A 144,179-nucleotide genomic window follows, 5' to 3' on the forward strand; every position below is an offset into this window, starting at 1 on the left:
TTTCTGCACGTCCAGACCTTTTTACGTTTCGTCTAGTTGGTGATGGTCAGAGTTTGACATTCAGTCATGATTCTGGTGAAGTATGGAAAGCACGTCGCAGACTGGCACACAATGCCCTCAAGACCTTTTCCATCTCTCCCTCATTGGCATCTTCAGACACAACTCTAGTGGAAGACCATATATCAAAAGAAGCTGAGTATTTAGTGAGGAAATTTCAGCAGCTGATTGAAGAAAACGGTTATTTTGACCATTATAGGTATGTGGTTGTTTCTGTGGCTAATGTCATCTGTGCAATGTGCTTTGGAAAACGATACAGTCATGATGACCAAGAGTTTGTCGAAATAGTCAATTTGACTGATGAGTTTGGAGCAGCTGCTGCATCCGGAAATCCAGCTGATTTCATCCCTATTCTTCAATATCTACCAAGTCGCACAATGAAGAACTTTGTGGATATCAATAAGAAGTTTGCATCCTTCACACAGAAAATTGTTCATGAACACTACAGAACAATAGACACTGTAAGTACTTGTCGGTACCTTTAATATAGAAAAAATAAAAAAAATTTTATTTAGTATTTACTTACTTGTGTCTGCACAAATTACCTCAATTACCTATTGAATTGCTTTTGTTAAATAGATACATGTATTTTGTGCAAAATAAAAAAAAAAAGCCTTCTTAAAGAAATACGTGGTTCTTTATTTTAGAACGCCATTCGGGATATTACTGACTCCCTTATCCAGCATTCTCAAGACAAGAAATTAAATGAAAACTCCAATGTGCCATTATCAGAAAAGAAAATTGTCAACATTGTAAATGACCTTTTTGGAGCAGGTGAGTGTAAAGTCAAAATGTCATAAACTTTTCCCGGAAATGATTAATACATAAGTAGTAGGATTCCACTGATACTGGGATTTATACATCACCTATTTTATGCTCATCAATGATTAAAAAACTTGTGTTTTGCAAATTATTAACATATTAATAGATACCATAGTCTAAGCAGTGGTCTTATTTTCCTGGAATTCTTACACTTTGATATTGATAATGATGGCGTGATTATAGTACGTATTGGTAAATATAGTGAATTAATGAACAGTCCACTCAGCAATCTGTCCCTATATATCTTAATCATTCTAATTGCTAATTTACTCACACAAGATCACTTTTTATGTTTTATAGGGTTTGATACCATTACAACTGCTTTGTCATGGAGTCTTATGTATCTGGTGGCCAACCCTGAAATACAAGAAAAGATCCAGAAAGAACTTGGTGAGTTATTCTCCCCAGAATAACTTGTGTAAATCACAAAATCTAAAGTGATAGTTCCTGGTGACATTTCATGGATCCGATTAGATTAGGCCAGCATAAAGGAGGAGTGGAAGGATCGCTTTTCAACAATTTCAATCACGATTCTATGTTTGAATCTATTTATAAATACTTGTCGGATATTGTTTGCTAGGCGTGAGTTACAATTGCATCGGTCATCGTTTAAACAATTATCTGCTTGTGTAAACTAACCCTTAGTAGAATAAGGAATCTGTATGCAATTTCTTCTAATTAAGATATTCTTTATTCTTATTGTGTATCAGATAGGGTCATTGGTAGAGACAGAAGGCCAAAGTTATCAGACAGAGCTCATCTGCCTTACACAGACGCCTTCATCTTAGAGATGTTCCGCCATTCATCTTTCCTTCCCTTCACAATCCCACGCTGGTAAGTAGTGATATCAAACTAGCTTTAAAAAATAAAACAAAAAACAACTATTATGTTCAGATATGCTGCATTACAATGATATTTAGCACATATCTGCTCAATGTAAATTCACAAAACATATTTTTTTATGAGAGATATGTAAAAGTGTGGGCATTCCTGGTCAAAATTACTGTTATTGTGAACAGTTAAGCAAATTGAAGATGAAATTATTTCTAAAAGGTATGAAGTTAAAGATGACACATTTCCTTTGTATTTTAGGAAAAAAAATATATATATATTTTCACCTTTTATATTTCAAAAATTACAAAAAGGAAAATGGGCAGATGTAAAAATTTGGACACCCTTGGAAATTTGTGTGTTCAGATAACTTTGGCCAAGGTTTCAGACCATACTTAGCCTGTTAGATTTATGGCTTGTTCACTATCATTGTTAGGAAAGGCCAGGGGATGCCAATTTCACAACTTTATAGAATCCAAGCTCTAACATTGTACCACAAAAACAGCAGCTATGGGTTTTTCTAAGCAGCTGCCTAGCACTCTGAAAATGGTGGGGGCCCATGAAGCAGTAGAAGGCTATAAGAAGATAGCAAAGCATCTTCAAGTTGCCCTTTCCTCAGTTCAAAATTAATGTAATTAAGAATTGGGAGTTAACAGGAACAGTGGAGGTCAAAATAAGATCTGGAAGACCAAGCAGAATTTCTGTGAGAGCTGCCTGTAGGATTGCTAGACAGGCAAATCAGAACCCCCCGCTTAACTGCAAAAGACCTTCAGGAAGATTTAGCAGACTCTGGAGTTGTGGTACATTGTGTTATTCTTCAGAGACACCTGCACAAATATTGCCTTCATAGAAGAGTCATCAGAAGAAAACCTCTTAATTCCTCACCATAAAATTTACCATCAGAAGTATGCAAAACAACATCTAAACAAGCCTGAGGACTTTGGAAACATGTTCTGTGCACCAATGAGGTTAAAACAGAACTCATTGACGATGGGTGCCCAAACTTTTACACATCACTATATAGAAATATTAGTATACTTGAACTGTTTTCTAGAAAAAAAATGTTTAATTTTACATGTAGTTTTAAAAATTATGTACAAAATGAATTGGCTTGCCTGATGTACACTAGGTTCCACAGTACTGAAGGAAAATATTTGTCTTTATGTTACAGCACAACTTCTGATACTGTACTCAATGGTTACTTCATCCCTAAGGGCATATGTGTACTGATCAACCAATGGCAAGTGAATCATGACCCGTAAGTATCAAGATAGCGGAAAAATATTATATATACTGATTATGAACATGACCTTTTTTGAGCATGTTTAGTTCAAAATTGCTAACTTAAGACTGATCTATAGATAACAGAAGTGCAGCTGACAACAAGTCAGTGGAAATAAATGATTAGCCCCACAAGATCAATGTTACAAATAAAAGAAAGTAAGCGCACATATGACACTGGAAACTGGTGATCACAATGTCATATTATTTGTGTTAAAGGACTTTTGGCCTTTTTGCATAAGGAGCTATGTTTGGAGTAGAAACTCTATAATCTCAAAACTTTGAGTTTGTACTTGGTTTCTAGTCCAAAACCTCAGCATAGAGACTCCACATGGACATACCCTTAGGATTTTAGGTCAGAGGTGTTCATTGATAAATGTTTGAATGGTGCTAATACGTTTTGGGAGTAGACTTCTAAAGCTTTAAGACTACATCATGTGACTTACTTTTGTTATGTAATTGTCTCTATCATGTTGCTGGAATTATTTAACGTGTTATCATCGTTTTAATTGTTCTTTATTAAATCAATAGTACGCGTGAACATAAGCAACTTTGTGATATAATAATAATATTTATTCACTTATATAGCGCTATTAATTCCACAGTGCTTTACATACATTGGCAACACTGTCCCCATTGGGGCTCACAATCTAAATTCCCTATCAGTATGTTTTTTGGAGTGTGGGAGGAAACCGGAGTACCTGGAGGAAACCCACACAAACACAGGGAGAACATACAAACTCCTTGCAGATGTTGTCCTGAGTGGGACTAGAACCCAGGACCCCAGCGCTGCAAGGCTGCAGTGATAACCACTGAGCCACCGTGCCGCCCGTAATATATCTTATCAGTCAAATTCGCTTCTTTCTCTGCCAGAATTGATCAGTGATTATCAAAATTCTCAATTGTAAAGTAAAAACTGTATTCAATGAAGATTTTCCCATTACTGAGATAGGAGATGGCAGTTGGTGCTGGTGAGATTCTATGTAGATGGAAGAGGATGCAGCTCTGCCTCTAGCTTCTCCCTCTGCCTCTAGCTCCTCCCTCCTCCCGTCATCATAGAATCTCATCAGTAACATCTGCCATCTCCGATCTCAGTAATGGATCAAGACTTCACCAAATACAGATTTTATCTCAGAATTGAGAATTTTGGTAATGACTGATCAATTCTGGCAGAGAAAGAAGTAAATTTGTCTGATAAGATCTATTACAAAATTGCTTATCTTTGATTTATGAAATAAAAATTAAAATGACGGTTACACATAGATACACTAGGTATTTAGCATGCACATAGAAATATATCACATGACAGTATTATTATTTATTATTATAGCGCCATTTATTCCATGGCGCTTTACAAGTGAAAGAGGGTATACGTACAACAATCATTAACAGTACAAGACAGACTGGTATAGGAGGAGAGAGGACCCTGCCCGCGAGGGCTCACAGTCTACAGGGAATGGGTGATGGTACAATAGGTGAGGACAGAGCTGGTTGTGCAGTGGTCTACTAGACTGAGGGCTATTGTGGGTTTTAGGCTTGTTGGAAGAGGTGGGTCTTGAGGTTCCTCTTGAAGTATAAGATGTTTCTGTTTTAGAACAAAGAAGGTTAATCTGTTCTGGTTCTGATTGCATTTTTTCGTATGTGTTATAGAGTTCAATTGTTAATAGAATCTGTAATTTTATCCTTCTAGGAAAATATGGAAAGACCCATTCAATTTCTCTCCAGAACGTTTCCTGAATGTGGATGGCTCATCAATAAATAAAACAGAGGCAGAAAAAGTCATGGTTTTTGGTCTGGGTAAGAGAAGATGTCTTGGTGAGGCCATTGGAAGAATGGAGGTGTTCTTATTCCTGACGACCATGCTTCAGCAGATGCAGTTCTCCAAACAAGAAGGAGAGAAACTGGACATGTCGCCACAGTATGGACTGACCATGAAACATAAGCGGTGTCATCTTACCGCCAAACTGCGTTTCCCTTTACTGGCCACTGATTAGTAATTCCATTACTGTCTACCTGGACAGGTTCAGAACTGTATTCACATCAATATCCTGAAATATGAACATTTTTCACTTACTGCATGAGCAAAACCTGTAAGCTATAGTCTCTGGACAACGCGTGAAGATACAATGTTGTGGTGATGCACAGTACATTGTGTGTGACCTTACAGAACTGAACAGAATCTTCCTTATAGTACAGATAGGGAAAATCTTCTTCAAAGCTTATGCTAATCATCATATATGAAGGAACGTACATTTGAACAAGCTATTTTTTTCTAAGCTATATTATGTGCAAGGTATTCTTGCAAAGATGTGTATCATATTAACCAAATATTGCACAGTAATCTTTAGTATTGTAAAACATTCCTAAGGAACCAAGAAGATTAATAATTAATCAGTTATATAATTGGTATCTTTATATATCTACCTAACACTAGCCTTCCTTTTACTGCTGGCCCTATAGAAGGCACAGGGACAGCTCACCATTATTTACTGGACTATCTGGTGTGCGTTTAATTCTTTATGAGACAAACTATATACATGGAGATGCATTAACTTAAGTCATTCGTTTTAGAGCTTCTTACTGCTGAGGATCCTTCAAAAAGTAGAACAACTTGCTTGTAAAGGGAGAATGCTTATTAACCATTGTATATGAAAGTAATGCCAAATCTTGCCATACATGCTTGAGACATAAATTAATCTGTGTCTGGACTTGTATATTCACAATTCCAATTTAGCTAATGTTATATGTGTCTTAGTAGAAAAGGCTAATACAGGTAGAACATAATTGCCACTTTTAGTTGGTTGTTTGTTTTGTCCGTTCATAAAATATTAAGATATAAGCTACATGTGAATGATATATTATTGTAATGATACCTTGAAATACTTTGTGAATGTCTGTATACTTTTATGATCTCTGTGAGATAATTAAACAGGGTTATTACAGGGTCTCCCAGGGTTTCAGGTATCTTGCTTGGCGACAGGTGCGGAACCTGTATAGGGACTGGCTAGAAGTGCAGGGTGCAGCTGCAGGTGAGTGCAGGAGGTGTCCCATCATCCCTCTCCCTTGCACCAGGGCCCACCCTTGTTTAAGTGTCCCAGTGTACCCCTTGTTTGTTGTGGTGAAATTCCAGTTTGTTGTGTGTATTGTATTGAACCCTAAAAATGCAATTTCCTGAACAGAAAAAAGTACATTTCTCAACTTTAGCAAACAAAGAATTCTCCCTCGATCTTTGTAACACTACCAGTATGTGCTCCTGGTGAGAATCCAAATGAGGTGAAAAACTTAGAGTGTTGTCAAGGTAACCCACAATAAATTGCCAAATACAATTAAAAAAGATATCTTTCATAAAGTTTTGAAGAACTGCTGGTGCATTGGTTAGCCAAAATGGCATGACCGAATTTTCGAATAAACCTTCAGACGTAGGAAATGTGTTCCACTCATCACCCTTCTTGATGAGTATCGAATTTTATACCCCTCTAAGGTCTAGCTTAGAAAACCAATTAGCCACCGTAAGCCTATTATAAAGGTCGGGGATGAGTGGAAGTGGGTATGTATAACTTAACAGTGATTTTGTTCAGTTCTCAAGAAATCAAGGCAAAGACAGAGGCCACCATCTTTTTTTTTCATAAAGAAAATTCCAGCAGCTATAGGAGGAGGAAGGACAAATATGACCATTTTGTAAACTTTCGTTCACATAATTTTTCATGGCGCTGTGTTCCGGTCCAGACAAATTATAAAGACAATCTTTAGGTAATCTGGCATTAGGGATAAGATTAATTGCATGATCATAGGGACGATGGGGACGTAGTATCTTCGCCTTTGTTTCCGAGAATATGTATCCAAAGTCTTTCAGGTACCCCAGATGACCTTCAAGGCCAGCGGAGAATATTTGTAAAGAACTTAAATACTTTTTACGACAAATTGGGACTCCACTTAACAATCTCCTTCTGACACCAATGAATAGCAGGATTCTGAATATGCAGCCATGGTAGTTGCAATACCACCCCAGCAGATAATCCATATATATAATAGGAAACGGATTCAGAATGAAGGGCTCCTACATAGAGCGTGAACTCCACTGTTATCCGTTTGACAAAGTTCTGAGGTAACGGTATTTGGTCAACAGCAAAAATTTGAATGGGTTTTGCTTATTTACTGAAATGGGCACATCAAGTATAGTGCCAGCTTTCCATCCCCTGCTCTTTCCTCTCCCCCTAGCTAAGGAGGAATACACAGTTACCTCCTTGGCCGCCCGCTTGTTCCTGTGGACTGCACGTGACGCGTGGTTTTATTGCACTCCTGCATATCCATCCTCGTGCTGCTTGGTCCTCTGCTCACCCCCATGGCCACCCACATGTCGCATGGTCCTCTGCTTTGCCGCATGGCAATCCACGTGCGTATTGGTTCCCTGTCTTCCCTTATGGCCATTCTCATGCCGCGTGGTCCTCAGTTTACTCGCATGGCCACCCAAGTGCTGTGTGGTCTTTTGCGCCCCTGCACTGCCACCCACGTTTAGAGCAGTCCCTGGCTTGCTCCCCCTCCCCCCCACGGATGTCTAAGTGTGTATCTGCCTAGGTGCTGCGCATGCTGTGAGGGGTTTCCTGGCCTCCAGCCTAGGGCATGCACATGCACTTCCGGTCCCTTTTAAGGAATATACTGCTCTTTCAGAGGGGCAGGTGGTTACAGCCAATGCAAGATGAGCCAGTCCTATAGTAAGTAATTCCACAAAAATTACTCCTTCTGAGTACCAAAATTACACCTACAAGAGCAAATCTTCTATTTTGTGAACTTTAGTACCATTATTGGAAGCTATTGTTAAAGCTATTGTAGCAGTAAAGGGGGGCTTTACATGCAACGATATCTCTAACGATATGTCGTCGGGGGTCACGGAATTCATGACGCACATCCGGCGTCGTTAGCGACGTCGTTGCGTGTGACACCTATGAGTGAGTGTTAAAGATCAAAAATACTCACCTAATCGTTGACACGTCGTTCATTTTCAAAAAATCGTTGCTGGTGCTGGACGAAGGTTGTTCGTCGTTCCTGAGGCAGCACACATCGCTATGTGTGACACTCCGGGAATGACGAACAGCAGCGTTCCTGCGTCCTCCGACAATGAGGTGGGCGTGTCTTTAATGTGACTGGTCTCCGCCCCTCCGCTTTTATTGGTGGGCCGCTGTGTGACGTCGAAGTGACGGCGCACGAACCTCCCCCTTAAAAAAGAGGTTGTTCACCGCCCACAGCGACGTCGCTGGGAAGGTAAGTACGTGTTACGCGTCCTAGCGATATTGTGGGCCACGGGCAGCGATTTGCCCGTGACGCACAAACGACGGGGCGGGTGCTTTTACGAGCAACATTGCTAGCAATGTCGCTGCGTGTAAAGCAGCCTTAAGAGATATGGGGTCATTGCTAGTTGTCAGGTCCCTTAGCGCTGCTGCTGCTGATAATGTGTTGTCTACTGCCGCTGAAACTTGTTTATATTTCAGTGCTGTGCTACCTTGCTGTTCTACTGCTGCCGCTACAATCCACGCGGGCTGGCTTACATGATACCCACCTCTGCAAGTATCCATGCCAATCACAGCTGCTGTACCACCCATTCATCCATCCCTGATGGAATCTCGATACCTGCTGCTGCTGTAACTTACTGCTAGAGACTGTTGCTCCCGTACCCCTGGGGCCAGACGTCGCAGCACCAGTCTTCCCGTGTGACACCCAGACTCATACCTGCAGTGTAACACCCTAACTATTAGGAGCTCTGGAGAAGACCAGGCGCAGGTTCGTAGTCAAGCCCTTCTGGGTTTTTTTTGTGCTGTGGCCCAGTGGGTTCACTAACATCTCTGCTCACCCAGCGAGCATAACAGGTAAGGATAGCCACTCAGAGATGCAGAGCAGACGATAGGATTGCAAGTGAGCCAAGACTCACTTTGGCACAGCTGAACTTGATAGGTACTCCTGTAAAATTCTAAAAGTTCATGCCCATTGCTTGACAAATGTATACATCAAGAAGGCATTACTAGCTAGTCCTACAGCACAAGGAGGAACACAGACTTCCCAGACTAGTTTGAGAAGCAAGAGGGCAAATTACAGAGATGGACAACGAAGCAGTTCAAAGTAAGGCACCAGGATATATTACTCCATTGCTCCCAGCATAAACTGACAGCTAGATCAACATTGCATTAGTACAGTACTGTCAGTCAGTTCTGGGACGTGGTTACAGCCACTGCTCACTACACACTCAGTGGTAACTTATTCTGCACCAACTGCTCCCCTATGACTGAAAGCCTAAGGCTGCCGGGAGGAACACTGTTTATTTCCTCTTGGCAGCAGGGCTCACAGTGTGGTGGCTGCATAGCTTCAGAATGCTATTGACTTGCACATTAACCCCATATCTGCAGGTTAATAGTGATTTTTATGTAGTTCCCCTGAATCCATCAGGGAGCTACAAGGTACTGCATCCCCACCAGGATGCAGGGCCTACCATCAGCTACCCAGAAGACCAGTGCCGGTAATAACAAAAACATTCCCGTTAATCCCTGTTTTTCCCCAAATTCCCCATAGACTGGTACCAGGCTAGGGTTGGACCAATGGATGGCCACTTAGAGGTGGAGCCGATCCAGTCCACTAGACGACCAGGTGTGAAGGGCAGACAGTGGACAGTCAGTCAGTCTGCAGGAGTCGGTGAGAGAGAGAGAGGAAGTGAGCGGACACACTGACAGGAGTGTGACAGTGCAGTGACCTGAGGGCCCAGGCGGTTTGGTTGCTGGTTGAGTACGGTGGAGTACTCCCGGATCCACAGCACCGACGGAGTACAGAATCTTAAGGGTGCTTTTTTACACACTGCGACATCGCTAGCGATAGCTAGCGATGTCATACGCTATAGCACCCGCCCACGTCGCTGTTTCGTTATGGGGGTGATCGCTGCCGTAGAGAACAATGTCATGGGTCCATTCCCAATTATCGTTGCAGCTCCAGGTACGATGTTGTTCGTTGTTCCTGCGGCAGCATACATCGCTATGTGTGACACCGCAGGAACGAGGAACCTCACCTTACCTGCGTCCGCCGGCAATGAGGAAGGAAGGAGGTTCCCGCTCATCTCCGCCCCTCCGCTTCTATGGGCCGGTCGCTTAGTGACGTTACTGTGACGTCGCGATGACGCCGAACACACCTCCCCCTTGAGGGAGGGATTGTTCGGCAGTCACAGCGACGTCGCTGAACAGGTATGTGCGTGTGACGCTGCCGTAGCAATAATGTTCGCTACGGCAGCGATCACCACATATCGGCCGTACGACGGGGGCGGGTGCTATCGCGCTCGACATCGCCAGCAAATTCTAGCGATGTCGCAGCGTGTAAATCGGTCCTAAGGGGACCTACGGTCAGCACCAGCCTTCCTCGGGTGACCAGTTTCCACCTTGCCGTGAGTAAAGGAACCAGTTACAGTGCAACCCCTTGTGTGGCCTACCTTATTTCAGCACCTATCTGCATAACCTATCCTCTGGGGCCTGGCCCTGCTTGCGGAGGGCCTAACATCCAGGCTGCCACTAACACCAGCCCCAGTAGTGAGAACTGTGCAGCGGTGGCTCCATCCACATAGCCGCAACCCGCATGTGGCGTCACGTGATAAACTTTCATTTAATTCCCCTGTAAATAAACCCCTTTTAAAAAGCACCCAGGGCACGGAACCGGGCAACAGCCACCAAGTGACATTCCCCAGTTATACACCGCCCGGCACCGAGTACCCCATAACCCTGGGCGACACATTTACATGACAAGTTCCCTTTAATAGCTGACAGATGGTGCGGAAATGGTGCTGGAAGGGTTAAAGTATAAATCTGAAAAGATCATGGCATTGTCCAATGGATGGGCATTGCATAGCTATTCTCTGCCAAAGCAAAAAATAATCTAGCCTGTAATTGGCATTGGTTATGATTTTAGGCTTAAACGTGGCTTAAAGGGGTTTTCCCATTTTCCCATGAACAAAGTTCATTTTAAAGTTTATTGTAATCAATAAATCTTAGAATAATAATAATTTCCACAATTGGACGTACAGTATATAAAAAATGTTCCTGTGCAGAGATAATCTTATATATGTGCCCTGTTATGTACTGTGTAATGGCCGTGTCTAACCTTACAGGGTGCTGTTCCCCATCGCCATCAGCAGCCCAGTGGCACGACCACAGGGTGCCAATGTGTTGGCATGGCGGCGCAGGGTCAGCTGATGACCCCTGTTGCTGTTGTGACGCCCTGGCAAAACCAGGTAGTCACAGATAGGCCCCCGCACACCTTCTCTCACACAGGTAACACACAGCCAACCTGAAACCCTAGTCACCCCCCCTTAGGGAAAGATGTACACACCAGTGGGCGGGACCAGGCGGTTGGACACACCCACCCCGGGGTCTAGACAGCTCGGGGCGAGAAAACAAACAGATTAGCTCTGAGTTCAAGTTGAGAGGAGTGTGGGCTGGAGCTAGGGGTAGCTCCAGCAGAGGAGGTTCAAATTGAAGGGTGTCAGGGTTGGATCTCTGGTGCCTTGGCTAGGAGGCAGACGGTGGTCTCCGTCAGCAGGAGACGGGAAGACGGCTCGGCAGAAATGAGGTGGACCGGGACAGGTTTGTATCCCGCTGGTACCGACACGGGGAACCGACCCGGAAACCGTAGCACAGAGGGGGTACTCGGACCCTGAAGACAGGACCAAAACAAGCGGACTAGCTAATTAACCGATTGAGGGCAGGAATATAGGTTCTGTCCCACCTAAAGTCCCTCATAGAAGACAACAGCCCACCAATAGGGATAGAAGGCCACCACCAGGGCCCATAGATCCCACGGGCCAGCGTCTGCAGGCACGGCTCCTCAGGCCACATCCAGCCAGGAGCGGACTCCTGAGTTCCAGACCAGGCAGTCCACCATACACAAACAAGTGCAGAGGAAAAGGACAGTGACCACTAGCCTGGGTGGGGGACCCGAATGCAACTGGCCGCGGCGGCCGGCCACCAGCACCTTGGTTTACCAAAAGACTCATGTGCTTAATTTACTGTGAGTAACCAAATATCCCCCCCGCACGTCCGGGCGCACCGGCCCTTGCCATCGCTACACCCTGAACAAAGACACTGGGTCCCGGGGAAACCATCCCTATCCACGGAGGGGTTAACATCGAGCTGCCACTACATCTCCCCCGGGTGCCCCATAACAGCAGCGGTGGTGTCCCACCTCACCACATACCGTGGGTGGCGTCACGAACCTAATACAGCCTAGCCCATACATCTACGTCCCCCCCTTTTATTCGGTGTGTCCGCGAGACCCCCGGGTCCGGAGACCCTCCAGCCACCCACCGGAAGGACCGGGCCCCAACAGCGGCGGCTGCTGGCACAGGGGCAAAACACCCCGAAACTTGGCGTCACGAACAGGATACTTACCCATCCACTTACCTTGTGGAAGTGCGCTTGAATTGAACAGTCAGCGATGATCCTTTGAAAAATGTTCAGAAGTCGCCATTTTTGCCGCCATTTTTAGGCGCGAAAACTACAGCCCAGTGTTTTCTTCCCTGAGGAAAGGGCGCAAAGCTGAAGTCCCACCCCCTGGGAACACGGCCGAAAGGTAAATCCTGAGGTCGTAAAACAAAGCTAACTAGCCAAAAAAGAAAGTGCTGTAAAAACACCAAGGGGGAGAAGCGGGAAGATGTCAGCGCCTAACCCAGATGGCGGAGTGGCGCCGGCCGTTGGAGCGGCGGCGCCCGCAGATGTGGCAGATGATGGAGATGTGGCGGCTCCCGCTCTGGTCGCAGGAGCGGTGGATCCCGGGACTCCGGTAGTGACTCCCCGTGTAGCAGCTGGCGGTGACCCGCCTGCCACAAGAGGGATGTCAGCTCCGGCAGTCCGCCCGGCCAAAACAGGAATGGCGCCCAGCCCAGAAGATCTCCTAGCCACAAGCTCAGAATCGGAGGAGACGGATGAGAGCAGCCCCGGTGTTGACGCCTCAGTGGATGCGTATATCCTGCAACGAGGTGGGAATGGATACCGGATGGCTCTATTGCCCCATACATACCGTGCGCTGGAGGCGTACGAGGCTGAGGCGGAGTCGACCTCTGTGTGCCCTGGGAATGCCCGGCCTTGAAGGGGTCAGAGCCTGCCACAAGTTTTAAAGTTTAAAGTTGCAAGTTGCTGTTAAAGTGCCTGTTACCCCTGTTGAACGTCCTCATGTTTCCCGGAGGAGGCCATCTGCACAGCAGGTGGGGGGTGGCAGGGTAGTTGAAAAGTTAAAAGATACAGCGCTCCATTCTTGTTGAACGTCTTCACCCCTGCAAGTTAAAAGTGAAGAGGCCATCGGGGGTCGTAGCCCCAGGTGAAGGACGGAGCCATGAACGGAGGAGTAGTTGTACCCACACCGCCGGCAGCTGAAGACGGAGTCTTTTGGACAGTGCAGCCCGTGAGTGAAGGTGGCATTGGGGACTCGTGCTGTCCGGTGGTGGTCTGTGGGAAAGCTGCATGAGGAGGCTGTCCCGGCAGCGGTGTTTTAACGTTTGTAAATAGTCCCTGACCAACCTTCTCACCCTGCAGCAGTCTCTGGAGAGGCTGGATGTTCAGAAATGCCTGATATATAAAAATGTAAAATCAATTAATCTGATTGGTACACGGCGTGGCGAGAAAAAATCAAAACACTAAAATTATATTTTCTTTGTTGTTGCAACATTGTAATAAAATGCAATGAAAGGCGAGATAAAAACATCCTATCTACCCAAAATGGTATCATTAAAAACATCATCTCAAGACGCAAAAAATAAGTCATCACTGAGCCCCAGATCCTTAAAAATGAGAATGGTATGGGTTGCGGATAATGGCGACAAAAGCGCAATTCTTTTTTTGACAAATTTCTGAATTTTTTTCACCACGCAGATAAACGTAAAGCTATAAATATTTGGTGTCTTCAAACTCGCATCGACCTTGGGAATCATAATGTCAGGTCAGTTTTACCATATAGTGAACACGGTGAATAACCCCCCCCCCCACACACAAAAAAAAACCATGGAATAGCAATTTTTTTGCAATTTCACTGCACTTGCAATTTTTTTTTCCCGTTTTCCGGTACACTATGGGGCAGGATACAAGTATAACTTAACTTGTCCCACAAAAAACAAGCCCTCTTATGGCTATATTGACGGAAAAATAAAAGAAGTTATTGCTCTTGGAAGAAGGGGAGGAAAAAAACGTAAGCGAAAAATTGCTGGGCGGTGAAGGGGTTAAAGCACCAATTCAGTGCTGATATAAAAACCTGCTGGAGAGGTGCTTTGAGTTAAAGGGAACCTGTCACCACTTTCTTGGCGTGTAAGCTGCCACCACCAGGCTACTATATACAGAATTCTAACAAGCTGTATACAAGAGCCCAGGCTGCTGTGAGAACATAAAAAACACTTTATAAGGCCTCTTTCACACGTCCGTGAAAAAGCACGCACGTTTTTCACGGACGTGTCAAAGGTGCGTAATGTCCTCAGTAAGTCGTGTTTATGGCACACATGTGTTCTCCGTGTGTTATCCGTGATAACACACGGAGAACGGGAACTTTCTACTCACCTGTCTCTGGCGTCGCTGTCCGTGGTGCTGATCTTCGGTCTCCGGTCCTGCCGACTCCCCGCTGCTGCTGCTTCCAGCTGCAGTGAAGTGACTATGCAATGAGCATAATGAGCGGCGGTCGGAAGCAAGTGACAGCAGCGGCAGAGACAGCAGGGCTGGAGAAGGTGAGTAATGTTTTTTTTTTCCTTGCTGACACGTGTTTTCTCCGGTGCGTGTCACATGGAACACATCTGTGTGGTCCGTTTGTGTTACGTGTGACCCGTTTGCGTTCCGTGTGACACCCGTGATGCCGGAGAAAAAACCGACATGTTTATGTGTGGAGCACACGGGCACACATATGCTACACACGTACACACGGTCCATGGCAGAATACGCACGTGAACGTAGACCCATTGATTTTAATGGGTCTACGTGTGTCCGTATCTCCGGTACGTGAGGAAATGGACCAAACACGTACCGGAGACACGGATGTGTGAAAGAGACCTTATACTTACCTAACGGTCGCACGGTGGGCCTAATGGGCATCTCCGTTGTCCGGCGCCGGCGCTGCCTCTTTCAGCCATCTTTCTGCTCCTTCTTCTCTAGCCGCGGTGCATGACGGGTCCGACGTCATCCACACTCGCCGGAATTCAGGTCCTGAGCAGGGCAGATCAAAGTATTGTAGTGCGCCTGCGCAGGATCGGCGAGTGTGTATGACGTACGTAGGACGCGTCATGCACACAGGAGTAAGAAGGAGGACTAAGACGCCCATTTGGCCCCCTGCACAACCTAACGTTAAGTATTATAAAGTGTTTTTTATGTTCTCACAGCGGCCTGTGCTCTTATATACAGCATGTTAGAATGCTGTATATAAGAGCTTGGTGGTGGTGGCCGCAGCTTATAGGGCAAAAAAGTGGTGACAGGTTCCCTTTAAGGCTGTGTCCACACACTGCATCTTTTCTTAACCACAAAGATGCAGCATTTTTGGCCCCAAAAAAATACACCCGTGGCAAAAACGCAACAAAAATGCATGCGTTTTTGACACATTTTTAACGCATTTTGCCCAAAGCGATAAGTCAAATCTATTGACTGAAAGGGCTCAAAAACGCTGGAAAAAAAGAGTTGACATGCTCCATCTTCAAAAATGTAGCCAAGATGCAGCCAAAAAAAGATGCACAGTGTGGACAGCAACATAGAAATCTCCTAGGCTTTGCTGGGAGAAGGAAATGCATGCATCTAGGTGCATGTGTGTGACCTCAAAAACACAGAGATGCAGTGTGTGAACATAGCCTCCTAAATTCTCCCTCATGAGGTTTTATCATTCGGCTACAGCCACTGGAAGCCATTAACTCCATGAGGAGACACAGCACACAATCAGGAAAATCCCTGTGCTCTGCCTCATACAGCGCATGACAGCAGGGGACTACGGGCTGAGACGCTTTACCCCTTCGTTTCCATAGCAACAATCCACATGCTTTACTAAACCGGCAGTGACGTCACGAAATGCGGGTAACCGGAAACGGAAGCTTATGTTGGAGACTTCTGTGTAGCGGAAGGTGAGTTTGTGTTCAAAATTGTGTTGTCGTGTTTGATATAATTCTGGCCCCGCACTGTCCGCCGGCACCGGCCGCTCTCCCCGCTGTGTGTGCTCGCACAGGGCCGTGGTTCCTCCTGCCTGCCGCTCTCTGTGGTGCTGAGGAGCTGTGCAGTGACCCGTCTGCTGCCCGCGTCTGTGGCATTGTTCCTGGAGACCGTTGGTTTACGTTCCTGCCGCCCACCAGTTCTCCCCCGGAAGAGCGCGCCACTTCTCTACGGCCCTGAGTGGTGAGTCTTTGTAACCTGCAGTTCCATTCTTGAGCCTTGGAAAGTGGTGACAACCTCTGCTGTGGGAATCATCACCCTGCACGGATACAGCTACTCATCTAAGGCTGGGATTGCGTTAGAGGCTCTGTCACGTTCCTCTGCGTGCTGCAGTATTCTGTCAGGTAAAATGCACAAATCCGACAGCCCCATTATGCACATGGAGCACCAAAGGTTTTATTCATACAACCAATCCATGGTTGCTGTAAGTTGTGTTCTGCTCATGTAATGGACCAACAATGTGAATAGGGGCGCGGAAGGGCGCGCGCGGCCGCCTCCTAGGGGCACGGAAGGGGGGCGCGGAAGGGTGCGCGCGGCCGCCTCCTAGGGGCACGGAAGGGGGGCGCGGAAGGGGGCGCGCGGCCGCCTCCTAGGGGCGCGGAAGGGGGCGCGCGGCCGCCTCCTAGGGGCGCGGAAGGGGGCGCGCGGGGCTCCAGAAATGTGATTATTTTGAATGTACATTTCTTTAAGTAATCTTCTTATGTTTACATTCTGGTGCAGTGATGGGTCAACTTAAGTGACTACAAATCGTATGAGCGTGGGCCGGAGTCAATGTCTACCATAATCATGTGATGTCATATTGCACAGTTTTGTATGTCTTTTTAGCCCACCTACTGTATTTCTAGATTTTTCATTAGCTAATTAACATTGTGATTCCTCCTGAATTAAATCTGTGCAATGTGGTAAAAATGACTGCTTGTGAATAATTTTTAGTGGTCCTGCCCAGTTCTCAGAGATGTATTGATTTTCTTTACCTCCGGCGTACTCCAGCAAACACTGGATCTGCTGGCAGGTCACTAATCAACGGAGTAGCGGTAATGGCGGGCGAAGCCGCTGGAAGGTAAGTATCGGCCAATGGTCTTGCATTTAAAGCACCACTTCAGCGATATAATAAAAAAAAACAAAAACCCCTGCTGGGGTGACGCTTTAGTGGCCTACTTAGACAGGCCGACAAATGTTTTATGGGCACAGTGATTATTGACACAATCGGTCTGTGCACATAGAACACCATGTTTGCTGCCAATAAAGAGTTTTAAGCTTGCATAAAAATGATCGCACTGAATGAACGAGCGTTTTGCTCATTTGTTGAGTGATTGCCGGACTATAGATGAACTGATTGGACACGAGTGTTCCTGCATAATTTTGATCAGTGTTCTGAATCTATTTTTTTTTCTTTTTCTAACGTGGTGAAGAAACAAAAAAGAAACGTTTCTTCACCTTGTCCTTTCTGATAGACTGTGGTCTGATTTTCACACACTATGTTGTTTCATAGACCCACAGACTTGGCATTGCTGATTTTGATCCAACTCTTAAATCAAAATTTGAATTGTCTCTGCAATTTTCCACAGACCTTTCGGTCTGTGCAACATAGAAAGCCATCAGCTAGCACCACAGACTACATGTGTACGAGAATATCGGATGTCTGAATGAGCCCTGATGGAAAGGGGCCAATTGAGAAGATCCACGTGCACCCGTCGGCACCACTCCAATAATTCTTAGCTTTGATGCTGTAGCACATTAGCTGGCAGCCAAGGGACTTCTGATTTTAGTGATGTGTTTAAATAAAGTAAATCACAGGAAGCAATTATCTGCTGACTGTTTCTTTGTAATTGTCTTTATGCTATATTTTATATTTACACACTAGCTCTCTGCCTGAGGAAAGTGCACATGAAAATGTATATTTTTTTTTTTTTGTTAAAAAAAATAAATTGTGTAACGAAGTAACTCTGAGGCAATAATGTTCTCCTAAAAGAATATATCATAAATACTGCAGAGAAATAGTGACTGATACACTTTAAGGGTCTATGCGCACTGGGTAGATGAGTTTCTTAAGCAAAATCCGCACCCTCTGGCAGAATTCCGCACCTGCGGCAAGAAAACGCACCCAAAATCCGCATGCGGTTTTGGTGCTGATTTTCCGCGATTTTGTCCCCTCGGTCTTTAACCATTTCTCAATGGCAAAACCGCAGGTACCTGCGGAAAAAAGTGACATGCTGCTTCTTTTTGCTGCAGAAATTCTGCAGCAAAAACTGTAGGGAAAAAAACGCAGTGTGCGCACAGCATTTTGGATTTCTCATAGATTTTTCTGGGGAAGGACTGCATGAACATTATGAACAAAAACCACACCTTTTCTGCAGCAAAAACCGCTGCAAAAAACGCAGTGTGTGCACAGGGCATAATAGCTTTTATTGGCACCTAAACTTGAAGAATAGGCTTGGTTCAGTAATACTACTAATGCCATAAAAACCTGTGTGGCTGAATTCATTTGTTATATGTAATAATTAAGAGAAGAACTCTTGTTCACATCTTTGGTGTGGTAAAACGTTGACTGTGGTCCGTTATCATGCCTTTACATGTGATAATGTGCCCTTTCACCTCTTTTCTATGTGACACTTACAAACTTTTATTTTCTTTTCCAGGAATAGCATTTTGGATAATCTGAGCCTGAACTATGGCAGGAGATTGGCTGGGGAGCATTGTATCCATAAATTGTGGAGACATCCTTGGAGTGTACCAAGGCCGTGTATCTGCTGTTGATCAGCTCAATCAGACAATATCACTCACGCAGCCCTTCCACAATGGAGTTAAGTGCCTCGTTCCAGAGGTTACATTCAGGTTAGTTGTCACCTCTTTTGTCCTAGGCTTCTGCATTTGGTTACAATATTTTTCAGTGTATGTGACCAGTAAAAAAAAAACTATATGGGAGGGTAAATTCACTCATTGTGGTAAATGGTGTGGAAAGGAGGTAGGTAATTTGTACATGCAGAGGTTATTTTCCATTAACAAGATGGCCTATTAATCCACACTAAATCATTCACACAATTATATTAATCTTTCTGCATTTAAGAGAAAGCTTATGCCACAGCACTTCACAGGGCACATGTACAAACAAAATTAGACTTTACTGAAAATGAGTCCGGGCTGAAAATCTACAGCATACTACAGTGCCAGCATTGTGGTGGAGATTGTGCGAGTTGTCATCCACCCACTGCAGAGAAAATCCTAAGAAGACATTCATAGAGTATTAACTGCAGATTTTCTGTTCTTATTTACAGGTGAAAATAAGTGTAGTAAAGTATGAGATTTTAACAATAAATATTTCTATGCAGATATTGTGAGCGATGCTGATGCTTGTCCATCATGTGCCCTCACAGCAGGTACTTGGGGACATGACCTCATCTGCACTGGTCATCTTCAGTTGCAAAATTGAGAGGCACTGAACAGCCAATGTAAAGCCAGCCTGTCATCTTTCTCAACACCAACTCTATGCATTATTATATAGACCTGTCAGACTTGATGAGGCTAGTGTACTTACTTTGAAAACCCATGTCAAGATAGCTGTAAAAACCTGATATTAAAATGAGCATTTTATGATTCCATCTATAGCATGAGAGCTCATCAGCCCAGGTGTATTCATCATCCACACCGAGTTTGACTGACAGCTGCATCTTGTATTGAGAAATGTGGGATTTCCTATCATGGTGGCCGTTGGTACATGTAAACTGACTTTTCAACCTCTTTTCCTGCGGTGGCGTTTTGTTTTGCAGTACGCATAATTGTAGTCTACCATACTATTGTGTCCGTTTAGAAAGATGGATAATGTCGGAAAGGAGGTTAAACGAGTTAAGCTTCATATCTGAAGGCCTATTAGACGAATATTGGCCTCCTACACAGATATCAGGGCTCAGTCTAATGTACATGGTTGCCTGCCAACTCTCTCCTGACAGATGATGTTAGGGGAGAGAAGGATCCAGCATTTCAAATCCTGCATTTCTTTTAGTTATTTGCATTTAGTTTTTTTTCTTAGTTATAAGTCATTGCCAGAGGACTGTCAGCGGCACTGTTATAGATAACATAGGAATGCTCGGCTGTGTATAGAGGATTTGGGCTCTGTTCTAGGTAACATAAGAATGCTCGGCTGTGGATGATTTGGGCTCTATTATAGAGAACATAGGAATGCTCGGCTGTGTATGGAGGAGTTGGGCTCTATAATAGGGAACAAAGGAACTCTGGGCTGTGTATGGAGGAGTTGGGCTCTATAATAGAGAACATAGGAATGCTCGGCTGTGTGTGGAGGAGTTGGGCTCTATAATAGGGAACAAAGGAACTCTGGGCTGTGTATGGAGGAGTTGGGCTCTATAATAGAGAACATAGGAATGCTCGGCTGTGTGTGGAGGAGTTGGGCTCTATAATAGGGAACAAAGGAACTCTGGGCTGTGTATGAAGGAGTTGGGCTCTGTTCTAGGTAACATAGGAATGCTGGGCTGTGTATAGAGAAGTTGAGTGATAACTGTTGGCTATACCATCGTGTGTCCAGCAGCTGTCAAGACAGTAGTGTGTATTGTGGGGCTTTGGCCTCTGTTTGCCTCATTCAGCTTAGTTGGAGTAACGTCTGAATACATTTTTGTGACTGTTCAGAGACACCCGACTGTATGATCATTTGTGATGGTAACGCAGCCTAAAATACACTTGTGTGTACACTGTGATTGTAGCAAGATTTGAAAAAGTTAAGGCTCAGTTTTAAAATAGCTATTTAAACCCTCAAACTTTATCACATCTAATAAATTGTAAGATGTGTAATACATAAAAAATAGCAATGCACCTGGAATAATTTGATGGCTGTAAAAAGGTATCCGTGTACAACAGTGCAATGATGTACGTATCCTAAGCCATTTATGTATACATGTTTAATCAGATTTTTTTTTTTTTTATTTTATTTTTTATCTAGGGCAGGGGACATTGTAGAGCTGAAGATTTTGGAGATACCTGTAGATAGCAGACGACAGACAATTAACCAGCTACCGGAGAACACAACGGGTATGAACACAGACTACATAAATGGTACAGCAAAGCCACGGCCAATAGAGACAAGTAATGTCCAGAACATCCCTCGCAGGTCAGATGCAAGGAGCAATGATTCTGTAGGCACATCCCCACAGCCCTGCTCAAAAAGTTACGTGGACAGACAAAATGAAGGCCTTAACCAGCCTAAGAATTTTCGCCGTAGGCACAACTCATGTGAGTACTGACATGAATAGGAGTAATGTCATTTAATCATGAGTGGATAGATTTTAAGAAAAACATTAATTGTAGATGAATATCTGTTCACCAGAACTCCCCTTTCATATTCTTTCTACTTGTATTTGTCTAATCTATTTCAATGTCATATTTCCTCAATGGTTTTTGTTGCCCTCACCATTTCACGTTATATTCAGTCTTCTGTCCACATTTATCTTCAACCTTTTGACATGCGAGTACAGTATTGTATTGTTCTAATTACTGAAGGGAGCTTTTTTTTTTACCAATGATTATGTACTCTAGGATCCCCTTACTCTAAATCAAGTTCTACACTAGATCATTCATAACATTTTCTAAAGTTCCATGGTGGAAGTTCTCTTTTTTTAAAAGTACCAAATTATCATATTCATGGTAAAAATATATTGGAAAGTCTAAAAACTAAAATTCCAATATTGTTTGTATCACTTCCTCACATTCGTTTAGTCACAGCCTTCTTTTAATTTCATGCCATAAATATAGACATATTCTGATGTGATTGGCTTTCTACATTATGCAGTTCTGACATACATAGTATGTACCGTGATGACTGCTATTAAATGACTGTAAGCAGAGATCTTTTACACTGCAAGGAATTAATATTGCATTACTTTACAGTATGCTGCAAATAGCCATTATTTGCAGACTAACATATCCCTTTAAGCAAGTATTAAAGTTAAATGTCCACATTTTTCACTGAGCCAACCCAGGCTGCATGTTTTCAATTAAATTTACATGGATCAGCCATACCATTAAGGAAGGCTGCCCGCACAATCTACATTTCAAACTGAACACATAGCATTATAAGGGATGGTGCAACAATGAAAACAACTGTTTTTACTTTTTAAATGCATTCCTGATTCGTCGCCTCAAAAGCCGTATTTCAATATGCAAACTAACTTGCTTTTTGCACCCTTGGTGTGGCTCAATGCCTGTGTGCGCTGTTCCACCCACTTATTTAGCATCCAGCCGCCTCATATGTTGATTAGCATTGTTGGCTTACCTGGAGCCTGCTGAACATAAACCTGTGCATGCATACTTTATTTTTCTTGTTGCCCCTTTCCTGATGAGGCTGGTCAGTTTGTAATGTACATCTGAAGCAATAGGAGAGAAGCTCTGCGTCACCGATATATAGGTGCTCAGGGGAAAAAACAGACAATTGTGGAAAGAGAACCCCGGCACACTAATACTCCCAAAAGAAAATCATGCGACTGTTCATATGCAAATTTCTTTTCTTTGTCGCTCCATTGGGAGACCCAGACAATTGGGTGTATAGCTATTGCCTCTGGAGGCCACACAAAGTATTACACTTAAAAGTGTAAGGCCCCTCCCCTTCTGGCTATACACCCCCAGTGGGATCACTGGCTCACCAGTTTTGTGCTTTGTGCGAAGGAGGCAACACATCCACGCATAGCTCCACTTTTTAGTCAGCAGCAGCTGCTGACTATGTCGGATGGAAGAAAAGAGGACACATATAGTGTCCCCAGCATGCTCCCTTCTCACCCCACTGTATGTCGGAGGTGTTTGTAAGGTTGAGGTACCCATTGCGGGTACGGCGGCAGGAGCCCACATGCTGATTCCTTCCCCATCCCTTTTTACAGGGCTCTGGGTGAAGTGGGATTTACCGGTCTCCAGGCACTGAGACCGTGCTCCATCTACAGCCCCTGGAGAAGATGCTGGATGGAGCGGAGTACATCAGGGACATGGCCCTGCTTCCTCAAGGTACTCTGTGTCCCCGTGCATTTGGCGCTCACACCGCAGCATGCTGGGTGTTGTAGTGCGCCGGGGGACATCAGCGCTGCGGCGCCTGTGCCATAGCCTCATTCAGCTTAGCTGAAGCAGGCACACTTATGGGACTCGGCCGCGCCGGCCGCTGGGACTGCGGCACGGCTGGCACTTGTAGTGCGCCGGGGACTTCAGCGCGGCCTGCGCTTTTACGGCGGCCGCGCTGATAACTACAGTCCCCGGCTTTTGCGGCCTGCTTCCGTTCGTTCCCGCCCCCAGACCTGCCAGTCAGGAGAGGGGCGGGACGCTGCCCACGTCTAGGACTCGGGCGCGCCGGCCGCTGGAACAGCGGCGCGGCTGGCACTTGTAGTGCGCCGGGGACTTCAGCGCGGCCCGCGCTTTTACGGCGGCCGCGCTGATAACTCGAGTCCCCGGCTTTTGCGGCCTGCTTTAGTTCGTTCCCGCCCCCAGACCTGCCAGTCAGGAGAGGGGCGGGACGCTGGCCACTTCTAGGGCGGTCGCGTCGGCCGCTGGGACTGCGGCGCGGCTGGCACTTGTGGTGCGCCGGGGACTTCAGCGCGGCCCGCGCTTTTACGGCGGCCGCGCTGTTAACTCGAGTCCCCGGCTTCTGGGCCTAGTCTCCCTTCGTTACCGCCCACAGCCCTGACAGTCAGGGTAGGGGCGTGACGCTGCATAGAGCAGAGCTGAGAGCTGGAGTATGTTTTGCATACTCCACCCCTCTCACTGTGTGCACTGTGAATCCGGATTCCCGCACTTTCTCAGGCACGCCCACGGCTTCCTTCTCTACAAGGACACCGGCAGCCATTAGTGTCAGTTTCTGTACGATACAGAGACAAGTGTGGAAGACCCTGGCATTCTGATAGTCACACAATCGCTGTAACAGGCGTTAAGCAGCACCTGTGGTGCTAACCCCACTAGTGCAGAAGTGCACTTATAGATATGCTTGTACTATATACATTGCACTGTTTGGTCGCACGTTGTATATACCCTCCTGGATTATGCGGAGGAGTTATCAGCATATTCTCTGTGTAAAACAAAGGTGCAGAACCACATGTTTTTCTATACAGCTGGTACAGCATGTACGGCTATACGGCCGGCAGGTACATAGACTCCCATTGTATGCACTAATGGCCAGGGGATGAGGACGGTGTCTGCAGTATTTACTGACAGTTTTTCTGAGACTATGGCTATGATACTAGAAGCCTAGCAGTCCGGACATGTCTCTCACAATATGGGCACTGTTGAATCATTGATCCATGGCCCCCCTCAGTGTGAATAACTAACAGCTCCGGGAATGTCACACGCATCCCAGAGTCACGGCTCTGCACGGACGTCAGTCCCAGACAGCCTAAGTGGGCTCGCTATGAGCGGCCTCGGTTTCATCAGGGTCCTAACAGAAGGACTCGCTGTGTAATGAGGCGGAAGTAGCGGCTCAGGATTCTGATCCTGAGACCGCTCTCAATCTGGATACACCTGATTGTGACGCCATAGTAAATAATCTTATAGCGTCCATCTATAGAATGTGGGTTATTTCTCACAACTCCTCCAGTGGAGGAGTCAGCTTCACGTATTTTTCTGGACCACTCTGCCTTCAGAGAGGCAGTCCAGGAACACCACGCTTATCCAGATATGCGCTTCTCCAAACGGCTTAGGATACACGCTATCCCTGTCCCCTGACTTGGTCAAGGACTGGACCCAATGTCCCGAGCGGCATCCTCCAATCTCCAGGCTTGTAGCTAGATCCATAGTTGCAGTGGGAGATGGAACTGCAAACTCAAAGATGCCACTGACAGACAGATGGATCTCTGGTCGAAAGCCATCTATGAGGCTGTCGGCGCACCGTTGGCTCCGGCATTCTCTCCCTTGGGGCACTCCAAGCTATTTCAGCTTGTCTTACACAGATTGACACGGTTACACGTACATCTGTGCCGCAGGTGGCATCCTTAACCTCTCAAATGTCTGCATTTGTTTCTTACGCGATTCAGGTTGTCCTGGACTCTGCGAACCGTGCGGCGGTAGCCTCCGCTACTCCGTGTTTTTAAGCAGAGCCTGGTCTGCTCGTTAAGTGAATGGAAGGCAGATTCTGCTTCCAAAAAAGGTTGCCTAACCAGTTGCCTTTTTCTGCTGACCGACTGTTTGGTGAGCGTTGGATGTAACCATCAAACAGTCCAGGGGTAAGGATTCATCCTTTCCTCAGCCCGGACACAACAAACCCCAACAGAGCAAGAGGCAGTCGGGGTTTTCGGCCTTTTCGAGGCTCGGGCAGGTCCCATTTTTCCTCGTCCAAGGTGGACTCAAAAGGATCAGAGGAGCTAAGATTCTTAGCGGGCTCAGTCTCGCCCAAAAAAGCGACAGTCGGAAAACCCGCTTCCAAGGCGGCTTCCTCATGACTTGCGGCCTCGGTCGGTAGCAGGCTCTCCCGCCTTGGCGATATTTAGCTGCCATAGGTCAATGACCATTGAGTGTGAGACATTCTGTCTCACGGGTACAGGATAGAGCTCACTTCTCGTCCTCCAACTCGATTCTTCAGAATTTCTCCACCTCCCGGCCGGGCCGCTGCTCTTCTGCAAACAGGGTGCACTCTATAGGCAGAAAGAGTGATGACCCCCGTTCCTCTTCAGGAACAAGGTCACGGTTTTTACCCCAAATTCTTTGCGGTACCTATAACAACGGGCCGTTCCGTCCCGTTCTGGATCTAAAAATGCTCAGCAAGCTCGTGGACACCAGGCGGTTCCGGATGGAATCCCTCCGCCATGTCATCGCCTCAAGGTCCCAAGGATATTTCCTAGCATCATTAGGCATCAAGGATGCTTATCCACACGTGCCGATTGATCCAGAGCACTAGCGTTTCTACGCTTCGTTATAGGAGACGAACACCCTCTGTTCGTAGCTCTACCTTCCGGCTAGCGACAGTCCAACTGGTCTTCGCCAAGGTCAGGGCAGCAGTAGTCACAGTCCTGCACTCTCAGGGTCACTCTGTGGTCCCGTATTTAGACGATCTACTTGTCAAGGCACTCTCTTAGGAAACATGCCAACACTGCCCGAACGTTGCGCTGGAGACTCTCTAGAGTTTTGGGTGGATCATCAACTTTTTAAAGTCAGATCCGACCCCGACCCTATCGATAACATATCTAGGCATAGAGTTTCTTACTCTCTCAGCGATAGTGAAGCTGCCGCTAGACAAACAGCATTCACTACGGGCTGCAAGCTCTTCTTTAAGAACCAGTCGCACACATTGACACGCCTCATGCACTTCCTACGTAAGATGGTAGCAATGGAGGCAGTTCCTTTCGTGCAGTTTTACTGCGTCCACTACAATGGGACATTCTCCGCCAATGGGACGAGGAGTCGACGTCCCTCAACAGAGTCGTCGTTCTTCTCAGGCGGCCAAGGAATCTCTACGGTGGTGGCTTCTTCTCACCTCTTGGTCAAAAAGAAGGTCCTTCCTATCCCCGTCCTGGGCGATAGTTACGACAGACGCGAGTCTATCAGGGTGGGGAGCAGTTTTTCTCCACTACAGCGCTCAGGGTACGTGGACTCAGCAAGAGTCCACTCTTCAGATCAATGTTCTTGAACACAGAGCAGTGTATCTTGCCCTACAATCCTTCCAACAGCGGCTGGAAAGCAAGCATATCCGACTTCAGTCGGACAGCTCCACAGCGGTGGCATACATCAACCACCAAGGAAGAACGCGCAACCGGCAAGCCTTCCAGGAAGTCCGGCAGGTTCTGATGTGGGTGGAAGACACGGCATCCACCATATCCACAATTCACATCCCAAGTGTGGAAACTAGGAAGCTGACTTCCTAAGTCGCTGAGGTGTGGCCGAAAGAGTATGGTCTCCTCACCCGGACGGGTTTCAGGAGATCTGGCGCCGCTGACAGAGGCCGGACGTCGATCTAATGGCGTCACGGCACAACAACAATGTGCCAGCTTCATGGCACGGTTTCACAATCATCGAGCTCTGACGGCAAACGCCTTAGTTCAGCATTGGTCGCAGTTCCAGCTACCTTAGGTGCCACCTCTGGCATTGTTGCCCAGAGTACTGCGCTAGATCAAGACCGACTGCGGCCGCGCCATCCTCGTCGCTACAAATTGGCCGAGGATGTTGTGGTACTCGGTTCTGTGGTGCCTCACGGTAGGCTAACCGGGGGCACTACCAGACCAATCAGACTGGCTGTCTCAAGGGCCATTCTTCCATTTGGATTCTACGGCCCTCAACCGGATGGTGTGGCATTGAGTCCTGGAACCTAGTGTCGTCAGGATTACCTCAGGACGTGGTTGCCACCATGAGACAGGCTAGCATACCAACGTCCGCCAAGATTGACCACAGGACGTGGAAGATGTTCTTATCTCGGTGCTCGGCGCAGGGTGTTTCTCCCTGGCCGGTTGCATCGTCTATGTTTCCTTCCTTCCTGCAATCTAGGTAGGAAAATGGGTTGTCGCTCAGTTCCCTTTAGGGACAAGTCTCAGCGCTATCTGTATTTTTTCAGAAACGACGACTTCCTCAGGTACGCACGTTCCTACGGGGAGTTTGTCTTCTCAGCACTCCGTACAAGCGGCCGTTAGAGCCCTGAGATCTGAACAAGGTTCTAATTGCTCTCCAGATGCCGCCTTTCGAGCCTTTGAAGGATGTCTCCCTTCCCGTTTTTCACGGGAAGTGGCCTTCTAGTAACGGTCTCGTCTCTTAGGAGAGTTTCCGAGCTAGCAACGCTCTCATACAAACTCCCTTCCTGGTCCTTCACCAGGACAGGGTAGTTCTGCGTCCGGTTCCGGAATTTCTCCCTAAGGTGGTATCCCATTTTCATATCAATCAGGATATCACCTCACCTTCTTTGTGTCCTCGTCCAGTCCATCAATTTCAGAAAGATTTGCATCTGTTGGTTCTGGTGAGAGCACTCAGGTTCTACTTCCCGCATGGCGCTCCTGCGCCACCCGGATGCACTCTTTGTCCTTGTCGCTGGTCGGCGTAAACAGTCGCAAGCTTCCAGATCCACCCTTGCTCGGGGGCTCGAGGAACCAATTCTTGAAACCTACAGTTCTACTGGGCTTCTGGTTCTCTCAAGGCCGAAGGCCCATTCTACCAGAGCCGTGGGTGCATCCTGGGCATTACGGCACCAGGCTACGGCTCAGCAGGTGTGTCAGGCACCCACCTGGTCGAGTCTACTTACTTTTACCAAGCATTATCAGATGCATACCTACGCTTCGGCAGACGCCAGCCTAGGTAGATAAGTCATTCAGGCGGCGGTTGGCCACCTGTAGGAGAGGGCCGTTTGACGGCCCTATCATGAGGTATTCTTTTACCCACCCAGGGATTGCTTTTGGACATCCCAATTGTCTGGGTCTCCCAATGGAGCGACAAAGAAGAAGGGAATTTTGTTTACTTACCGTAAATTCCTTTTCTTCTAGCTCCAATTGGGAGACCCAGCACCCGCCCTGTTTTCTCGGGGTTTTTCTGTTTTTTTCGGGTACACATGTTGTTCATGTGGTATGGTTCAGTTCTCCGATGTTTCCTCGGATTGAATTGGTCTTTAAACCAGTTATTGGCTTTCCTCCTTCTTGCTTTGGCACTAAAACTGGTGAGCCAGTGATCCCACTGGGGGTGTATAGCCAGAAGGGGAGGGGCCTTACACTTTTAAGTGTAATACTTTGTGTGGCCTCCAGAGGCAATAGCTATACACCCAATTGTCTGGGTCTCCCAATTGGAGCTAGAAGAAAAGGAATTTACGGTAAGTAAACAAAATTCCCTTCTTTATTGATCAAATTGTGCTATAAATTATGAAAAATGATTCGTCCAAACAAGTCGACGTTTCGGCTGTAGGCCTTCGTCAGACTGGACTTTACATATTGTCATACTAACAGTGATAATCACATCAAGGCGTGTGCCAAGGACTAAACGGCGGAGGAAAATGCATCAATATGATATATACTGTTTATGAAGTATATATGACCATGCTGATAGTGAATTATAAAACCAAGGACTCTTATGCAGATGCAGGAAATGTCTGTGTCACTTGCTGTGCCACTGGGGATATTACCCCTAAGGGTTAATAGCAGGTTCCTGGACCTAACGTGAATTGCATATAAGAGGAGAATCGCTTTCCCTTTCCTAACAATTCACAGTCGGACTGTTGTGTAATCCTTATTCTGCAGATCAGTGGGAGGGGTTATGACTGGAAACTGCTGGGGTGCAGACCAACGAATGGTAGAATTATAGATGAGCTCTATGTTCAGGTCAATACTATGCTAAATCACCGGTTAGACCGGAGAAGTCAGAGGCTGTCACCCTGATCATTTATCTGTAATGGCAAATTGGTGATATTACCCAGTAAAAGATATCTGGCCGTTTATGTGCACTATCACCGGTAGAACCGGAATCATCAGAGGCCGTTTCCACACTGGTGCAGGATCCTCAACACACAGACCGCACGTCCTGCACCAGTGTGGAAACGGCCTCTGATTCCGGTTCTACCGGTGATAGTGCACATAAATGGCCAGATATCTTTTACTGGGTAGTATCACCAATTTGCCATTACAGATAAATGATCAGGGTGACAGCCTCTGACTTCTCCGGTCTAACCGGTGATTTAGCATAGTATTGACCTGAACATAGAGCTCATCTATAATTCTACCATTCGTTGGTCTGCACCCCAGCAGTTTCCAGTCATAACCCCTCCCATTGATCTGCAGAATAAGGATTACACAACAGTCCGACTGTGAATTGTTAGGAAAGGGAAAGCGATTCTCCTCTTATATGCAATTCAGGTTAGGTCCAGGAACCTGCTATTAACCCTTAGGGGTAATATCCCCAGTGGCACAGCAAGTGACACAGACATTTCCTGCATCTGCATAAGAGTCCTTGGTTTTATAATTTACTATCAGCATGGTCATATATACTTCATAAACAGTATATATCATATTGATGCATTTTCCTCCGCCGTTTAGTCCTTGGCACACGCCTTGATGTGATTACATATTGTCATACTAACAGTGATAAAGTCCAGTCTGACGAAGGCCTACAGCCGAAACGTCGACTTGTTTGGACGAATCATTTTTCATAATTTATAGCACAATTTGATCAATAAAAAGAAATTTTGCATATGAACAGTCGCATGATTTTCTTTTGGGAGTATTAGTGTGCCGGGGTTCTCTTTCCACAATTGTAATGTACATCTGGACTGGCAGTTTCCCTTTAAACCTACCTGCCCTATTTTGTGTTCGTCTCCCTTTTTGTTCCCAAAACAGCACTGAGTTCTCATGGCATTGCCTCAGAGTCCTGAAGGTGTCATGTGGTATCGTGGCAGAAAGACTTTAGCAGTCCTGTATGTTTGCAATCATAGCCAGTACTAGCTTTGAGTTATTTTTTTTTTTTTTTTTTTTTTTTTTATCACAGCTGTCCTGTAAGATAGCCAAAAGACCGAGAAGCAAAGATAAAGTGTAGTATCGTTCAAAAAGGTAGTTTTGAGGCCCTGCTGTCTGGGTAGATCAATGCACTGTTCAGTGTGAATTGTGCTTGTTGGAACGCCGGGTGGCTCATATAGTCTTCCGGTGGAAACCATTCCCCCCCCCCAGATCGACACAATTAGACTGGGTAAGTTTGCAAGCCTGAGGTGCAAAGTGCCACAGGAGGGATGACCCTGGGGTGCTTAAAGGCCCTGTCACACTAAGCAACATCGCTAGCAACATCGCTGCTAACGAACAACTTTTGTGACGTTGCTAGCGATGTTGCTGTGTGTGACATCCAGCAACAACCCGGCCCCTGCTGTGAGGTCGTTGGTTGTTGCTGAATGTCCTGGGCCATTTTTTTTAGTTGTTGCTGTCCCGCTGTGAAGCACAGATCGCTGTGTGTGACAGCAAGACAGCAACAACTAAATGTGCAGGCAGCAGGAGCCGGCTTCTGTGGAGGCTGGTAACCAATGTAAACATCTGGTAACCAAGAAGCCCTGTCCTTGGTTACCCGATATTTACCTTTGATACCAGCCTCCGCCGCTCTCACTGTCTGTGCCGGCTCCTGCTGTGTGCACATGTAGCTGCAGGACACATCGGGTTAATTAACCCGATGTGTGCTGTAGCTAGGAGAGCAAGGAGCCAGTGCTTAGCATTGTGCGCTGCTCCCTGCTCTGTGCACATTTAGCTGCAGCACACATCGGTAATTAACCCCATGTGTGCTGTAGCTAGGAGAGCAGGGAGCCAGTGCTAAGCGGTGTGCGCTGCTCCCTGCTCTGTGCACATGTAGCTGCAGTACACATCGGGTAATTAACCCGATGTGTGCTGTAACTAGGAGAGCAAGGAGCCAGCGCTTAGTGTGCGCTGCTCCCTGCTCTCTGCACGTGTAGCTGTGAGCTGGTAACCAAGGTAAATATCGGGTTGGTTACCCGATATTTACCTTAGTTACCAAGCGCAGCATCTTCCACGCGGCGCTGGGGGCTGGTCACTGGTTGCTGGTGAGCTCACCAGCAACTCGTGTAGCGACGCTCCAGCGATCCCTACCAGGTCAGGTTGCTGGTGGGATCGCTGGAGCGTCGCAGTGTGACATCTCACCAGCAACCTCCTAGCAACTTACCAGCGATCCCTATCGTTGTTGGGATCGCTGGTAAGTTGTTTAGTGTGACTGGACCTTTAATCCATTGGGTGTTGGAACTCTATCTGAATTCCGGCACATTTGTACTAAGCACTGCTAATTTTCATACTTATTTAAGCACACACCCATACTCCGAGCCTTATGACAATGATAGCAGAAGTTTTAAATTCCCGGTTGAAGGTCCAGCTGGCAGTATTTCTTTATCATTTTTCACTGTTTTATGTGTACACTTTACATGTATGAGTGTGTTGTCACTAGGATTTTGTCAGGATGTGGTCCCCCTCACTGGTTCCTCTTGAGATAAGTCTGGGGGGGGAGAAATACGGCCCCCAGAATCTACTTTCTCTTGGGAGGAGAGTCGATAGTCAGAGGCTCCCAGTTCTCCCCTGGGTTTAGCCAGGGCAGATGCTGGGAGCACGATTAGTAGCCTTCCGTAGCCGAAGCCAGGGAAAGGCCCAGTCGCGGCCCTCAGTGTGGCGGTCTGGCTTTGAGGAAGGGGAATGGTTTTGGGAACCCCTCTCCTGTTGGAGAGGGTATAGAGTAGACCAGTATCCTAATGCACTGTTTTGTGACACGCTAAGGCTATGTGCACACAGTGCATCTTTTTGACGCTGCGTTTTTGTGCGTTTTTGGCCGCTAAAAACGCACAAAAATGCACTTGCGGCGAAAAAACGTGGCAAAAAACGCACGCGATTTGGTGCGTTTTTTTGCTGCGTTTTGCTGCGTTTTTGCTCACTGCGTCTTTATGCGTTTTTTATCAGTGAACAAAAAAAAAAGGTCTGATGTCATTTCCTTCTTCAATGTGTTCTTCATTCTCCACTAGTGTATGCAGAAGAGCAGACAGCAGCTGTCGAACTACAAGGCTCAGCATCCTCCTTCCAGGACTGTATGCAGGATTTCTTTGCCCCCCCCAAACAAAAAAAATGACGTGGGCTTCGCCATATTTTTGTATGCTAGCTGGGTACAGCAGGCAGGTACAGGCTGCCCCCAACCCCCAGCTGCCTATTTGTACCTGGCTGGGAACCAAAAATATAGGGAAGCCCTTTTTTTTTTTTTTTTTTTAATTATTTCATGAAATAATTTAAAAAAAAAAATGACGTGAGCTTCGCACAATTTTTGAGTCCAGCCGGGTACAACTAGGCAGCTGGGGATTGGAATCCACAGTGCAGGGTGCCCAAGCTTTCTGGGCACCCCCACTGCGAATTGCAGTCCGCAGCCACCCCAGAAAATGGCGCTTTCATAGAAGTGCCATCTTCTGGCGCTGTATCCAACTCTTTCAGCTGCCCTGATGCCGGGTGGCTAGCTAGGTAATAATGGAGTTAGGGCTAGCTGTATATTATCAGCTAGCCCTAAGCCCGAAATTCATGGTGTCACGCCAATATTAGACATGGCCACCATGAATTTCTAGTAAAGATAAAAAAAAAAAACACAACACACAGAAAAATATTTTTATTAGAAATAAAACAACACAATTAGTGACTCCATCTTTATTGAAATAAAGAACCCCCCCCCTCCTCCGCAGTAATCCTGGGTCAGGGTCCCGCGCCGTCCAATCCGGATCCAATATCATCTGATCGGTTTGCTGGAAGGCAAAGCGATCAGATGATGTGTCAGGATCAAGTGCCTGAATCCCATCACACATCAGCTGATTGTATAAAAGCCGTTTATACAATCAGCAGATGCATCGGTGCAAAAAAAAAAAAAAATACTCACTTATGTGCTGATTACCGGCAGCTCCTGCAGCGATGGGGCGGGAGTCTGATCCTGTCCGATCGCTGCAGCAGCTGCCGGTAATCAGGGATGAAGTCTCCTGACGCATCCGCTGATACCGGCCGGGCGCCCGCGTCACCGCGATACTTACGATCACCTGATGCGTCAGGTGACTGCATCAGGTGATCCATCGCCAGGTCCTGCATCCATCGGAGCTTTCCCGGCCGTCTGCACACAGCCGGAGCGGGGGTGGCGATACCGTGAGAGGAGATGGGAGCGGGCATGGCACCGGGAGTCTGCAGACAGGTGAGTATAACTTTTTTTTTTTTTTCTTTTCTACTGTTAACTTTTGTTTTCGCAGCCGCTTCCACCTCCCGCCCAGACATGGCGCCGCACGGCAGCATACATGCACAGGACGGGAGATGGAAGCGACGGTGACGGTACTAGAAGGATTCACGCTTCTGTATATACTGACAGAAGGAATCCTCTTCCTGTACACGTCACTTTACTACCCACCTCCTGCGTTTATAGCTGCGTTTTTGGTCTTAGAAACGCACCAAAACGCAGCTATTTGCGTTTCTCATTGCGTCTTTCAACATCCCATTGAACTCAATGGATGAAAAGCGCAGTGAAAAACGCGGGAATAATTGACATGCTGCGCTTTTGTGGCACCACAAAAACGCAGCTATAAAAAAACAGATGTGTGGGGACAGGAAAAATGAAAACTCATAGACTTTGCTGGGGAAGCAAAGTCATGCAGTTTTGAGGCCAAAAACGCACCCGAAAAACGCGCAAAAACGCCGAGAAAAACGCACTGTGTGCACATAGCCTTAATCACTTTTTTTTGTGTGCACTCGGATGGAGAGCACAATCTTGGGCTTTTTTTTTTCTTTTTTTCTTAAACTGTCCTGTAAGCTCAGATCATACAGATTAGCCTTTGCTCCCTATGCGGATCAAGGAGTCTTGGCCGGCCATCACCTGCTCATTGGTTTCCTGGTTCCTTGTATAACATTTGAGGATACAAACCAGTGCCTACAAGAAACACCCCACAAGACCTGTCTTTTGCAAAATAGCTGGATCAGAGTGTCTCCATCATGACTTGGCCCTTTTTTAACATCGCTCAGATCCTTCTGTTAGCCCACTTTTCTTACTTCCAACATAAACTTCTAGAACAGACAGTTTTTTTGCTGCCTAAGATATCCCATCCTTTGCCAATTGCCATTGTGACAAGAGAATCCATCTCATGCAGTTACCTACCAATGTTATGGCTGATCAGTGTACACGCTAAGGTTTCCCATTTACAGAGTAGTGATGACACAATGGTGATGGTACTGTGAGCACTTTACATCCCCTCCCCCCATATAAAAAAATATGCCATAACTGTCCAGTTTGTTTAGAAAGACCTGGTATTTATTTAATTTCTTCTCCCTATTCCTTGCTGGCAGCGCCTCCCAAAAGCCATGGACAATCTGTGGGGAGGAATCAGGAAGCGGATACAGCAGGTATTTTAGCTGCTTAGGTGAATTCAGACTTCTGTAGTGTTTGGAATAGATAAATGTTTGTTCCTAGAGTTTTATGTCCCTTTTGTGTAGCAAAAGCAGAGTGATTTCATATGTATTAGTATGTCCCCTTAAACAAGATAAAGCCTGGTGCTAGAGCCGATCCTAGCGCCATAGTTCACCTTTGTTCCCACAGTGTTATCAGACTCTCAATATGGAACTTTCTTTGACGTTTTCTTTTTTTGCTTCCTGACAACTTTCCAATATTTATCTCCTTGACCTTTTCTGTAAGTTGTGCAGTTAACAGTATATTGTCTTGGGTATATGAGAGATATGTGCTTTAACTCAAGAAGACCAGTAGTATAAAAGTTTATTAATGATGCAGAACTGCTCCACCAAGGTAGATCACTGGGTCACAGCACAGGGAGGTCATGACTGCCAAGATTATCTTCCTAAGGGCTTGTTCATATTCTACCAATATGAAGTGGGATTTTATTTTATTTTTTGTCAAATGTTTGAAGTGGTTTTATATCTATTCTAGACAATGGTGTAATTCTAATTGTTTGTCTCTGACATTGACCCGGAGTTAGCCAAGTGCGGATGATCACTTCAGCTCTTTCATCCACTGTTCACCCTTAGCCTTTCCTATAGGATATTATTACATCAAGGAAATAGCGTGTACAAGAAAAAAACACAAGGAAAGCCAGCTACTATCCAAATCTGTGGTCAGCATCTTTACATTGTGACCATAGATATAATAATGATTCATGGTCATATTGAGTGACAACCTAGACTAACAAGGATCGGTGTGTGGTGGGCTAAGTTCACATGTCCACTAAATCCCATTCCAAAACCATGAACAGTAATATAGATTGAGGCCTAATTTGAAGGACACTCGTGAGTGTCCATTAAAATTTCAGCTAGAAGAGCAATTAGTGTGGTCAGACACGGCTGGTGGATGACAAGGTCACCCTCACTAGCCTCTTTCTAATTTATCCCAAAGGTATACAATAAAAATTGATGGCATACAAAATACCTCAATGTGCTGTGGCGCCCCTGACCTGGTCAGGCACCACTGAGTACTGCACCCATGCTGGGGACAGTACAACACAGGTAATCCAGAAGGCTGACCGAGGTGTGACTACACAGGCGCATAGTGATCAGGTCTCACACATGTACCTTTGAGAGGACCCCTGGGGATCCCAGGAGGGGGCAAAGCCTTCACCTCCACTGGAATAGTGGAGGGGGTTAAAAAGCCTCCATCTCCACTCAAGGGGTGTGGTGGAGAGCCTGGTTGCTAGGTGGCGTAGGCAAGAACAGGAGAGGAGGAGCAGTGAGCCGGTTCAGTGTGCAGTTCAGGGGGAGCAGACGTCAGGAGCAGACCCCTGGGGCTGTTGCAGTCTGACAGCGTCCGCGCAGTGGCTACCGACGGGGGAGAACGGTCACCTAGTAGTGCTACCCGAAATCCATCTTCAGCTAAAGAGAGAGCAACGGAGTGGGAAGTAAGGAGACTGCTAGGGAGTTACCAGGCCCAAACGGGTAGTAGGTCCCAGTGCAGGGATAGATCCACCTTTCCTTGCCAAACCTGCTTGAGGGGGCACTTCACACCCCCAAGAACACACTAAAAGTCCGCAGCCACGTCGCCACAGTTATGGCCCATAGTTCACAGGAGGCAAGCAGCCGGAGTGTCCTGGTCCAGGCTACAAGCAAACGGACAAAACGAAGGGGAGAGAGGCTTCAGCAACTTCCCTGGGTGACCCCCATAGGGACTAAAAGTCGGGGTTACCCCAAAACGCAAAGGGCTAAGGAAGGCGAGTCGGTAGTCACCCTCATCAGTCAGCCTGAAGGACACCTGGTTCCAGCCTGGTTCATCCCACCTACGCCCGGGTTACTCACTCTGCCACCTTCCGTGAGTAAAACCCCTGAAAGACATTCTGTTTGTGTGGAGTTATTCTGCGCCTTGTGGTTCTACACACCTACATAGGGCCCTGGGGCTTGCCTCACTCTCAGGAGGCTATTACAACCGACTGCACCCACCATCAGCCCCAGGCATCCCTCAATCTGCAGTGGCGGTCCCCACTGACCGCAATTCTGAGAGTGGCGTCACGACAAATAGAAGATTTCCTACCTGTGACAAGATCCAGCCGAGTGGAGTCCCTGAAGGTAATGCACCGACACAGCACTTGCGGGGCTTCACAGTGCCATGGCTTTTACTAATTCGTTTTCACATGAATCTGGCACAATGATGTGAATAAGATCTAAATAAAATGCGGCTTCTAAAAGCCGAACACACAGCCACTGTAATATGCAGTCTGAACTTATTGATGGAAACTTTGCAGTTGGCTAGTAAACGGCAAATTCCAATGGGTGACCTGGCATACTGCATAGGGTCGTGGTCAGGTAACTGCATTCATTATAGTTATCATACATGCCGAGTAACTGCACAGATGATTGCAGCCTAGGTATAGCAGGATCAGACAAATTATGTAAATCAGAGACTGACTAGAAACCAGCAGGGCTCTAGTCCTAGCCTACAACTATGGACACTTGACTCCTGTATGTATTGCTTTTAGTGAGTTGAATAGTGGTTGATGGGATTTTCTTGCCTAAAATTAAGTGGATTTGCTTCAAAATTGATATAAATCGAACTTCAATTAAAATCTCCCAATTTATGCATAAAAAGCTAGTTAGTCCCTCAAGAAACAAGCTTTTTAGAGCTCTGTAGACTAAATGGTTAAGTTAAAGGTGTTTTCTGATGGGGAAAAAGTCCTTTTCTCTAGCTGCAGTTTGAGATATATATAATATATAATATAATGTGTATGTATGTATTTGTGTGTGTGTGTGTGTGTGTATATATGTATATGTGTGTGTGTATGTATATATATATATATATATATATATATATATGTATGTTGTTGTTGTGCGTAGTTGCCAGTGTTTGTGTGGGGGGGTGAGAGCGGTGTTGTGTGTGTTGCGTTGTTTGTGGAGCGCTGTGTGTCTACAGCGTTCTGTGTGTGTGTTGTGCGGTTTGTGTGGGTGTGGAGTGCGTGTGTGTGTTTTGGGGGAGGTATGTTTTGTGCAGTGTGTGTGTTGCGCGGTATGTGCGTATATTTGTGTATGCCGCGGTGTTTGTGTGTTGGGTGTTTGTGTTAAGGTGAACTCTTAACCAGAGATCACTAGTTGCCTACTGCCTGGCCAAATTGGTATATACCAAGTGCATGCATAAAAGAATCCACACCAGACAGTCGGATGTGTAATCTCTTCTTGGTCACAGTAGAAAAATGGCACCAAACAGACTGAGGAGACTCATGCGTCCTCTTGATATAGGCTAGGGGCGTACACAAGTTCAGATATGCACATTTAGTGGGACAGTTCATGAGCTAGCCAATGGGGAGATCCGTGTTGCTGTTGATGGGCAGGTCTGACTCCAGTGGATGAAACCATGACGATGGGAGGGACGTCATCTGGTGCATCCATGCTGATGGTTTGGTCTGTGATGTCTTGTAGCTTGACCAAGGGTCTTCCCTTATATGGTGGTCTTCTTTCATCTGGACATTCCTTGCATTCCAAGCAAGGTGTGGATAACAGGAAATGGTGGCCATCTTTTATATCTGTGTCATGTATATGATCTGAAACCTGAATTACGTAAGGCAAATCGATATATTTCCCACAATGCTCTATGTCCAGAGGTTAATTAAGTATTTCATTTTATGGCTCTCCTCAACATTTGTATGCGGCGTTGTCTGTGTAGGGCGGTGTTTGTGGTTCTCAGTGCGTGGTGTGTTGTGCTGCGCACCCCCATCGTGATCCATCCCCCATGCTGCGCACCCCCCATCGTGCTCCATCCCCCATGCTGCGCACCCCCCATCGTGCTCCATCCCCCATGCTGCGTACTCCCCATCGTGCTCCACAGTCACACATCAGACAGTATACACGCACACATCTGATCGCATACACTCACACCCCTTCTCCCTGTGCCCTCCGGTGGGCGGTCCCAGCAGCTGTGCTGCACGCCGTGCTCCTCTGCCGACACTCACAGATCCGATCGCATACACTCACACATCAGAACACACGCACACACCCGATCGCATACACGCACACACACACTGACGATATCGCACATACGCGCTCACACACTCACAACATCCGGAGATACCACATGCTTCCGGCCATGTGATCCTCCGGCAGGTCCTGGAAGGTCACTGCACGCACAGTATCGCCGCCGAGAAGTAAGCGATATCACTGGATGTTGTGTGTGGATGCGATCTGATGTGTGTGTGTGTGTTCCGCCGCTGCAGGACCTTGATGCGCTCACCTGCTCCCGGTCGGCGTCTGGTGAGTATGACTGCGGGTCTTCTGTTTTCTGTCTTCTCTCTTCTGGGGGTGCCCGCTGCCTATAATGAAGTGTCTTGCAGTATCTTTAACTCTTTCACTGCTGCATGACACTTCATTATTGAACGCAGCGTATGCCGGCTCCCTGCACATGTGTACCGGGAGCTGGTGTGCGCTGGAGCCGGGCTGAGCGGGCGAGGCGTCAGCGTATGCCGGCTCCCTGCACATGTGTACCGGGAGCCGGTGTACGCTGGAGCGGGCGATGCGTGCGGAGGTCCGGGGCGAGCGGCTAATTCATGTGGAGGGCGGGGCCAGGCCGAGGCGAGCGGCCAATCTGTGGGGGGGGCAGGGCCAGGCCGAGCCCAGCGACCAATCTGTTGTCACTTTTATGACACCTACGGTGACACTGTCACGTGACACAATTTTGGAGCAAGACAGAATAAGGTGTGTGTGTGTGTGTATGTATATATATATATATATATATATATATATATATATATATATATATATATATATATATATATATATATATATATATATATATTATATACACATACACATATACACACACACACACACACACCTTATTCTGTCTTGCTCCAAAATTGTGTCACGTGACATTATCAGCTGATGCGATTATCGCACTGCACTTCGGTGTAATGCGAGTGCAGTGCAATGTTTCTCTCACACCCATAGACTTGCATGGGTGCAAGTGAAAACGAATCGGATTCCACCCGCAGCATGCTACGATTAATTTCTGAATTTTGCAGGATCACATCACAGTATGACACTGCTTACACTCGCAGCTCAGTGGGAGTCAGGGGTCATCAGCATAATGCATCTGATGCTCTTGCATCGGATGCTAAATGCCCGTGCGTCACTAGCCTAATTGCTAGATCTGCAGCAGAGCAAACATTATCAAAATGACAGCAAACAGCTAAGTAAGGGACACCTCACTGGAATCAGGGTCTCTGTCTCTACATTATGCTGCACTCGGTTGAGGTAGCAAAAACCTGGTGACAGATTCGGTTTGTTGCAGAAATTTTTACCAGTTCTCTTTCTTGGCAAGAAAGATGCTTAATAGGCATGTTTTTGCCACTTTTTTTTTTTTCTCCTTGCTGCATGTTTTATGTGCATGTATGAGTGAAATCTGCAGCAAACATGGTGAAAGAATTGACATGCTGCAGGTTAATATCTGCACCAGATCTGCAAAGGGCAAATAAGCAACATGTGCATGAGACTAAGGCTATGTGCCCACGGGGAAAGTATCCTGCGGTTATATCTGCAGGACATTCCGCAGGAGCTCCCAGAAAACCACAGCACAACTTTGTCTGTTTACATCCTGCAGATATGCTGTGGTGTCCTGTATTGAGGATACAGTACCATGGGTTCAGCACTGCATCCTCCATGCAGAACAAGTGCTGGAGTGAGGGGGCAGTTCATACTTGCCTCCATCACGCAGCACTTCACTTTCCGGCTGTCTGTCTGCTTTTCCTGTAAGTTTTGCGACAAATCTGCACAGAAAAATTAATAAATCTGCATAGTGTACACAGGTCCTTAAAGTGAGGAGGTAAAAATACATTTCGATTATATTATCCTAAAGGCCACTCTGTATTTCTGTATTATTTATCCCTTAACCCATTGTTTGCCCACTGGATATATTAAAATACTTTTCAATCACCATCCTGTCAAGTGACCGCAGTTCTGAGCAGCCAGCTCGCGTAGCTTGCATTCCTGACAGACACCCAGACGAGAGAGAACTCATAATCTTACTCCCCACCTTCATACAATTAGGCCTTGTGTGCACTAGACTGAATTGCCCGCCGATTTGCTGCATGTTTCGTTACAGAAAATGTTCATAACATCTCTGCAGTGATTCACCAGCAAATCCTATGGGATATGGGAAAAAAAATTCTGTGCGCACTAGGCGGATTTTGACAGCTGCATGATTTTGCTGCCAGATTCCCGCAGCAAAAACAAATTGCATGTCACTTCTTTTCCGCACTTAGCTGCGGGACTGGCTACCGGAGGAATTGCCAGTAATGCCAGGCCTGGATTCAGTTACCTGCACTGAACTCCGGAGCCGTCACCTGAGCTCCGGAGTGCAGCGTAGACTAAACTGCGAGCGCCGAGTGATTGATTCCGCAGCGATTGCAGTTTAGTTCAGGCTGGGATGATCTCCGGAGCTCAGGTGACAGCTCCGGAGTGCAGCCCGGCCTTTTTACAGCTGTCACCTGAGCTCCGGAGATCAGCCCGCCCTGAAGTAAACAGCAATTGCCGCGGAATCAATCACTCGGTGCTCGCAGTTTAGTCTACGCTGCACTCCGGAGCTCAGGTGACGGCTCCGGAGTTCAGTGCAGGTAACTTAATCCAGGCCTGGCATTCCTGGGGATTCCTCCAGTAGCCAGTCCGACGCTGGCTGCGGCATTTCCGCACAAAATCCGCAACAAACCGCATGTGGACTTGGATGCGGATTTCGGTGCGGTATTTTCCCGCAGGTGCGGAAATTTTACTGAGCCTCCCGGAATTTTTCTTAAGAAAATTCCTTTTTCTAGTGCGCACGGTCCTTACTGTTAAAATTTGCATCTTGCTTTGTCTGATCGTGATGCTTGTATTACCTACTGTACATCCTGTGCAGTAAATTAATGGGTTTCTCTCTCTCTTTAGGCAGATCCCATTCATTTGACTCCATCTGGTCATTGAATATTAAGTCATGTTTAACATAACAATATAATAGCATGCAACTCTAACACATGCACATTATTGATGAACTAGAAGTGACCTGAGCCTTGGGGTTTTACACTTCCTGAGCTGGTAACCTTATTTTACCTCCTTCAGACCTCTGTGTCCCATAAGTTGTTCCCTCTCCAAAATGATTTTGTCTGTTCCTAAGACCTTATTTTGCGTTACACACAAGTTTCCTAATCTCTTGAGTGTCTTCAGAGCGTGGTGACTCGGTTCACCTCCTTTAATAACACCACATATCCGTTACGTTTTATTTCTGCGTTGAGTGAGTCTTGAAGTTTTGTTTTACAGCTCTATCAAACTCCTAGATAAGTGATTTCCAGGGCATTTCAGGCTTTGAGATGGTTTCCCACAACTGAAAATGAGCAAAACCTTGCACGCACCCTTCATGCGGGAGGGACAGCACTGTTTGTTTTCTCTCTTTCTTCAGGGATTCATTGAAGACCTATTTCTGCCAAAAAGAGAATGCTGCTTAATAAGCTCTACACATACACAATTAGATTAAACATTGCCTGGGCTAGGGTAGGCAGAGTTCACGTCTCCATGCGTGCGCTGCCTCCCAGCTCACTTATACTGTCACGGAGATACAGTACTGCAGTTCATCCCCCAGGAGGAGGGAATTCCTTCCTCAGCACGAGATGTGAACAGGTTGTAAGCCACAGGCACGTACACTGTCACTCAAAAGTAGGACACTGCTGTACTTTTTTCTTTATATATGAAATTCTTTACCTTGGAGTGCAGAGGGGGAAAAAAAATAGCTGCCTGCTATATAACATACATAAACCTGTGCAGCACGAAAGGCACTAAAGAATGCTTTCTTTAACAACAATCACTAAATTCTAAATTGTTTATACAGCTCTGGCAAAAATTAAGAGACCACTGAAATTGTCAGGTTTTTCTGTTTTTTTTTCTCTTCAATGGTATATTTTTGATTTAAAATATAAATTATTTTATTCTATAAACTGACATGTCTCCGAATTTCCAAGCAATACATTTTGTACCTATTTTCTGAAAATGAGAAATGATCAAAATAACAAAACAATGCATTGCTTTCAGACCTCAAATAATGCAAAGAAATAAAGTTCATAATCATTTAGGAACAACAATACTTATGATTTAACTCAGGAAGAGTTCAGAAATCAATATTTTGTGGAATAACCATGATTGTTAATCACAGCTTTCATGCGTCTTGGCACGCTTTCCACCAGTCTTTCACACTGCTTTTGGGTGACCTTATGCCACTCCTGGTGCAAACATTTAAGCAGTTTTTATTTGTTTGATGGCTTGTGACTTTCTATCTTCCTTTTGATTACATTCCAGAAGTTTTCAATGGGGTTCGGGTCTGGAGATTGGGCTGGCCATGACAGTTTTGATGTGGTGGTCTTTCAGCCACATATTGATTGACCTAGCTGTGTGGCTTGGCGCATTGTTCTGCTGGAAAAAACAGTCCTTAGAGTTGGGGAACATTCTCCTAGCAGAAGGAAACAACTGTTTTTACAGGATAACCTTGCATGCATCTTGATTCATACGTTCTTCGCAAAGTTTAACCTGCCCAATTCCAGTCTTGCTGAAGCATCCCCAGATCATCACCGATCCTCTGCCAAATTTTACAGTGGGTGCAAGACACGGTGGCTTGTACGCTTCTCCAGGTCTCCGTCTAACCATTAGACGAGCAGGTATTGGGCAAAGCTGAAAATTAGACCCATCAGAGAAGATTACTTTACTCTAGAAATCGGACAGATTAAACTTTGCAAAGAACGTATGAGTCAAGCCGCATACAAGGTTATCCTGGAAAAACAGTTGCTTCCTTCTGCTTGGGCAATGTTCCCCAACTCTGAGGACTGGTTTTTGCAGCAGGACAATGCGCCATGCCATACAGCTGGGTCAATCAATGTGTGGCTGAAAGACCACCACATCAAAACTGTCATGGCCAGGCCAATCTCCAGACCTGAAAACCTCTGGAATGTAATCAAGAGGAAGAAGGATAGTCACAAGCCATCAAACAAAGAAGAACTGCTTACATTTTTGCACCAGGAGTGGCATAAGGTCACCCAAAAGCAGTTAGGAAAGACTGGTGGAAAGCATGCCAAGACACATGAAAGCTGTGATTAACAATCATGGTTATTCCACAAAATATTGATTTCTGAACTCTTCCTGAGTTAAAACATTATTAGTATTGTTTGTAAATGATTATGAACTTGTTTTCTTTGCACGATTTGAGGTCTGAAAGCAATGCATTGTTTTGTTATTTTGACCATTTCTCCTTTTCAGAAAATAAATCCAAAATCTATTGTTTGGAAATTCGGAGACATGTTGTCAGTAGTTTATAGAATAAAAACAATTTTCCTTTTTACTCAGAAATATACCTATAAAGAGAAAAATCAGAAAAGAGACCACTGCAAAATTGTTAGTTTAATCTTTTTGCCAGCGCTGTTTTTTATTTTTTTAAATATACCTTTTATAAAATGTGTTCTCTTTTCAAATACCAATTTTCTACAATCTGTGTCTAATTCCAGTGGTTGGAAATAGAATCTGCTTTGTTCCCAACTCTATCCAAACTTAAAGGGTTTCTCCAGAAATAAAACAAAATAGCTAAATGACCAAATCGTCATAAATAAATTCCTAGGTACCTTTTTAAAGAGGACCAACCACCGGGATTTTGCAATATGAACCAAGTCCGTGCCATACTGGCATGAAGATGCTGAATCCAGGCATACATGTTGTAGAAAGAGATCCAATGCTTGGTTACAAAAAGATCTATAATCAAAGTTTCTGAAATGCACTGAACTTTGATGAGTCCAACGGGGCGAGCCTTTGTGAGTAGGGTCCTCGCTGTAAAGTCCTCCTCCAGCATCCTCTATGAAGTGTACCCTTTTTCTTTATTTGAATATCACACTGCCATTGCTGTTGGCGGCGGCTCGCATGCGCATTGAGACAGTAATCCTGTCTTCATTAAAATGGCGTTGGAGTCTGCGTGCGCGAACTGTGATCTTTGGCACCATTTTATTGAAGACACCAGTGAATACTATGAGACCCATCGGCTTGTGTACAGATGTAAGAAAAAACAAAAAGTGCACGTGCCGATGCCTCTCGTAGTATTCACTGCAGTGTCTTCAATAAAATGGTGCCAGAGATCGCTGTTCACGCATGCGCGGACTCCGGTGCCATTTTAATGAAGACAGAATTAGTGTATCAATGCACGACTAGCAACAGCAATGGCGCAATATTCAAATAAAGAAAAGGAGGCATGTCATGCAGGACACTGGAGGACTTTATAACGAGGACCCAATTCACAAAGGCCCCCCCATTGTACCCGTCAATCAAAGTGCAGTGCATTTCTGCAACCAAGCACTTTCTACAACAGTTATGCCTGGATTCAGCATCCTAGTGCCAGTATGGCATTGCCTTTACCTCATATAGCAAAATCCTGGTAGTTGGTCCTCTTTAAATTAGCAAATCACACTTTTATATTAGATAGGGAGGTGGTAAATATAGTACATTAAAATGGCTGTTGTCTTGTTACAACAGAAACCTGCCGGGAAATGGTAACCGGACAGGTGACTCTAAGCAAGTGCAGAAGAAAGCTCTGGAAGCTGTGACCTGAGACTAGTTTTACAATAAGTGGGATAGGCTATCTCCCAATTACAGTAGCAATTCAGAAAGACAGGGTGAGCGGCCTCTTCTTACTTCATCACCTCTATCTCCAGTAATAGATCTGAAAGACAGGGTAAACGGCAGTTTGACTATACAAATATATTGTATAATATATCTTATAAAGTGTCTTAGTGTGCTTCTTTCTCCTCTTTATAAGACACATCTTCCTCCCCAGCTTCTGAATTTATCATTCACTTTGTAAACCACCAAAATCACTCTTGGGCTACATGCGCACGCTGCTTCTTTTTCGTGTTCACAAAATGCAGCCAAAACTGCACCGTGTCAGAGAGAGCCTGGAAATGTCACAAAAAATGTAGGTGCTTTTTTGGTGCATTTTTGCTGCTTTTTTGGTGCGTTTTTGGCTGCAGTTTTGTCAACAATTGTTTCATGTATTTTTCAGTTCAAACAAGCCCATAAAGCTTGTTGAATTGGAAAAAAAAAATTAGAAATAAATAAATAATTTTAAAAAAACGGCGTGCGGTCCCCCCCAATTTTAATGCCAGCCAGATAAAGCCATACGGCTGAAGGCTGGTATTCTCAGGATGGGGAGCCCCACGTTATGGGGAGCCCCCCAGCCTAACAATATCAGTCAGCAGCCGCCCAGAATTGCCGCATACATTAGATGCGACAGATCTGGGACTGTACCCGGCTCTTCCCGATTTGCCCTGGTGCGTTGGCAAATCGGGGTAATAAGGAGTTATTGGCAGCCCATAGCTGCCACTAAATCCTAGATTAATCATGTCAGGCGTCTGAGACACCCTCCATGATTAATCTGTAAATTACAGTAAATAAACACACACACACCAGAAAAATCCTTTATTAGAAATAAAAAACACAAACACATTCCCTCATTACCAATTTATTAACCCCGACAAAGCCCTCCATGTCCGGCGTAATCCAGCATGCTCCAGCGTCGCATCCAGCAGTGCTGCATGGAGGTGACCGGAGCAGCAGACACCGCCGCTCCGGTCACCTCCATGCAGCTAATGAAGACAGCCGCGCGATCAGCTGAGCTGTCACCGAGGTTACCCGCGGCCACCGCCGAATCCAGCGGTGGCCGCGAGTAACCTCTGACAGCTCAGCTGATCGCGCTACAGCGTGGAGCCGGCGGCAGGAGCGTGGAGCCTGCAGCAGCAGCGTGGAGCCGCCGGCAGGAGCCTGGAGCCGGCGGCAGGAGCGTGGAGCCGGCCGGCGGCAGGAGCGTGGAGCCGGCCGGCGGCAGGAGCGTGGAGGCGGCAGGAGCGTGGAGCCCGGGACTTTCAGCGGCGGTGGCGGTGAGAGGGGTCCATCATCTCCCCTGTGCGGGGACCGCGGTACTTCGGGGAACACGGGGAGGACGGGACTATCAGCGGCGGCAGCAGCAAGAGGGAAAAATCAATGTTTTCAGCTGCCAATGTCCATCCCCCTCTCGCTGCCGCTGCTGATAGTCCCGTCCTCCACATCTTCTCCCCTGGGGACAGCGGTACTTCGGGGAACACGTGGAGGACGGGACGGGACTACTTGCCTGACCTCACTTCCTGACAAATCACCTGCGTTTTTGCTAGCAAAAACGCAGGTAAAAGGCAGGTAAAATGCACCACTTTTGATTAGCATGCATTTTTTCTTCGTTTTTGATGCCCTCATTGATTTCAATGGGTGACAAATGTTGACAAAAACGCAGGAAGAATGAACATGGTGCATTTTTTTTGTCACAAACTTTTGACAAAAAAAACGCTGACAAATAAACTGCAGTGTGCGCATGACAAATCTGACTTCTCATAGACTTTGCTGGGAAGTCAGATGTCAGAAAGTTCTGCTGACAAAACTGCAGCCAAAAAAAGCAGCAAAAAAGCAGCGTGCGCATGTAGCCTTATAAGGCTATGTGCCCACGGGGAAGTGTCCTGCGGCTATATCTGTATTTCTATATCTATATTTCGCAGGAGCTGCCAGAAATCCGCAGCACCACTTTGTCTGAGTTGTGCTGCGTTTTTGGTGTGGAGGTCCTGCGGATATGCTGCGGGCATTTTGCATTGAGGATACAATACCATGGTTTGGGCACTGCATCCTCGATGCAGAACAAGTGCTGGTGGGGCAAGTTCCCTAAGGTGTCAGATTACAACTGCCTGTTGAAGTCTATGAAGAGCTAATGGGAGAGGAAGATGGAGTAGAGTCAGTGCTGCTACTTTCTAAATATTAGTAAATATTTATATCACCCCCAGTACTGGATTCACAGTTAGGCCTAAGCCGCACGGCGAGAAAATTGGTGCGAGTGGAGTGCGATAAACATCACATTCCACTCGGACCAATATTAGCCTGTGTGCCAGCGCATATGAGCGATTTATTTTCTCAGCCCTAATCAGACCGAGAAAACAATCGCAGCATACTGCGACTGTAATGCGAGACTCTTTTTCTCTAGCACCCATTCAAGTGAATGGGGCGAGAGAAAAATCACACTGCACTCGCGGTACTCCGGTGTACCGTGCGTGCAGAGCGAGAATCGCAATAGCAGTCTATGGAGGAGAGGGGGAGATAAATCCCTCCCTTTCCCCCTCCACAGCGCTGGCCTGCCCCTCCTCAACGCTGGCCCGCTCGCACAGTCGGACCGCCGTCACAGGGATACTAGCAAAACACTTGGCTCCTGCTGTGATGCCAGCGCGAGCCGAGTGTCATGCGAGCATCGCAGTAGTGCCCCGTGTGGCCCCAGCATTATACTGCTTAGTGCAGTGTCCTCCATGCATTTGTTACATAGTCAGGACAACAGGAATCTCCTACATCGCTGGCTGTGTGTGGTGGATACCATAGCTGCTAATCTTTTCTCAATAGCTGAGACAACTGGAAATTAAAGAGTATGCAGAGGTGAAAGTTTGTCAAAATGTCTTCCACAAGTCCTGTAATGGACAGGAATGGAGTTATCCCTCATGTTCACACACCGCTGCTTATTCTGATTTCCTCCTTTCCTATATAATCCAATAGATCCTGAGTGTTCTCACTTTAGACTGCTCCACTACAGCATGTCCAAGGAAATCCGAACCTGAGAAACATTACGTTTAATATGGCTTTCAGGTGCTTATATAGACAACATGAACGAACATGTACAACACCAAGTTATATGTAAAGTTTGTGTAATTTTGGATTTGTACAACTCTATTGTGCATGGTGTGACTCAGCAAATGACCTTAGTTACTATAGGTCCCCTGAGGACACCGGTTTATGTCAGTTTGCTAATGGGCTCTGGTTGAAAGATGGATCTATGTGTAGGGGATGTGTTTGAAAAGAACAGCGTGATGAGCACAATATGTAAAATGAATCCTTGCAAGTAATGTGAATCTGCCCCATGTACATAATGTAGTAATGGCAGGAGACATATTGAATGTGCAGTACAATATGGATATAGAAATTATACATATCAAATGCAAAAGTGTTTACCTATAATTTACATTCTCTCTCATATTGTTGCTTTTTACACCTAGGGTCATCAAGCAGTCGTTACCCTAACCAAGTCACCCCTAAAAAGAGTGGCCCCAAGAATGGGCAACTGAAGGCTCGAGATGATGAGTGCTTTGGAGATGACCTAGAAGAAATTCCAGATACAGATTTTGATTTTGAAGGAAATCTGGCGCTCTTTGACAAAGCAGCAGTCTTTGAAGAGATAGAAACTCGTGAGAGAAAGGTTGGAGGCACTGGTGTTGGGTCTAAGACTCGTGGAACCCCAAATGAAAGACCCCCAACTTATAGACATGATGAAAATATACTTGAATCTGAGCCAATTGTATACAGAAGGATTATAGTACCACAACCAGGTGGTAAGGAATACTGCACAGGTAAGAAGCGCCTGATTCTCTGATTACAGATGTGTCATCTCTGATCCTGCCCTCGTTTTGGGCTATCTCCAATCCTAGTGGCTGCAGGTGATGCACTGCTGTCCCTCAGGATATCCCATACACGTCTAATAGATGCAGGTGGAATTCACATTTACTTCCAGAACAACATTACCACTATTCTCCATTCCGACAGGCAGCTGTCTCAATGACAGTAGAGGTACCTGTGAAACTTTACATTTGCAACTTTAGGAGTTCTGACTTCAGTAAAAACGTGTGAATAGTCATATAGTTTGCAAAATAGCTTTTAGACAAGATTTTATGGTGGTTAAAGAGAATACATTGTGATTGTATCCATCTATAAATAACTTGTAAGGCCACGTCTAGAATATGGGCTCCACATCTAAAAACAGTTCACAAAGCCAATGATGTAATCTTGTGGGTAACACTTCCTAACTTGCATCTTGTTTGGTAACCTAGCAATGGATATGCTAAAACCTACCTAAAGTATTCCTAAAATATCTGTTCAGATGGAGTATAAATAATTGTAGATTTACATAAGTACTATATCTGAGAGAAACAGTATTCTAAAATATTCAAGTAACTGCAAGAATCCACAATCACACTATATAAACTATATAAACAGTTTACAGTAAATGGACAATGAAGAAGTAAAGAAAATCCTCTTCAGTTTTGTTTCCTGCTGTCAGAGGTACATCAGAGGGAACCTGCACCTCCTGCATGAGACCTAACATTCTGTTTATCAGACAGATGAAGAATTTGGCTACTGCACAAACCATGGAGCCTTCTATCAATGTGCGCTATTGTATTTATGGCCATAGGTCATCTTTTTGCATTTTTTTTTTTATGCAGTATAATAAATATGTAGCCGTTGGGAAACGTTTCAGCTTATGGATATATTCACATGTAACATAGCTGGACACATTGGTGCTCGGTGCCGTGCACAATGACAGATGCACAGACTGCACTTTAGACAGCCTTCAAGCGGCAGGGTACAGTCACATAGTACTATTATGGCAGAATAGCTCTGTGATTATAGATGGTGGTAGAAAACTGGGATCTGGCACTGCTCACTATTCACACCCAGGCAATGTTATTATGCGACTTCATACGCTTGATAGCAGTAAGTTGGCTCTGGTTCTCACCATGGAAAAAGTCCACTTGGTATATAGAGAGCTAGTAAATGGGGCACTTGCCACTTAGGGGCACTGCCCTCATAGCCTATTTATACTGTTACTACCTCTTTATATGCTCTATTTTATAGGATGCATTGGAGCATTTGCCATTTTTGTTTTCTTAGCGGTTAGGAAGATAACACCTGTGAATCTACAGGAGGGTGGACAACACGGGCACTAATCTAGTGGTATTCATAAGGCCATTTGGTTTATTCACATGACCTTATAGTGGCCGTATTTTACAGTCCACGTTACAACAGCAACTCCCGGACTAACCGCTGGTCCTCTGATCCGATGTAACAGTGATACATGTGCCTGCGAGGATGTTAGTTCAGGTCAGGAGACCCGCAGTTGTTCTGGGAATTGTGAAAGTAAAAAAGTGTGAATAAGCCCGAATTCTGATTTCACATAAATGTTGTAAATCCATGTGATTGTTGCAGACAGAAGTAGGTTACTGGGCATTGTATGTATTACAAGTGACCCTTGCCCCTTCCCACAGTGTGAATGATTGCGTTGCATGTGTTGCGTGTTAAGAGTGCTACTCAATCAGTATCTGCCGAGCTTCACTACCAGCTGTAAAGTCTCATAGTAAAACTTTTCAAACAGCCCCCCATCCCTCCTCCTTTCAGGGCCTCTTTAATTACTTGGCTTCCTGAGCAGCCAAGCCTCCCCCCAGCTTCCTATCCACAGCATGCCCCATTGTGCCTGAGGTCCAGCTTGTTTAGAAGAACATATAGCGCTTTGCCAAGCTCCCCCCTAGATTTTATGTTTAACTTCACCTTCCAGCTTTCTCATCTCCCCGAGGAGCGCCTGCTCCTCTTTTTACCCCACTGTAAAGTTTATATTACATCCCTTATTACTTCTGCTGTGGTTTGACTAGAATTGCCTTGCGTGTGTGTGAGGCAGGAGGTGTTCCTTCTTCACTCGCACATATGTCATCCAGTAATTAAAAGTCTAAACATTAGCTTTAGATTCTCCCTGATTGCGTGACAGGACTTTCTCCCTCTCTGTCCTCGATTAGGTTGTGTGCGATGGTTCACCTTGGCATAAGTTAAGGAGTTAAATACATTGCCTGCCAGTTCCTGAAAGTTGCCTTCCTGTATAGTGTGAGCAATGCCAGCAGGATAGTGTTGTATGGCACGCAAAGTGTCAGGAATGCAGGCATCTGTTATTAGGTGTAATTACATCATGTTTATCTTGTTTGCAATAATTAATCATGATTACCCTTTCCAATACTGAACAACAATGCATGTCTCTGTATCCTCCATCTCTGGGATCTAATAGTTATGCAAAGTAAAAATCAGTTTCCATTAGTACTGATAAGTGTGGACACATGTAGCCACCGAAAACCACTGACTCACTTTCCAGCCAATTTTGCATGGTTTTGTAAATTGATACTATCCATGCAAGGACATATCGATCAGTTTGGAGAATACTAGAACTGCTTTTTTGTTTTGATTTTCAGCTGCGCAACGTTCACACATGGGATTAAATGATATATCTGTAAAGTTCCACTCACCACTCTTTTTTTTCTTTTGTAACATGCATGACTATATATTAGAAATGCCAGTCTATGTGCAGCCCAAAGTGTATCGATAGAGTGAAGCAAGTTCAGTTAAGTGTGACTTGAGACTGTCACATGGACAAATAAACACAGACTTATTGGATACATCCTTTTGTACGGCACCAAATTCAGGCTTATACCTAAAAACAGGCCATTAATTTGGTCATGGAAGCAAAGGACACTAATGTAGCTAGCTAGTTAGCTTATTGGGTTGTGGAAGCACAATACTTGGTAAGGCTGGTTTCAGACATCCGTGTTTCAGGTACGTGTGACATCCGTTTTTGACATGGATGGATGCCTCACGTACCCATCTTTTTCTATACTGTTACTCACACGGCCGTGTTTTCACACAGACCGTGTGACAAACCCCCCCCCCCTCCATGACCCCGCATTGTGCATAATGGTCCCTGGGTCATCCTCGTGACCAACCATAATCTCGCGCATGCGCAAACACAGCACCGGCTCGTGCTGACTGCACAGATGCGAGATTTGGCCAAGCAGTGTGCATGACTGCGGCCTCGTCACATCAGTCATGAAAGGAGGATGGCGAAGAAGGCCTGAAGGAGGGACAGGAGACGAAAATGAGCACGCCCATCTGAGCCCCACAGGTCATTAACATACCTAATTGTCAGATTTTATAAAGTTGAGTCAGGGCACAAGGTACACCGTCATAGAATGCAGCCCAGGACCTGCAGAAGGTGACACTTTTGGTTTCATAGTGAAAGAACTGGTGACAGGTTCCCTTTAAGTAGATTTTCTATATTCACCTGTATCCAGCGCTGCTGTCTTCGGCTCTGCTGCCTCCCACTTCTGACCCCCGCTAATTATATTCATTGATTATTAACTGCACTGAGGACTTGGAAGCCAGATCAGCGCTATGGACTTCAGTGCTGGGGATAGCATCGCCGGGGACAGTTGAGTACTAAGCACTGTGTGTGTTGAGGACCTCTAAGCCTGAGCATCGCAGGGACAGCATTCCGGAGGACAGCATCGCTGATGACAGGTGAGTATTCAGCAAGCAAGCATTGTGTGTGCAGTAACGTCCAGGAGGTCATCAGAGTTCACAATAAACTCTGATGAACCCGTGAAGTCACCGTCCTGACACCCGAGGGTGTCATCAGGATGTCATCAGTTCATTGAGAACTCCAATGACCACCTGGACGTCACTGCACACACACTGCTTGCTGAATACTCACCTGTCCCTGATGCTGTCCTTGGCGGGGCTGTCCCTGGCTTCCAGCTCCTCAGTGCAGTGAATAATCAATGAATATAATGAGCGGCGGTCAGAAGCAGGAGGCAGCAGAGCCGAAGAAAACAGCGCTGGATACAGTTGAATATGGAAAATCTTTTTATTTCAAAGACCCGTGTTTTCTCCGGTGCGTGTCATACGTTTGCAAACACAGATGTCAGACGTATGACATACGCGTGATGCATGTATGACCATAACCATGCGTGTGGCTTGTACTGGATTAAACACGGACATCTGAAACCGGCCTAAAACTAAAACTCACTTAAAGGTGTTTTTTTACATGGGCTGATCATTGGACTGTCGGCTAATTGTACCCTTTATTCTGGCTTAAATGTTGTCAACAGTACATCTCCCCATGTAAATGGGAAATCTTGATATTGTGAAGAACGGATGTGCGATCCTCTTAAAGGGACTCTGTCAGCACAGGATGACCTTTCAAACCAAGTACAGGCACTTAGTGCATCATGGCGGTTCTAATCATTTAAGTGCACCCTCCCACCCGCTTGTTTTCCATCTGTCTCCACCCTCCCTCTTCTTTTAGATTGACGACTCTGGCTTCATAGAGCCAGAGAAGGGAGGAGATAGATGGAAAACAAGCAGATGGGTAGATGGATATAAAAGAATAGCCGCCATGATGCACAAGCGCCTGTAGTCTGTATGAATAGTCTTCCTGTACTGACAGTCCCTTTTAAAAGGGGCAACATGGATCTGAGCCCAGCTACACGATTGCAGCCAAGTATATAGTTCTCTGAATCCACATAGGGAGAAAAGAAATGGTCCCCCTTGTGTCAGGACCTGACGAAGCGCCTAGATGTGCAAAACGGTCGCCGTCGTCTTGGCGTGCCCTGCATCTTAGATGTATCCCGCATCCCCCTCCTGTATGTGTTTTTTAATTTTTGGATGAAATAAGATTTCTACTAATGGTGAGTGCCACTTTTTTTTTTTCTCCCTCGGTGGATTTGGGCTTTTGTGCTGATTGCCAGGTGGAGCACCTCCCTGTATTTTAAATGCTGATATCACTGCAGCTCTCTGTGTCTGTCTGGAGACTATTAAGTGGAGCCAGGTCTGTGTTTGGAATTGGTGCCGGCCCTGCTTCTCCCTTTCGGATATATTTCTTTGAAACAATCTGACCGATGGCTACAGCGAAAGACTAGAGCGGTCTAGGTCTGCCCCTGGCAGTGTTATCCCAGCACTACTCCACATGATTCACAGGTCTCTTCCTATAGTGATTTATACTAGGCAATCACCTAGAGTCATGCAGCGAATGGCCATCTGGTGCATCCCTGAACTAGTCTAGTCGTTGGCTATGGTCCCCGTACGTTTCCTCTAACTTCTGTTCTCTGAAACGCTGGAACGTTTGATGACAACACTTGGCTGCCTGTGGTTTGGACCGCATGAACCAACTGACAGGTTCACTTTAATGATTTCTCATCCCCATGAGTTCTTTTTAATATGGCCTTTAAATGAGCTATTTGCTATATCCTTGATTGCTGGTCATTCTGTCAGGAAATGTGCCTTAATAGGGTTCGTTGTACTCTGGGACACTGTTTTCAGACCTATTCTAATGAGATTGACCATGATACACAACTGCAGCTGCACAAGGCATAAATGGGTTAAATCTAAAGGTATATCTGTGCTAGGGAACACACTAGATGAATGAGGCCTCCTATGAATGGGAGGGTATGTTGCGTGTGACTATTGAACAGCTGGGGAAAGCAGGTGCAGCTGGAGCAACCTGTCTGACAGCTCATTATCTTTTTTTTTTTTTTCTTCCAATTTACCTTGTCAAGGAAGTCAATATTTGGTCAGATTTTAGATGTCGTGCACATAAAGTGATATTGGGATTCAATATTCAAAGGTTCCAAACTATAGAGAAGGAATAAGTTAGCATATAGTTTAAGCAGTGTTGAAGGGGTCGGCCACTGTCTCTTCTTAGTGCATATTGCTACTCTCTGCCTAATCGTCCCTGTATTTAGTAGCATAAAGAGATCTCTAGAAAAAGTATTTCTAACGATCCTTTATGATATGCTAATGAGTGCAGAGACTAGTCGCAAGGGTGTTAGTTTCCCCCGACTAATCCGCCCTCTTAGGATTGTCCGCTGTCAACGCTTCAGACGCCGGTTTTGGGGTCAGTGCACATGATCAGAAGTCCCGATGACTTCCGGTCATGTGCACGAGACCTCTCTGAAGCCGGTAAGCGTACACCGGGCTTCATTGTGCGCATGACCGGATGTGGCAGGACTTCTGATCATGCGCATTGAGCCTAAAGCTGGCATCTGAAGCGGTGACAATGGACACAGGTACGCACATCACCACTGATGGACATTGAATAGCATGTTAGCACGCCTCTGTGGGCGTGCTAACATGCTAAGAGGGTGGACTAGTTAGGGGAAACTAACTTCCTTGCAACTAGTCACTGTGCTCATTAGCATATGAGAAAAGATCTTTAGAAATAATTTTTTTAAAGATCTCTTTATCTCTGCTAGTGTATAGAGGGACAGTTGGGCAGGGATTAGCAATATGCACCCAGGACTGCTCGTGGTTCTGGGTGCATATTGCACCTGACAGGTTCTCTTTAATCATCTGCTTTTGCTGGTATTTTCAGTCCAGTGAGCGGTTCTTTCAGTGACTGACGGCTCTCTGTATGCACACTACTACAAAGAAAGTTATTCAGTGATAGTACTGCCCATTGGAGCGAAAATCCCAAAAGCAGCACAGGGTTAAATTATAAAATCACAGGTTATACTGAATCTTTTCTCACAAAACGACATATCAATCTGCTCAGCTTCCCCTGCTCTGTAACATGCTGCCTGCAGATTGCACTGCATCTTCACCGTGACAGGTTCCCTTTAATTCCTAAGGTGTATTTAATGTCTCACACTATGTCTGCATTTTGGCGTTTTTAGTAGTAGTAGTAATAATAATAATTACATATATATTATAATTTTTGATTTATTTATTTTTAAATAACACTAATCGGTCATGTGATTTTTTTTTTATTTTTATTTTTATTTTTTAACCCTTCTAAAGGCCAGAATTTATTATTTCTCTGTAAAACTATAGACTTCAAAGATGTATGTATTTTTTCCCATATTATATAATCTGTATATAATTGCATGCTTTATTAATTTTAAGTCACAATGGATCTAGGGTTAGGTTCTCACTATGTGTGGGTTCAATAGCTTCACAAAATGTAGACTTTTTGTAGTGGCAGTGGTTGCTTTTTGGTGTGGGTTTTTTTTTTTTTTTCTGTTTTGTGCTACCTTTACAATCTTTTCCATTGGGGTAATTGCTAAAGAGTGCTGGTTCATAAGGGCACAGGACAGAAGGACAAGGTTTGGATCATGGCAGTTCCATGACCCTAACGTGAGAAGCAAATCTACTTGTGCCAGAAGTCGCCAGCTGCCTCTATCTGAGGTGAGAGGCTTGGCTGCTTGCCTTCGCCTTTGTGCCAATTCCTAATCACAGCTGCCAGCCTTTCGTGCAGTAGAACAACAGACTCTGCTCCCCATGTGACACGGGTGGCACCCATAGTCAAGTTAGTCTACAGTGTATTGCACGCAACTGTGAATTGTGTGAATAAACACAATGCCATATCTTTCCTTATCAGAATGCTGGAGAACTAGGCCCTTTGCCCCTTTAGTTTATATATACAGTACATCATTTAATTATTACAATCAGAAAAAGAGATAAGTAAGAGTTAATTTCCACAATCCAAAGTTATTTTTAAAACTGTTCATAAATGCATATTTAACATCTTAATTGAAATCGGTGGGAGTGATGTAGTAAAATATGGCAAGATCTTCTTAGAATTTCTTCTTAAACAACCTCTTGATAGGTGAAGACCTTATACATATTTTTAACTGGACTAAGGCTATGTGCCCACGTTGCGTTGTGTCCCTGCAGAAACTTCTGCAGCGATTTGAACAGCACATGTGTGCTTCAAATCGCTGCAGAAACACTGCGTACTGAAAAGCCGATTTTCATGCGCTCTGGTTATAGCCTCTCCCATAGACAGAGAGGGGGCTGCATCCAAAGCGCACGGAATAAGTGACATGTTGCTTTTTACAACGCAGCGATTTGGCAGCATGGATTATGCACAATCTTCATAGGTTGTGCAGGGGATGCAGGACGCATGCATTACGCTACAATGCAATATGCAGCGTAACTGCACGCAAATGCGCAACGTGGGCACATAGCCTAAGAACGTAAGCCAGTATTGTACAACCCCAATTCCAATAAGTTGGGATGCTGTGTAAAGAAAACTAGAATGCAATGAATTGGATATCTTCTCATTATATTTTATTCACTGCACAACACAGAACACAGATCAGAAGGTGAAAGTTAAGACATTTTTCGATTTGATTAAAAAAAAAAAATCAGAAATTGATGGCAGCACTGCATCTCAAAACAGTTGGTTATGGGGTAACAAAAGACTAGAAAAGTATGGTTGTAATAAAAACAGAGAATCAATTTTCAACTTGGACACACGACTGTATATAATAAGAGCATGTTAGAGAGGCAGAGTCTCTCTGACACAAAGATGGTCAGAAGTTCACCAATCTGTGAATTGCATCCAAGATTAGTGGATCAATTTTAGAAATTGTTCCTCAACATAAAATTGCAAAGACTTTGAATATTCCATCTACAGTACATAATATCAAAATATTTAAAGTTTCTGGCGATATCCAGTTTGCAAGGGATGTCTGACAGTCAATGTTCGTGATATACCGGCTCTTAGGCGACACTAAATGAAAATCGGTTGTGATTCGGCTGTGCAAATCACTGCATGGGCTCAAAAATACTTCCAGAAATCATTGTCTGCAAACAGTTTGCCTTTCAATCCAAAAATAGAAGTTAACGCTTTATCACTTTATCATGCAGAGAAGTAGTCAAATGTCAACACAATCCAGAATCCCTGCAGTTTTCTCTGGGTCAAAGATTATTTAAAATGGACTGAGGGAAATGGAAAACTCTTGTGGTCAAATGAATCGAAATTTTAAATTCTTTGTGGAAACCACCGATGCCATGTCCTGCGACTTGTGGAGAGGAACCATCCAGCTTATCACTGCACAGTTCAAAGGCCTGCATCTCTAATGGTATGGGGTTGTATTAGTGCCTACAGCATAGGCAGGTTACACATCATGCTCAGCATTGAATAGCACCTTTCTTTATAGACATTTTAGATCAGCATGTGCTGCAATCCAAACATTGCTTATTTCAGAGGAGTCCCTTCATGTTTTAGCAAGACCATTTTAAAGCAGCGCATAATGCATCCATCACAACAGCAGTGCTTTGATGAACTATCCATCTATAGTCCGGACCTTTCACTAATAGCAAAAAAATAAGCCCCGGACTGTTGTGCACCAAGGATCCTTCAACAGAGAAAAATGGGACAACCTTCCTCTCCAAAAACACAAACTGTTGGTCTCCTCATTTCCAGATGATTAGACTGTTGTAAAAAGAAGAGGGGATGCTGCACAATAGACATAACCCCGGTCCCAAGTTTTTTTTATATTTTTATTATACATGTACTACTGCCATCAATTTCTAAGTTAGTATAAATGATTTTTCCATTTCCCTTTTGAAAAAAAATATAACTTTCAACTTCTTGTGTTCTTTGTTTTGTTGTGAATAAAGTATGGCTGTAAGATTTCTAAATCATGGTTTTCTTGTTTAAATTTTACACATCGTGCAATCTTTTTTTTTTTTTTTTTTTCCCCTCTGTTGGGGGTTGTACATTTCTCTTGTATACTCTTTTGTCTAGGAGAAAAAACCCATGGGATTTGTTGGGGATTGCAGCTTATCAATTTGAGCTACAAAGAATAGGAAAATCTACCCTGAAATATTTCCTCCATACATGGATGCATCTGAATGGGCTTGTGTTGGTGAGAAGCCTATGGATTTCTGCAAGCCCTATTCACATGAGTTCATTGCACTTCATAAACTTTCCCCTACGTTTTTGCTTTCCTTTTATCTCAAACTCTTCTTTATTCTCCAGATTCAGGTTTGGTAGTACCCAGCATTTCATATGGATTGCACAAGAAGCTCTTAAGCGTGGCCGAGAAGCATGGCTTATCTGTTGAGAAACGTTTGGAAATGTCAGGAGTTTGTGCCAGTCAGATGGCACTAACACTTCTTGGTGGGCCAAACAGGTGAGTCAAAAAGAAAATTACTTTGCTTACGAATATGAGTTCTATAACAAGGCTAACTTTTCTGTTAACAGATCTGGCAAATGTGATTAGGGATATGGAAACTTAAAAAGTACAAAATAGTGCCATGTTTTTGTTTGTTTTTTTTTTTTAAAAAAAAAGTTAGCATAGCCAAAATGCTGGTAATTGGGTAAAAGAATAAAAAAAAAAGGTAATTAAGTCTAGACCGGAATATAGTTGTGGGATTTTTTTCCAAGGAGGTTCATAGTTAACGGGGCTGCCATGAGGCAGAGAGAGGCAAGAATCGCAAGTTGCAATGCTTGCCTCTCTGCCTGATGCCCACAAGTTGTGGGCCTCAGTAGATCAAGCCATCCCTCCATTGTCTCTTTTTTTTTTTTGTTTTTTTTTATAGGTGGTCTCTAGATCCAAGAGGTTTTTTTATTTCTTTGGGTTAAAATAGTAAGGGTCATTTCACACATGCAGCTTTTCGCCGGATTGGCGGATCCGGCACACTCCAGTACAGTGTGATACAGTACAATGGCAGCGCGGCAACTTCCGGGTCACATGCTCCGGTCACCTGACAGCATGTGACCAGAGCTTGTCGCGCTGCCATTGTACTGGTGCGCCAGATCCGGCGAAAAGCCAGATGTGTGAAAGGGCCCTAAAAAGTCATACTTTTCTGATTTCCCATTGATACAGCCTACTCCACCTACCTCTCATCCCTCTCCCTCCCCCCCCCAACCTCTCCAACACTTTCTGTCCCCTCTGGTCTCCGTTCGTTCCTCCTGCAGCAGTAATGATAACCTGACATGGATAGACAATCCCCAATGTTGGATTTTCTTGCATCAAGTACTTTACTCCTCGTATCATCGTATCATAAGGTTTTTATTTTACCCAACTTACAATTATGTTCTAAAGTCAGCATAAGGTAGAACTCTTGTCCAAACTTCAAAGGGGGGGGGGGGGGTTCAATATAGATGAACTAACTTATCTATATGCAGCATATACTGATTGGTCACAGGCATGAGGTGAAAGCAAGTTGCATAAAACCTTGAGTTTCTAATTGTATCATTATTAGAGCTGCCAAGCCAATGTCTAGTCTTAAAACTGGGAACCCGGCCACCAGGCGTGCAAGATAAGAGGAGGAATGAAGCCAGTTATACAACCAGGCCTCTATTTCCCACTGTTAAAGTGATACAAGTCTGTTAGGAATGTTCTTCTCACACGCGATGCAGATCTTCTGCCCTCCTCTCTTCCTGCTCTCACACCACACCAGTAATACCAGTTTCACGCAGGGTACTACAGTGCAAGCCAATTTAGCAAGGTCGTGCTAAGCAAGCCTTGCGTGTGTATAAACAAGCACAAATAAATTACTAGGTGTGGGTTGGTCTTCAAAGTGTGAATAAACCGGATATCATTACTTCTGCATGAAACACGCCGACATCTCCTGGGACTTAACATTCAGTGCCTGTTTATTGCCTTGTAACATAATCTGTAAATCATTTTACTAATAAAAAATATCATGTGCCGTGTAGATTGTGTAGTAATTTGTATAACTATATAGTAGTGTTATTGAGGCCGATAACATAAATTTGTTATCTCTTCTATTGTGCAAGCATATTTCTTCTGCATAGGGAAATTAGATTGTAAGCCTCACTGGAGAAGGGACTAATGCTGCCTTCTTGCCTTATTCATATGATTTGATGAATTACTGCTAAGTATTTGCTACCAATCTTCATAAAAATGAGCGCAGTGTTTAGATATGATTTTTAAATATTGTCATGGAACTATAATTGTAGTCACATTGGACACAAAGTGACAGCAAATGAAATTCAAAGACTTTTTTTTTTTTTTTTTATGTCATCAGGATATTATCAGATACTTTAGATTGAACCTATATCTGCACCTAAATAGATTTTATAAGCCTTTTTATGTAGTGTTACTTCTTATGGTCTTTACAAAGGGGCGCTGCTCGCAGGCCAAAAATGCACAGAAGCTAGACTTTCCCCCAGAGAATCTTGTAAGCAACACACCACATGGGAAAGCACATAAAAAGAAGTACTAAATAAAAAAAAAGCCCATATCTCTAAAACTATATGGCGGATTTAAAAAAAATGACAAACACAAAAGAACGATTTCTCAAAGGAGTAGTGGGAATAAACTAAGAACAAAAACTGGTAACTTTTAACCTAGTGACAAATCTTCTTAAATAAGAGTGGACAGCCCTAGATAGAGGATTTTGCTAAATTATAAGGTAGAAGTTAAATTTAAAGCTTGCTGTAAATTTGTAACTCAGTTTATGAGCAAGCTTTGCTGTATGCGCAAATACTGACTGCATACACTCCCGGTTCCGTACTTCCACCACGCTCTAACTCGCTCTTGCAGTCCGCACAAACGCGCGCACACACACATTATGCTCACCTCACCTTACCTTCCGTTCCATCGCCGGCCTCCTGGTTCTTGCAGTTCGCCACTGCAGGATGTGTATTGCAACGATTGAGGAACTTCCGCTGTCGTCTGCTAGTCAAAGGCAGTGCGCTGACCGATCAGAGGCAAGCGGCTCCTGCCTTTGACATGAGCGCGCTGGCAGCGGAAGTTCCTCCATCATCGCGATGGTTACCCGATACATATCCTGTACCGGCGAACTGCAAGAACTAGGAGGCCGACGATGGAACGGAAGGTAAAGTGAGAATAATGTGTGTGTTTGCATGTGAATGGAATGGCACAATAGGGGACCAGGATGGGACATTGAACAAGTTGTGGAACGAATTGTCTGAATTCCAATGATTTCCTATGGGAAATCTTGCTTTGCTAGACAAGTAACTTGGTTTACAAGCACACTCCCAGAACGGATTGTTCTCGTTAACAAAGGTTCCACTGTATTGTCAAAGTAGTCATAAGTGACCATAGTGCCTATTATGGCTGGCCCGCATCCTTCCTTGCACACGTTGTCTGTTAACTAGTTAAATCCCACTGTCAAACTCTGACAGCGAGATTTAATACGCACAGATGGGAAGCACGACTTCCCCTCTCCCAACGACTGCCCCGTGACATGACAACTAGGGGTCAAATGATGACCCCCTGTGTCTATCTTGACTATCTTCCTGTGAATGCCATCTGCGAGCCAGCATTCATAGGAAGTTATTATCTCTGCTGTTACGACGACGAACTGCAATAGTGGAGACTCTTGCAGGTCAGCTTCCCTGAGACTGTTCCTGACCGTTTTGTGCAGAAATTCTTTGGCTAAGCAAACCGATTGTTGCAGCAGCTGTCCGGCTGGCTAGCCTGGATCTTGGAGGGGTAGATGCTGGATGTTTAGGTCCTAAGCTGGTGTGGTTAATAAACTCACCAAATAATCAACATGTGTACAACGCCTTAGAAGGACGTTTCATTAAACTGATAGTGAGGAATTGAATTGCAAGTAATTGGTGTCAGTATGAGTGTATTACCATTTTTATTCCGTAATTGTTGTTTTTTTTTTTTTTGTATTTTTTTCTCTCTAGGCTTAATCCGAAAAATGTTCACCAACGACCTATTGTTGCCCTTCTGTGTGGACCGCACATCAAAGGGGCTCAGGGAATAAGCTGTGGTCGGCACTTGGCCAATCATGATGTAGATATCATACTATTTCTACCGAATTTTGTGAAGATGTTGGAACCGGTTACCAATGAGCTAAATCTGTTTTGTCGAACAGAGGGCAAGCAGGTTTCAAACGTTAAAGGTCAGTATTTGAAATGTATCATGAGATAGTCATACATATGCTTTTATAGACTGCAGATTTTTAATAGCTGATCACTGAACCCAATAGTAAATCCTCTCCAGTAAAGATTGTCAGCACAATGACTGCTCAAACCAAGCTCTTTAGCATCCTGCCTGTAAATCGGGTACCATTAACTATTTAACGTGACAGGTTCCCTTTAAATTGGTTGTCCGGTCTAAAATAAGTCTGCAGTCCTTTAATGTGGCTGCAGACTGATAAATCCTCCCAGCACGCACACTGGACGCTGCAAGGAGTCGCCAGTTCCTGAGCCGGGAACGGCTGTCGTGTGACCGCAATTGTGTGATATGCATGTTCTTGGACAGAACTCTACTAGTGGGCACAGCCTCTCGTAATACAAGTGCATTGCGCAAGGCCACACCTACTAGTTGGGAACACCTACTCCACATACTTGCATTGAGGCTGTGCCCTCTAGTCTGGTTCTGGCCATGAACATGCATATCGCACAATTGCATCACATGACTGTCGTTCCCGGCTCAGAAACCAGCAAATCCTGGCAGCCAGTGTGTGCGCTGGGAGATTTCCTAAGTCTGCAGTCACTCTTATCATATAACACAAGACAACCCCTTTTAGCATTCTGCCTGACTGCTGGTTTGCCCTTGCTCACTTCTGCTGAAGGTTGACCTTTTGCTTTGGGTCTAAGTCATTCACAAGACAGAGTAGGCAATGAAGTAGCCTGTAATTGTTTTTTGCTGAGGGCTGCTAAAAAAGGAAGAAATTTAAAATTAATTTTAGGGCAAAAAATCCTCCGAAAGTGGAACATCTGTAAAATTTTATTTTGTCAGGCTACATTCACACTTCTAATGTAAACCTCCTATATTCTGTCTTTCATGGACAGCACTTTGACCCACAGTTTCCTTGAGCCATACACAGATCCATTTTAAATTATGGATCCAAGAGGCTATCCTATATTCATTTCACAGATCAGACCATTTAATGTCTGTAAGGGATTTGGTAAACACAGATGAAAACAAACTTTTTGTATTTCAGCGTTCTACCCATGTTTCAACCAGATATTAGTGATCCCATTACTAAGACTCCATAGATTAATCCATTTAGATTAGTCCTCTTCTGCAGTTTATAAAAAGAAACGAGAAAAAAAGGTTTGCAACATAAGCGATATGGGTGACACGTGAGATTAAAAAAAGGGTCCGTTTTACATATATACAGTTGTATAAACGAAGCTCAAGATTAAAGAAGTCAGCTGAATTGGATGACATACAGTGACTTACCAAAGTTCCATGATGTCATAAAATGTGTATATATCACGTGTGTATAATTAGCTAGTCCCTTCAAATACGAGAAGCAGATTAGACACAACCTATATGTGCCTTAATGACATAATTGTGTAGGATTTGCAAAAAAAGCCATTTTATAGGTACACTGGTCAGAGCCAAAAGCAGAAGGTGCTAGTTATGTTAAGTGGAGCATCAGAAATCACAGTAATTCATATTGCATCACGCAGTGTAATACTGCCATCTTGTGGCTGTCTGAAAAATGCAAAACCATACCAAATCTTTTTCTTCATTTTATCTTTCTTGTACAATTAGGAACCCAACAAAGTTTACGTTTTTGAAATGTGATGTATTACTCTATGTATATATTGTATAATGTATTCTGACAAATATTACATATTTTTCCTATGTTACATTTCACTGTTATCTCTTTTTCAGATCTACCAAATTGTCCTGTAGACCTGGTTATTAATTGTCTGGACTGCCATGAAAATGCCTTCCTGCGAGACCAACCATGGTACAGAGCAGCTGTGGACTGGGCTAATCAGAACCGAGCCCCAGTGCTTGGCATTGACCCTCCGGTCGCTGACCCAGAGCAGGGTATCCATGCCAAGTGGTCACTACAGCTGGGTCTTCCATTAGCCCTTGGGGAGCAGGCTGGGAGAGTTTACTTGTGTGACATTGGCATTCCCCAAAAGGTTTTCAGAGAGGTTGGAATCACCTATCATTCACCTTTTGGCTGCAAGTTTGTCATTCCTCTTCATTCCATGTAGGCATAATACGAGCATCAAGTGTTTAATAAAGCCACACAACTATCAAAACTGTGCCTTAATATGGGCACTAGACTGCCATATCTGTCCCATTTCCACCACAGTGGTAAATTTCTGGCCACAATCACAGGTTGAGGAAACAAAATGTTTTTATTTCTTTTCGTATCCTCCATACCTGCCAAGTAAACAATGCAAGAAGTGTACTTCCTATAAAAAAAATGAATTATTTTATTTATTTTTTTTTTGCTTTTGTTCTGTTTTTGTTCTGTTTTTTTTTTTTTTTTTTTTTATTTAATACTGTTTTAAACAGTTTTTGGATTCACATTGCTTGTGCAAAACAATTCTGTTACTGTGTAGCATTACCAGCTGTTTATTGCCATGTTATCACTTGATTCATGTGGTATGTACCAAATGAAGCACTTGGTGTTCTCGGTATATATGGTGTGATTTGTTCTTAATTGTTGGAGGGCAATATAGCTGAGCTCACAATATCATTGATGATGAGAGGCACTATGTTCACATGTGAAAGATTTGCTACTTTTATTTCTACAAACAAAAATCTATCCATAAATCTGAATTAGATTAAAGACCTATAATGTTATGTCATTACGAAACATACTTGTTTTGACTAACAAGACAGTGGATTTTTTTTTATTTTATAGTGATTACATTGCTACACTGGCAGAAACCTGTCCTAAAATGTAAATGGAACAAATGTGAATCAGCAGGAGTTATAGAAAATTCAGTTGATGTGACCCGATGATGAGCTATAACACATATTGTCAATCTATCACCAAATCATAACAGCAGCTCAGTGCTTAGAGCGACCTGGTGGATAGCAGTGTGAGCAGCTTCTTCTTCTTACCTCAGCACCCCTGGTGTCTCCAGTATTAGATCAGAAAGACATGGTGGACAACAGTGGAGCAGCTACTTTATCTTAGAATGGTGGACAACAATGTGAACAAACTATCTCAATACTCATGGTATCTCCAGTAGTAAATCAGAAAGCCTAGATACCACGGATAGACAGTAGTGTCAGCACCCCTGGTATCTCCAGCATTGGATCACAAAGACATTGTGGACAGCAGTGTGAGCCGCCGTGTCTTACCTCAACACATCTCCAGTATTACATCAGGATGTCCACAGTGAGCAAATCTTCCACATGAAGAAAAGGGGAAAAACTTTATTCTGCACATGCTCAGTCATCTGTCCTACTATAGGACAGGTTTATGTTAGTGTAACAAGGCATAGACCATTTTAAAGGGAAGGTGTCGTCCAAAAAAAAAATTTCAATAACTGGAAAAAATGTAAAATATTAATGTTTTGTTTAGATATTTGTTTTTTAATTGAGCAAAATATAAAAAAAAATTAAAGCTTGACATTTTCCACTCTTAAACAGTAGGGGGAGTAGCTGCTGAAATCCTACTGTAGAAATAGCCTGGATTACAACTGCAGTAAAGTGGGTAGGATCTGCTCTCCTGTGTGTGGTCACCTCCCCCTCCCAATCTGGGTGTTTCCAAAGGATAACCGAGAATGAAATTTAGGGACACAGTACAGAGCTATTTTGCTGGTGACCATAAATGCCTAAAGTGTCACCAAGGACAGGAGTATCACACAGGACAGGATTAGATTCACAGCTCCGTAGACTGTATCTCACAGTAGAGGATTAGATACACCGCTCAGCAGACGGTACCACACAGGAGATGATTAGATACAAAGCTCAGCAGACAGTATCCCACAGGAGAGCATTAGATACACAACTCAGCAGACGGTACCAAACAGGACAGGATTAAATAAACAGCTCAGCAGAGAGTACCACACAGGAGAGGATTAGATACCTAGCTCTGGAGACAGTATCACACACAGGATACGATTAGATACAGCCTGCTGAGCTATATCACACAGGAGAGGATTAGATACATGGCACGGGGGAAAGCGGGGAGGGGTGTCATTGGAGACAGTAGTGGCAGAGGAGGGGTGGGGTGTCGGCAATCACACACTGCTCTGCATGCATGCCCGCTGCAGCAAGGAGAGTGGAGTGGGTTTCATTGGAGAAAGTAACAGCGGTGGGGGGGGGGGGGAGTGGCGTCGGTACTCACATGCTCTGCATGCACACGCACACAAACACATACAGCTCTGCTGCATGCACGCCAAGGCGGGGGGGAGCCGGGCTGGGTAGAGTTGGGGGAGGGGTGTCATTGGAGACGGTAACGGCGAGGGGAGGAGAGGAGCCCCGTACTCTCTCATCCCGGCGGTTGACGGGTAAAGTGGAGATAACAGCATACGCTGTGAGCTCCACAATGATGGCGCTGATCTCCTTCCTCTGCTGTAATCTGGACAGCCCAGGGGGCGCATCCAGGTCACAGCAGACACCTTCTCTAATGTTACTAAATGAGGTCGGAGCCCGAGTATCAGTGTCTATGCCCAGGGGACTGCCATAAAGGAGGTGAGTATAAATCTGAAAATAAGGAGCGCTGATAGTGTAATATCAAAATGATCGGTGGGGTATACCTGAAAAATATACACTCCCCTGGATCAGTTGTGATAGTCACAACCACTAGTACGCATGAGATAATGGCATCTGCTGCAGCCCCACGTGGATGAGCATACAAAATGGGGTAGAGAAGGGGTTAATGTCGCGCATCAGCCGAATGAAGATGTAGAATGTTGATGAAGATAAGTATTCTTTTATTTCATAGGTCTACGCGTTTCGAGGAGAAAACCTTTTGTTCTTGTTGATGTACTGGTCCTGAGGAAGAGGTTTTCACCTCGAAACACGTAGACCTATGAAATAAAAGAATACTTATCTTCATCAACATTCTACATCTTCATTCGGCTGATGCGTGGCATTAACCCCTTCTCTACCCCATTTTGTATAAAGGAGGTGAGTAACTGTCGTTACAAACACCCAATCTGAGATGTCAGCCCCCAGTGCTTCAGTAAAATTAGAATTAAATAAAAACTAAATAAGCAGTGATTTTTAATTTTGTATTAAAAATACTTGATTTCATAATCACTATTGCTAATACAAAAATAAAAAAATGCGACACCCTTCCTTTCATTCTATAATGAATACCCCCCAAAGCCAAAGTATGTAATATACTACTTAGTTATTACTTTTTTTTATTTAGTTTGGTTTTTTTTCTACTTCTTGGGAAACCCTTTTGATAGGCTACCAGCACTATTTAGTAATGTGGAATAAACATATGGCTGTAATACTGATTAGATTGATACCTTAGGCCAGTGATGGCGAACCTATGGCACGCGTGCCACCAGGGGCACGCTGAGCCCATTCTGGTGGCATGCGTGCTGTCGCCCGATGCTGCAGGTTTGATCTGCTAGTGCAGTCGCGCCGGCAGATCAAATCTGTGTTGGAGCGGAGGAGACTGGCCGCGTGGGAACTGAGGATCCAGCAGCGCGCAGTGGGGGAGCGTGTGCAGGTAAGTTGTGTGCTGCGTTTTTTTTTTTTTTTTATAACTCGTGTGCGGCAGCGCCAGCATGGGGTGGGAGAGGGGGAACGCACATGGCAGCGTGGGGTGGGAGAGGGGGAACGCACATGGCAGCGTGGGGTGGGAGAGAGGGAACGCACATGGCAGCGTGGGGTGGGAGAGGGGGAACGCACATGGCAGCGTGGGGTGGGAGAGGGGGAACGCACATGGCAGCGTGGGGTGGGGGTGGGGGAACGCACATGGCAGCGTGGGGTGGGGGTGGGGGAACGCACATGGCAGCATGGGGTGGGAGAGGGGGAACGCACATGCCAGCGTAGGGTGGGAGAGGGGGAACGCACATGGCAGCGTGGGGTGGGAGAGGGGGAACGCACATGGCACCGTGGGGGTGGGGGAACGCACATGCCAGGGTGGGGGTGGGGGAATGCACATGGCAGCGTGGGGTGTGGGTGGGGGAATGCACATGCCAGCGTGGAGTGGGGGTGGGGGAACGCACATGCCAGCATGGGGTGGGAGAACACACATGCCAGCATGGGGGGGGGGAACATGCATGCCAGCATGGGGGGGGGGATGACATGCATGGCAGGATGGAGGAAACATCCATGGCAGGATGGAGGAAACATGCATGCCAGGATGGAGGAAACATACATGCCAGGATGGAGGAAACATGCATGCCAGGATGGAGGAAACATGCATGCCAGGATGGAGGAAACATGCCACGATAGGGTACATTTACCAGGAAGGGGTACATTTACCTGGATGAGGTAAATTAACCAGGATGAGGTAAATTAACCAGGATTGGGAACATTTACCAGGAATGGGGTACATGCCGGGATGGGGGGAACAATTACAAGGATGGGCAATATGTCAGAATGGGGTACATTTACCAGCATGGGGGAACATGCAAGAATGGGTAACATTTACCAGGATGGAGGACATTTACCAGGATAGTGCCATGATGGGGACAAATATACCAGAATGTAGGAAATCTATATCAGGATGGGGGACATGTTTACCAGGAAGTGGCCCAGGAAGGGGGACAGAACTACACAATGAAAGGGGAGGGGAGCCACTCGTACGTCTTTATGAGATTTCGAGATGTTCAGACTTTGAAATGTAGATGTAGATTACAGGGTGACATCTGATTGCATTCCAGGCTAAAATCTCTGTCTAATATGCTGCAATTTTTTTCCAGAAAGAACAATCCAACTGCTGTGTCTGGAAAGGGCAGGGGCTCAGCTTCAATGTGTGGTAAGCAGGCATGAGCGTGATGCCCCCCTGCTGAAGAGAAGACGGCAAAGGTAAGATTACAATCAATTCTTTATATAATAGGATTGGTTGGCACTTCGGAAAAAAAATTGGGTTTAGGGCTACAGTTTGGGCACTCGGCCTGTAAAAGGTTCGCCATGACTGCCTTAGGCTATGTGCGCACTTACCGGATTTTGCCACGGATTTTTTGCGGTTTTGCTGCATGTTTCGCTGCAGAAAATGTTCATAACATCTCTGCAGTGAATCACCAGCAAAACCTATAGGCAAAAAAAATCCTGTGCGCACTAGGCGGAATTTGACAGCTGCATGTTTTGCTGCGGGATTCCCATAGCAAAAACAATTGCATGTCAATTCTTTTCCGCACGTCGCTGCGGGATTTCACTACATTGACTCCAATGTTAATCGTGAAATCCCGCAGGGAATAACGCAGGCAGCAAATTCTGTGCGGTTCACTGCGTTTTCCTGCGTTATTCCCTGCGGTATTTCGCGGTTTACCTCCGGTAATGTACATCGCTTGTCTGCGGTTTTGCAGGGAAGTAATGTCATTATAGGAACAGGAAGCAAAGCAGAGAGTAAACAAACACACATAGAACACAGACACATAGAAAGAAAACGGACATATAGAAAACAAAGCACGTGGGCTCCGCTGCATATTTACCGTCCAGCCGAGGTAAACACACAGCGGCGGCCAGGTATTCTCAGGTTGGGGAGGGAGCGGGGCAGGGTTAATGTCCCCCGCCTCACTCCCACCTCCCGCAGCCGAGAATATCAGCCGCAGCTGCCCCGGGACTGTCGCATCCATTGTGCGGCAGTACCGGCGTGTCCCCGGCTCTTCCTGCCGCCGTGTAGCAGTGGCGGTCAGGGTAATACAAAGAGTTAATGGTGGCGGATCGCCGCCATTAACTCCAGGCTTGATCATGGCAGCGTCTATGTGACAGCTGACATGATCAACCCGTAAGTAAAGTGAATAAAACACACACACACAGAAAAATCCTTTATTTTAAATAAAACAAACAAGCCTCGTTCACCATTTTATTAACCCCTCCCGAAACAAAGCTCCGGCGTAATCCACAGCTCCGGCGTCCTGCGCTGCTTACATCCAGCCGCGACTGACACACAGCGCTGAATTACCTCTGCTGTCTCGCAGCAGACAGCAGAGGTAATTACCGGTCATTTCCCACGGCCGGTAATGTGAACTCACTGCCGACCGTGGGAAATGCAGCGATCTGTCCTCTATCCATCTGTCTGTCTATCCCTCTATCTATCTATCCCTCCATCTGTCTGTCTATCTATCTATCCATCTATCCCTCTGTCTATTCTTCTGTCTCTTTATCTATCTACTATCTCAGAATATGACTTTTTTTTTTTTTTTTTTTTCTTCTTCAATGTGCTTTATTGCATTGAATGCAATAAAGCACATCCCAACCCGCACGCGGCAAACCGCATGCGGTTTTCAGGTGCGGTTTGCCGTGTTTTTTTACCGCGGGTGCGGTAATCTTTGAATACTTGTGGAATTTTCCAGTGCGCACATAGCCTTAGTGAAGAAATCTACTTTGTGCATCTTCTTTAATCACAATTTGAAAGTTTTGATAACTTGATTTTGGCTGCACTGTGCACTGGGTCTTCTCCTTGTCTTATTCCCCAGCCCCTCTGACTGCTTCCGGTTTTTGAATGACAAGTCACTGGTGATATTTCAGAGGAGGCAGGTCATTCACTGACCGGAGCAATTGGTGACAGAGAGAAGACCCATTACACAGTCCAGCCCCTGTGTACCAAAATCTAATTAAAAGGAAACTTCAAATGGTAATTATACAACAACAATAAAGCGGATGTCTTTACTAAAGGTATCAATTTAATCAGTATTACAGCAATGTCTTGTCTTTTACATTACAATCATGCTGGCAGGTTCTCTTTTAGTGTTCTACATTTTAAGCATGGGCTATTAAAAACAAAAAATTGCGAACTGAGGCATACTCAACTGCTGATACCTCTGTGGATCTAGTGCAGCCTGCGCTGCTGGTCAACTTTCGAAGTGATGACTACGTCGTCCTAATGTCTCAGGAACGCTGTAGCCTTTGGCTGCAGTAGTAAGATGACCAAAACTGCACATTATCAAAGAAATATCGGATGAACCACTGTTCCAGTCACCTGACTGCTGAAGCCAATCTCAGACTTCAGCAATCTTGTGACATCCGCATGGTATTGTCATCACTTCCAGAGCTGACCACTTGCACTGGATCCACAGGGGGGACAGCAAGTGACTGTCTTGGTTTGATTATTTTTCTTTTTAATGCAATGCATTAAAGGATGTATGTTTTTCCTCAATAATAATTGTGTTTCCCATAATATTTGACAACACCAGACAGGGGATGCACCCCATGGACAGGAAACCTAAGGCTAAAAAGGTGTAGCTTCTCCAACGCATCATGGATTTCAAGAGAGTATTTTATAACATTAGATAAAAAAGAACTTATTGCAGTTAGCAGTCAGTTACATTTTTATCTTTCTGCAATTCCACATGAAACACAAAGCGAAGAAACAACCAGCACCCAAAACGGAGGGGATTAAGGGGATTAAAAGTGTACAGTCATAGGTTCTCGAAAATTAAACTATTGATGAGTGTTATTATCTTTGCCCAACATTCAGTATGGCACCAGATAATAAACTAGGAGTTTTTATTCCTCAGTAAGGTACCAACTCCTAAAAGGATCTTTCTTCTAAATAAAAGATCAAAGACTGCAATTCTAAGTTTAAGGGTTTGTGTATGTATGTATGTATGTATGTATATATGTATGTATATATGTATGTATGTATGTATGTATGTATGTATGTATATATGTATGTATATATAAATTCACTCCGATTCTTATACAGAAAAATAGAACAAGTGTTATGCGTATGTCATTCTGCATGTCGTGAGTGTGCAATTTTTATTTTTCTTGCCTAGCATCCGTATGACATACCTATGTAATGCGTTTTTAACATCTTTTACATACTAGAATACCTTACATTACACAGATTGCCCTGGTACATTGGCAATCTGTGTAATGATATTTGGAGTTCGATGGCCTTTCAAGCCAACGTCGTCTTCTTCTTTTTTTTTTTTTATCATTTATTTGTAACTTAAGCCTAAACAGCTGTAGAATAAACTGCCCATGAAAGGTACAAAAAAAAATTGTTTAAAAGAACTTAGTTCTCAGTGGTTGATTCCTTTTAATGTGGCTAACTGAAAAGATGGTAATAGCAGCTTTCGAGACTACTCAGGTCTTTTCAGGGTCAGTATAACACAAAATCTGAACAGTCACATATTTATACACAGCAGGACATAGAATGGAGCAGTAAAAAAAGACACGTTACGTGGAAGGTACTAAAGGTTGCAAGTTTATAATATGAAGGGGGTTGTGACATTACATATTTATTATTTTTTCTTCGGCGCTCCATTGGGAGACCCAGACGATTGGGTGTATAGCTACTGCCTCCGGAGGCCACACAAAGCATTACACTAAAAAGTGTAAGGCCCCTCCCCTTCTGGCTATACACCCCCCGTGGGATCACGGGCTGCTCAGTTTTCAAGCTTTGTGCGAAGGAGGTCAGACATCCACGCATAGCTCCACTGTTTAGTCAGCAGTAGCTGCTGACTATATCGGATGGAAGAAAAGAGGGCCCATGCTAAAGGGCCCCCAGCATGCTCCCTTCTCACCCCACTCTTGTTGGCGGTGTTTGTTAAGGTTGAGGTACCCATTGCGGGTACGGAGGCTGGAGCCCACATGCTGTTTTCCTTCCCCATCCCCCTGAGGGCTCTGGTGAAGTGGGATCTTACCGGCCTCCAGGCTCTGAGGCCGGGCTCCATCCACAGACCCGGAGATCCTGCTGGATACGGAGCTGGGTACCGTCAGGGACAAGGCCCTGCAACATTCAGGTACTCTGTGTCCCCGTACAGACAGGCACAGACACACTCCAGCGTTGCTGGGTGTTCTAGTGCGCCGGGGACAGTAGCGCTGCGCGCTTGGGTTATACTCACTGCAGCTTAGCTGAGTGAGTTTATGTGTGGGGAACTACCGCGCCGGCCGCCCCCGGAGACTGCGGCGCGGCTGAGACTTGTGGTGCGCCGGGGACTTCGCGCCGACCGTGCTTTTACGACGGCAGCGCTTATAAATCTAGTCCCCGGCTTCTGCGGCCTAGTTACGTTTCGTTCCCGCCCCCAGCCCTGTCAGTCAGGGAAGGGGAGAGACGCTGTACAATAGTCAGCGCCGAGGGCTGGAGTCTTATTTACATACTCCAGCCCTCTCACTGGGCACAGTGGGACGCCAGTTTCCCGCTCTTTGTCTGCAGCACGCCCACGGCCCGCCCCTCTTCACAGGACGCCGGCAGCCATTCCTGCACGCAGTCTGAGCTGGAGAACGGACATAGCCCTGGGAGACCCAGACAGGGGATTCTGGCGACCACACACCCGCTGTTAAGCGGGCGGTAAGCAGCACCTAGGTGCTGACCCCACTAGTGCCACAGTGTTGTTTTGTGTACTTTTGTCTGTACCTATATATTGCACTGTACGGTCGCTTCTTGGCTTATACCCCTATATTGCTCTGAGGAGACAACAGCATGTCATCCGCAAAAAGCAAGGGTGCCAAGGCACAGGCTTTATATGCTGCCTGTACCGCATGTGGGGCTGATCTACCGGCAGGTTCCACTGACCCCCATTGTGTGCAATGTTCGGTCCCTGTGCCACTTCGTCAGCCGGAGTCTATGCTAGTAGTGGCCCAGGCAGAGACGCCTGTGAACCCTGCCCCGGTGACGGGGACAGAGTTTGCAGTTTTTGCTGATAAGATGTCTGTGACTATGACAAAAATTCTAGAAACTTTGCAGTCCAGGCCGGTCACTCAGACCATGGGCACTGCTGATTCAATGTTCCCCGGTCCCCCTCAGTTGGAACTAATCCGTGCTCCAAGGGGGTCCCAGGCATCACAGGCTGAAGGCTCTGACTCGGACGACAGTCCCAGGCAGCCTAAGCGAGCTCGCTGGGAGAGACCCTCGGCGTCATCACGCTGGTCAGGGTCTCAGCGAGAGGATTCTCTGTATGATGAGACAGAGCTAGGTGATCAGGAGTCTAATCCTGAGACTGCTCTCAACCTGGATACCCCTGATGGTGACGCCATGGTGAATGATCTTATAGCGGCCATCAATAGACTGCTGGATATTTCTCCTCCAGCGGAGGAGGCAGCAGCACAGCAGGAGAAATTCCATTTCAGGTATCCCAAACGTAAATTGAGTACTTTTCTGGACCACGCTGACTTCAGAGAAGCAGTCCAGAAACACCATGCTTATCCAGATAAGCGTTTCTCCAAACGTCTTAAGGATACACGTTATCCCTTTCCCCCTGACGTGGTCAAACGCTGGACCCAGTGTCCAAAGGTGGACCCCCCAATCTCCAGGCTTGCGGCTAGATCCATAGTTGCAGTGGAAGATGGGGCTTCACTTAAAGATGCCAATGACAGACAGATGGACCTTTGGTTGAAATCTGTCTATGAAGCTATCGGCCCGTCGTTTGCTCCAGCATTCGCAGCCGTGTGGGCACTCCAAGCTATTTCAGCTGGTCTGGCGCAGGTGGACTCTGTCATACGTCCATCAGTGCCGCAAGTGGCGTCCTTGACCTCGCAAATGTCTGCGCTTGCGACTTACGCTATCAATGCGGTCTTGGACTCTACCAGCCGTACGTCAATGGCGTCCGCCAACTCTGTGGTTTTACGCAGAGCCTTATGGTTAAAGGAATGGAAAGCAGATTCTGCTTCCAAAAAATGCTTAACCAGTTTGCCATTATCTTAAGACAGACTGTTTGGTGAGCAATTGGCTGAAATCATTAAACAGTCCAAGGGTAAGGACTCTTCCTTACCCCAGCCCAGATCAAGCAAACCTCAACAGTGGAGGGGACAGTCGAGGTTTCGGTCCTTTCGAGGTTCGGGCAGGGCCCAATTCTCCTCGTCCAAAAGGACTCAGAAGGAGCAGAGGAGCTCAGATTCCTGGCGGACTCACTCACGCCCAAAGAAAGCAGCCGGAGGAACCGCTTCCAAGCCGGCTGCCTCATGACTTTCGGCCTCCTCTCTCCGCATCCTCGGTCGGTGGCAGGCTCTCCCGCTTTTGCGGCATTTGGCTGCCACAGGTCAAGGACCGGTGGGTAACAGACATTTTGTCTCACGGGTACCGGATAGAGTTCAGTTCTCGTCCTCCGCCTCGGTTCTTCAGAACTTCCCCACATCCCGACCGAGCCGATGCTCTTCTGCAGGCGGTGTGCTCTCTAAGGGCAGAAGGAGTGGTGATCCCTGTTCCTCTTCAGGAACGAGGTCAAGGTTTTTACTCCAATCTGTTTGTGGTGCCAAAAAAGGACGGCTCTTTCCGTCCTGTTCTGGACCTAAAACTGCTCAACAAGCACGTGAAAACCAGGCGGTTCCGGATGGAATCTCTCCGCTCCGTCATTGCCTCGATGTCTCAAGGAGATTTCCTAGCATCAATAGACATCAAGGATGCTTATCTTCACGTGCCGATTGCTCCAGAGCACCAGCGTTTTCTACGCTTCGTTATAGGAGACGAACACCTTCAGTTCGTAGCCCTGCCATTTGGTCTGGCGACAGCCCCACGGGTTTTCACCAAGGTCATGGCAGCAGTGGTAGCAGTCTTGCACTCTCAGGGACACTCGGTGATCCCTTACTTGGACGATCTACTTGTCAAGGCACCCTCTCAAGAGGCATGCCAACACAGCCTGAACGTTGCGCTGGAGACTCTCCAGACTTTCGGGTGGATCATCAACTTTTCAAAGTCAAATCTGTCACCGACCCAATCACTAACATATCTTGGCATGGAGTTTCATACTCTCTCAGCGATAGTGAAGCTTCCGATGGACAAGCAGCGTTCACTACAGACAGGGGTGCACTCTCTCCTTCAAGGCCAGTCGCACCCCTTAAGACGCCTCATGCACTTCCTGGGGAAGATGGTAGCAGCAATGGAGGCAGTCCCGTTTGCGCAGTTTCATCTGCGCCCACTTCAATGGGACATTCTCCGCCAATGGGACGGTTAGTCGACGTCCTTAGACAGGAAAGTCTCCCTTTCCCAGACGGCCAAGGACTCTCTTCAATGGTGGCTTCTTCCCACCTCATTATCACAAGGAAGGTCCTTCCTACCCCCATCCTGGGCGGTGGTCACGACAGACGCGAGTCTGTCAGGGTGGGGAGCAGTTTTTTTCCACCACAGGGCTCAGGGTACGTGGACTCAGCAGGAGTCCACCCTTCAGATCAATGTTCTGGAAATCAGGGCAGTGTATCTTGCCCTACAAGCCTTCCAGCAGTGGCTGGAAGGAAAGCAGATCCGAATTCAGTCGGACAACTCCACAGCGGTGGCATACATCAACCACCAAGGCGGGACACGCAGTCGGCAAGCCTTCCAGGAAGTCCGGCGGATTCTGATGTGGGTGGAAGCCACGGCCTCCACCATATCCGCAGTTCACATCCCCGGCGTAGAAAACTGGGAAGCGGACTTCCTCAGTCGCCAGGGTATGGACGCAGGGGAATGGTCCCTTCACCCGGACGTGTTTCAGGAAATCTGTCGCCGCTGGGGAAGGCCGGACGTCGACCTAATGGCGTCCCGGCACAACAACAAGGTCCCAACTTTCATGGCACGGTCTCGCGATCACAGAGCTCTGGTGGCAGACGCCTTAGTGCAAGATTGGTCGCAGTTCCAGCTGCCCTATGTGTTTCCCCCTCTGGCACTCTTGCCCAGAGTGCTACGCAAGATCAGGTCCGATTGCCGCCGCGTCCTGCTCGTCGCCCCAGACTGGCCGAGGAGGTCGTGGTATCCGCATCTGTGGTATCCGGATCTGTGGCATCTCACGGTCGGCCAACCGTAGGCGCTACCAGACCGGCCAGACTTACTGTCACAAGGGCCGTTTTTCCATCTGAATTCTACGGCCCTGAACCTGACTGTGTGGCCATTGAGTCCTGGATACTAGCATCTTCAGGATTATCTCAAGGGGTCGTGGCCACCATGAGACAGGCTAGGAAGCCCACGTCTGCTAAGATCTACCACAGAACGTGGAAGATTTTCTTATCCTGGTGCTCGGCACAGGGAGTGTCCCCCTGGCCATTTGCATTGCCTACTTTTCTTTCCTTCCTGCAATCTGGTTTGGAAAAAGGCTTATCGCTCGGCTCCCTTAAAGGGCAAGTCTCAGCGCTATCGGTATTTTTTCAAAAGCGTCTAGCACGACTTCTTCAGGTACGCACGTTCCTGCAGGGGGTTTGTCACATCGTCCCTCCGTACAAACGGCCGTTAGATCCATGGGATCTGAACAGGGTACTAGTTGCTCTCCAGAAGCCGCCCTTCGAGCCTCTGAAGGATGTTTCACTTTCTCGACTCTCACAGAAAGTGGCCTTTCTGGTAGCGGTCACGTCTCTTCGGAGGGTATCCGAGCTGGCAGCGCTGTCATCCAAAGCTCCCTTCCTGGTTTTTCACCAGGACAAGGTAGTGCTGCGCCCGATTCAGGAGTTTCTCCCTAAGGTGGTATCCTCTTTTCATCTCAATCAGGATATCTCCTTACCTTCCTTTTGTCCTCATCCAGTTCATCGGTATGAAAAGGATTTGCATTTGTTGGATCTCGTGAGAGCACTCAGAATCTACATTTCCCGCACGGCGCCCCTGCGCCGCTCGGATGCACTCTTGTCCTTGTCGCTGGTAAGCGCAAAGGATCGCAGGCTTCCAAATCCACCCTGGCTCGATGGATCAAGGAACCAATTCTTGAAGCCTACCGTTCTGCTGGGCGTCCGGTTCCATCAGGGCTGAAGGCCCATTCTACCAGAGCCGTGGGTGCGTCCTGGGCATTACGACACCAGGCTACGGCTCAACAGGTGTGCCAGGCAGCTACCTGGTCGAGTCTGCACACTTTCACCAAACATTATCAGGTGCATACCTACGCTTCGGCGGACGCCAGCCTAGGTAGAAGAGTCCTGCAGGCGGCGGTTGCCTCCTCGTAGGGGAGGGCTGTTTTGCAGCTCTAACTTGAGGTATTAATTTACCCACCCAGGGACTGCTTTTGGACGTCCCAATCGTCTGGGTCTCCCAATGGAGCGCCGAAGAAGAAGGGAATTTTGTTACTTACCGTAAATTCCTTTTCTTCTAGCTCCAATTGGGAGACCCAGCACCCGCCCTGTTTCCTTCGGGATTTTTGTTTTTTTCGGGTACACATGTTGTTCATGTTGAACGGTTTCAGTTCTCCGATGTTACTTCGGATTGAATTTGTTTAAACCAGTTATTGGCTTTCCTCCTTCTTGCTTTAGCACTAAAACTGAGCAGCCCGTGATCCCACGGGGGGTGTATAGCCAGAAGGGGAGGGGCCTTACACTTTTTAGTGTAATGCTTTGTGTGGCCTCCGGAGGCAGTAGCTATACACCCAATCGTCTGGGTCTCCCAATTGGAGCTAGAAGAAAAGGAATTTACGGTAAGTAACAAAATTCCCTTCTTTCCTTTGACATGTGCGTAAAAATTGGATGGTATACGGACAGCCTGCGTGCTTTTTTGTTTTCTCTTGCACCCATTGGCTTGCATTCGCCAGTCTCGTCCGATATGTGCATCATTCTGCAATATTTTTTTTCCCACCTCAGCCCGATTACATCTGAGGAAAAGCTCACAGATGAACACAGCCAGCCACACTGAATAACATTGGTGCGAGTGCAATGCAAATGGTTTTTATTTATTTTATTTTTTTTATCATATTGAACTGGGCATATTTTTACACAGATGCTAACCCAAACTGTGACTCCTCAGCAGATTTACAAACGTTTAATAGAGGCATTAGTTCTGTCAATTGAGGTGACAGCAATTTCTCTATTGTAGTGAGTCTTTAACTATAAGGCAACTTAAGTTGCAATGTTGCATTGCGAAATAGCATCTAAAAATCAGTTAAAGGAAGAGTCAGCACGGGCAATTTGAAAGGGGTGCACGTCTCTAAGGACTTGATCAAACTGTCCACTATAGTCAAATGTAGAGTGAGGCAGTACATCCTGTGAAATGAAACTTTTATTACCCATGAAACGTTTCAGCTCCAGTGAGCTTTTCTCAATCTTTTGCCTCTCTCACTTTGTTAATGTCAGTGTTTCTAAACTGCAGTCCTCAAGACCCACCAACAGATCAGGTTTTCTGTATTTCCTTAGGATTTTTTCTATATTGCACAGGGACTAAGTCCATCATCTCTGCAATACTATCACCTGTGCAAAACTGTGAAAATCTGATCTGTTGGTGGGCCTTCAGGACTGGAGTTGAGAAACGCTACCCTATGATATTGAATTGTGTCCTACTATGATAGTCACAGAGGTTTTCAAATGTGTTGGAAATCTGTCACTTGCAAATTGCTTGCAACTCACCGTAGTCACATGCGACTTACGTATGACATCCGCTGTTTGGCCATTGCTATCACATCACATGACATGTCGCTATGTAGCCTTAGCCTAAATCTTATGGGAAAACGACCAGCTGAGAAGTATGATGTGTAAATATCCACCTAATCTGCAAAGTTCTTGTAGCCATACATCACTTCTTAAAGCTAACCTGTCAGGTGCAATATGCACTCAGAACCACGAGCAGTCCTGGGTGCATATTGCTAATCACTGCCTAACCGCCCCTGTATCTAGCAGCATAGATAAAGAAATCTTTATAAAAATTATTTCTGAAGATTCTTTATAATATGCTAATGAGGCCAGTGACTAGTCTCAAGGTTGTTACTTCCCTTGGCTAATTTCCCCTTAGCATGTAAGCACACCCCTGTGGGCATGCTAATGAATGCGCAGTGTCAGTCATTGTCTATCTCACCGCCCTCTGCTGACACTGTGCCCGATTCTGGAAGTCTGCTCAGTGTGCATCATCAGAAGTGCCGGCCTTAGTCACACGTACTATAAAGCCAGGTGTGTGCATCCTGGCTTCAAACTTGTATAGTGCACAGGGGCGTGCTAACATGCTAAGGGGGCTGACTAATTCCTGGCCTCCTTAGCATATTATAAAGAATCTTTAAAAATACTTTTTCTAAAGATCTCTTTATATAAGCTACTGGATCCAGGGACAGTTAGGCAGGGATTAGCAATATGCACCCAGAACTGCTCGTGGTTCTGGGTGCATATTGCACCGGACAGGTTCCCTTTAAGCTCCTGAAACGGAGATGAAGACTTTTTCCACTATTAGTAGTTGTAATATATTAAGTAAGGCATCTCTAAATTTCTAAGCATTAAAATTTCACTTTGTTAGGAATTTTGGGGTTGCTACAAAAAGGAAGAATTGCCCTCTGAGACCTGTAAAATTTGGAGGAGAATTTGGACACTAAAGCTGTATCTGGTTTGCAAATTACTTTTTACTATGTTATTGATTGACAAATGAGGCACTATAGAAATCAATAACTCTACCAATTGAGGTGAAAGCAACCATAAGTATTGTTTGTCTGGTAAGAAACCTCACAGATACTGATTAAAGGTTCAAAAGAAATTTTAGTAAGTGATTCTTATAGAGACTTGGGTCTCAAGGTCCAGACCTAAAGCAAGCCATGAAGAACGTCCAAAACAAGGGTTTTCAGTTAGCTTACAATGAAACAAAGCTGCCATGGCAGGTGCCTGATCTCTACGAGTACTGGGGTTTAATATGTCCTTTAACCCTTTTTGAAGAACCTCTTAAGATTTAACATAACTAGTGATGAGCGAATCTGTTGATATTCTGGTGCGGGGGCAAACCCAAACCCCATAAAAGTCAATGTGAATGAGCAGTTAGTTGATGTAAAATAGCTGTAGTAAGTGCTAGGGGGCTGTGGTGGAAGTTAGTAGTAAGAGTAGGATAGTTATACAAGCCGTGTTTCCTAGAGGATCATGCTTCAGTCACTCTTTTCCAGGCCTGCTAATTAAGGTTCATCTGTGATTGGTTGCAGTCAGTTTGCTGTATGTTAATGTAAAAAGAAATTAACATTACATGGGCTCCCGTTATAGTTTGCTAGCCAGTGGCAGATTGCAGGCCCCGCCTGTGAGCTTTACCGTGGCTTGATATCAAAATAGAGGGAAGAAAAAGATGTAGGTTCCCCACCAAGTTTTGATATCCAGCCATAATAAAGCAGACACGTGGGGGCTTGTATTATCAGGAGTGGAGGCGCCATGGATGTTGTCCCTCCCCCCCATCCTAAAAATACCAGCCCACAGCTACCCAGAATTGTCGTATTCAGTAGATACAACAATGATGGTGCTTTACTTGGCTCATCCTGATTGTCGTAGTGGGTAGCAATCGGGGAAAAATAAGGGATTAATGACAGCTGTGATTTGTCAGCTGCCATCAAGCCCTAGATTAGTAATGGGTCGTGTCTAATGAACCCCCCCACTCCCCATTACTAAGCCTGTATATGAAAATAAAACTGAAACAAAAAATCCTTTATTTGAAATAAAATGCACACACCCTTTTTTCACCCCTTTTTTTATTAACCCACAAAGCACCCTTGAAGATACAACGTAATCCTTACGAGGTTCCACAACGATCATGGCTTTTATAGCCGGAGCCTGGAGAGAGGGGTAACCTGTCCACTCTCTACAGGCTCCGAGAAACACTTGATAGCTGAGGGAGAGCCCAGCTGTAAGCAGTGATGTCACTCAGTTTACTGGAGATCAAAGCTGGGTTTCCATGCTATGACCTCCAGTGTCTTGACTTGGCTGCGTTTTTGAAAATGCAGCCAAGATGCAGCATGTCAATTATTTTTGCGTCTTTCCAGTGTTTTTGAGCCCTTCCAGTTAATAGATTTGACTTAAAAAAAAATGCATTAGGCAAAATGCGGTAAAAATGCTGCAAAAACGCATGATTTTGGAGGGGCCAAAAACGCATCTTTGTGGTTAGCAAAGATGCACTGTGTGAACATACCCTAAGACGATCTGAAGAAATGCATCTATCCTTTAAAGGGGACTTTTCACCAAAATTTACATGTTCAACTTGACACAATTTAATAGTGGTTCTAGAGTGGAATATAAAGTTTTTTCGTTTGTTTTTTTTTTTTGTTCCTTTATTTCGCCTTTTCGTTGCAGAAATATTAGCGAAGTATTTGGCACTAAAGAGTAGTTATGAGCAAGCACTACCATGCTTGGGTGCTCAGTAGTCGTAACGAGTAGTTTGATGCTCAGATGTATGCGACTCAAGTACCAGAGTATAGTGGAAGTCAATGGAGAACTCAAGGATTTTTCCAGAAATGAGCACTCGAGCATGTTAGTACTTGCTCATCACCAATGAGTAAATTTTTGCTAAGCCCAAGTGGGTGATGGCAAACAGTTTTCACTGGGGGTGTTCTCTTCCCCCTGTATGACATCCAATCATAAGCTAGCAGCACATACCGTAGAAAAAGAATATGTTCCCACAGTAGCTGTTGAGAGACATTAAAATGTCAGACAGCCCTGATCTCCTGGTCTAATCTCATGCATGATTACAAAGTGCTGAGTAGAGCACAGATGACTGTTAGGCCACCTAAAACCTGCATAACCAAAAAGGGAGAAAATTTGCCTTCTGGAAAAGAGGCTAAGATATTCTGGCATGTCTTTCCCCTAATTTGCACTTTAACATTTTAACTACTTACAATACGCATTAAAACTGCAGCAGTTAAGGGGCTATATTACCTCATTGTCTTTTTAAAACTGCAATCAGGAATAAGTGTATTGCGCCCTCTCCATAGCCAAAAATCTAGCGGGTGACAACTGTACACAAACAGCTGACACCTGCTGGCATCGGCCCCAAACTGTTTTACTCTGACGTCATCTGATGACCACATGGAACGGGGGTCTGTTAAATCCTGCTATAAGACAACTGACAGGTCTGCTGTACATGAGTACATCAGTGCATAAAACCAAAGCTCAAACAAAAAGTGGGACGACGGGAAAAAGTGTAAAAAAATATAAATAAAATGCGCACATAAATCCTAAAAAACATTTTGCCGCTAAAAAAGCAGTCTATTTTTTTTTTAAGTAAAAAAAAAAACCTGCATATATTAGTGATGAGCAAGCAGCATTGCTTGATACTCGATCGACCATCGAGGTGTTCAGGCACTCTTGTTTCTGGGCTGAGTATCATGGATGCTCGAGCGCCATACTATAGCCCCCATTCTGCATGTTACGTAGCAGTTTACAGCTAATAAACATGCGGGGGATTGCCTGCCATACATGGTAATGCTGTTTCCATGTTTTCTACTGTCATTGCTGTGATTGGCCAGCTGCATCACGTTATCAGGTCTTATATGAGACCCGAGGGTGCAATGAGACACACACACACACACACACACACACACACACACACACACACACACACACACTCCTCTGGAAGTGGTTCAGGGAGAATTGATCTAGAAGGGAGAGCTTAGATTAGAGCAGGGTTTGTACACTTGAACCCTTTAGGGCCTTTCATGTGGCACTAGCTGGTGGGTTTTTTTTTTTTAGTCTTGTTTAACCTAATAAATTTAAAAAAAGCTTGTAGCCCCCCCTATTTTTAATAACCAGGTAAAGCAGCAGCTGGGGGCTGATATTGTCAGGCTGGGAAGGTCCATGGTTATCTGGCCCTTTCCAGCCTAAAAACATAAGTTCACAGCTGCCCCAGAATTGGCACATCACAGATTACACACTAAACAGCTGACATCAGCCCCTAAAAATATTACCCCGATTGCCACCGCACCAGGGCAATTGGGAAGAGCTGGTAAAAGCGCCAGAATTTGTGTATCTAATTAATGCACCAATTATGGGGCAGCTGCGAGCTGATATTTAAGGCTGGGAAGGGCCAAATAACCATAGGCCTTTCCAGCCTGATAATACCAGCCAACAGCTATCTGCTTTACATTGGCTCGTTATCAATATAAGGAGTGACTGCGTATGTTTGTTTTTTCCCATTTATTAACACGTGCAGTAAACTACACGCGCAAGGCACATAGATATCAGACAGATATATAATTAGTGCCTTCACGTGTAGTTTACTTTACTTGTTAATAAACTACTTGTGGTCCACTTTTTTTTTTATTATATGATCAGCCAAGGTAAAGCAGACAGCAGCTGGCTGAAATTATCAGACTGGGAAGGACCATGATTATTGGGCCCTTCCCAGCCTAAAAATATGTTGCCTCTGGGGTGCCTGTAGGCTACTATCACATTAGATGTGCCAATTCTGGCACTTGGCCTTGGCTCTTCACGATTTGCCCTGGTGCAGTGGCAATCTGGGTTATTGTACTTGAGTTGATATCAGCTGTGTAATGTCAGCTGGCATCAAGCTCTGGTATTAGTAATGGCGAGGCTTCTATTGGACACCCCCATTACAAGTTAAAAGAAAAACAATTACAAATATTTTATTTAAAAAAAAAAAAAAAACCGCACCCCGACTCTAACCCTGGTTTACCAATTTATTAAAAAAAAATAAAAATAAAAAAACCCACTGGAGATCCGAAGTACTCCACTGAATCTGACATAGGCCACAAATGGAAACCATAAAAACCTGAGAAATACAAGATACTTTCCCTCCTTCACAAATGTATTATTAAAAAGAAAATAACTCCTGCAGCTCCGACGTCCATGGCGTTCCCATGACGTCCACCACTTCTGTAGTACAACCTATGGTGCCTCATTTTGAGAACGATGTGCCATAGGTAACTCTCGGGCAGGCTGCGGTTTGTGATACCCAGTCACTGTGACTGGATGTGATGACGTCCGGAATGTTACCACTCTAGCCGATTCACACAGAATAAGCCCCAGTGACAATGTCCGTAACATTCTGAATGCAGGTATACCACATATGTGGTGGAAAACTACTGTTTGGGCGCATGGAAGGGAAGGAGCACGATTTTATAATTTGGTGCGCAAAATTGACGGATAGCAGACGCCATGTCGCGTTTGCAGAGCCCCTGATATACTAGTGAAAACAAATTGCCCTATTTTGGAAACTACACCCCTCAAGAAATTTCTCAATGTGTAATGAGCTCCTTGAATCAACAGGTGCTTTACAATATTACAGTCATGAAAAAGTTTGGGCACCCCTATTAATGTTAACCATTTTTCTTTATAACAAATTGGGTTTTTGCAACAGCTATTTCAGTTTCATATATCTAATAAATGATGGACTCAGTAATATTTCTGGATTGAAATGTGGTTTATTGTACTAACAGAAAATGTGCAATCCGCATTTAAACAAAATTTGACCGGTGCAAAAGTATGGCCACCCTTATCAATTTCTTGATTTGAACACTCCTAACTACTTTTTACTGACTTACTAAAGCACTAAATTGATTTTGTAACCTCATTGAGCTTTGAACTTCATAGGCAGGTGTATCCAATCATGAGAAAAGGTATTTAAGGTGACCACTTGCAAGTTGTTCTCCTATTTGAATCTCCTATGAAGAGTGGCATCATGGTCTCCTCAAAACAACTCTCAAATGATCTGAAAACAAAGATTTTTCAACAGTTGTTCAGGGGAAGGATATAAAACGTTTTCTCAGAGATTTAAACTGTCAGTTTCCACTGTGAGGAACATAGTAAGGAAATGGTACACAGGTACAGTTCTTGTTAAGCCCAGAAGTGGCAGGCCAAGAAAAATATCAGAAAGGCAGTTAAGAAGAATGGTGAGAACAGTCAAGGACAATCCACAGACCACCTCCAAAGACCTGCAGCTTCATCTTGCTGCAGATGGTGTCAATGTGCATCGGTCAACAATACAGCGCACTTTGCACAAGGAGAAGCTGTATGTTAGAGTGATGCGAAAGAAGCCCTTTCTGCAAGCACGCCACAAACAGAGTCGCCTGAGGTATGCAAAAGCACATTTGGACAAGCCAGTTACATTTTGGAAGAATGTCCTGTGGACTGATGAAACAAAGATTGAGTTGTTTGGTCATACAAAAAGGTGTTATGCATGGAGGCAAAAAAAACACGACATTCCAAGAAAAGCACTTGCTACCCACAGTAAAATTTGGTCAAGGTTCCCTCATGTTTTGGGGCTGTGTGGCCAATGCCGGCACCGGGAATCTTGTTAAAGTTGAGGGTCGCATGGATTCAATTCAGTATCAGCAGATTCTTGACAATAATGTGCAAGAATCAGTGACAAAGTTGAAGTTACGCAGGGGATGGATATTTCAGCAAGACAATGATCCAAAACACCGCTCCAAATCTACTCAGGCATTCATGCAGAGGAACAATTCTGGAATGGCCATCCCAGTCCCCAGACCTGAATATCATTGAAAATCTGTGGGATGATTTGAAGCGTGCTGTCCGACCATCAAACTTAACTGAACTGGAATTGTTTTGTAAACAGGAATGGTCAAATATACCTTCATCCAGGATTCAGGAACTCATTAAAAGCTACAGGAAGTGGCTAGAGGCTGTTATTTTTGCAAAAGGAGGATCTACAAAATATTAATGTCACTTTTATGTTGAGGCGCCCATACTTTTGCACTGGTCAAATTTTGTTTAAATGCGGATTGCCCATTTTCTGTTAGTACAATAAACCTCATTTCAATCCAGAAATATTACTCAGTCCATCAGTTATTAGATATATGAAACTGAAATAGCTGTTGCAAAAACCCAATTTGTTATAAAAAAAAAAAAGGTTAACATTAATAGGGGTGCCCAAACTTTTACATATGACTGTATATAATGTTAAGCTATGAAAATGAAACCAATAAATTTTTAACAAAAAAAAAAATTAACCCCAAATTTTTTTTATGTTTACAAGGGGAACATTAGAAAACCAACTCTGGAATTTCTCCTGAGTACAGGGATACCACATATGTGGTGGAAAACTACTGTTTGGACGCACAATAGGGTTCAGAAAGGAAGAAACGCTATTTGAATTTTAGAGCGCCATTTTGTCTGGAGTAGATTGTCGACACAGTCACATTTAAAGATCTCGAGACATGCAAAAACAGAAACCTCCCCAACAACGGAAGTCATTCTAAAAACTACATGTCTCAAGAAATTTATTTAGGGGTGTTGTGAGCAATTTTAAGGTGATTCATGGAATTGTATATTATTGAGCTCTGAAAATAAAAAAAATACTATTTTTTTTTTCCACTAAAATTTGCTTTGGCCCTAAAGTTTTAATTTTCCAAAAGAGTAAGGCTATGTGCGCACTTACCGGATTTTTCGCGGATTTTGCCGCGGATTTGCTGCATGTTTCGCTGCAGAAAATGTTCATAACATCTCTGCAGTGAATCACCAGCAAATCCTATGGAGAAAAAAAATCCTGTGCGCACTGGGCGGAATTTGACAGCTGCATGTTTTGCTGCGGGAATCCCGCAGCAAAAACAAGTGCATGTCACTTCTTTTCCGCACATCGCTGCGGGATTTCCCTCCATTGACTCGATGTTAATCATGAAATCCCGCAGGGAATAACGCAGGCAGCAAATTCTGTGCGGTTCACTGCGTTTTCCTGCGTTATTCCCTGCGGTATTTTGCGGTTTACCTCCGGTAATGTGCATCACTTGCTTGCGGTTTTGCAGGGAAGTGATGTCATTACAGGAAGAGGAAGCCGTGCAGAGTAAACACACACACAGATCACAGACACAGAACACATCACAGACATAGAACTCATAGACACAGACACATAGAACACACATAGAAAGAAAACGGAAATATAGAAAAAAAAGAACGTGGGCTCCGCTGCATATTTACTTTCCAGCCGAGGTAAGCACACAGCGGCGGCCCGGTATTCTCAGGCTGGGGAGGGAGAGGGGCAGGGTTAATGTCCCCCGCCTCACTCCCCCTCCGGCAGCCGAGAATATCAGCCGCAGCTGCCCCGGCACTGTCGCATGCAATATGCGACAATACCGGCGTGTCCTCGGCTCTTCTTGCCACCGTGTAGCAGTGGTGGCAAGGTAATACAAGGGGTTAATGGTGATGGGGGACCACCGCCATTAACCCCAGGCTTGATCATGGCAGCGTCTATGTGACAGCTGACATGATCAACCCGTAAGTAAAGTGAAAAAAACACAGACACCGAAAAATCCTTTATTTTAAATAAAACAAGCCTCGTTCACCATTTTATTAACCCCTCCCAAACAAAGCTCCGGCGTAATCCAGGTCCGACGTCCAGCGCTGCTTCCATCCAGCCGCGACTGTCACAGACACAGCGCTGAATGAATGCAGCAGACAGCAGAGGTAATTACCGGTCATTTCCCACGGCCGGTAATGTGAACTCACTGCCGACCGTGGGAAATGCAGCGATCTGTCATCTATCTCTCTATCTATCTATCCCTCTATCTATCCCTCTGTCTATCTACTCTCAGAATTAAATGACTTTTTTTTTTTTTTTTTTTTTCTTCAATGTGCTTTATTGCATTGAATGCAATAAAGCACATCCCAACCCGCACGCGGCAATACCGCGAATAATACCGCGGTAAAACCGCGGCAAACCGCATGCGGTTTTCGGGTGCGGTTTCCCGCGGTTTTTTACCGCGGGTGCGGTAATCTTTGAGGGCATGCGGAATTTTCTCAAGAAAATTCCACTTCCCAGTGCGCACAGAGCCTAAAAGGAGAATATGAAACATACAGTTTGTACTAAGTATGCCAATACCACATATGTGGTTGAAAACTACTTTTGACATACAGTGCAAAGCTCAGAAGGGAAGGCGTACCATATTGCACTGCAGATTTAGTTGGAATGGTTTGGGGCTGCTAAGACACATTGCCACTGTCCCTGCCATGTCAGAAAAGCCAACTCCCATAAGTGACCCCATTTTAGAAGCTACACCCCTTAATTAATTTATCTAGGGGTACAGTGAGCCTTGACACAAAAGGTGTGCCACAGAATTGTGTACCATTGGATGGACAAGAAAGACTAATTGCATTTTTTTTTTTTAAAAAATAAAATGTTGTTTTAGCCCCAAGTTTTTAATTTTTATAAAAGCTAATTAAAAAAATGGACCACACAGTTTGTTGTTATATTTCCTGAGTGCGGCAATACCCTCCATATAATTGTACTTTTGAGGTACAGTGCAAAGCTGAGAAGAGGAGTGCCTTATTAGACTTGAGAACTTGCTGGAATGGTTTGCGGCTGCCATGTCACATTGGCAGAGTCCCTGAGGTGCCAGAACAGCAGAAATCCCCCACAAGTGACCCTATTTTACAAACTGCACCCCTTAATGAATTCATCTAGGAGCATATGGACACCACAGGTGTGTCAGAAAATGTCATATTATTGGGTGGTGAAGAAAAAATAATTACCGTACATTTTTTACCACTAAAACATTACTTTAGCTCCAGATTTCCAATTTTCACAAGGAAACTAGGTAAAAAAATGCCCCATAATGTGTTACACAATTTCTCTTGTTAGTGGCAATACCTCACATATGACTGTCCAGTACTTTTTGGCTACACTACAAGGCTCGAGAGGGAAGGAGCGCTTTGGACTCAGATATTTTCCTACAATTGTTTGCAGAGCCCCTAAGTGCCAAAACAGCAGAAACCCCCTCAAGTGACCACATTTTGGAAATTACACCCCTCTGGGTATTCATCTATGTGTGTAGTGACAATTTTGTTTTCTCTGGAAAACACTAATGGAGTCAAGCACAATGAATGTTGCAGAATAAAAAATTGCAAATAAACCCTTTTTAGTGCCCAGTACACTGTAGTGCCTGTACATTTGTGCCCTGCTTGTTTCTAGAGACACACACCCCATAAATTCAGTGTGTTTCCTCACTACAACAATGTCACATGTGGATATTAACTGTGGTGCTGTATGTATGCTAACCACTCAATGGAGCATCGGGGTGGTCCTGTATGCTAGGCTCAATGGGAGCTGCTTACTCTTTCTGAATAGCTCTTACTGAGGGTAAAAGCAATGTTCTCGGAAGTAGTGTTTACAAAAAAAATTCTCCACCCTCCCCCGGAAATGCTGTGTTTATGGCTGGCTGTATGTGGACGGAGAGCCAAACTGCCCAATCAGTGACTTCCAATCGGGTTTGGGATTAAGCTCTATTGAAATCAGGTCCCGAACTGAACTTTATCTAAAGTTCGTCTGAAACCGAACTTCAACAGGTTCGGTCAGCTTTATTCGTATGTTAATAAAGTTTATTTTTATAGAGCTAACCTATTCCTCAACACTTTACAATCAGGTGGGGGCTTGTACAGACAAAAACAAAACAAAATAGCACAAAGTTCAGCAGCTACAGTAGGAATGAGGGCCCTGCTCACAAGCTTATAATCTATGGGGAAATAGGGGGACACAAAAGGTAAAGCGTGGTTGTAGTATCTGGTCCTGCCATAATTATAAATTATTGATTTTCATATAAAGTTGAATGATCCAGTCATTAGACATTGAACTTTTAGGTTAACTTGCGTGATTTTGGTTGTATGGAGGTTGTGAGGACAAATAAGAGGGAGAAGGTTATAAATAGCATTTAGAAGGCAGGACAGGGGAGAGTAAAGCTGGGTTTACACACTGCAACATCGCAAAGAACATCGCTGTAACGTCACCGGTTTGGTGACGCAATAGCGACCTCCCTAAGTCTCTGCTAAGTCGCTGGTGAGCTGTCAAACAGGCAAACCTGGCCAACAACTCAACAGCGATCCGGACCTGCAGAGCGACCTAGCTGGTTGTTGGGGACGTTGATAAGCAGCCTTTTGAAAGGGAAGTTGCTAACAAAGTCTCTGCAAAGTCTTCACACACTGAAACTTCATGCTGCACAGCGGGAAACAAAGGACCTAGGAATGGTCCTGAACGATTTGCAACGATTACAACTTCACAGCAGGGGCCGGGTCGCTGATAAGTTTCACACACTGCAACATCGCAAACAACATCGCTATTGCGTCACAAAACCGGTGACGTTACAGCGATGTCGTTTGAGATGTTGCAGTGTGTAAACCCAGCTTTAGGTTAGTAAGTTATGATGATAAGCTTGTCTGAAGAGATGTGTTTTTAATACACGCTTAAAAACTTGGTGGCCTGATATTCTTATACGAAGTGAGTTATTTTAATGTAGTTAGGGGATGGATATTAGTCACATTCTTTGGGGTAGTGCATTCCAGAAAAGTGGTACATGACGAGAAAAGTCTTGGGAGACAGAAGTGTGAAAATCTAGGTAAGGCAGATTACAAATTCATTAACAATTTACCTCAACCTCTATTAATAAGGTAGGATGATAGACAGATGAATGATGAGATATAGGGTGGTGCAGAACTGTGGAGAGCTTGTTTGTTGAAAGGCTGCAGCTTTATTGGAAGATGATTTCATGCTGCTGTGAACAATTAAAATTCAAAAAGAAAATTACGTGGCCTCCCTCCTATTTTTGATAATCAGTACAGGTAAAACAGACAGCTACGGGCTAAAACGCTCAGCTCTTAGCTTTACATTGGCTGGTTACCAAAAATAAAGGGAATCCCACACCATTTTTTTTTTTAATTTAAATAATTTTTAAAAAACAATGCTGGGTCCCCACTATCTTTTGATAATTAGCCAAAATAAAGCAAACAGCTGTGAGCTGGCATTATCCTGGTGGGAATGCCCATGGTTATTTGGCAATTTGAAGCCTAAAAATAGCAGCCTACAGCTGCTCCCAAAGTGGCTCATCCATTAAATACAACAATTCTTGACCTTTACCTGTCTCTTCCTGATTGCCCGGGTGCCATGGCAATCTGGGTAATACTTGTGGAGTTGATGTCAACTGTGAATAGTCAGCTGACATCAACCCCAGGGGTTGGCAATGGAGAGGTGTCTATCAGAAACTCCCATTGCTAAACTAGCAAGTATAGAGTTAAAAAAAAATTGAACAAAAACTCCCCCATACACCCTCATTCAGGAATTTATTATATCAAAATAAATCCTGGAAGTTCAGACCTAATCCCCAGCTGTACAATAATCATTCTGTCTAATGAGCACCTTGCTATTGCACACCTGTGAGATGGATGGATTATCTTTGCAAAGGACCCAACCGCTCTGCAGGTGAGTATAAGAAAAACTGTTTTTTATGTTACATACATCGGCTTGGGCACTTATATACAGCATTCTAGAAGGCTGTATATAAGAGCTTACTGGTGGTGTCCGCAGTTTAGAGGGTACAAATCTGGTGACAGGTTCTCATTAATATTCCTTTTTCTATTCTCACTCCAGCATAATCAGTACTCATCCCCTGCTGTTGCAGGTATTATTTATTTATATTTTTTATTCTTCTCATCTATATTTTTATTCCTCTTCGTCCCATTTTCTTTGATTCAACACTGCTTTATCTGCATGAATTTAAGCTAAAAACAGAGTATTTTACCACAAACTTTTTTTCATGTCCATGACAAATAAGGTTCATCTTTAATATTCCTTTTTCTTTTCTCACACCAACATAATCAGTACTCTTCCTCTGCTGTTGATATGATTTTTTTTATTCTTTATTCTCATCATTTTTTTTTTTTTATTCCTATTTGTCTAATTTTTCCTTGATTCAACACACTTTTTAGCTGTGTGAATTCAAGGTAAAAACGGAGATTATTTCACCGCCAACTTTTTTTATGTCCATAAAGGTCCGGTCACACTAAGCAACTTACCAGCGATCCCAACAACGATAGGGATCGCTGGTAAGTTGCTAGGAGGTTGCTGGTGAGATGTCACACTGCGACGCTCCAGCGATCCCACCAGCAACCTGACCTGGCAGGGATCGCTGGAGCGTCGCTACACGAGTTGCTGGTGAGCTCACCAGCAACCAGCCCCCAGCGCTGCGTGGAAGATGCTGCGCTTGGTAACTAAGGTAAATATCGGGTAACCAACCCGATATTTACCTTGGTTACCAGCGCACGGAGCTACACGTGCAGATAGCAGGGAGCAGCGCACACTGAGCGCTGGCTCCCTGCTCTCCTAGTTACAGCACACATCGGGTTAATTACCCGATGTGTGCTGCAGCTAAATGTGCACAGAGCAGGGAGCAGCGCACACTGCTTAGCGCTGGCTCCCTGCTCTCCTAGCTACAGCACACATCGGGTTAATTAACCCGATGTGTCCTGCAGCTACATGTGCACAGAGCAGGAGCCGGCACTGACAGTGAGAGCGGCGGAGGCTGGTAACAAAGGTAAATATCGGGTAACCAAGGACAGGGCTTCTTGGTTACCCGATGTTTACTGTGGTTACCAGCCTCCGCAGAAGCCGGCTCCTGCTGCCTGCACATTTAGTTGTTGCTGTCTCGCTGTCACACACAGCGATCTGTGCTTCACAGCGGGACAGCAACAACTAAAAAATGGCCCAGGACATTCAGCAACAACCAACGACCTCACAGCAGGGGCCAGGTTGTTGCTGGATGTCACACACAGCAACATCGCTAGCAACGTCACAAAAGTTGTTCGTTAGCAGCGATGTTGCTAGCGATGTTGCTTAGTGTGACGGGGCCTTAAGATTCATCTTGATATAGAGTAAATATATACTTCTATCAATTCCGTTCAATGTCAGTCTTTTAAGCAAATCCCACTATGCCTACACCAAATAACCCTTCTCACACTCATGCGCTCATAAACTAATATGAATTCTTACACTCCACCACATTGAGTTTACATTTCATACCTACAGTAAAATATCCAGTCTTTCTTCACACTCCATTTACTCCTGTAATCCATAAAGGTATCCACAGATTTTGTTCCAGGAAACATAGCCACGATCCTATCACTAATTTTTTTCAGCCTCTCACCCCAGTTTATTTTTGTAATTCATTCTACCAATCCACACGCAATCCACTTTCTCATTACACCTTTTGCTCCAGTTTAAACTCGTCCATCAGTTTTTTCACCATTTACACCTATATCCATTTACATGTAGATACCTCACATTCCTGTCTCCATCTCTATCCCCACAGCTACCCCCATATACAGTTCATCTTCTGCCTTCGTTCCCTTTCCCGCATGATACACACACTCCCTACCCCAGTTCTCACACCTATGTCTTCATGAACGCTAGTGAACCTTGACAGTGAGAAGTTTGCATACACTATACAGCTATCAGCTCAATACTATTGTTAGTACAAGACAGATCATTAACTCACTCAACCCGAAAACCCTTCACGTTATATTTCGTATTTTATCATACATTTCATTACAGCACCTACAATTTCACCACAGCAATTTTCTTATTCTTCAATTTGATTCAAGTTTTTTCAGTTCACTTTCCTTCAATTTGTCCATTTGTGAATGTTCATTCACACATGAATTTAAAAACATTGATCGACACTACCAATTCAACTCCTTTTCAGCAAAATCCCTAATATTACATCGGCATTGCACTCCTGAGTGTTAATCGCAAACCTAGGTCAATAACCGTTTTAGTCTCTCATATATTTTGTTTTCACTATAATTTTAACCTCTGCTACAGACCACTCAACACTTTTTTTTTCCCCTTCACCATGACTGTACCGTATGTCAGATAGAGTCCATCCCCATGAACAGGAAACCTACAGAGATAAAAAGGGCGGCACCTCTTCGTAGCCCCAGTGTGTTTATAGTAGAAGGCGGTAACCATGTTATTAATGCATATGTGCCGCCTCCGCGTCAGCAGCCGGGCTGCTCTGATCCGGATCCGCGGTGGCTCCAGGGGTCTCCGGACCTGGGGATCGTGCAGCCACTCAAATAAAGGGGGTATTTACAGGGGATTGTGTATTTACAGTTCGTGACGCCACCCGTCGTGTGTGGTAAGGTGGAGTACCTGGGGTGATGACAGGGGCAGCCAGGTGTTGCAACCCTCCACGGGTAGGGGGAGATGCCCCGGGCCTCGGTGGTGGAGTTGGGAAGTGCCGTTCTGGGTGAAAGGGTCAATTGCGTACTCACTCAGTCCATAAAGCTGACACCGACAACTTGGTAAACCAAAGTTCTGGACGCCGCTGCCGCTGAGGGGAGCTTGTTTGGGTCCCGTCCCCGATGGTGTTGCCTGATGATCTGTGACCTTTTCCCTGGCATTTAGTTCACGTCTTGGATGGCCCCAGTAGTATAAAACTATTCGGGTTCCGCTCCCCAGTATGGCTAACTGTGGGAGCTTGCTCTCAGGGTTCACCCTTGGGATTTTCTGGACCATTTTTGTGGAAAGTCCTTTTTCTTTATCGTTCCTTTGGGAGACCCAGACCATGGGTGTTTAGCTTCTGCCTCCGGAGGACACACAAAGTACTACACTTAAAAGTGTAGCTCCTCCCTCTGAGCTTATACACCCCCTGGTAGCCAGTCCTAGCCAGTTTATCGCTTTGTGTTCAGGAGGTCATACATTGACACATGCATTCTCATCTGATTGTTTGACTTTTGGAAAGAGTTTGAAGAAAAGCGGGTCCATGTCTGGATTCCCGGCATGTCCCTTCTCACCCCACTGTGTCGGCGGTGTTGTTAAGGTTGATTTACAAGGCTGAAGCCTTACATGCCGCGCTCCTTCACCATCCCTTCTTGGCTCTGGCTTGAAGTGGGAGCCAGCACGGTCTCCATGCCTGGCAGGAGTCCGGTCTCCATCCACAGCCCCTTGAGGATTCTGTTGGACCGGAGCACTCATCCCCAGGGACATGGCCCTGCGTGTCAGCAGCTAAGTACCTGAGACGTTTATGTTGGGGGTCCCAGTTCTTTATTGTAAGGGGAGAGTATGCTGTATGTGATTGTTTTTAAGTTTTCCGGCGGGTTCTCCAGCTTTTGCCTGAGAACCGCGCCGATGGTGCCTGCTTGTCGGCCTCGCCGCTTAAATTTAGGCCCCGGCTTTGCCGGAGGCCTAGTTTCATTTTCCTGCCCTCGCATGTCACTCATGCAGAGGGACAGGTTCGGCTCCTCCCGGCGGCCGTTCTACACAGGGGAAGGACACTCCCCACTGCTGGGGCGTCCCTCCTTCCCGGCAGGTCTCTATAGCCCTCCAGTTCCCGCTCTTTTATAGGAACGCCCCTAGTCCCGCCCCCTCTCTTTGCTCCGGCGGCCATTTCTCAGGCAGAGTTCACTCTGCTCTGGGACATCCTGCATTCTGCATCTCTGCTGAGGTGCTGCGCTCTGGGGGACCGAGCTTCGGGATCTGGAGGGCACACAACACCGCGCTCAGCGGTCTGGTAAGCCACAGCCGGTCTCCGTTTGTGGAACTCTGTATATTCTCCCTGGGGTTCATTCTCTGCAAAGCCCCCACTCCAGCAGCATGTCTCACACAAGGAGCAAGGCTCCAAAGCTTTATTCTGCATGCACTGCATGTAAGCTCCTGCTGCCTGAGCCGAGCATTTATCCACACTGTGATGGTTGCTCTAACTTGGCGGTGCCACAGCCTGGAGTCTCACCCCCAGTGGTCTCTCAGGCTGCTGCACCTGTGATTGAACCCCTGGCCTGGGTAGAGTCCTTTTCTAAGTCCATATCTTAGTCATTTGCTGAGTCCATGGGACTTTTGTCCAGGACTTTGATGAATATGCATCAGTCCCCCTCACAGGGTGCCTCTAATACTCTTGACAGAGGACTCCTATCCTCTGAACTCCGTCCATCAGAGCTCATGGAGGATTCATCAGCTAATCCCAGACCCCGTCCTTCTAAGAGAAGGCGCAGGGTTTCCTCCCCCTCCCCATCCCACGGCTCTGTCTCAAGAGCTGACTCTCAAGATGAGGAGGATGCCCTCACTGGGGGCTCGGAGGCTATGTATCCCATCGATTTCTCTGAGGGTGACTCAGAGCTTAGTGATTTGATTGCTTTTATAATTCTGTGCTGGATCTCAATCCGCCAGTGTCAGAGGAGCAACTCTCTTTGGCAGAAAAACATCAGTTTACCTCGCCTAAGAGAGTGAAGAGTGTTCTTTAACCACTCCAGTTTTCAGACCGCTGTGACCAAACCCAGGGCCTGCCCTGACAAACGCTTTCCAAAGCGTGGTTGGTTCTGATGACCGGTTTCCATTTCCATCTGAGGTGGTCAAGGAGTGGTCTCACTCCCCAAAGGTAGACCCTCCGGTGTCTAGGCTCTCAGCCCGGACCGTTGTGTCGGTGGCTGACGGCACCTCACTTAAGGATTCCACTGACCGTCAGATTGACCTTCTGGCCAAATCTGTGTATGAAGCTGCGGGGGCCGCGTTTTCCCCGACTTTTGCAGCAGTGTGGGCTCTCAAAGCCATCTCTGCTTCTCTAGAGGAGATGCATTCCCTCACCAAGGAATCTATGCCTGAGATGGTTACCTTAACTGCTCAGGCTTCAGCCTTTTCATCCTATGCCATGTCTGCCATGCTAGAGGCTGCTCACCGCACTGCGGTGGCTTCAGCTAATTCTCTTGTTATCCGCAGGATTTTGTGGCTTAGAGAGTGGAAGGCAGATGCTTCTTCCAAGAAGTTTCTTGCTGGGCTCCCTTTTGCTGGTTCACGGCTGTTTGGTGAACAGCTGGATGAAATCATTAAAGAAGCTACTGGCGGGAAGAGTACTTCCATGCCACAAACCAAGACCAGGAAACCCGCCCAGGGTAGGAATCAATCTAGGTTTCGTTCCTTTCGTTCCTCCAACTGGTCATCCTCTAAGCCTTCCGCCTCGTCCGCTAACTCAGCCAAGGATCAGAAATCCAACTGCCGCCCAAAAGCGCGTCCGCAGAAGACCGCAGGAGGTTCTGCCACTAAGGCAGCTTCCTCATGACTCTTGGCCCGCTCCAGCCACGTCCTTAGTCGGTGGCAGGCTCTCCCACTTTGGCGACGCTTGGTTAAAGCAAGTCTCCGATCAGTGGGTGAGAGACATCATATCTCACGGCTACAGGATAGAATTCTCTTCCAGCCCTCCAAACAGATTTTTTTTCTCTCAACTCCCCCCTGCTCCAAGGCCGCCGCCTTCTCGCAGGCCGTGGCGTCCTTGCAGGCAAACGGAGTGATTGTCCCAGTTCCCGCTCAGGAACGGTTCAGAGGTTTTTACTCAAATCTCTTCCTAGTTCCAAAAAAGGACGGTACCTTCCGGCCCATCCTGGATCTCAAGCTTCTCAACAAGCATGTCCGGGTGCGGCATTTTCGCATGGAGTCTCTGCGATCAGTCATTGCCTCTATGACCCAAGGGGAGTTCCTGGCGTCCATCGACATCAGAGATGCCTATCTACATGCGCCAATCGCAGTGTCACATCAGCGTTGGTTACGTTTTGCGATAGGAGAGGATCATTTCCAATTCGTGGCTCTCCCCTTCGAGTTAACCACTTCCCCTCGGGTATTCACCAAGGTCATGGCGGCAGTGATTGCGGTCCTGCACCTCCAGGGGTTAGCAGTGCTTCCTTATCTGGACGACCTTCTGGTCAAGGGTCCATCCAGTGCAGACTGTCAGCGGAGTGTTTCGCTCACTCTCGCCACCCTAGCCCAATTCGGGTGGATTGTCAATCTTCCCAAATCCACTCTGACTCCGACCCAGAGTCTCACGTACCTAGGGATGCAGTTCGAGACTTTGCCGGCACTTGTGAAGTTGCCCTTAATCAAACAGCAGTCTCTCCGGCTAGCAGTGCACTCTCTCCTGAGGCCCCGCCGTTATTCCCTCAGGTGCCTGATGCAGGTGCTGGGTCAAATGGTGGATTCCATGGAGGCGGGTCCCTTTGCCCAGTTCCATCTGCGTCCTCTGCAGCTGGACATTCTCCGCTGTTGGGACAAGCGGCCTTCCTCCTTACAGAGGTTAGTGCCTCTGTCGCCACGGACCAGGAGCTCTCTTCAGTGGTGGCTTCGACCCCCTCTCCCTGTCCCAAGGGCGCTCCTTCCTGGCTCCATCCTGGGTGATTCTCACCACGGATGCCAGCCTATCCGGCTGGGGAGCGGTACATCTCCACCACAGAGCTCAGGGCACTTGGACTCCGTCCGAGTCAGCCCTTTCAATCAATGTGCTGGAAACCAGAGCTGTGCTTCCAGCTCTCCTAGCCTTTCACCACCTGTTGGCGGGCAGGCACATTCGAGTCCAGTCAGACAACGCGACAGCGGTTGCCTACATCAATCACCAAGGCGGGACACGCAGCTGCCTGGCAATGTTGGAGGTCCAACGCATTCTTCAATAGGCGGAGGACTCAAAGTCCACCATATCTGCAGTCCACATCCCTGGCGTAGAAAACTGGGAGGCAGATTATCTCAGCCGTCAATCCGTGGACGGTGGCGAGTGGTCCCTGCACCCGGCAGTGTTTCAGTCAATCTGCCGCAAGTGGGGCACTCCGGACGTGGACCTAATGGCATCCCGTCACAACAACAAGGTTCCGGTTTACGTGGCTCGCTCCCACGATCCTCAGGCCTTCGCCGCGGACGCTCTGGTTAAAGACTGGTCCCAGTTTCGTCTGTCCTACGTGTTTCCCCCTCTAGCTCTCTTGCCCAGAGTCCTGCGCAAGATCAGAATTGAGGGCCGTCGAGTCATCCTCATTGCACCGGACTGGCCCAGGCGAGCTTGGTATCCGGACCTGCTCCAACTGTCCGTGGAGATGCCGTGGCACCTTCCGGACCGTCCAGACCTGCTCTCGCAAGGTCCGTTTTTCCGCCCGAATTCTGCGGCACTCAAATTGACGGCGTGGCTCTTGAGTTCTGGATTTTGACGGCTTCTGGTATTCCTCCTGAAGTCATCTCCACTATGACTCGGGCCCGTAAGTCTTCCTCCGTCAAGATCTATCACAGGACTTGGAAAATTTTCCTGTCCCGGTGTCGCTCTTCCGGCCATTCTCCTTGGCCATTCTCGTTGCCGACCCTTCTGTCTTTTTTACAGTCCGGTCTGCAGCTAGGACTGTCCCTCAACTCTCTCAAGGGACAAGTCTCAGCTCTATCAGTGCTGTTCCAGCGGCGTCTCGCCCTGCTGGCTCAGATCCGCACCTTCATGCAAGGTGCGTCTCACATCATTCCGCCTTATCGGCGGCCCTTGGATCCCTGGGACCTTAACTTGGTCCTCACGGTATTGCAGAAACCCCCCTTTGAGCCTCTTAGGGAGGTTTTTTTGTATCGTCTTTCTCAAAAGGTGGCCTTTCTAGTTGCCATAACTTCTCTCAGGAGAGTCTCTGATTTGGCTGCGCTCTCCTCGGAGTCACCTTTTTTGTTTTTTCACCAAGACAAGGTAGTTCTCCGTCCGACCCCGGACTTTCTTCCTAAGGTGGTCTCTCCCTTCCACCTTAACCAGGATATTTCCTTGCCTTCCTTCTGTCCGGCCCCTGTTCATCACTTTGAGAAAGCGCTGCATACTCTAGATGTGGTGCGTGCTCTCCGGATTTATGTGGCTCGCACCGCTGCGCTTAGGCGGTGCACCTCTCTTTTTGTGCTAACCACAGGGCGGCGCAAGGGTCTCTCTGCTTCTAAGCCGACCTTGGCCCGTTGAATTAGATCGACCATTTCGGACGCCTACCAGAGTACTCAGGTGCCTCCCCCGCCGGGGATTAAAGCACACTCGACCAGAGCTGTCGGTGCCTCTTGGGATTTTAGGCACCAGGCTACGGCTCAACAAGTCTGTCAGGCTGCCACTTTGACTAGCCTGCATACCTTTTCGAAGCACTACCAAGTGCATGCTCATGCTTCGGCAGATTGGAGCTTGGGCAGACGCATCCTTCAGGCGGCTGTCGCCCACTTGTGAAGTTAGGCTCTGCCTACTTCTTAGTTTTTTCTGTTTATTCCCACCCAGGGACAGCTTTGGAACGTCCCATGGTCTGGGTCTCCCAAAGGAACGATAAAGAAAAAGAGAATTTTGTTACTTACCATAAATTCTTTTTCTTATAGTTCCGTATTGGGAGACCCAGCTCCCTCCCTGTTGCCTGTTGGCAATTTTCTTGTTCCGTGTGTTATCATCGGCTGTTGTCGTGGACAGAGTCTCCGGTTGTTCCGGTTCTTACTCGGTTCTACTTGTGGGTGGCTATTCTCCTTCAGCTTTTGCACTAAACTGGCTAGGACTGGCTACCAGGGGGTGTATAAGCTCAGAGGGAGGAGCTACTTTTAAGTGTAGTACTTTGTGTGTCCTCCGGAGGCAGAAGCTAAACACCCATGGTCTGGGTCTCCCAATACGGAACTATAAGAAAAAGAATTTACGGTAAGTAACAAAATTCTCTTTTTTGGAGCGGGTGGAAAACAGATCTTGAAGGCTCTGTCTTCGTCGGGTAAATTGTCAGGTTGCCTGAAGCTACTCCTTGACCTAGGGTCCACGTACCCCGTCGTGCCCTGGTCCCAGCCCAGTGATGGTACAAGGCCGCCGGCTGTCCTCGACAGTTCCGTGCCCCTTGTCACGATCCCCTGCGACCGGAGGTCCAACTCCTACTAGGCCCAGACCACCGTCTGTCACCTAGTTACTCCCAAGGAGCCCGGCTCCTGATTACCTCTCGCCATCACTTCCACTTCACTCTCCCTTTCTCTGACTAACTCTTGACACTCCTGACCTCCCCTTAACCAACCCCCCACGTGGGCGACCCTATTCCACTCAGGGCGTCCACTGGTGTGTCTGGTGGGTGTGGTGCAGAGTGTTCCTAGGATTTTGATTGACTGTTGTTGGCAATAGCATAAGTTGGAGACCCGTAACCAAGAAGGAGGTGGATATTGCACAGGAGGGTAGATTGCACAATACCCTGTGACGACCTGATAGGCTAGGTCGTCACATTCCACCTTGGTTAAACGTAGCTCGTCCTCGAGCTACAGGACATGAGAGGTTTATTATTGTTTTTTCTTCAAACTAGAAAAGAAAACATTTTTATTTACAAATACGTCCCTCATTAGGGAGGCTGGACACTTAAATGTTACTTACAGTTAGGTCCAGAAATATTTGGACAGTGACACAATTTTCGCGAGTTGGGCTCTGCATGCCACCACATTGGATTTGAAATGAAACCTCTACAACAGAATTCAAGTGCAGATTGTAACGTTTAATTTGAAGGTTTGAACAAAAATATCTGATAGAAATTGTAGGAATTGTACACATTTCTTTACAAACACTCCACATTTTAGGAGGTCAAAAGTAATTGGACAAATAAACCAAATCCTAACAAAATATTTTTATTTTCAATATTTTGTTGCGAATCCTTTGAAGGCAATCACTGCCTTAAGTCTGGAACCCATGGACATCACCAAACGCTGGGTTTCCTCCTTCTTAATGCTTTGCCAGGCCTTTACAGCCGCAGCCTTCAGGTCTTGCTTGTTTGTGGGTCTTTCCGTCTTAAGTCTGGATTTGAGCAAGTGAAATGCATGCTCAATTGGGTTAAGATCTGGTGATTGACTTGGCCATTGCAGAATGTTCCACTTTTTTGCACTCATGAACTCCTGGGTAGCTTTGGCTGTATGCTTGGGGTCATTGTCTATCTGTACTATGAAGCGCCGTCTGATCAACTTTGCGGCATTTGGCTGAATCTGGGCTGAAAGTATATCCCGGTACACTTCAGAATTCATCCGGCTACTCTTGTCTGCTGTTATGTCATCAATAAACACAAGTGACCCAGTGCCATTGAAAGCCATGCATGCCCATGCCATCACGTTGCCTCCACCATGTTTTACAGAGGATGTGGTGTGCCTTGGATCATGTGCCGTTCCCTTTCTTCTCCAAACTTTTTTCTTCCCATCATTCTGGTACAGGTTGATCTTTGTCTCATCTGTCCATAGAATACTTTTCCAGAACTGAGCTGGCTTCATGAGGTGGTTTTTCAGCAAATTTAACTCTGGCCTGTCTATTTTTGAAATTGATGAATGGTTTGCATCTAGATGTGAACCCTTTGTATTTACTTTCATGGAGTCTTCTCTTTACTGTTGACTTAGAGACAGATACACCTACTTCACTGAGAGTGTTCTGGACTTCAGTTGATGTTGTGAATGGGTTCTTCTTCACCAAAGAAAGTATGCGGCGATCATCCACCACTGTTGTCATCCGTGGACACCCAGGCCTTTTTGAGTTCCCAAGCTCACCAGTCAATTCCTTTTTTCTCAGAATGTACCCGACTGTTGATTTTGCTACTCCAAGCATGTCTGCTATCTCTCTGATGGATTTTTTCTTTTTTTTTCAGCCTCAGGATGTTCTGCTTCACCTCAATTGAGAGTTCCTTAGACCGCATGTTGTCTGGTCACAGCAACAGCTTCCAAATGCAAAACCACACACCTGTAATCAACCCCAGACCTTTTAACTACTTCATTGATTACAGGTTAACGAGGGAGACGCCTTCAGAGTTAATTGCAGCCCTTAGAGTCCCTTGTCCAATTACTTTTGGTCCCTTTAAAAAGAGGAGGCTATGCATTACAGAGCTATGATTCCTAAACCCTTTCTCCGATTTGGATGTTAAAACTCTCATATTGCAGCTGGGAGTGTGCACTTTCAGCCCATATTATATATATAATTGTATTTCCGAACATGTTTTTGTAAACAGCTAAAATAACAAAACTTGTGTCACTGTCCAAATATTTCTGGACCTAACTGTAACTAGAGTTCATCGTTCCAACGTTGGAACGCTACCGGTTTAGTTAGTAGCGGAGGCTCAACCTGCTCCGTTGCAGCCTCTTCCTGCAACAGTCCAGTCCCAATGTCCCGGATCCCATTCATCCGCCACCCAAACAACCTGACCCCCTGCAAACCTATTGTGGGTCCGTGACCAGGTTAAGATCCCGGGTGTTGTAATAGACGACTCTGGTGGGCACAGGAAGTGCAACTATTTACAGGGACAGAAGTCTGTTTTGGTCACAACCAGTCCTGTGACCATGGTCCATTTTTACTATGTATACTTAACGAAGTCCATGTACCGAGGTACATATTATGGAAATCTTCCCGCAAATCAGGTAACTTTTACTCTTTTCATTCAGACCCTGTTGATTAGACACTCATTTTCTAACAATCTCTACATGAAAAATAACAAATTTAGGAAAATAACAAACGAAACACCGATACCTAGCAATTCTGTTACATTATACATTTTACTGGTACCTCTAACATTCTTCCCTGTACCTTTGTGGGGGCTGACCAAAGTTACCCTGGATTGACCTCAGTTCTGAACCCTCATCCTCCTCTTGTGACATGACTAGATCGCCTACAGGTTCCTCACCCTCAATACTAGGTGTAGCTGGTAGGACTCTACGTGTGCGTGGCATGGGGACAGGTGCTACCCTAGGTGTTGAACTGGGTGCAGTGTCAGTAAGCCTTTCCTGTTCTGGTTCTTCCACGGGTTGTGGGAATGTTAACACATGGACTATTACTGCTCCATTCTGCATAGGCCAATCCTCCGGAAAGTCACCCAGAATAGTATGGCTCATTCTCTTCCTTCCTTCCACCACTTGAGGCTGGGGTTGAGGCACAGCTGCTACTCGTAAGGAATCTGTACATCTCTTCAGGTGGTTTCGGGAGACAGTAGCCGTGGTCCTTCCCCGGTCCTTGCTGATTAACCCCTTCACGACCGCGGGTAGTAAAATTACGTCCTATTTTAACGTGACTTAACGACCAGGGACGTAATTTTACTGCCCAAAGTTCATTTGATTGCCGTGGCCATACCAACGGCTTTCAAATGATGTCCCCTGCTGTTTATTACAGCAGGGGACCTTTGCTTCACCCCAGGGGGGGTGGCATCGCCACCCCCCATCGACGATCGATGTGATTGGCTGTTCAAATCTGAACCGCCAACCACATCTTTCGCACTGATTTCGGTAAAAATAATGCCGGAAATAGTGCGATACTGTGAGATCCAGCTATGAGATGCCATAGCAGGTACAGCAGATCATAGGTGGATCTCAAACATGCCGCCCCCAGCCCCTGCAGCACTGATTGGAGCGATCGTGCTATGACGCGCAATCGCTCCAATCAGTGTGCAGTGGGGCGGTTTGATTTGCTGGTGGCCGCCCTCCCCAGGCCTGTGCTGGTCTGGGGACCCTCCCCCAACATGTCAGCAGCGTGCAGCACTGGCTGGTACTAGTGGTACCACGCCACCGCTGCTGCTGCCGCTGCTGTCACGTCATGGAGCGGTGAGTATTGTGCTCACCTTGCAGCCCCTGCGCGCTTCTGTGATTGCTCCTGCGCGCTCCTGTAATGGCCCCTGCCCGTGCCCCCCTGCGATCTGCCCCCCGACATCCCGATCTGCCCCCCCCGACATCCCGATCTGCCCCCCCCGACATCCCGATCTGCCCCTCCGACATCCCGATCTGCCCCTCCGACATCCCGATCTGCCCCCCCGACATCCCGATCTGCCCCCCCGACATCCCGATCTGCACCCAGACATCCTGATCTGCCCCCCGCCATCCCAATCTGCCGGCCTCCCCCGTGATCTCTATTCTGCAGCTCCTCCGGTATCTCCCTCCTCCTCTGCTCTCCCCCTCTGCTGTCCCCCTCTCCCTCTGCTGTCCCCCCCCTCTGCTGTCCCCCTGACGTCCTCTTACCTGTCTTCACCGGCCGATCACATCTGCCTCCATCGCTGGGTCCTTCTTCCTGGATCTTCTGCTGAGCTGTCCACCTGCCTGCTGGCTGCTGCTGTAAAGCTGTTCCTCCTGCTAATCCTCTGGGTACTGTGAGTATAACTTTTTTTTTTTCTTTTTTTTTCCTCTATCCCCTGTCCATTTTTACACCTCATGCGTCCGTGCGTCCCGCCGAGCGCTGATCAGGGATGCAGATAACGTATCTGCATCCGTGGTCAGTTTTCGGCGGGACTTTTTTTCCCGTATCCCCGACGCTTTTTGTATCGCATCAGTCCGTGCGTCCCGCCGAGTGCTGATCAGGGATGCACATAACGGATCGGCATCCCTGCTCAATTTTTGGCGTGACAAAAAGCATCGGGGATACGGAAAAAGTCACGCCAAAAATTGAGCAGGGATGCCGATCCGTTATGTGCATCCCTGATCAGCGCTCGGCGGGACGCACGGACGGATGCGATACAAAAAGCGTCGGGGATACGGAAAAAAAAGTATAGCATCTGTCCGTGCGTCCCGCTGAGCACGGATCAGCATCCCTGCTCAATTTTTGGCGTGACTTTTTTTTTTTTTTCCGTATTCCCAGCGCTTTTTGTATCTCATCCGACCGTGCCTCCTGCAGCGGCCGATCAGTGCACTGCGTCTGCGCGTTTGAAAAGTCAAATGGCGTTCCTTGTCTTCTGAGCCACGCCATGCGCCCAAACAATTGATTTCCACCACATATGAGGTATCTGCGTACTCGGGAAAAATTGCACAATAAGTTTTATGGTGCACTTTTTCCTGATACCGTTGTAAAAAGAAAAAAAAAAAGCTACCTTGTTGCTGCAAAAATTTAAAAAAAAATTAAAAAAAAAAAATAATAATTTTCACGGTTCAAAGTTATCAACTTTCAGTGGAGCCCCTGGGGGTACAAGGGGCTCACTAAACATCTAGATAAATTCCTTGAGGGGTCTAGTTCCAAAATGGGGTAATTTGTGGGGGAGCTCCACTGTTTAGGCACCATAGGGGGGTCTAAAAACGTGACATGGCGTCTGCTAATAATTCCAACCAATTTTGCTGTCAAATGGTGCCCTTCTCTTCTGAGCCACGCCATGCGCCCAACAATTACTTTCCACCACATGTGAGGTATCTGCGTACTCAGGAGAAATTGCACAATACGTTTTATGGTGCATTTTTTCCTGATACCCTTGTGAAAAAAAAAGCTACCTAGTTGAAGCAACAGTTTTGTGGTAAAAAAAAATTTTTTTCTTTTCACGGCTCAACGTTATAAACTTCTGTGAAGCCCCCAGGTGTTCAAAGTGCTCACCAAACATCTAGAAAAAATATTTGAGGGCTCTAGTTTCCAAAATGGGGTCACTTGTGGGGGAGCTCCATTGTTTAGGCACCTCAGGGGGTCTTGAAACCTGACATGGCGTCCGCTAATGAGTGCAGCTAATTTTGCGTTCAAAAATTCAAATGGCGCTCCTTCCCTTTCGACCTCTGCCGTGTGCCCAAACATTTCATTTCCACCACATATGAGGTATCTGCGTACTCAGGAGAAAATGCACAATAAATTGTAGGGTGCACTTTCTCTTTTCTCCCTTGTAAAAATGAAAATTTTATGGCTAAAGTAACATTTTTGTGTTAAGTAAAATTTTCATTTTTTCCTTCCACATTGCTTTGGTTCCTCTGAAGCACCTAAAGGGTTAATAAACTTCTTGGATGTGGTTTTGAGCAGTGTGAGGGGTGCAGTTTTTAGAATGGGGTCACTTTTGGGTATTTTCTGTCACCTCGGCCTCTCAAAGTCACTTCAAATATGATGTGGTCCCTAAAAAAATTATTTTGTAAATTTTGTTGGAAAAATTAGAAATTGCTGATGAACTTTGACCCCTTCTAACTTCCTAACGAAAAAAAAATTTCTTTCGAAAATTGTGCTGATGTAAAGTAGACAAGTGGGAAATTTTATTTCATAACTATTTGTGTGACATATCTCTCAGATTTATGGGCATAAATTTTCAAAGTTTGAAAATTGCAAAATTTTAAAAATTTTTGCACAATTTGCTAAATTTTCACAAATAAACGCAAAAAGTATCGGCCTAAATTTACAACTGACATGAAGTACAATATGTCACGAAAAAACAATGTCAGAATCGCCAGGATCCATTGAAGCGTTCCAGAGTTATAACCTGTCAAAGTGACACTGGTCAGAATTGCAAAAAATGGCCCGGTCATTAGGGTGTTTTAGTGGCCGGGGGTGAAGGGGTTAAGTAGGTCTTCTGGTTCTCAAAGTCGGATGGTTGTACCACATATGGCTTCCTTTCCCATTGATCATCTAATTTGTGCAGCTTTCTTTTTCTTTTCAGCACAATCTCACCTGGTGAGAAGGGGTTTGCTTTTGCTTGCTTGTTAAAGTTTTTCTCTTGCCGTTCTCTGGTCTGATTCAGGCTCTCTTCAACGCACTTCTAAATCTGTTTGTACTGGATCTGGTGACGTGCGTCCCGATCTGCTCCAGGCAAGTAGGTTTCAGGCAACTCAAACTCCATCTCCAAATCTACAGGAAGTCTTCCAGGTCTGGCTCTCATCAGGTAAGCCGGGGTACACTTGGTGGATCCCACCAGGATGTTGTAGATATCTACAAAGTCTGGTAGCTTTTCAGGCCACTGGTTCCGCTCCTCAAGGGGTAGAGTCTTCAGCAGATTGATCACAAGGTGGTTCATCTTCTCACACGTCCCATTCGTCTGCGCATGATAGGGTGTGGTGCGTATCTTTTTGCACCCGTACAGACTGCAGAACTCCTGGAAGATTTCAGGCTCAAATGCAGGACCTTGATCAGTAAGGACTCAATTGAGGTACCCATGCGGCCTACAGAAGTGCGCTTGGAACGCCTTTGCTGCAGTACTGGCAGTCAAATCTTTAACGGGCACCACTACCAAGAACCGCGAATAGTGGTCAACCATCGTGAGCGCATACGTATACCCACTCCTGCTGGGGGTTAACTTGACATGATCCAGGGCCACTATCTCCAGGGGCTGCTTGGTGACAATCGGCTGCAGTGGTGCTTGCTGGCTGGTGCCGTCCTGCCTCCTCAAGGCGCAGGGACCGCGATTTCTACACCAGGCTTCGATGGAGTCTCTCATTCCTATCCAGTAGAAACGACTTCTCAGCAACATCTCCAGCTTCTTCCATCCGAAGTGCCCAGCTCCATCGTGGTATGCTTCCAGCACCACCGGGACATACGCCTGAGGTAACACAATCTGGCAGATTCTCTCGTGGGTCTTGGGTTAGTCAAGCTTCTACACAGTTTGCCCTGATAGAGATAAAGCCGACTTCGATCTTGCCAGCGTTTCCTGGCTTCTTCTGGGGTGCCCGTTCCAAAACGGGCACCTGGTCTGGCCAGTAGTGCCTTAACTAATTTGATGGCAAGAAGCCCAGGATGGGGACCCTGCAAACAGTGGTGAGGCAAAGGATCACAGGTCATTTCTTGTTGATGAGCATATGATCGAGGCCACTCCCTGGGGACAGGCCTATGGAATGCAGGCAGTTCAATTTCTTCCAGGTCATCTTCGTCTTTCCCGTCATCAAACAGATTCTCCTGGAACATTTCAGCCTCAAATGCAGTGCATCAGCGTTAGTGTTCTTATGGCCAGCCCTGTATTTTATGATAAAATCATAATTCGCTAACCTTGCGACCAATCGCTGCTCCAAGGCTCCCAGCTTTGCCGTATCCAGGTTAGTCAACGGGTTATTGTCCGTGTACACAGTAAACTTCGCAGCAGCAAGATAGTGCTTAAACCTTTCCGTCACAGCCCATACAAGTGCCAGGTACTCCAGTTTGAAAAGCTATAGTTCTCCAGATTCCACTCCATGGGCCTCAGCTTCTGGCTGGCATAGGCTATCACCTTCTCCTTGCCCTTCTGCACCTGTGACAGGACGGCTCCAAGCCCCACATTACTAGCATCCGTATACAATATAAATGGGAGACCGTAATCGGAATGCACCAGAATTTCATCCCCTGTCAGGACAGACGTCATCTGCTCAAAAGATCCTTCTTGTTCCTTGTCCCAATGGAATGGAGGGCCAGAGGACTTGCCGTGCACAGTTTGTCGCACCAGAAAGTCCTGCAAGGGGGCTGCCATCTGCGTGTACCCCTTGACAAACCTCCGGTAGTACTCCATCAAGCCTAGGAATTGCCGCACCTCTTTAACGGTTTTGGGCCTTGGCCAGTTCTGGATAGCTGCAATCTTCTCTGGATCCGGTGCCACACCTTCAGCACTGACCACATGCGCCAAGTACTGTACCTTCGGCTTCAGCAGATGGCACTTGGATGGCTTGAGCTTTATCTCATACTTAGACAATGCCTCAAATACCTCTGACAAGTGTTGCAGATGTGCCTCGTACGTCTTGGAGTATACAATGACGTCGTCCAGGTACAGCAAGACAGTCTCGAAATTGCAGTGGCCCAAGCAGCACTCCATGAGCCTCTGGAATGTCCCTGGTGCGTTGCACAGCCCAAATGGCATGCTATTAAATTCACAGTCCCATCAGGGTAGAGAGCGCAGTTTTCTCCCGGTCTTCCTCGGCAACAGCCACCTGCCAGTATCCGCTAGTGAGATCAAGGGCAGAAAAGTAAGTAGCAGATTTCAGGGCAGCCAACGATTCCTCAATGCGGGGCAAGGGGTGAGCATCTTTGTGCGTGATCTTGTTAATTTGTCGGTAGTCCACACACATTCTCATGGTACCATCCTTCTTCTTCACAAGTACCAGAGGGGCGGCCCAGGGACTGCAGCTGTCACAGATTATCCCGGCTTCCTTCATGCTCCTGAGCATATCTTTGGCACATTCATAATGGGCAGGTGGTATAGGCCTATACCTCTCTTTGATAGGTGGGTGAGTGATGTTGTACCCCTTTTATCCGCCCAAAATCCAGTGGATGTTTACTAAAGACCTGCTCATACTCCTGGACAACCCTGTAGACCCTTTGTTTATGATGTGCGGGTGTAGAGTCAGTGCCCATATGTAACTCCTGACACCATTTCTCTAATGGTTCCTGAGGGCTGTCATTGCTGGACTGATTTGGGAAACCTACTGCGTGGATGGCATCTGCATTGACTACAAACAGCTTGGCAATAGTGGCATACCTGGGTAATGTGACCTCTTCTTCCCCACAATTCAACACTCGTACGGGCACTCTCCCCTTCCGGACATCAATCACCCCCCTGGCCGAAAACACAGTGGGCCAGTGCTCTGAAGGCTGGGGCTCTACCACTGCCTGGTAATCCTGTCCGTGGGAGTCTAAAGCTGCCCTGCACCATATCATCATTTCACTTCCCGGGGGCACTATCAGCGAGGCCACATCCATTACCTGTACACTACCTATCTCACCTCCAGATAGATTTACCTGTTGCCGCTGCAGGAGGGCTCGGATCTCACGTTGCAGGACTATCTGTTGCCCTGCTCCTGCAGTCTCAGACAGCTGTTGAAGCAAAAACAATAGTTCTCCCATACAATTTTCAAACACATTGGTACCTAGAATGATCTTAGGGTTCCGATCACTAGGGTCATTTTGTACGACTATGAGGCCTTGCCTCTCCAACTCTACCCGGCCCACCTTAATGGTCACCTCCTTGAACCCAATTTGAGTCACCGGTGACGGCATAGATGGTAATGCTGTCATCTGGTGGGGTGAGTTCATCATCAAGCCAAAATTTCTTATACAGTACATAGGGAATAGTTGTTACCTGGGAGCCGGTATCAAGGAGTGCAGAAGTCGGGATCCCATCCAGGGTGATGGAAACGATGGGCCGTTCCCCTTCATACCGCTCCCGCCAGTCTGCTGGGCCTTGAGAGTTTATTCCTGGAGATTGGCCCCAGGGGTTGCCCGTTTAAAGGACAGCTCCGCGCATAGTGGCCAGTCTTGTTACATTTATAACAGACATGTCGTTCATACCGGTCACTGCTCCGTCCCTTGTACGCCAGGGTCCTCTTCTGCATCCAGGGGACGTCTTCCGGACAGTCAGCTAGCTGGATCTCTCTTGTTGGGATGGCCTTGGATTTAAGCTGCATCGCTTCCAGAATCCTTGCGACGTTGTTACTCAGTTGCTGTACTTTGGCAGATAAATCACTTGTTCCACCCCCAGGTGTTATTGAAGGGGTCGGTTCTGGCAGCGCCAGAACAGGAGGCTTCACATGCAATAGGGATGTACCAGCTTGCCAAGACGGAAGTGGGGAGTCAGGAGCCTCCGGGGGTTGCAGGGCTTTGATTGCCCGCTCTTTTAATGTAGCAAAGTCCAAAGCAGGATGTTCCAGGGCCCACAGCCGGAGCTGCTTGCGGTCCTACACTGACCCTAGGCCTTGCAGGAACTGCTCCACCAGCATCTGTTCCCCTCCGGCTCTCCAATATCATTGGTCAGTCTCAGGGTATGCAGCGCCACTTGTAACTTTAAGGCGTAATCCCTAATGCGGTCTTTGGGCCGTTGTTTACAGCTATAGAATCTCATCCTCAGCTCAGCCTCAGTGCGGGTCTCAAATACAGCTCCCAGTCTCTTAAAGATGGCAGGTATTGAGACCCGATCCTCCTCAGTCCTTGTCTCCACTTCCAATTCTGCAGCGCCGGTCAGCTGCCCCAACACCACAGACGCCCGCTGCCGTCCGGTCAGGACATACATATCAAGGACTTTACATATCTTCCTCTTGAATCCCTGCAGCGCATCTGGTCGGCCATCATACTGTGGGAGCCAGGCAGCGCCAGGCACGTAGGGCAAGGTTATCGGCATTATTGGCACAACCGCCGTGGGTCCCAATGCCGCCGCTCCGGCGTCTGGAGTGGCGTCCGCCACACCGGCGTTACCCTGGTCGGGTGGGGGCAGCGCCGCCACTCTTCCATCCTCTGGCGCAGACATTCTCTCGCTCCACCTCAGTTTTCACTCAGCACTCTCCTCGATGCTGTGGCCCTCTGGGAACTTCCGGTTCCGGCCTCACTCTCAGGACGAAGGGCGGGGCTTCAGCTTCGCGTGCTTTCGCGGGGAAGATTGCATTTTGGCACCAAAATATGGCTGAACATTGCGAACTTGGCAGGAAATGAGAATTTGGACTCACGGTTTAGGTCTTCAAGGCACACGTCACCCAGGTAAGTGGGTCCTGATCGTATCCTGTTCGTGACGCCAGGAATTTGAGGTGTGCTGCCCCCACGTCAGCTGGGCTGCTCGAATCCGGATCCACGGTGGCTCGAGGGGTCTCCGGACTCGGGGGTCGTGCGGCCACTCAAATAAAGGGAGGATTTACAGGGGATTGTGTATTTACAGTTCGTGACGCCACCCGTGGTGTGTGGTAAGGTGGAGTACCACCACTGCCGTTGGGGAGTACCTGGGGTGATGACAGGGGCAGCCAGCTGTTGCAACCCTCCAGGGGTAGAGGGGATGCCCCGGGCCTCGGTGGTGGAGTTGGGAAGTGCCGTTGTGGGTGAAAGGGTCAATTGCGTACTCAGTCCATAAAGCTGACACCGACAACTTGGTAAACCAAAGTTCTGGACACTGCTGCCGCTGAGGGGAGCTAGTTTGGGTCCCGTCCCCGTGTAAGATCTGTTAACATATAGGTTAGAAGACTGTGGACTTTTCCTTGTTATGCTGCCACCTACTGTCAAAACAAAGAACAGCGGGCACAAACCCCTACTACTTGATTTACTTGGTACAGTCCTGAACAGGATGTGCAGAGGAGCTAGTTTTGTTTGGTAGCTGTTTTATGCAGAGAAGTGTGTGTTCGCACGTGCGAAACAAGGCAAGGCCGCATTCTGCCCTGCTGAACAAGGTCCAAGTACCTGAGTGCTGCGTGACATCTCCCCAAGACACAGATCCAAGAAAGGCTGGATGTGGAGCGAGGAGCCAGACAGCACGGGCAAATTACAGATCCGGGACAAAGACTGAACTTTAGAGGTGTCTGCCGGCAGAATACGGGCCCCAACGGTGATGAGGTACCCCACGCTGAAATCTGCAGTTAAGTGTGCACACTACTTTAGTTAGGGACAGATAGGAAAAGACTCTGCACTGTGTTATACGAGTAAGGTAACAAGGACCCTGCGTTTTTTGTTTAATAAGGATTTCTGTGTTTTGCTTTTGGGAGTACAATCTGAGGCTTCCCACCCTTGACAAGTTATTCAAAGTAGTTGTATATATATTGCATTATCTCTACTGCTGTGCACCTTTCCCACATTTTTCCTCCACCTGTGTTGTGCAATATGTTATTAAATTTGCATTGATTAACCCCCGTGGTTCCGTGCAGTCCTTGCGTATCCCGTTACCTGCAGGTTATTACATTTGGCGTAGTCGGCAGGATACGCAGGCTGGTACGGAACAATTGACGGACAGGGTGGTGTCGCTGATGGAGGTGTACTAATACAACCTGATGGGGGAATACTAGCAAGGCAACTGTCCCTGGGGGCTATGCTGACCCATATACCAAAATTTACTGGCAGCAATGTACCTCTCCATGACTGGGCGCAGAGAGTGAGGGGCATGTTGAGAGTAGCAGGAGTGACTGCAGAAAATCAAGGGGAGATACTGTTGATTGCCCTTGAAGGCCATGCTCAAGAGACTATTTTATTGCGCCCTGAGAGTGAACGAAAGACGTTAGAGCAGGTGGTGAAGATTCTTGAGAGAGTGTATGGCGGGAAACCAGAAGCAGGAGATTTACAGGCGCAACTGTTCTACAAGCTGCAGGGTGAAGAGGAAGGTCTGCCACAGTATGCAAATGCACTCCAGAGAATAATGAGACAAATGCTTACAGCAGAGCCAGAGCTAGCACAAACCCCCGGTTATGCTGACCGTACCCTGCGAGATCAATTCCTCCGCGGATTACATAACCCCAAGATCAAAGGTGCCCTCCGTGAACGGCTAAGGGTAGAAAAAAACCTAACTTTCCAGGAGATATTGGAAGAAGCAGTCTCCCGCACACAAACTGAAAATTGCGACCCGCAGAACGCCTGGGGAGAAGTTTGTATGCATAAGGTAGTCCCGGGTGAGAAAAACCGAGAACCGAGCCAGCTTGAGGCTAAAGTGGATCAGTTACAAGAGACTGTTACTGCTCTACAAGAGTTGCTGAAGAATATGCAAGCCCCGGCATCAGAAGTAAGAACGACAGCACCGCGGCCAAATACCCGCACGCATACCTATCAAGAAGAGAGGGGACAGATCGAGCAGAGACGATCAAGACCCGCTGGAGACTACCAGTGTTGGAACTGTGGAAATCGGAACCATTTATTCCGACACTGTCCGGAGAGGAAGACGTCTCAAGAAAGACCGCCGTTAAACTAGTGCCTCCCTCCATGGATGGGCACATGGCGGGGAGACCAACTGAGCTTAGAGAAAACCAACGCCCTGAAGAGATAGCAGCCTGCACGCCAACAATCACGGCCGAATTTGAAGGGAAAGAAGTAAGATGCCTGATGGATACTGGGTCCCAAGTGACCACCATGCCAGAACAGTTCTTCTACCAACATTTTGGACAAACTGTATCCATTGACAAAGGGGCACATATCAAACTGAGGGCTGCAAACAATCTTCCCATTCCGGTTGTAGGGGTCGTGTGGATGGACATACGTGCCTGTGGCCAGAACTTAGGCAAAAAAGGGATTGTGTTAACGAAGGGCCGGTACGACAGAGAGGTTCCAGCTATCGTTGGCATGAACGTCCTGAAAGAATTAGACCAGTTACTCTTCAACAAGGGGGGCTGTGATTACTGGAAGACAACAGTTGCTAACAGGCCCGCCCAAAAGGTCTTCCAACACCTTATCCGTGCCCGAGGACTGTGGAAAAATGGTGGGAGCCGCTACCCGGTGGGGAGGGTTCGAGTCCCAAGACAGACAACAATTACTCTACCTCCAAATCGTGAGACAGTCCTCACCTTGCCAGTCGGGGCCCATCGTACACTCGAGGGGATGGAGGTGTTGGTGGAGCCTTACCGTGGTGAAGAGAACGGAGATGAACCGTTGGTGGCTCGCACTTTAGCAACAGTAAGAAATGGAAGGGTCCCTTTCCGTTGCGTGAACACCGGTGAACAGGCCTACACCTTGACCTCGGGAGTTGTTCTGGCCCATGTCTACCTGGCGCCTGAAGAGGTGGCGGCCGCAGAATCAATTGAATTGCAGCCCATGGCAGGGGAAGCCTGGACTTGGGCTGTTTCCATGGAAAGAAAAGAGAAACCCACTGATCAATGGAACAGTCGCGTCATCTTAGGGCAGATGGGAGTGGACCTGAGCCCCTTCGATTCGGAGCAAGCCCAAGCCATAGAGGACTTTATTTGGGAGAATCAAGCCACGTTCTCCCGTCACGCAGAAGATTTCGGCTGTACTGACAAGATTCAGCACGAAATACCCACAGGAGATGCCCCACCGATCAGGGAAAGGTACAGGCAAATACCCCCAAAGTACTACCAAGAGGTAAAAGAGCTTTTGGCGCAGATGCTGAAGAGCGGGGTGGTAAGAGAAAGTCAGAGTCCATGGGCTGCCCCAATCGTGCTGGTCAAGAAAAAGGATGGGTCTACCCGCTTCTGTGTTGACTACCGCAAGCTTAATGGATGCACGGTTCGTGATTCCTACCCTCTGCCCCGGATAGAGGAGTCCCTGTCGGCGTTGGGAAAGGCACGTTACTTCTCCTCCCTCGATCTGGCCAGCGGATATTGGCAGGTCCCTGTGGCAGAGAAAGACAAGGCCAAGACCGCATTTATTGTACCCATGGGACTCTTCGAGTTCAATCGCATGCCGTTTGGACTAAATAATGCCCCAGGAACTTTTCAGCGCCTCATGGAAAGTTGCCTTGGAGACATGAACTTCGAGGCCACATTGATTTACCTGGACGACATAGTAGTGTATTCTGCAACCTTTGAGAAACATCTAGAAAACCTGGGCCAAGTGTTTCAGCGGTTACGGGCCCATGGGCTTAAACTAAAACCAAAAAAATGCCGGATCTTTCAGGAAGAGATTGAATATCTCGGACACAAGGTGTCAGAAGCCGGCGTACAGCCCTCCGATGGGAAAGTGAGAGCAGTGCTACAATGGCCCACACCCAGCACAGTGCGAGAGGTTCGAGCTTTCCTGGGGCTAGCCTGATATTACCGTCGCTTTATCAAAGATTTCGCGAAGGAGGCAGAACCTTTGCACGAATTGCTCCGAGGGACTGCGAAAGGACCAAAAGCACAGAAAATTTGCTGGGGACCAAGACAAGCAGAAGCCTTACACCGATTGAAAGAGGCCTTGGTTAGCGCCCCTGTGCTTGCCTATGCAGACTATAACCTCCCTTTTCGGTTGTATACAGACGCGAGCCTCTACGGCCTGGGTGCAGTACTGGCCCAGGTACAGAATGGTACTGAACGGGTGATTGCATATGGAAGTCGGACGTTGCGAGAAGCCGAGCGCAATCCCGAGAATTACAGTTCCTTTCGGCTGGAGTTACTGGCACTAGTATGGGCAATAACCGAAAGGTTCTCGGAATATCTCACGGGAGCCCAAATTGAAGTCAATACGGATAATAATCCCCTGGCTCACATCTCCACCGCCAAACTGGGAGCAATGGAACAGAGGTGGCTGGCACGACTCTCCAGATACAATTATCATGTGCAGTACCGCTCTAAGCATGAAAATCAGAATGCGGATGCCCTTTCTCGTGTTACCACCGAAGCCCCAGTGGGGGAGGGAGATGAACAGTTGGAGGAAGACGAAATTCCGAACTTCAGTAAATTCACCGCTCAAGTGGTAGAGGCTCGTATGCTGGAAATTACATCGGGCACGACATCACGCCTGCTTGGCCAAACCAGAGAGGAATGGGTGAAAATCCAGTCATCTGACCCAGAACTGCTTCAAGTGAAAGAGCAGAGCAAGCCTAGAAAGGAAATACGGGCCACGCTGTCGCACGTGGCCCTCCAGATTCTCAGCCAGTGGGATAAGCTGTCGGTGCAAGAAGGGATGCTGTATCGGAAGGTGCACCTAGCTACAGAGTTGGAAGTACGGTGGCAAGTAGTGATACCCCAGAAGATGGCAGTACCACTGGCCCGAGAGGTGCATGAGAAGGGAGCCCATTTCGGACCGGACAAGACTTACCAGTGGTTGCAAAGAATAGTATACTGTCCTCAGATGCTTCGGGCAGTAGAGAAGGCCTGTAAACTGTGCCGTTCCTGCGAGTTAAGTAAGGCTCCCCCACAGCGAGCACCAGTACAGACTATTGTAACCAAAGAGCCATTGGAAGTACTCATGATCGATTATCTGAAGATTGGCCACTCCCACCGGGGCTATCAGTTCTGCCTTGTGATGACAGATCACTTCTCCAAATTTGCGGTGGTGACGCCCACCAGAGATCAGACGGCTGAATCAGCTGCTCGAGCCATCAGTGATGACTTTATCCGGGTGTACGGCTGCCCCAAAAGAATACATTCCGACCAAGGGGCTTGCTTTCAGGGCAGTGTCATGAGAGAGCTGCAAAGGATTTACGGAATGCAGAAGTCAAGGACTACGCCTTATCATCCGCAGGGCAACGGAGCCTGCGAGAGATTTAACCGGACCCTCCTACAAATGCTACGCACGTTGCAGGATGATCGTAAGAATCACTGGCCCGGCTATCTCGCAGAACTCGTGTGGGCGTACAATAATCGTGTCCACTCCACCACTGGGTACACCCCGTACGTGCTACTGTTTGGAAGAGCCGGAAGAGGCATTGAAGAGCTGAACCTAGCTCCCCCCGAGATCAGTGAAGGTCAGAGCGTAGGTTCCTGGGTTGACTGTCACCGTCGACGGCTGGAGACTATCCATCGAATTGTCACCAAGCGGCTGCAAGAAAAGACACACCCGCAGCGGAAACCTGTGTGTGAAGCCCCGTTCGTGCCAGGAGACCGAGTACTAGTTGCAGAGAAACACCCGAGACACAAGTTGATTGAGCGCTGGAAAACGGAGCCGTACATTGTGATCAGAAGAATCTCTCCCCACGGATCAGTATACGAAGTGAGAGGCGAGCGAAGAGGTGACACCCTCATCCTGCATCGTAATATGCTGAGGCCCTGCTATTCAGAAGACAAGACCAGACAAAGTACCTCGGAGACGGTGCCCGTGCCCGTTCCTGTTGCCGTCGAAGAGGGCTCTGACGATGAAGAATGGTGGCGGGCCCCGACCAACCCAGCAGACTGGGAGAGATCCACACCCCCATCCATTCAAGACACAGGTGCCACCCCTGCAGAGCAGGAGTCACCAATCGCCAGCGATGGGGACGAGAATACTGTACTCCCTGATACGGCGCTGACGTCTGGTGACTTAGCCGTAGTACCACGCCGGACTGAGCGGGCTAACGCTGGTATTCCCCCTGATCGGTACTTGGCAGATGAATTTGTGTGTTCTGTCACTGGATCCTGTTTTAAGACATTGGCTCCCAAGCACCAGGTTGTGAAGCAGGGCAGGAGTTGCCACCGTGTGCCCCTGTGCAGAGCGCCTCAGGAGAGTATCGGCCGGGACGGCCGAGGTTAAAGAGGGGGGGAAATGTAAGATCTGTTAACATATAGGTTAGAAGACTGTGGACTTTTCCTTGTTATGCTGCCACCTACTGTCAAAACAAAGAACAGCGGGCACAAACCCCTACTACTTGATTTACTTGGTACAGTCCTGAACAGGATGTGCAGAGGAGCTAGTTTTGTTTGGTAGCTGTTTTATGCAGAGAAGTGTGTGTTCGCACGTGCGAAACAAGGCAAGGCCGCATTCTGCCCTGCTGAACAAGGTCCAAGCACCTGAGTGCTGCGTGACATCTCCCCAAGACACAGATCCAAGAAAGGCTGGATGTGGAGCGAGGAGCCAGACAGCACGGGCAAATTACAGATCCGGGACAAAGACTGAACTTTAGAGGTGTCTGCCGGCAGAATACGGGCCCCAACGGTGATGAGGTACCCCACGCTGAAATCTGCAGTTAAGTGTGCACACTACTTTAGTTAGGGACAGATAGGAAAAGACTCTGCACTGTGTTATACGAGTAAGGTAACAAGGACCCTGCGTTTTTTGTTTAATAAGGATTTCTGTGTTTTGCTTTTGGGAGTACAATCTGAGGCTTCCCACCCTTGACAAGTTATTCAAAGTAGTTGTATATATATTGCATTATCTCTACTGCTGTGCACCTTTCCCACATTTTTCCTCCACCTGTGTTGTGCAATATGTTATTAAATTTGCATTGATTAACCCCCGTGGTTCCGTGCAGTCCTTGCGTATCCCGTTACCTGCAGGTTATTACATTGATGGTGTTGCCTGATGATCTGTGACCTTTTCCCTGGCACTTAGTTCACGTCTTCGATGGCCCCTGTAGTATAAAACTTTTCGGGTCCCGCTCCCCAGTGTGGCTAACTGTGGGAGCTTGCTCTCAGGGTTCACGCTTGGGATTTTCTGGACCGTTTTTGTGGAAAGTCCTATCCCCCTCGTTGCGCTAGTACCCCGATTTGGAGCGGGTTGAAAACGGATCTTGAAGGCTCTGTCTTCATCGGGTAAATTGTCAGGTTGCCTGAAGCTACTCCCTGACCTAGGGTCCACGTACCCCGTCGTGCCCTGGTCCCAGCCCGGTGATGGTACAAGGCCACTGGCTGTCCTCCTCGACAGTTCCGTACCCCTTGTCACGATCCCCTGCGACCGGGGGTCCAACTCCTACTAGGCCCAGACCACCGTCTATCACCTAGTTACTTCCAAGGAGCCCGGCTCCTGACTTCCTCTCGCCGTCACTTCTTCCACATCACTCTCCCTTTCTCTGACTGTCTCTTGACACTCCTGACCTCCCCTTAACCAAACCCCCACGTGGGCGACCCTATTCCACTCAGGCCGTCCACTGGTGTGTCTGGTGGGTGTGGTGCAGAGTGTTCCTAGGATTTTGATTGACTGATATTGGCAACACCATAAGTTGGGGACCCGTAACCAAAGAGGACGTGGATATTGCACAGGAGGGCAGATTGCACACTACCCTTCGACGACCTGAAAGGCCAAGGCGTCGCACATACATACATACATACTTTAACTTTGGTAGTGGGCAAATCAAAAGAAGACTGCTCAGCGACAAAAGGGTCCTGACAATATTGACGGACCTAGGCTGGCTTGTAAAAAGGGAAAAATCAAAAATAAACCCCTCTCAACAGCATGTCTTTTTATGGATCAAACTAGACTCAAGACTCCAATGCTGTTTGTTTGCTGGTGAAGAAGATCACAAAAATGAAGGGAAAATGTACGCGAGCGCGTACACGACAGGTGATCTCAGTAAGGGTATGTGCGCATGTTGCCTTCTGCCGTGACAAATATTCTGCAGCGTTTTGTCATTGCATGTGCGTGTCAAAACGCAGCCAAAAAGCTGCGTTTTGGATGTATTTTGAATGCAGAATGAATGCAGAATTCATGCGTTCTGGATGCTTGCTCTGCCATAGAAAGAGTGGGAAAAGCATCCAAAACGCACAAAAGAAGTGACATGTTGTTTTTTAAAACGCATCGATTTTGTAATAAATTTGGCATCCAAAATTCTTGCTTTTTAAAACTGATCTTGTTCAATTCCCATAGACTTTGCTGGGCAGAAAAGGGAATTTAGAATGCACAGCCAGAATATTGACTACAATATCATTTAAGAAGGGTGCACATATGTCAAGCAAGACTATAAATTAATTTAGAAGGAAAGCGCTTGACCAAAAAATGGCACTCACTCAAATATTTTATGAAAACATATCAGTTTTATTTGTGTATAAATTTTAAAAACACATACAAAAAACATACATTTTAAAAAACACCAAAAATATACAGAACCCAATCCAAACTAAAGTCCTCCTATTATAGAGTAATAATTCAGAGATTTTACCATAGATAACCACAGATAAGTTTTTTAGAAACACATGAAAGACCAAACAATTAATTAGGTCAGTATAACCCAGTGACCTAGTGGTCAAAACAGCAAACAGCAAAAATCCATTAATGTGAGGAAAAAACAGGAATTTTGCCATCGTAAAAATCTCTAACCAATAATACAGGAGGCTCAAAGAAACCTGGCTCGACGTGTGTCGCTAGGGCAGCTTCATCAGGGGCAGTGGGTGTCATATCGTTATATTATGAAAAGGAGCGACGTGTCAACGATCAACGAATTTTGACGTTTTTGCGATCGTTGATCGTCCGTCGCTCCTAGCTGTCACACGCTGCGATGTCGCTAACGACGCCGGATGTGCGGCACAAACACCATGACCCCGACGATATATCGTTAGCGATGTCGCAGTGTGTAAAGCACCCTATAGACTTTGCTGGGGACGCAGAACGCATGTGTTTATGCTGCAGTTTAAAATGCTGCGTAAACGTATGAAAAAAACGCAACGTGCGCACATAGCCTATGAGAGGCTATGCCTCTGTTGGGCTCCCTGACGGCTACAATCTCAGCGGTCGAGTGGGCACAGATTCACATGAGGGATCTGTAATGCCAGGTCTTGTTGATACAGACAATCTAGACCAAAAATTCCAGCTAAGCAGGAAAGTGCTAAAATTCTCTAAGTTGGTGGCTAGATGACGGAAATCTGAGGAAAAGGGTTCCCTCGACAGTGGAACATCCAATTATGATCACCACGGATGCAAGCCCCTTGGGGTGGGGAGCTCACTTGAAGATCTTTTCTTCCAGGGGAGTTGAAATTTTGCGCAAAATGCAATAACAGGCATGTGACGGGGTCCTTCTCCCATATCACACAATCAACAGACCGGGAGATGGCTATACAATTCAAAGAGAATTTATTCCAAGCACATCAAATGGTCCATAACTAAATCCACCATACAGAGGGTAAAAATAGTAAAGAAACACGAATATAGTCTAGTACGCGATAAATGTCCAGGTGTCTCTGAGGAGCTGCACCTTCAGCCCAGAGGATCAATCTTCGTCCTTCTCTCTTCAAGTTCCCAAACAGACTGCCCCATTCTTCAGGTAAGCAGAGAGTTTAGGTGGATCCCAGGCCCCCTCCGCCACACCTAGGGACAGAAGCACTTCAAGGAGCTATAACCCTGCAGCTAGGATAAACAATACATCGAAAAGGCAGACCACCATTCCCAAAACATGAAACTACACAAAATAGTACATGGCCCACAATATCCCACCATCACAAGGCGATAAAAATGTAGCATCGGTGGTCTAGAACTCCATGAGGAAGGACGCTTGAGCACTGGGCTCCTCCACCCGGGATTACATTAGCCCATCACATTTGCATGGAGGACACAGAATGGGGAAACGAAAAAAAAAAACAAAGAACCCCAAGGAACCTGGTACCCCAGCATTGCGGACCCTGGATGCCTTCCTGTCAAGGGAGCCATCGGGAGAGCAGTAGGAGCTGCCGGCAGCGGGAGCGGATGGCCGGCACGCACCACAAGTAGCAGCAACACCATCACCTGTAGAGAGGACCGAACTGCAACCACATACCTGCAGTGGAGAAGGAAGAAACAGTGAGGAGCGGGGACCTGAAGACGTCGGCGGGCGGTGGGCTCTCCACATGGGCAAGATGGCGGAGGCAGGTGAAGTGTGTGGCTCCCCTCCAGCGATGCAGCCAGAGCAGGATCCTGAAGGTCTGGGTGAGTCTGTCTGTCCCCTGAGTCCTGAAATAGGAGAGCGGACGCTATCTCCCTCCTTCAGCAGCCCTGGCCAAGAACCGGAGACTGAGGAGATAATGTGGAAGTGTCTCCCCTATGTGGAAGTGTCGGAGCCCGGCGGCAGCTTGATCCTGCCTGCTCCTGTGAAGGCCCTGTGGGGGGTCGTGCAGGGAGATATGGAGGCAGTGAATGGACCTAAAATCAGCCCTGGGACCCTACGCTGTGGGACTGGAGGAGATGGGGACGCAGTGGGGAGGAGTGGGAGTCCCTCATATGAAGCTCCCTTAATTCAGCAACTAATATTGCAAGATACTGGGGTTCCCCTGCCTCCCTGGGACAGTGCTACAGTGGGGGAAGCTATATCTCTGCCCATCACTCTCGGACCACCAATTCTACAAAATGAGACCCTATATCCCAGGCCACAAAGAGTCCATAAACCACTCAGGGATTCGGGATCTCGGGGATCAGAACATGTTGGTCAGCAGAAAGAGGTTCCCAGGATGTCACGTAACCCACCTGCCTTAGCTAACATGAAAGAAGCCATGGAGAGGCCTGTGACCTGACCAGTGCTGGCACAATCTGTATACCCGCCTGCGGACTGGTGGGAACATGTCTGGCAGCTTCCTACTAAGAAGGATTTTCAGGCACTCATTTCAGAAGTTAAGGACACTTGCCGGTCTGAGATAGCGGCGGTCCGGCAGGACGTTGTTTCTATCTCCAAAAGAATAAATCAGCTGGAAGACGACCATACTGAAGTTAGAACAACCATCCGTCACCTCCAGTCCCAAACCTCTTCTCAAGCAGACGTCATTAAAGAATTGCAGCGTCATATTGAAGATTTGGATAACAGAGGCAGGCGACATAATATAAGGGTCAGGGGAGTCCCGGAGGTCCAGGCAAAAGAGGATGTCACAGCAATACTTCAGACCATATTCAACTCACTACTGCAACGACCTCCTGACAACCCAATCCCCATGGATAGAGTGCACAGGGCTCTTCGCCCTTAAAATCTGAAAGGGAATCTGAGAGACATTATCTGCCACATAATCGATTTTCAACTTAAAGAGGAAATAATGTCCAAAGCACGACCGCCAAAACAAGTGATGTACCAGGGCACCAAAGTCCAGCTGTTCCAGGACCTTTTATGGATCACACTGCAGCAACGGAGGGCACTTCATCCACTGCTGTCGATTCTGAGAGATAACAACATTCTGTATAGATGGGGATTCCCGTTTAGCCTCTCCGCACAACGAGGAGAAACGACAGCCAGCTTGCGGCACCCTGCGGATCTCGGGCCTTTTTGTTGGGCCTTTGACCTGGAAGCACCGGAACTTCCAGATTGGACTGCACCACAACAGATGCCGTGGCAGTTGGCCACTACATCACGTAAACGGCGATCCAGGAGTTCGAGGAAAGAGGGTCCTACCTGAGCGTGTCCTCCTGTGAACTTATGGTTATCCTTAGAACTCATTTGTTGATAATTGACCTATCTATATAGCTTTCCATATTTCTGTGATTTTCTCCTCCTTACAGAATGCCAGGGGGGAGGGCTGAGGCCCGTGTGTCTGATTTGTGTGAGTTTCGCCACTTACCCACAGGCAGAGTCGCAATAATCTATTCGCACTTTGGTTTATGGTGGAGGTTATATTTAGTGTGATATTTTCTACTTTGAGTAAATAAAGGCGACTCTGGTACTGGGATAGTGGGAATTTGGTGTTGATTACCTTACACTTATCTCATAATTGAAAATTCTTATTTCACAGTTGAACCTAGTTATGTTTTTGTCTGTTCTTTTATGTGTTGGTTATATCCACAGGTATGCAATTTATGAAGGTATACATGCTTTATCACTGAAGGGCTCAAGGAGTACACTTATCATGCACACCAAGAGGAGGTGTCATACACTAGCCTTCACATTAGCATATGTTAAGGTCCTAGGATGGCTAAGTTGATGAGCCTTAATGTTAAGGGGCTGAATTCTGATGTGAAGAGGAGGCTGGTCATCCAGGAGATGCGAAAATCAAGGGTTGAAGTGGTGTTTCTACAAGAGACACACTTCACAGAAAAAAGTTCTTTGTCCGCCATTGGTTTCCCCAATCCTTCTCAGCCACAAACACAAAAAAGAAAGCAGGGGTGGCCATATTAATTTCTCACACTTGCCCATTCCAAGTGGGTAAGTGGGAAGTGGATCCCTTAGGTCGCTTCCTGATTGTCCAGGGTACTCTGAATGGGATACAACTAATCTTTGGGATACAAACTCTAATCAGATTAGATTTGTCTCCTCTGTTTTGTCACGCCTCCCATCAGATCGCGGGGCTATACATATTATAGGGGGGGACTTTAATATGGTGTTCTCGGACAGGGCTGATAGGCTGCTTGCACCCTCACACCCTGCAGGCCCACATAGATCATCACATTTATCTACCGGTTTCCGCGACTGATCTGCAAACACCAACCTTATGACCTTTGGAGAATTGACAATCTGACAGCAAGACAATACACCTTCTTTTCACATCCCCACAATTCGCATAGTCGAATCGACTACTTCTTTGGCAATGTCCTTACACTTAGAACACTCCAACAAGCACAAATTGGCAGTATCACCTGGTCGGACCATGCCCCCTTATTAGTATCTCTTGATCTGACAACTGCCCCTTTAAAACGAACCCACTGGAGACTTAATGCATCCTTACTAACACCTCCTCTCGAGAATCTCTTCGTAAGGTTATACAGAATTACTTCATGGAAAATTCTCAGTCCCTTCCATCTTTCCCGATGATATGGGAGGCCCATAAGGCAGTCGTCAGGGGTGTGTGCATAGCCCTTTCTTCTAAGCTTAAAAAGGACTTACAGCAGCTTTCTCGCCAATATGAAACGGATCTCCGTTCAGCAGAGGAGTGTCTCCGTACTCATCCCACTAAGACTCGCCTGAAAGAGGTTATAGACCTGAGAACTAAGCTAAAAGAGATTTCGCATGGGAAAATAGAGAAACCCCTACGCTATTCCCGCCAGAAATACTATGAATATGGCAATAAACCGCATACGATACTAGCTAGAAAGCTTAGAGACCAAACGATAACTTCTGCCCCTTGTGCTATAAAGGATACTTCAGGTACCCCTCATTACGACCCCACAAAAATAGCCCAACTTTTTCATGCATATTACTCATCTTTGTACTCTATCCCTCCGCCATTCCCAATGTCCCAACCAGATAGAACAAAAATATTGAATGATTACTTGACTACCTGTCATCTCCCAAAATTGTCCCAGGAGGCATTGAAGGATCTTAATCGGAAAATATTGCCGGATCCACCAAGTCATTAAAGACCTGCCAAGCCATAAAGCCCCAGGCCCTGATGGGTTTACTTACCTATATTATAAGACCTTTGTGCAAGAGCTGTCTTCTCATTTGACACGTCTCTTCAATCTTTTTATGGAAGGCGAAGACATCCCAAATACATTCCTACACTCTTATATAACTATTATTCCCAAAGCAGGTAGGGACCCCATGAAATGCACAAGTTACCGCCCTATTAGCCTCTTGAACTCCGATCTTAAAATATTCACTAAATTGTTGGCTCCCGCATCTGGTCCATAAAGACCAGGTAGGATTTGTTCGCTACCATAAGGCGGGAGACATCTGCAGGATCTTGGATCTGGTGGAAGTGGTGAACAGGGAGGGAGTAGAGGCACTATTCCTGGGATTAGACGCGGAGAAGGCCTTTGACAGGCTGGACTGGTCCTTCATGTTTTCTGTGTTGGGCCATTTTGGCCTGTCGGGGCCATTTGCTCTGCACTAAGGGGTTTGTATTCTTTCCCTGTAGTGACAATTCGTCTCCCTCACACACATTCAGAATCCCTCCCAATCTGAAATGGAACCAGACAGGGATGCCCACTGTCCCCTCTGCTATATGTCCTTAGCATTGAGCCACTGGTGGCACAAATCCGACTCAATCTGGATACAATGGGGGGTCAAGGTCCGGGAGAAATCCTTTAAGGTGGCCTTATTTGCGGACGATGTCTTGCTGTCCCTGACTAATCCTGTCATCTCCCTACCAAACCTGCATGCGGTCCTAGCCCAATATGCTAAGTTCTTGGGATATAAACTTAATTCAGACAAAACGAAGGCATTACCTATCAACATCCCAGAAGCCAAATTACAGTCTCTTAAACAAAACTTTAAGTATTTTTGGCGTTCGGATTCCCTGCAATATTTAGGAGTTAAAATAACCCCCAGCTATAAAACAAGATATCAAGCAAACTTCCCACCCCTGATACGAGACGTTGAAAATAGCCTAAAAAATGGTCATCCCTCCAGATCTCATTTCTAGGTAAAATTGCCACAATCAAAATGTCAGTTATCCCTAAATGTCTGTATTTGTTTGAAACACTCCCGGTGCGGGTTCCCATGGTGGTGCTAAAAAAAAGTCCAGTCAACACTTATGCAATTCATCTGGCACTCGGGAAGGCACTGCATACCAGATTCAGTCCTATGTGCACCACGTACAAGGGGGGGGGTTTGTCATGCCCGAATCTTACACTCTATTACTATGCTTCACATTTACGTCGCTTGGCCTCATGGACGACCTTGCCGGCCTACAACAAATGGACGGAGATTGCGAAGCTCTGGATGGCACCTTTCCATCCAAGCTCCCTAATCTGGGGTCGCCATAGCAAAACTCCCTCTAGAGACCTCCTGGGCCCAATGGCATTTACAAGAGAACTGTCGCGGCAATGTAGAATAAAATTCCAGTTGGCGACGCAGTCATCTCTGTTGACCCCTTTCCTGTATACTTTACACTTGACGGAGGGCATGAGCACGGGGGTGGTGGGTGAGTGGGCAAAGGCGGGCCTTTATTGTTTCTGTGATATAGTTAACCCAGTCACGCTAAAATTAAAACCATTTTCTGATCTTCGATACCAATACAAATTACCTTTCCATCTATACTTCTCCTACCAGCAGATAACACATTTTTTTCAGACATTATGGGACAGACGGGGGTACGTCGCCCCTCGGCATTTGAGACCCTCTGCTCAGGTCGGACCTCGACCAGGGGCCTAATCTCAGCCATCTATAACATACTGGCAATTGGGAACCCTTCAGACACAGTGAAGCACACATACTATATGAAGAGATGGGAGGGTTGGATCGGACGACCTTTATCGGATGCACTCTTGTCAGTGGTGTGGGCTAGGACATTTCGGTCCTCAATTAGCACTCTTTATAAGGAGAACCAAGTCAAGGTTCTTATGACATGGTACCACTCCCCAGAGCTCCTACATAAGTTCAACCGTACCTACCCCGATGTCTGTTGGAGATGTGGGCATGGTTGGGCATCCTTATACTACATATTCTGGACATGCCCAGCTATCATTGGTTTCTGGGAGGAGGTGGAGTCCCTGATGGGTAGATTAGTAGGTAGAAGAGTGAGTAGGGACCCTGTGGTGTACTTACTAAATGCCCTCCCGTCGTCCTTAAGCAATTCCGAAATAAAGCTTCTACTACACATCCTCACAGCTGCCAAATGTGTAATATCACTGTTCTGGAAGAGGGTGGCCCCGCCATCTGTCTCAGATCTGTATGCTCGGATAAAGGATGTTAGAAATATGGAAAGGTTGACAGCTCAGCTCCATTACACAATGGATGGGTTTATAGCGACATGGTATCTCTGGGATACTCTTGTATTTTTTGCATTTAGTACTTATGTTGTATATAGAGTGGAAAGGATGTGTGATTGTACGATTGCATCCCTTCAGTGCGGCATTGATCTCTCTCTTCTCCGGGCCAGACGTGCGATGTGAATCTGCCCACCCTTCACTTGATTTCTAGTTTGTTTATTACACACTATATTTGTATGCATACTTGGGAAATGTTCCCTATACTTGTGTAACTGTTTTCTTTTTTGTTGTAAAACATGTTAAAAACATTTTCAAAAATAAAAAGTTGAAAAAAAAAAAGGAGCATCTGCGCACAAAATGGTTCTATTAAAAACTTCAGCTTGAAATGCAAAAGTAAGCCGTCACTGAGCCATAAACCCAAAAAATTAGAACACTACGGGTCACGGAAAATGGCACAAAAAGTGGGCCACTTTTTTTGGACAAACTTCTGTTGTTTTTTTTTTAACCCTTTAGATAAAAGTAAACCTATACATTCTCTCATCTCTGGGCATCACAGACTTGGCCCTATCTTGGATCTCCTCATACTTAACCGACCGAACTTTCAGCGTCTCCCATTCTCACACCACTTCCTCATCTCGCCCCCTATCTGTCGGTGTCCCTCAAGGCTCAGTTCTTGGACCCCTGCTGTTCTCCATCTACACCTTCGGCTTGGGACAGCTCATAGAGTCCCACGGCTTCCAGTATCATCTCTATGCCGATGACACACAGATCTACCTCTCTGGACCTGACATTACCTCTCTACTAACCAAAATACCACAATGTTTGTCTGCTATTTCATCCTTCTTCTCTGCACGATTCCTAAAACTTAACATGGACAAAACAGAGTTCATTGTCTTTCCTCCTCCTCACTCATCTCCTCCAACAAGCCTTTCCATCAAACTTGATGGTTGCTCACTCACCCCAGTCTCACAAGCTCGTTGCCTTGGAGTGACCCTCGACTCTGCTCTATCCTTCAAGCCACACATCCAAGCCCTCTTCACCTCATGCCGATTACAACTCAAAAATATCTCCCGGATTCGTGCTTTTCTTAACCAAGAATCTGCAAAAACATTAGTGCATGCCCTCATCATCTCCCGCCTCGACTACTGCAACCTCCTGCTCTCTGGCCTCCCTTCCAACACTCTTGCACCCCTCCAATCTATCCTAAACTCTGCAGCCCGCTTAATCCACCTCTCCCCTCGCTACTCCCCAGCCTCGCCACTCTGCCAATCCCTTCACTGGCTTCCCATCGCCCAACGACTCCAGTTCAAAACATTAACCATGACATACAAAGCCATGCACAACCTGTCTCCTCCCTACATCTGTGACCTAGTCTCCCAGTACCTACCTGCACGCAACCTTAGATCCTCACAAGATCTCCTTCTCTGCTCCTCTCTTATCTCCTCTTCCCACAATCGTGTACAAGATTTCTCCCGTGCATCCCCCATACTCTGGAACGCTCTACCTCAGCACATCAGACTCTCCCCTACCGTGGAAAGCTTCAAGAGGAACCTCAAGACCCACCTCTTCCAACAAGCCTACAACCTACAATAGCCCTCAGCCCAGTAGACCACTGCGCAACCAGCTCTGTCCTCACCTATTGTACCATCACCCATTCCCTGTAGACTGTGAGCCCTCGCGGGCAGGGTCCTCTCTCCTCCTATACCAGTCTGTCTTGTACTGTTAATGATTGTTGTACGTATACCCTCTTTCACTTGTAAAGCGCCATGGAATAAATGGCGCTATAATAATAAATAATAATAATAAATAATAATAATAATATATGGTATCTACAAACACATACCAACCTGAGGAATCATACCGACATATCAGTTTTACCATATAGAGAACACAGTGAATAAAATATCCCACAATCATGCGATCGCACTTTTGTTGCAATTTTTTCCACACTTGGAATTTTTTTTGCACTTCTCCAGTACACTATATGGTAAAACGTATGGTTTCATTTAAAAGTACAACTCATCCCGCAAACTACAAGCCCTCATATTTACCATATGACAGAAATTGACAGAGATTGACAGAAAAATAAAAAAGTTATGGTTCTCGAAAGAAAGGGGGCATAAACAAAATAAAGAAAACAGAAAATCGGCCGGGGATTAATAATAATAATAATAATAATAATAATAATAATAATAATAATAATAATATCTAAGTGACAAAGTACCCATTCTAAAAATTGCACCCTTCAAACTGCTCAAAATCACATTCAAGAAGTTTGATAACCCTTCAGGTACTACACAGGAACTAAAGCGGAATAAAGAAAATTAAAATTGAACTTTTTCCCACAAAAATGTTAGCCCAAATTTTGCATTTTCACCAGGATAACAAGAGAAAATACACATTTACAATTTGTTGTTCAATTTCTCCTGAGTATACAGATACTGTTTGGGTGCATAGCAGGGCTTGGAAGGGAAGGAGTACAGTTTGACTTTTTTGAGCACAAAATTGACTGGAATCGTTAGCGGACACCATACCATGTTTAGAGAGCCCCTAATGTTCCTAAACAGTGGGGCTCCCCATTTTGGAAACCAGACCAATCAAGGAATTTAGGTGTTTAATGAGCACCTTGAACACCCAGGTGCTTCACAGCATTTAATAACTTTGATCTGAGAAAATAAATGTTGTTTTAACCCCAAATCTTTCAATTTCTCAAGGGTAGGAGATAATAATGCACCATACAATTTTTTGTGCAATTTTTCCTGCATTCGCCAATACCCCATATGTGGTCAAAAACTACTTTTGAGGCACAGTGCAAAGTAAAGAAGGGAAGGAGCTCCATATTTGAGTTCAGATTTAGTTGGAATGGTTTACGGGTGCCATGTCACATTAGCAGACCCCTGAGGTGCCATAACAGCAGACATTCCCACAAAAGTGACCCCATTTTACAAACTGTTCCCCTCAATGAATTCATCCAATGGTGAAGTCAGCATATTGACACTACAGGTGTGTCACACAATTTTATACTATTGGGTGATGAACAAAAAATAATTACGTTTTTCACTAATAAAATTTTGTTTTATCCCTATATCTCCATTTTCACTAAGGGAATAGGAGAAAAATGCCCCATAGTGTGTTACACAATTTCTCCTGAAAATGGCAATACACCACATGGGACTGTACAGTAATGTTTGACCACACCGCATGGCTCCGTGGTGAAGTAGCACCATTTGATTTTTGAAGCACAGATTTTCCTAGAATAATTTCTGAACTTCATTTGCAGAGCCCCCTAAGTGCCAGAACAGGAGAAATCCCCTCAAGTGACCAAATTTTGGAAATTACATCCCTCAATCATCTACAGGTGTAGTGATGATTTAGTCTCTGGAAAACACCCACAGTGTCAAACACAGTGAATGTTGCAGAATGAAAAATTGCAAATAAGTCCTTGTGCTGCCCAGCACATTGTAGTGTCCAGTATATTGTGCCTAGCTCGTGCTTCTGGAAACCTGCACCCCATAAATGAAGTGGGTTCTCCTCACTGTAACAATGCCAAATATGTAGATGTGGTTTAGGCACATTGTGGGTCTCACAAAGGAGGGGGGCATTTGGATTTTGGACAGTGCAGATTTTACTGGAGTGGGGGAGGTGCATATTGTTTTTCCAGAGCTTTTGCGCTACCAGTATTGGAGGCCTCCTATATTTCCGTTAACAGATGACGGCTCTGAGTGGAGACTTGTGTTTTTGTGAGTTGAGTTGGATGATATTTGATGGCGATTTGGGTACAGAACATTTTGGATCACTCCACATTTATCCTGCGCTCTATGTGGAGCACTTACATCGGGGTTTTCACCTATATCTCTGAAATATGTGATTTAGGTGAAACCCGTGACAAATCCATTCACTAATGAGGCTGCAGAGTTACTCCGGACTCTTTTTGGCCTCTGCTTTATGGCATCTGTCTTTTCAAAGGTGAATAAAACTGTTGATGACTGCACTTTTGTGCACACCTAAAAAAGACTCGTAAAAAGATGTCCAAGGCCACATCACAGGCCAGAGTTCAAAATCTCCCTTTGCCTCATTACCTTGAATTTCCCATTGGGAATTTTGTCTGAATCATGTTTTTCAGAGATTGACATGTAGTCCTCGGTGTGTGCACTCAGTGTAGAGCACAGGATATATATGAGCCACGCTGTACTGCAATCTTTGGGATGGCAGAAAGAAGAAACCAATAGCAGTTGAAGAAAAGAATTGGCTTTATTTATTTAATTTTTACGTTGTTCAAATAGCGGTAAGTGATAGGGTGACTTGATTCCTCAGGTCAGTAAGATTACAGCGATAACAGATTTATATATTTTTTTTAGGTTTGCCTACTGTCACACTAAAAACGCCTTTGTACAAAATTAAAGTTTTTTTGCATTACTGAATTTTGAAGGCTAAAGTTTTATTTATTTTTTACCGATAGTCATTTGATTGCCTTATTTTTGTGGAATGAGTTGGAGATATTATTGGTACCATTTTGGGAAACATATTTTTTGATCACTTTCTATTCTGCTTTTTGCAAGGCAGAATCAAAAGCAGCAATTCAGGAATTTGTTTTTTTTTTTCTTTTCAGCAGGTGTGGGAGTGTGGACCCTACCAGGGTCACCAAACTCCTTGAGTCTAGCAATGCCATCATTGGCACTCCATTTATTAACATGGGATATGCCTATGGCCCCTCGCAGGGTTGAGAGGCCACACTACAGCCTCTATAGACAATACGAAGAGCACCAACTTCAGTCCACCGTTTCAGTGGTCTTTGAGCAATGAGGAGCTATGTGACCTGGGCCATGACATTTCCAACAAATTATGTCATTTGCTGACCCCAAACCTAGACTTTTTCAGGGAAGTCCGTATTACTGCTCAGGTTTGGCTATCCGGTTTAAAAAAAAAAAAAAGGAAGCAAAATGGGGATTAAAGCAGGAGAATTGTACTTACTGAATTTCCACATGGCTATAAAACTGTTTACAGGTCTGCTCATTAAATCTCAAATATTCACGGCTTTCCCCACCCACCCTCTCTGATTGGTTACAGTCAGACTGCCTGCGTCTGTGATTGGTTGCCCTAAAACTAGCTGTCTGGGTCCATGAAGTGGAGTGTAAAAATAAATTATTAGAAAAAAAGGCCCCCCATAATTTGATACCCAGCACAGATAAAGTAGACAGCTGGAGGCTGCAGCCTCCAGCTGTGTGCGTTATCTTAGCTGTTTATCAAAATACATGGGACCTTATGTGGCTTTTTTAAAATTATATAATTTATTTTAAAAAACTGATACCGGTCCCCCCCAATTTAGATTCCCAGCCAAGATAAAGTGGACAGGTTGTGACTGGTGTTCTTAGGCTGAGAAGCCTATGATTATTGGGCCCTCCCCAGCCTAAAAATAATAGCTTGCAGCCACCCCAAATTTGGCGCATCCATTAGATGTATCAATTTTAGTGCTTTACACAACTCATCCCAATTGCCATGGAACAATAGCAATTAGGGTAATATAAGGGGTTAATGACAGCTTTGGTTTGTCAAAAAATCCCAGCTGTCATCAATCCCAAGGTTAGTAAAGAGTAAAGCTGGGTTTACACACTGCAACATCTCAAACGACATCGCTGTAACGTCACCGGTTTTGTGACGCAATAGCGATGTTGTTTGCGATGTTGCAGTGTGTGAAACCTATCAGCGACCCGGCCCCTGCTGTGAAGTTGTAATCGTTACAAATCGTTCAGGACCATTCCTAGGTCCTTTGTTTCCCGCTGTGCAGCAAGCATCGCTGGAAAGTTTCAGTGTGTGAAGACTTTGCAGCGACTTTGTAAGCAACTTCCCTTTCAAAAGGCTGCTTATCAACGTCCCCAACAACCAGCAAGGTCGCTCTGCAGGTCCGGATCGCTGTTGAGTTGTTGGACAGGTTTGCCTGTTTGACAGCTCACCAGCGACTTAGCAGAGACTTAGGGAGGTCGCTATTGCGTCACCAAACCGGTGACGTTACAGCGATGTCCTTTGCGATGTTGCAGTGTGTAAACCCAGCTTTAGGTTCTATGAGATCTCCACAATACTAATCGTGTAAGTAAAAAGGAAAACAGAAAAATCCTTTATTGAAAAAAAAAATCAAAAACACCACCCTCTTTCTCCAATCCATTAACCCCCAAACACCCCCCGCAGGTCTAACGTAATGTACACCAAAACGTCCAATGACAATCCTGACTCTGCTACATCCTGAGGTCGCAGTGCAAGGTCACATTAGAAAATGCGACCGAGCACTGCGGCATGAGAAACACGCTGACTGAGCTGCAACTGTGGGTGGTGATATCAGTCAGTTCACCTGATGTCACAACAGGCAGATCCCATGGTATCTGAGCTGTGAACTCAGGTGAACTCAATTAACTCAGTTATCCCCTTGAACTCAGTGATCTTACCTCAGGTGAACTCTATGAACTTACATATGTTAACTCAATTCCGGATTACCGTCTTAGACTAAGCGCGCACATTAGGCATTTAGTTGCAGAAAATCTGAATCTCCTGGCAGAAAAACTCACCAAAGACACAATGCAGTTTTGATGTGCTTTTCTGCCAGGAGATGCAGAGTCGGTGCAGAAATATGTTGCAGAAATCTGCATCTCCTGGCAGAAAAATGCACCTAAAACACAATGCAGTTTTGACATATTTTTCTGCCAGGAGGTGCAGAAATTTCTGCAACCAAATACTTAATGTGTACACAATGTGTACACATAGCCTAAAAGGTTAATCCAGCATTGTGTTCAATGAGTTCATCTAAACTGACTTCTCTGAGTTCAAGGAGTTCACCTCAGGTGAGTTGATCTGAGGACACAGCTGAGGTACTGTGGGAACCCCAGCTGTGACCTTAGGTGAACTCTATACCGGATTACCGGTTTAGGCTATATTTGCACATTCAGTATTTGGATGCAGACATTTCTGCACCAAATCTGCATTTCCTGAAGAAAACTATTTCCAAAACTGCATCGCCAGGAGATGCAAATTTCTGCAACGTATTTCTGAACCAAATCTGCACCTCCTGGCAGAAAAACGCATCAAAAATTGCATCGCGTTTTGGTGCATTTTGCTGCCAAGAGATTCAGATTTTCTGGAATCAAATACTCTAATGTGTGCACATAGCCTAAACCAGTAATCCGGCATTGCGTTCAATGATTCATCTGAGGGGGCTTCTCTGAGTTCAATGAGGTCACCTTAGGTGAGTTAACCTGAGGTCACAGCTGGGGTATTGTGGCAACCACAGCTGTGACCTTAACTGAGCACAATACCGGATTACCGGTTTAGGCTATGTGCGCACATTGATCATTTGGTTGCAGACATCGCATTTTGGTGCATTTTGCTGACAGGAGATGCAGATTTTCTGCAACCAAATACGCAATGTGCGTATATAGCCTAAGCCGATAATTCGGTGTTGAGTTCATTAAGTTCACCTCAGGTGAGTTCATAGAGTTCACCTAAGATGAGGTCACTGAGCTCATAGAGTTCACCTGTGGTCACAGCTAAGGTACCGTGGGAACTCCAGCTGTGACCTCAGGTGAACTAACTGACGTCACCGCTCACAGCTGCTGCTCTGTCAGTGTGTCCAGGACACTGCAGTGATTGGTCACATTTTTTAATGTGACTGCGCACTGCAACCTCAAGATGTAGCAGAGCTGTAATTATCATGGAAAGTTGGGGTATGGATTACGTTGGACCTTCAGGGGTATATTGATAGTTAATAAATTGGAGAAAAAGGGTGATTTTTTTTAAATAAAGGACTTTTTTCTGTGTTTTGTATTTATTCCATTTTACTTACACCATTTTACTTACACGATTCATAGACCCCTTCCTATTACGAACAACTCACAGCTGTCATTAACCCCTTATATTAACCCAATTGCCACTGCACCAGGACAATCAAGAAGAGCAGGGTAAAGCATCTGCAGACTTAATTTAATTTAGAGATTTAATGTTTGGACCTGGCAGCAGTTTGACAGCAGCACAGAAACTTATTAAGTGTAATTGTCCTGCTTTAATCCCCATTTTGCTTTCTTTTGCAGCCCATAGCCCTTACTAACACCATTTTATAGCTGTCCCTTTAGAGTTATAAGGGGTTCGGCAAAGTTCAGTTCCAAACCAGACGTTTTGTTTTTATTTAAAGTCCTGCCTGACCCACCATCCAGAACAGCTGCGGGTTCGCCCATATCTCGTTGCTGTGTGATTGCATTATGAAATGGTGCCCCCACTCAACATCGACTGACCCTGAGTGACCTTAACTGCACCCATAACTATAAACAAGGTGCCACACTAAACAACAATTAACATGAAGTGAACATAGATATCGGGTGATACACAGGGCTAAAAATGTGTAAACACAGTTGTACAGGGAGGACTGAGGAAAACAGAGGAAACTCAAAAGAAAAAAGTTGTCAGCTCACCCTTTGGTTGATACAGCACACGGGACTTGCAGTGTGACAAAGTGAAGCAGAACGACAAATCAACAGTCCAGCTGAGTTCTCCATAAAAACTAGTATTTATTCGAAGTGTAACAAAATTTTAATGTTTTTGTGACTCTTGTATTGTATTTTGTACTCTTGAATTTTAATAGTTTGGAACTATGGAATGAAGATTTTATTTTTCAAAAAACTTACAGAATACATGGAAACCCCCCAAATACCAAACATAAAAGAACGGAAAGAATGCTGAGAAGGGAAACACACAAACAGCAGGGAAAAGCAAGTTATTAGTCAGAAAGATTATCCTTAACTAAAGAGCTGGGAATATAGCCAGCAATGAATGCATGTGAATGGTGAGTATAAATAGCCCCTCCCAAGATGTCATAGGGCAAACCAAGCAAGGAAGTTAACATACCAGCATAGAATAAAGGGAAAGCAAAGGAATGTAAAGACAAGAGAACCGAACACAGACTACAAAAAAAATCAGTGTTCGAGTTCAGAGTTCGGGTGCTTTACATATGTAAACCACTAGAGAAGCAGCACTGTGCTTGGATATGCTCAGTGCTCAACCCAGTACAAGCTGCTTACAGTGTTTTGATGGCTCGCACTAGCGGTAAAATCAGTGTTCTCAGATGCATGGTCTACAAAAAAAAATACAAAAATAGCAACAAAAAAAGGATAATATCCTCCAAAAATTAAGTATTACTCTAGGTCACTAGGTATTGTGGCAACCACAGCTGTGACCTTAAGTGAGCACAATACCGGATTACCGGTTTAGGCTATATGCGCACATTGATCATTTGGTTGCAGACATCGCATTTTGGTGCATTTTGCTGACAGGAGATGCAGATTTTCTGCAACCAAATACGCAATGTGCGTATATAGCCTAAGCCGATAATTCGGTGTTGAGTTCATTAAGTTCACCTCAGGTGAGTTCATAGAGTTCACCTAAGATGAGGTCACTGAGCTCATAGAGTTCACCTGAGGTCACAGCTAAGGTACCGTGGGAACTCCAGCTGTGACCTCAGGTGAACTAACTGACATCACCGCTCACAGCTGCTGCTCTGTCAGTGTGTCCAGGACACTGCAGTGATTGGTCACATTTTTTAATGTGACTGCACACTGCAACCTCAAGATGTAGCAGAGCCGTGATTATCATGGAAAGTTGGGGTATGGATTACGTTGGACCTTCAGGGGTGTATTGATAGTTAATAAATTGGAGAAGAAGGGTGATTTTTTTAAATAAAGGACTTTTTTCTGTGTTTTGTATTTATTCCATTTTACTTACACCATTTTACTTACACGATTCATAGACCCCTACCTATTACGAACAACTCACAGCTGTCATTAACCCCTTATATTAACCCAATTGCCACTGCACCAGGACAATCAAGAAGAGCTGGGTAAAGCATCTGCAGACTGCTATTTTTAGGCTGGGAAAGGCCCAGTACTATGGGCCTCCACAGCCTGAAAATACCAGCCCCCAACTGCCTGCTTCATCTTGGTTGGGTATGAAAATTGGGAGGGACTGCATGCCGTTTTTAAAAATTATTACACACACAGTTGGGGGCTGAAGCCTCCAGCTGTCTGCTTTATCTGTGCTAGGTATCAAAATGGGAGACTGCATGCCATTTTTTCCATTTATTCATTTATTTTTACACTACACTTTGGTGACCCAGAAAGCTAGTGAGAGCAACCAATCACAGACGCTGGCAGTCTGACTGCAACCAATCATAGATGCTCTCACAGAGGGTTGGCGGGGAGAAGCAGTGAATATTCATGAGATTTAATGTTTGGACCTGGCAGCAGTTTGACAGCAGCACAGAAACTTATTAAGTGTAATTGTCCTGCTTTAATCCCCATTTTGCTTTCTTTTGCAGCCCATAGCCCTTACTAACACCATTTTATAGCTGTCCCTTTAGAGTTATAAGGGGTTCGGCAAAGTTCAGTTCCAAACCAGACGTTTTGTTTTTATTTAAAGTCCTGCCTGACCCACCATCCAGAACAGCTGCGGGTTCGCCCATATCTCGTTGCTGTGTGATTGCATTATGAAATGGTGCCCCCACTCAACATCGACTGACCCTGAGTGACCTTAACTGCACCCATAACTATAAACAAGGTGCCACACTAAACAACAATTAACATGAAGTGAACATAGATATCGGGTGATACACAGGGCTAAAAATGTGTAAACACAGTTGTACAGGGAGGACTGAGGAAAACAGAGGAAACTCAAAAGAAAAAAGTTTTCAGCTCACCCTTTGGTTGATACAGCACACGGGTCTTGCAATGTGACAAAGTGAAGCAGAACGACAAATCAACAGTCCAGCTGAGTTCTCCATAAAAACTAGTATTTATTCGAAGTGTAACAAAATTTTAATGTTTTTGTGACTCTTGTATTGTATTTTGTACTCTTGAATTTTAATAGTTTGGAACTATGGAATAAAGATTTTATTTTTCAAAAAACTTACAGAATACATGGATACCCCCCAAATACCAAACATAAAAGAACGGAAAGAATGCTGAGAAGGGAAACACACAAACAGCAGGGAAAAGCAATAGTTATTAGTCAGAAAGATTATCCTTAACTAAAGAGCTGGGAATATAGCCAGCAATGAATGCATGTGAATGGTGAGTATAAATAGTCCCTCCCAAGATGTCATAGGGCAAACCAAGCAAGGAAGTTAACATACCAGCATAGAATAAGAGGAAAGCAAAGGAATGTAAAGACAAGAGAACTGAACACAGACTACAAAAAAAATCAGTGTTCGAGTTTAGAGTTCGGGTGCTTTACATATGTAAACCACTAGAGAAGCAGCACTGTGCTTGGATATGCTCAGTGCTCAACCCAGTACAAGCTGCTTACAGTGTTTTGATGGCTCGCACTAGCGGTAAAATCAGTGTTCTCAGATGCATGGTCTACAAAAAAAAATACCAAAATAGCAACAAAAAAATCATAATATCCTCCAAAAATTAAGTATTACTCATAGCAAGTTGGGCTGCAGTGTGTACATCGCCCAGGCCAAAAACTAATGCTCTACCAGGATACAGCTAAACCCCCACTAAAGTGGAAGCATCACAGGTGCAAGAGAAGCAAATCACACACACACCTCCATGGAATGGAGGGGGGTGAATGCTAGATGATATTTGGAGGATATTATCCACTTTTTGTTGCTATTTTTTATATTTAGTATAGGGACCTACAAGCATGAGGTTCCTGTATTAGTTTTGGATGTGTATAGGCTGGGAGATACAATGTTGCCTATTGTTCTTGCCTTTCTAGCCACCACATTGACACCTTTAGACAGTATATGGGCAAGCTCAGTATCCTGGCAGAGAAGAGGAATATAGCGTAAAAAAACTTCTTTTATTTTTGGGAAGTCCGCGCTGTAGGGAGTAGAAAAGGTAATATGGTTGACCTGTTTGTCAGGTATTTTCTTTGTCGCTCCATTGGGAGACCCAGACAATTGGGTGTATAGCTTCTGCCTCCGGAGGCCACACAAAGTATTACACTTTAAAAAGTGTAACCCCTCCCCTCTGCCTATACACCCTCCCGTGGACCACGGGCTCCTCAGTTTTATGCTTTGTGTGGAAGGAGGCACACATCCACTCATGCATTCTCATAACTTAGTTGTCGGTTGGAAGAAAAGAGGACCCCCACGGGGTCCCCGGCATGCTCCCTTCTCACCCCACTATGTCGGCGGTGTTGTTAAGGTTGAGGTACCCATTGCGGGTACAAAGGCTGGAGCCACATGCCGTCTCCTTCACCATCCCTTATGCGGCTCTGGGAGAAGTGGGATCCTGAGCGGTCATCCATTTACTGGGACCGTGCTCCATCCGCAGCCCCTGGTGGAACCTGCCGGACCGGAGCCTTTTCAACCCCAGGGACCGGGCCCTGCTACTTAAAGGTACTCTGTGTCCCCATTGGGGACTGCACAGGAAGCGCACTTTCTTCCCGGAAGCCGCGGTAGTCGTAAAACTGGGGAGGCACGTGGACTTCCGCGCCGACCGGGCCTGCTTGTCGGGCGCGGTCTCAAATTTAGTCCCCGGCTTCACCGCGGCCTAGTCGCGAAAATCCCGCCCCCGGGCCTGCCTGTCAGGGGTAAGGATGGGATTACCGACATGATGTCGGATGTGATGGCTGGAGCATCCTGCATGTCTTCCTCCCCCCTCACTGACCACTGTGGGGACCCCAGACGGTACCCATTGCGGGTACGGAAGCTGGAGCCACAGGCCGTCTCCTTCACCATCCCTTATGCGGCTGGGAGAAGTGGGACCTGAGCGGTCATCCTCTGCTGGGACCGTGCTCCATCCGCAGCCCCTGGTGGAACCTGCCGTCCGGAGCCTCTTCAACCCCAGGGACCGGGCCCTGCTACTTAAAGGTACTCTGTGTCCCCATTGGGGACTGTACAAGAAGCGCACCTTCTTCCCGGAAGCCTCGGTAGTCGTAAAACTGGGGAGGCAGGTGGACTTCCGCACCGACCGGGCCTGCTGGTCGGGCGCGGCCTCAAATTTAGTCCCCGGCTTCACCGCGGCCTAGTCGCGAAAATCCCGCCCCCGGGCCTGCCTGTCAGGGGTAAGGGCGGGATTACCGACATGACGTCGGATGTGAGGGCTGGAACATCCTGCATGTCTTCCTCCCCCCTCACTGACCACTGTGGGGAACCCAGACTCCCGCTCTTTGCTGGCGCCGCCCTTGGCCCCACTCCTCCCCTGAGAGCTCCGGCGGCCATTTTCTGGCATTCTGCCGGTGGGTGCTTCTCAGGGGAGCTCAGGGTGAACACAGCACCCGGTACTGGTCCCCCTAGGATGCCGGATACATATGTATATATTATATATATATTTCTGTTCGGACAGACTGTATCCCCTTTTCTTTTCATATTTACCTTCAGTGGTCACTCTCCTAGGAGACAACAGGCACAGGTTTTTCTCGCCGTCTGTACCTCTTGTGGGGCTATGTTACCTGCGGGATCCACCTACCCTCACTGTGAGCACTGCTCGACTCCTGCCTCGCTTGCTCAGCCGGAGCCTCGGGCACTGGTGGGCCCCTCGGCTCACGTAGACCCCCCTGCTCCCCCTGAGCAGGCTGCAGGGACAGAGTCACAGGTGTTGGCCCTCAGTCATTTTCATATGGTCTTCTAAGCTCCTTGAGGCATCGCAGTCCAGACCGGACCTTTCACAGGCCCTGACCCTGTAGCTTGTCTCATCCAGGCCTCGCTTGGTTAGCGCCGTAGCGCGCTCCCAGGTTGAGCCCTAGGTCTCAGGCGGAGGACTCCTGCCCGGACCACAGTCCAAGACCGGCTAAGCGGTCTCGCTGGGACTCTTCCCCGACTTCCTCACGCTGCTAGGGATCCCAGCTTGAGGACTCTCAGGAAGACGAGTCGGACGGGGGAGCTCAGGGCTCTGGCCCTGACTTCACCCTTAACCTTGATACTCCTAAGGGGGACGCCTTAGTAAATGATCTTATCTCGTCCATCAACCAGGTGCTGGTTCGCTCTCCTCCGCCTCCTCCTGTAGAGGAGTCGGCTTCTCAGAAGGAGAAACACCAGTTTCGGGTTCCCCAAATGTACACGCAATACGTTTTTTGATCACTCTAACTTCAGGGATGCTGTCCAAAAACCCGGAGCGGTCCCGGACAAGCGTTGGGTTAAACGTCACACTGACACGCGTTACCCCTTTCCATCTGAAGTCGTTAAGAGTTGGGCTCATTCTCCCAAGATGGATCCTCCAGTCTCCAAATTGGCTACTAGGTCCGTTGTGTCTGTTGCAAATGGCCCATCACTGAAGGATGCCACTGACAGACAGATAGAGCTCTTGGTGAAGTCCATCTATGAGGCCACGGGCACGTCTTTCGCCCCGGCCTTTGCAGCCGTGTGGGCTCTCCAAGCAATCTAGGCTTGTCTGAAGGAGTTTAATACTGTCACATGGAATTTTGCTCCGCATGTTCCGTCTTTGACTCTCGGGCATCAGCTTTTTCGTCCTGCGCCATGAACGCCGTCCTGGACTCCACTAGCCGCACGGCTGTAGCATATGCTAACTCCGTGGCAGTTCGCAGGGCCATGTGGCTGCGCGAATGGGAACCAGACTTGGCTTCAAAAAG

At 46.1% G+C, this 144,179-nt stretch overlaps 2 protein-coding genes across 7 annotated transcripts in view; both read left to right on the forward strand.

Annotated features, from left to right (window-relative positions):
• The window catches only part of CYP1A1 (cytochrome P450 family 1 subfamily A member 1), an 8,455-nt gene extending 2,393 nt beyond the window's left edge, over positions 1–6,062 (forward strand). Inside the window, exons 2-7 of the mRNA XM_075342680.1 lie at positions 1–518; positions 705–831; positions 1,180–1,269; positions 1,590–1,713; positions 2,882–2,968; positions 4,682–6,062. The exon at positions 1–518 is cut by the window's left edge and continues 324 nt beyond it. Of these exons, the coding sequence (XP_075198795.1) occupies positions 1–518; positions 705–831; positions 1,180–1,269; positions 1,590–1,713; positions 2,882–2,968; positions 4,682–4,985 (1,250 nt within the window). The 3' untranslated portion in view covers positions 4,986–6,062. The remainder of the gene's footprint in view (positions 519–704; positions 832–1,179; positions 1,270–1,589; positions 1,714–2,881; positions 2,969–4,681) is intronic.
• Positions 6,063–16,005: 9,943 nt separating this feature from the next.
• EDC3 (enhancer of mRNA decapping 3) lies at positions 16,006–65,688 on the forward strand. 6 transcript variants are annotated; one of them, XM_075345608.1, is made up of 8 exons: positions 16,006–16,087; positions 18,812–19,007; positions 21,121–21,410; positions 34,928–34,984; positions 49,162–49,512; positions 59,520–59,673; positions 63,174–63,391; positions 65,122–65,688. In XM_075345608.1, the coding sequence occupies exons 2-8, from the start codon at positions 18,844–18,846 to the stop codon at positions 65,454–65,456; spliced, it is 1,569 nt and encodes a 522-aa protein (XP_075201723.1). In that variant the 5' UTR covers positions 16,006–16,087; positions 18,812–18,843; the 3' UTR covers positions 65,457–65,688. The 6 variants fall into 6 exon arrangements, with proteins under 6 accessions (XP_075201723.1, XP_075201728.1, XP_075201727.1 ...); XM_075345613.1 differs by having other exon boundaries at positions 21,121–21,209; XM_075345609.1 differs by lacking the exon at positions 16,006–16,087 and adding an exon at positions 16,120–16,355.
• The last annotated feature ends 78,491 nt before the right edge of the window (positions 65,689–144,179 follow it).

This window comes from Anomaloglossus baeobatrachus, chromosome 4, assembly GCF_048569485.1.
Source record: "Anomaloglossus baeobatrachus isolate aAnoBae1 chromosome 4, aAnoBae1.hap1, whole genome shotgun sequence".
NCBI classification, from domain to species: domain Eukaryota; kingdom Metazoa; phylum Chordata; class Amphibia; order Anura; family Aromobatidae; genus Anomaloglossus; species Anomaloglossus baeobatrachus.

Bases quoted from the DNA above. Each gene is read 5' to 3' on its own strand.
- EDC3 (XM_075345608.1), top strand. From the start codon at position 18,844: ATGGCAGGAGATTGGCTGGGGAGCATTGTATCCATAAATTGTGGAGAC. The intron at 21,411-34,927 runs GTGAGTACTGAC...CCTTGCTGGCAG, and splicing joins TCGCCGTAGGCACAACTCAT to CGCCTCCCAAAAGCCATGGA. The intron at 34,985-49,161 runs GTATTTTAGCTG...TTTTACACCTAG, and splicing joins TCAGGAAGCGGATACAGCAG to GGTCATCAAGCAGTCGTTAC.